Here is a 121,896-nt window from a genome sequence, read left to right as displayed (position 1 = left end):
TTTTTTGACAAAATGTCACGTGACCTTGGTGACCTTTGACCTCAAATATACATATTTGTCCATAACTCAGTTACCACAAGTGCAACACCCTTCGTATATGGCATGATGGGACACCTTATGACGCCACATATTGTACCTCATTAATTATGTGCATATCTAATTTTGAGCAAGCCAATAGAGGTAAATGTATGATTTTAGTATATAGGGATAGACTATAGGATAGAAATTTTTTGACAAAATGTCATGTGACCTCGATAACCTTTTACCTAAAATACACGATTATGTCAATAAATAAGTAACCACAAGTGCTATGTCCTTTATATTTAGTAGGATGGGAGACCTTATGACAACACATGCTTTACCTCGTTAATTATGCCCATATATAATTGTGGGCAAGCCAATAGAGCTAGAGGTCTGAATTTTGGCATATATGGATTAATTAGCAATACAATGTTTTTTTTCAAAATGTCACGTGACCTTGATGACCTATGACCTTGAATATGCATATATATGCATAACTCAGTAACCACAAGTTCTTTACGCTTCAATTTTGATAGGATAATAGACCTTTTTATATAAGATGTCACATCTTGTACCTCATTTATTATGCACATATGTATTTCTTGGCTGGCCAATACAGCTAGAGGTTTGATCTTTTTTCCCGATTTAGAACCATAACTTAGACATGCCTCTTGTTTCAAATTGGGAACAATGACATAGACCTATGTGTCCATAGATCTGAACATATACACTTTAGTGATACTTCTTAATGACCTCATTTCCCTGCCCCCTCAAGACTAATACTCCTATTACAAGTGGGGACTATGTCATTGTCAATGACTTGTTCTCTGATTTGTTGCGAAGTGTTGGCTGTGTAAATTTGTGGTGAATCCATGCATCGATAGATCAAACAGATGGTTGATCAATCAAGGAGACTACCCAGCCCACAAATGCCTGTCGCTCAATGTCTCACATAATGTTAACCAAAATGATAAAATGCATTTGTATGAAAGTACAATGTAATGTTATTGGGCATTTGTTTGTTTTAGCCAGGAAATTTTAGGAGCCTTTGTAAAATTATTTCAAGAAATTACAGTTGTTTTTGAATGGCACTGAATTTGAAAATGTGTTCCACAAATATTTCAGACGCCTTGCAGTTATCCTTTACATGTGAAACCTTCCAGCCAAATATGGAATAAGGTAGGTCTCAAGTGTAGGTCTCAGTGGACAGTAGAGAAACAAGTTCTGCGCTTTCCAATATATATGGACTAAATATGATATTAATGAAACTTAATAAAATATATGTGGGAAGGAGGATGGCAAACTGGAAACATGGGTAAAGTGATCTTGAAATAAATTGATTTTGACTTACAGCTCCAATTGAAACTCAGCTCCTCCATCATGTTCAACCCTGTTCAGCATGAAAGTAAGCGTTTTTTCGTGTGAAAGAACTTGAAGCATCTCCATAACAACTTTAACAAATTTGATGTGATACTTTTGAAGAATTACGGTGGACATATTTTCACTGCGAATAATCATGCATAGCAAAAGTGTTAAGAGGAACTGCGACACAGCATTTGGTGGCGCCATTCAAATCGAGACAAAAACCCTTTTCTTGTCCGACGCTCGGCACATCCGATGCTCATTTGTTTTCTCTCGCGTCTGGCAAAGGATGCCATTTGCGCTTGCGCCGTTTATATCCTAAAATGGCGGATCTCTGATGGCTGAAGTGACAGTAGTCCCAAGGAAATATTGTTGTTCTCACGGAAAGACGCGGGTTATAGGGGGATTTTCTTTTTTATTATGGGAGATACAGACTCGGGTGCTGATCCTGAAGTTCAGGTGAAGAAATTGCAGGATTTAGTAAAGAAACTCGAACGACAAAATGAACAACTGCGGAACCGAACGAACCTAGAATCAGACATGGATGTGGACACTATCTCGACTGAGGAAATCAGCAAGTTAGCAGAATCAGACAGGGACACTTTTACAAAAGATTTTGCGAACTTGAGCATAGATGCAGTCGAGGAGCTAAATTTAGAGTCTGAAAATGAAGGAGACGAAGATACATGGTGAGTAAGCTGCCGGCGGCTCGTGTGAGAATATTGACCTTGTTGAACCTGGAGATGGGCTAATTGTTTGGGTTGGGTTTGACCTCATCGTACTGTGCAGAGGGTTTCCTTTCTTGGAGAGCCGATCTGCCCTTTGGTGGACACTTCACGACTTCCACTTTTGTGACTTCGTGAATGAAATAATTTATAAGTTGAGTATGTCAGTATGTTTACCATTTGTCACCTTGTTCGTGGGAGCGGCTCCGTGATGCGGAAAGAGGGGAGTGGTGTGTAGAACTCGTACTAATCGTAGGGCCAGATGTTATATACACCGCTATACTAGATCTACGTCTGTCGGAGGAGTATAGCGTGAGTCACCACATATATTACCGACAGTAAAGTGATACTCTCGGCGTGTACCTCACATTTAAAATAATCCCTTACAGTAATTTTACCCTCTAATCATGGAGCTACCAATACATCTATGAGCTAATCAAAGCCTGATGTGTATACGAGCTCTCCACACGGCCTACAACGAATTTCATTCTGCAATTTCAATAGAATTGGTAGTTGTCACTTGTATAGTGGCTAGAGCTGGAACTTCGTAATGATTGACACACATCCGTAAGTTGTGTACTGGAAAATTTGTCAAATGATGAGTATTGGGTATCCACGAATTATCGTCAGAGTTACAGGACCGTATGCTTGTCAGTTTAAACTGAGAGAAAAATATTGTTCTGTAGATCCTTTGTACTTTGGCCCAATATTTAAACAGTGGAGACTTAACATGGGGATTCCTTTTATTTGGCAGTGATTGCGTAGAAAAATATTTCATTCAGATGATTTTTTCCTGAATGCCTGACGTCGGTGTAATCTGAAAATAGATACATTGATTGAAAACAGAGAAAGTTATCATAGATCTTTCTAACACACTAGTTGGACTGTACCAATAAGTGACAACTGCGATACAGGAACGTAAACAAAAATAACTTGCTTCCAGAATTTATTGCACCAAGTGTCAGTTTACGCAGAATATTGTTACATTTCTAGAGTGTTACTGATAAACCAGTCATTTACAAAGATCTGTAAAGAGATGTCTGGAAGGGTTGCCTGTGAAAGTGAAACTCATAAATTTAAGTAGTTCTAGATTCCTTGATGTAATATAATCCTTGGTAATTTAATTTCAATGAGATGATCACCATATTTTTTTTGCTCTCCAATGGTCGTAAATGAGTCGTCTGAACGTAACCAGTCATGACTTACAGGTTTACAGAGAATTCTACTCCTGGTTGGTAATGATCATACTGTAGACAAACAGTGTTTTACAATAACAGTTCACTAGATCTATGAAATTTTAGGTATTGTGTTCTTGACTGAGAATGTACATGTTCTGAGTGGTCTCAGTGGAAGATAGTTGTAAATAGGTCAGACTTGCCCTATATGGATGTGTTAAACATGACAGAAGAACCAGCCAGGACCGACGCAGATATGACATTCCAAAAACGTCAAGTACATGTGTAATGGTTTAAAACAACTCGTTGTCCAGATGCCATGCATGTGTATGATTGGTGTGGCTCAAGGGATTTGGTCAGACAGCCGCATACTGTTAACTTTAGAATGCACAAATCCCTCACAGGATACTCCTATTATTTACAGATAATCTCCTACAAAGCATTGTTCTTGCATAAAAGTGCCTTCAGTGCTTACCTCACAGCTTTGTGGCGGTGATAGTCCTGGCAGAGTTTAGGTCTTTGTGCACACAGGTACTGTGCAAAAACTCACTTGTCTGGAAATAATCTGGGTACAGGTGTCAGTGCAGTATATGGCAGAAGTGTATTTAGGTGAATGCACTCTCAGCTGACTACATTGACCCCTTCCATCCACTGTAGCTGATTTACCTCACTTTTCCTGTGTGTGCAGATATACACAGGTTTTTAGTTCAGGGTACCAAACCGAATCATGAATTGATATCTGTGTTCACAAAGTAATTCTACCTATGTCTGCCTTGTATGGTAGACTAAATCTATCTCTGTGTGGTGTGGAGAGACCATGACAGTAAGCCTATGTACCCATGTTCCCTAACTGTACATAGTAAGAACACTTTACACACCCTTTTCCAGTATTATATCTCCACTTTTGTTTGTAGAATTCGCTCTTTAAATTCAATGCCATGTATCACACAATGTCAATGATGTTTTACACATAGACAGTAAAGTGGTCTTCCCCCTCTACTGTCTATGTTTTATACCAGGTTAAAAATATAAAATGTTATGGATGTCTCAACAAGGAGGGCGAGAGCATTGCATTGTCATCTTGAACAGTCAAAGAAGGTAGGTTTGTCAGTGGGTACAGTTGCACTAGGGTACAGTCAGGAAATAAAGAGGCAAAATGAAATTGAAAGGCGGGATGGCCTTTGTGCTGATACAAAACAAGATCTTATTGAATGACCATACATGCACCCACATATAAGCAGCGTAAATCTTCCCTAAGATTTCAGCCGTTGTTCACGTCATGGTTAAAATAAAGCGAGAAGTTGACTCCTTATGGCATGTTCAAATTTAACTCTAAAAGGCCAGTGTCAGGCATCAGATTGTCTTGCCAGGAAATTTACTGACTAGATTACAATTTCAATGGAAAACAAAAGGCACCTCCAATAATGACACCTCCAATATAAATCCTCTTGCAGACAAGAACAAAATCGATTGCTGGGATCAAGTCCCCAGCCTTTAACAGTCCAACCTGATAGGTAGTCCAACCCAATAGACCACCAATAATGTTATAAAATGACTTAATTCCAAGGTTTTAGATTGCATACATTTACATATAGGACAATAGGACATGTGTTTGACATATATAAATTGAATGGAAAATGGGATGAGCTCAGAATTAAAATATTCAAATTTAGGCAGTTCAAAATTGACAGCATTTTATTCCTATGAATGGTGTCTTGAACAAGTAAGTACAATTGTGCCTGCATGGCTTGCGTACACAGCTAAATATGGCATTCAAATGATCCAAAACCCCATTGTAAAAGTAACAGTTGTGTCATAATGGGCACTCGTAAAACAAGGTATGTCAGAGTTGACTAGTCGCCAGGCGTCAGTCACTTGACAATGAAATAATCGTGAAATAATTGTGATATGATGATGTCTGTCAAGGATAGCATAGACAATGGGAGATGTACAGCCTTGACTTCCATTCAGATGTTGAACACAGCTGTTCTGTGAATAATTCTGCAGAGCTGACATGCCCTGAATGTGATGTTGATTTATTGCCTTTGATGAAAATAAATTATTACAGCTGTCTTTCATTATGCATTTCATTTATTTCATCGGTCTGCCTTGCTCTTGAAAAAGGTATTTTTAAAACATTACTGTAAGGGGTAACTACTTTTTATGCTTAAATATGCTTGATAAATAATATACTTCCCAAGCTGTGTCTTTGATCTGTAAAATTTTAAAAGTGTAAAATGTGAGCTGAATATTTAAGAGCATTCAAAAAACAAATAATATGATCTGTGCTACAAGACAGAAGGGCATATGTAATGGATTCGTATGGCATAAAATGCAAAGGAACATACATGAAATGCCAGCTGTTAATTTCACACATTCATCTGTCCTGTACTCCAGTGCTCATTGCAGTGTTTGTCCTGGTTGTACATCCTTAGTGAATGAAATGTGAAACTACCTGTTTTATGGTTGGTATTATGTATATCATCATAGATTGCATAGCAAAGTTGGTGTGGTGCAAGAGCCTATACTTCCATGAAATATGTAGCAGAGAAAAAGAAGTGGGTTAAAGATATGTATTCATGTATTGTTTCAATGTTTTAGTCCCCACGGACACCGTCCGGGGGGACTTATAGGTTTGGTCATGTCCGTGCGTGCGTCCGTGCGTGCGTCTGTCCGTCCGTGCGTCCGTCCGTTCACGCAGATATCTCAGACATGCCCAGGTCAATTTCTTTCAAACTTTGCACAAGGATAGTTCCCTACCCCATACAGATGCACGTCGATTTGTTTCACAATGCGATCAATTTTGGCCGTGTTAGAGGACTTTTTAGTTTTCACCTCCATAGACTCCCATGTATAAGGCAGTCTCCATAGACTCCCATGTATAAGGCAGTCCATAGACTCCCATGTATAAGGCAGTCCATAGACTCCATGTATAAGGCAGTCTCCATAGACTCCCATGTATAAGGCAGTCCATAGACTCCCATGTATAAGGCAGTCCATAGACTCCCATGTATAAGGCCAAGAAAAATAAAAATTTAGTTTCTCATCGTATTCATATGCAAAAAGATGCAGTGACAGTTTTTAGTCCCCACAGATGAAGTCCAGGGGGCTTATAGATTGGGTCATGTCCGTCTGTGAGTCCATCCGTTCATGCAGATATCTCAGATATTTTGACAAAATGTCACGTGACCTTGGTGACCTTTGACCTCAAATATATATATATTTGTCCATAACTCAGTAACCACAAGTGCTACACCCTTCATATATGGTATGATGGGACAGCTAATGACGCCACATATTGTACCTCATTAATTATGCGCATATCTAATTTTGAGCGAGCCAATAGAGCTAGAGGTCTGATTTTTGGTATATAGGGATAACTTAGCAATACTATTTTTTTTCAAAATGTCACGTGACCTCAGTGACCTTTGACCTCAAATATACATATTTGTCCATAACTCAGTAACCACAAGTGCTACACCCTTCATGTATGGTATGATGGGACACCTTATGATGCCACATATTGTACCTCATTAATTATGCACATATCTAATTCTGAGCAAGCCAATAGAGCTGGAGGTCTGATTTTTGGTATATAGGGATAACTTAGCAATACAATTTTTTTGACAAAATGTCACGTGACCTCGGTGACCTTTGACCTCAAATATACATATTTGTCCACAACTCAGTAACCACAAGTGCTACTACCTTCATGTATGGTATGATGGGACACTTAATGATGCCACATATTGTACCTCATTATTTATGCGGATATCTAATTTTGAGCAAGCCAATAGAGCTAGAGGTCTGATTTTTGGTATATAGGGATAACTTAGCACGACAATTTTTTTGACAAAATGTCATGTGACCTCGGTGACCTTTGACCTCAAATATACATATTTGTGCTACATCCTTCATGTATGGTATGATGGGACACTCTATGACGCCACATATTGTACCTCATTAATTATGTGCATATCTAATTTTGAGCGAGCCAATAGAGCTAGAGGTCTGATTTTTGGTATATAGGGATAACTTAGCAATACAATTATTTTGACAAAATGTCACATGACCTCGATGACCTTTGACCTCAAATATACATGTTTGTCCATAACTCAGTAACCACAAGTGGTACACCCTTCATATATGGTATGATGGGAGACCTTATGATGCTTCATACTGTACCTCATTAATTATGCATATATCTAATTCTGAGCAAACCCATAGAGCTGGATGTCTGTCATACATATGCACATAGATTTGTTCTGTGATACGATCCAATAAGGCCGCCATGTGGCCATTTTATTACGATTTTTTCATGTCCTGAACTACAGCTCAGACATGTATCAAGCGAATTTATTCAAAAGTATTTTTATCACAGACCTAATGAGAGGACTCTATCCTCTCGGAGGACCTGTAATCAAAGTACTACCCATTAAAAAGTGGGGACTGTGTCATCAACGATGACTTGTTGCATGGAAGTATGTCATCTGATCATGAAGTGAAAGCTTGCCTGCATCTGTACGTGAACAGTTGAATTATCAAGCTTGTGGACTGTGTAATGCATCATTGAGTCACTTATTTATTAGAATTATCTGTGGTTCATATGATTTATCGTGACAATTCAAGCACCTGTGGATCAGATTGTGGATCAGAATTCGGACATCAACATGAATGTTGACAGTGGGTATTCATGGATGTCATTCAACATGTTTTATGCAAGTATTGTGTATTGAGGGTAATTATTGGGATATAAGGAGTTTCATACAGTCTAGCTTGCTGTCAAACCTGGACCCAGAAACCTGTGTTTTGACAGAAGTTGATGTGCAGCTGTTATACATGTGATGTATTGTAACACATGTGGTGATATCAGTTACGCTAGTGTAGTACAAGTGTTTTAGGAAGTGTTCTGTTTGTGGCTGAAGTTTATAAAATATGTATTTACATGGAAGTGTTATGTAATTTAATGATAGCTACCGTAGAAATAGCAAATAGCAAAAAAATAGCAAAAGCAAGTATTTAGTTAATCCAAATTCTATGAGGCTGGTCGGATCTTGCTAATTAATACATGTAAATTTGAATGAAACCAAAAAGCTACACAAAGTGCTGACATATGCTCAATTTTTATGCTGTACATAGGGTATGAAGTTCAAAATGAACTACTTAATGAGGTCCATAAATTAGTCTCAAAAATTTTAATGATCATAGAGAGATTTAACAACTATAGGTACAGAATGTTTCAGATGATGTCATCATGTGTTATTGATATTCTAATTAGCTTGATGAAACTCAAAGATTGCTGACACAATGATATCAACATTGTCTTATCAGGAGTACATGCAAATGAAATATGAGATAACTTGTATTTCTCAAACCACAGACATGGTTAGTGTGCAGCAAATACATAGGAAATTCAGTAAGGGAAGTGTACAAACTCCTGCCAAATGTTACTTTCTTTTGCTGATCATGTTTCAATTTCCCTATATGGGCGTTGTATTGAGATCTGGAACAAGGCATTGGTGCTCATAAGGTGTGTTTGGCAATGCACACACGTGCTGTGTCTGGACTTTGTATGAAGCCCATGGTACAACCTTGGGTTATCTACCTTACTGATGTTTCAATAAAATACACATCAAAATTTTGAATGCAAATAGCCTAGAGGTTTTCAAATTTTTCAGACCATGTCAGAGGAAGTTACTAGTGTGTACATGCGGGCAAGCCTTTGTTTTGATTCTGTCTCTTTAAGTTAACACAAATGCTTTGCCAGATTTTGTCTCAATTTTCCAAAAGAATGGTAGACATTCTGTCAGTTCATTTGCATCAACTGCAGATTGTGTTCACTGCCAGACTGTGCGATAAAATAGAAGTCTATGACATGCAGAATGTTGGTCATTCAAATCATAATATACTAGTATGTTTTCTTAAAACCATACATACTGAAGTAAATTCCACCCTGTTACATGCATGATGCAATTGTACATTTTTCACAGTTTCCTTTTGCTTTTCGGTTAGTCCATGAATGTATGAAGGTTCTGAAAATTGCATTAATAATACATTTGCTATGAACCTTTTCATAGAATTTCGTAAATCATGTTTTAAAGAAGACTAGACAAACTATAGGTGATCTTTTCAGCCTTCTGCTTTTGTGTCCTTTGAGCAATGTGCGATCATTGAAAGGTCGAAAGTTATCACTCTGTGATATCAGGGAGCTTTTATTTTCATAGGAAGAGAGCAAGTCATGGAGTCGGTTTACTTCCTTGTCAAATAGTTGTCAGTATATGTCTAGCCACCCGGAATGTTCTAAAAATATAGTTTCCTAAACCAAAGTATGTACATTGCAGTGCTATCAATGCTCGTCTGTCTATTCTTTTAAGGAAAAGGGGAAGAGTTCTGCAAAGGCACAGAGGGTTTTATAAAAATTGTTCAAGGTAGAAACTTAGATTATGCACAGTTTGAAGTATCATGCAGTCTAGAGGAATCATCCAATGATCGCTATATTGACAGCATGTAACTTCATATTATGCAGGACTTCAGTCTTATATTCAGTCTTATATTTTTTGGGTAGCCTTATGCATACATGTGTAAGGACTTGGTTAAAACTCTCACACATAGTTATTTAACTAGTATTTTTTTCAGCAGCACTACCAATGCACTTGATCTTAAACTTCATGATGTGAACCAGACATTTCACAACCTGGATCTGTTTTTAGAAGTGTTAATTTGATCATTTTAACATCCTAAAACACAGAGAATTTCTTCATGGTATGGTATATTGAGAGAACAAATATTCAACACATTGCAAACAGACCTGCAGAAAGCATTAGACACAGTAATGATTTAGTAATCGGAGACTTTGCTGCAACTAGATAAAATAGCAATCAGTGAGGAAATAGGAAACTGAACAGAGAATATAAATGTTGATCTCCTGTTGCAAAGATTGAGAGGAAAAAATCATAGGTACCCTGGATGAAGATAATTGTGGAAGGATATATTCTTCTATGTATGGCTTTGGCATGCAGTCATTGCATAAATTTTGATAAAAAGACTCTGAATAAGTCAATTTAACTCTTATCCTGCAAACCTCATGTTTCAATAGCACATTTGAAGGCCCCTAATAGCATAGACCTCGTACCCATGATCTTTACGGGCTATATAGCCTGCCATAACAGACCAAGCCAAGTGGGTGAAAATACACATTGCTTTAGCTCAATACTGCTTTTTTTTTACTGACTTTATAGATGGAGAAGTGATACTGTCTGGCAGGAAAAGGGTTCATATTGTATGATGGACAATTTTATTTTACTTACTGGTAAATGTTATCCCAACACACAAGGCTTTGTTGTAAATAATGCCTGATAACAGAAATACAGGTTCTGAAAAGTTTATATCAGTGTAATGGTGGTGTACAAAATGTTGTCTTGTTGTTATAAAAACAGCAACAGAACAGCTTATGTTGTGTAGAATTTGGTTTTTGTTACATGCATGTGCAGAGTAAAGATGATCAGTGCTCAGTACAAGTGCAAAGAACTTGTCATGTCCAAAACATAGCGTTGTGCTCAATTTGCAGAAAACTTACGTTCAGAACTTGAACATGTTGAAGTATGTTCTAGATTTTCTATTTGCAGAGTGGTACTTGTGTAGAACATGGTACACACAGAGTTTTAGTTGCGTACATGCAAATTCCTGCAGGTTTATTTCACTTTGTATAGACTTAATATAGATATAAAAGGGTGCTACTTTGTTGTAAACTAGACATCTTACGAATGCCATTGTAAAACTACACTCTGTGACTCAAGACAATCTGTATTCCATTCTGCACAGTTTCTACTTACGGAAACTAGAATATTTCAGACGGATCACCATGGTATTATAATTTTTATCGGAATTCATAATGATGATTTTTTTCTGTTTACATTTCAAGTTGGCATGACAACTAATACCATAGAAACATTGAGGATGTAATTGGTTCTTGATACATTCATGTACAGTCTTTTTAGATAATCAATTTCTTATTTGGCATTTGCTAGTGTGGAAAAAAGTGTTATGGATTTGAATCTGAATAGGAGGCTGTCTACAAGTTTGTGTAAATCGTTAGAACACTGACAGCATATTGTCGGAGCCTGTCTACAATGATTTATATGTTGATATGAATGCATGATTGTGTAGTTTTCTATTGCATATAGATACATTAGCTTATTTCTCTTTGTTGTCAAGAAAGTCATATTGCATTGTCTGTCTCTTTCTCATCCCAAGGACACAGATTCACACCATCAAATCGATCACTAGGTTTCACTTCAAATAGGAAAATTATCCATCCAAGTGGCCCATCTTGCTGACTTGCATATTTTAATGGAGAATATCGATAATGTAATTATGATGTAACATGGATGTCATCCGTAGAATTCTGGGTGTTTTCATAATCCAAGCATTAAATACCGGATTAGTTTTCCATTGGCCTTGTGATTGCTTTTATTGATGTTTCTTATCGATTTTTTTCCTCCCAGTGACAAAATTAGATTCGCTGTAGTCACTTGATGAAACTGTTGATGCTGCAATACATAAATTGCTTGATGGCCCGCATCAGAAATTAGGTGTCTGACAGACAAGGTCATGTTTATGTCTTGAGTTTCTCCTTACCTTGAAATCCTTTGTATATGTGATATTTTTCATCAGTGTGTTGTCAGTTACCTTGCAAGGTACCTGTGAGGGATGTGTCAGTCGCTGCACATATGCTTATCAACATAATTAATCTTATTAATTGTAGAAATCTAGCAGGTAACCTTTAAGTAATGAAAATTTTTCTATGGTTTGAATGGCTGTAATGAAATGTATATGTAAAGCTGCAATACAAGTATTTGGCCCGAAGCTGATGATGTGCACTGTATGGCTACATCATATATTACTCGTACTTAAGCTGTATTGTAAAGGGCAAATTTTCCTCGTAGCCCAGACATCAGTCACAGCATAGTATAAATATGTGGAAAAGTCAGCAATACTGAATTTGTAAGAGATCATTAGTTATACTCTGTGAATTGACTGCATGATTGTGTTGTTTTGATTTTCACATGCATTGTTCTGCTTTAGGCCCATTTATTGTCATGTATACAAGCACATGTACGCAAATGTGATCATGTTGTGAGAGCACTTAAAAAAATTTGCCATTGTCCTAATGGGCTGATTAGATTTTCTCTGATGTTTATGTATGGAGTAAAGAATGAGTGGTGTTTGGTAAGACACTGTCCTTCAAGGGCATGTTTGTCCATGTAATTGATTAGATCAGATATTCCCTCCAGCAATCTTTGTAGGGGAGGAATTTGGGTATTGATTTCATCTTAAGTTTGTGTCTGTGACCTTTTTCCATGGTTGTTTTGTAATTTCCATGGATCTTTATAGGAAAAGGAAGTCCATCGCTTTCGACTGGAAAGCTCCGGAAAAAAAAATCAGGTCTCCACTTGGCATTTCCCTTTATGGTAATTGCGGTACACAGAAATGACTGATGGAATTGTAAACTTGCTTTTACTGTCTGAGTTTGCCTGAAGTAACGTTGACTACACAATTGAGTCTGGAAGAATTTATTCCGTTCAGCTCATTTTTAGCCTACCATAGAACATCATGCTGGCTTTAGGAAATGTTGATAAAATTCAGGATAGGAAATATGGACATTCCGATACTACAGTGTGCAGCCAGCGAAGTAGGACACTGAGTGACACCCATGATATACTGCAAACGAGTGTGATCTGATCATGTAATCTCTGAAATATGGCACAGAGCATAGTAATCATGACATCTGTGTCAGCTGCATGTCCCCGCTGTGGTCAAATGGAATGTCTTTCAGGAGAGACACACTTATTAAAACTCCGGGCACAAATACTCGTCTGGTCAGTTGGACAACTCAGGAATTGCAAATGTAGAGGGGGTCTGAGGGACCCAGTGAATGAACTATTGGAGCTGATTATATTTGATAAGTTTAATACAGTCTCCAGGCCTCTTTTATGTGTTTGTCCTGTCAGTATTTAATTTCCTGGCCGAGACTGTGTATTACAGCCATAAATTTGCAGATATTGGTTTTCAGACATTGCTGTGTTGAATTGGCCCTATGTTTCTTTTACTAGTACATTTAGTTGACTGTGCATGAGAATTAACAAACGACAAAGGCAAAAATAGCAGATCAGCAAAATTGATGAAATATGAAGTAATGAATGTTTATCCAGGAACAGCACCCTGCTTACAACGTCTGTCATTGAGTGGGTATTATTGACTTAGCCATTTTGGAACAAAACATACAGCAGAAAAATTTTGTGAATAAATGGTTCCATCCTCAGGCATGCATGTACTGAAGATTTGATAAATTTCCTGTATTTGTAGCAATTCTGTGTAGCAGTAGGATATGTTGTGTAAAAACACAGATGTGTTACCAAGCATCCTGCTGAGAGATGATTATTGTTTTTGACAGATGGCGTTATATGATAATATCAGATATTGCTGTAAAAAGCTTACAGCTAATGTCAGTGTTGACTTTTCCAGGACAAATGTCAACAAGCACTCCTCAGTGGTTTGTCCCAAGTTAACTCTCATGACACATGTGAGTAACCATGGGCGAATATGACCTTGGTTGACCTTGCGAAGAGAAAATTAAAATGTTATTGAAATGAAAACTGCCAGAGGCCTTGTTGATCTGCCAAATTATTATGCTGTATCCAGACGCCATCTAGTAACTCAGTGTCAGGTTTTTTAGGAAATTATTTGAAATTTGGAAAGATTGCCATGTGTGTTTATTTATGTTTGTAAATCTGTATATATATATAAATATATATATATATATATATATATATATATATATAATATATATATATATATATAATATATACACACACACACACACACACACACACACACACACACACATACATACTCTCACACACATGTTCCTTATTCATATAATAGTATGTACGTATACAAGTTGTTAGTCGATACAACACTGTTCATAATGGTATTGTGTAGCTTACAAACAATATGTACATGTATTACAGACATCAACCTTGACAGCGTAATGAACAGCTTTCTTTTCATTTGCCATTAACTTGATTCAAATTTATTGTGTTGTTGTCAAGGAATTCTGTGTTAAGCTATGGAATGCAAGGAGACTTTTCTGTTATCAGGAGATTATACTATGAGACCCTTAATCAGGGATAGTCACCATGGTTACCTGTTGATAACAGTCAGTTTGGGTGGACAGATAGCCATATAGTAACAATGCTTGAATTACATTGGATGGATGGACAGTTTCACAGTGCAATGCAATATTCCAGTCCATGAGAATGTTACATTAAGTTATCGGAGTCTTTTTCAGTGGTGCTTTGAATAAGATAAAGTATGGGGAATGACTTTGACTGAAGGCAGTAGCGGTATGTCAATTGCTGTTGTGCTACTGTACCTACTGTACATGTACTCTACATCTGTACACTCGATGGGCATACATTTTGTGGGTTGTTTCCTTTAGACCAGCTTCAAACTGACACTTGTTTTATGTGGAATTCCAGTTCCACTTTTTCACATGAGTATAAAAGGGAAATATTAAAAAAACACATGCCAGCAATGTACTTAATTAGTTGTAAATACAGACATAATCATGATAAGATTCAGTTCACTCAGATTGGCCACCAGCCACCAACTTTCTATCATGTTCTTCCCAGGTTATTGTGCTATTGTCATTAATGTATATCCTGAACTTGTCACAAAAATTATTCAATAATTAAAATGTATGCACACAACATGAATCGTAAAACAAAGATACCATAAGGCATAGCTTTTTCTTTATTAGGCCTCTGGCTTTGCTATCCACCAATATTACATACATGTACATGTATTCACTTTGTTGAACAGTCACAGATATCACCAAACAGTATTCAAATGCAAGCCAGTAAAGCTATTCTTATATTTACCAAAGGTCTTTCCTAAACCCTTTCATGCTACAGGTGTTTTCTATCAATTTTATGGTATTGTTCTTGTTATGTCAGTAAAGGCAGTATTCTTATTTGAGCATTCCTTGTCCTTAGGAAACACAAGTACTTGCTGGATGAAATACTTCTGTAAAGGCTGGTAAAAATGTAGCTCATTCTAAATTTAATGTTGACAGTATTGAGCCATTGAGCACCAAAGTCAATTTTTGTCACCTGTATAAAATATACCCAAGTTGAATTTTTTTTTCAGATTTTTGTCAAAATTTTGATAAAAAACTGTAGCCAATGAAAACGTATGTCCATTTGGTCCAAAATTATCAAAACAGTTACAGAGAAATTAATAAAAATCAGTAAAATGTTGCATAAAAATATCAGTGAAAAATATTACAGCACTCAAAGGGTTAAACTCTGTAAGGTTACTCAGCAACTGCTTATCATTCGAGTGAAGTATTTGTATATTTATTTGAGTCGTTCATTGGCAAATCAGCTGATAAGTCGATAAGTTCAATATCAGATGGACTTGATGACTTCATGGTTACTCAAATTCAACAGTAATGTTTGAATATGCTAATAAAGTTGTCACTGTGTGTGGGTGGAAAATAATAATGGTTTGAAACACTCTGAAAATAAATTTATCATCTAAATATTAGTTTCATTACTTGGGTTTTTATGTGACACCAGTAAGGTGGACTCAGTTCTCACGGTTTGTTCTGAACTTTATTGAGGAGGTCACTTGCCAGTTTTTAACAGGATTATTGAACAGTCAGAGGTTAATATTTTATGTTTCTTTAATCAACATTTTCAATTGAAAGCAAAATCACTAAATGTTGACATTTGCAACACAGGTTTTAACTGTCTGAATGAAAAAATATCTCGTTCAGTGAAAACTATATTAAAGTTTATTCACCTGCTGAATATTCCGCTGTAGAGAACATGGAATTTCTCATTCCAATAGGATGACCTTCAACCTTTGACACCTCCAAAAGTACTGGTACCATATAAGTATTACAGAAAAAGTGATAAACCCCGAGTAGTCTGTAGAACTCACATGATATAGATCATTCCGGAAGAATAGTACATCAAAAGTTCAACTATGCAGCATTTGGTCTTTTACTGAACAGGACAATGTGTACATAAAATATCATACAAAACTATACAATACTGGAATCGTCTGCATTTCCTCAGTTCTTTAATAGTGATCTTTTATTGAGTTTACCACTTAAAATGTAAAGGCAGCGTAGCCTAGTAGCTGGAATTAACTCATGATTAATGGGTAGAAAATGTTTATTTTCGTTTCTTTCGTTTTTGAAGGTGACTTGACAATGCAGCCAACATTGACAGATGTCAGTGTCATTGAGACATATGAGTAGCAGTTTGTTTAGTTTTCATTGTCATGGCAACATTAGTGGTTTGTTAATTACCAGTTGCCATGCCAACTGAGACAAGGACATGCCCCATAGAGGCCTCACTAAGTCCCCTGGATCAACAATCAGTTCAACATTGAAATGAGGCAATACTACCATAGTACACTCTACCAGTAGGGTAGACAGAGATGCCAAATGTGTTTCAGTGATGTTTACTGTGTTTTCATATTGATTATTTTTGTAATTGTAGGTGTAACAAGATATTTATAAACATATACTACATGTATGTGGAACATACAAATCAAACGTTTGGGTTGTTGGTATTTCAAAGTTGATATATTTTGCCATTGACAATGCCTTCCCAGGCTAACTTCTCGTGAATTGGTTCAATTCATAACATGGTTGTATCAAAATCACTTCCCGATCAGTTTCTGTTAGGTGTAGCCTGCATAATTAAGTCACAGTGTTTTTTGGCCAGGAGGTTATTCTTCACAAGATGACTGAACCAATATGTCATACAATTTGGTATTTGGCGCGTTGATAACAACATGCTGTCCAGATTATCTGTCCATCTGTTTGATATCTTTCTGTGTCAGTGATAACACCACCAAATTAAAATCGATAAAATTATGATGTAATGACCTAGAAGCCCACCAAGCTGGTTGACCATTCACATGGTTGTTACTCTATTTGTTTTTATGACAACACATTTCAAATTATCTTTATAATAATTTGAAAATAACAATTTGAAACTTTATATGGTAAGATGGTAGTTTAAAGACGGCAGTCGTAATTTCAAAGGAAGTACAGAGAGGCATTACGTTGTCACTCAGTCTGACTGGACATTTGGAATTTTGATGAGTCAACTAAGCTGAGTCAGTGATTTCGTTAGCGCCATCTTTCTTACAGTCTACTTTACACATTGACCATGTGTTTGCCCAGTGCTGTTTCAATCAGGCAGGAATCTCAGGCAGCATGCAGCAAACACAACACCATCCATGCACATGTCATTGGAAGTCAAAGAAGCAAACTCATGGTTAGCAGAGCACAGGTTCATATGCATTGGCCGTCATTGAGGACTGTCTGACTGAGCACCATGTCATCAAACACCGTAACATACCCGCACTGAGTCAACTCGCATGCCGACAGACTAATGAAGATGGGACTGAACATGTGACTCAACACATTAAGCATGTTAAAAAAAAGTCTGCATGGTCACACTTACAGAAAACAAGGCCACGTGTTTGTGACCACACTGGGTGCAGTGGAAATGCTTTGAATACTTGGACGATGTTCTGTGCCTTAAGCAAATGCTAATAATAAAATATGAAACTGCATTCAAGTATGGCGTGTGACGGGATGGATATTATTGGACTGCGTGGGGGTGGTTGCTGTGAAGTTTAATAATGCCGTGGTACCAACATGTTTACAGTGCTGTACCACTATACACGTAATGAAGAATGTCAACTAATTATGAAGTTCCATGTCAATGAAAACAGATCTGTGTTAGTTTGCTTGTCATGCCATATTCAAAGTACATGTTCTATTTTTACAATAGTATTGTACAGATATAGTTCACAATTCTCGCTCTAAAGGTAGTTCTGTTGCACAAAATATAATGTGGTTGGTCAAAAAAGAGGAGAAATTTAATCTACGGTAATATGATTGATGGCTCTCCATATACAGTGTACTAGTTGTTGCTGTCAACTAATAGATATGCCTGAAAACATTTGTGGAATTTTTTGGTGTGAAAAATCAAAATACAAAATTCCTGTTCTGTTTTGAAAAATAAGGGCATGACGTAATAGTGGCATATTTTTGTGAATGCAAATTAATTGAAATAAACAAGCTAATAAACTGCATTGTTATGATATTAGTATGGATGCCAGTAATTGTATCTGCATTCATGGTTTCTCTTTGTCGGAAATACTTCCTATTCAGTTTCCCAACTGTTTTTTATCTGTGAATATTTTAACAGCAGTAGATTTACAAAGTTGTGGCATGATCCAGTCAGTGTTCACATTTGCAATATTTGATTTCAAGCTGTTTGTCTGTTCTTCCGTAGGTTTTCATGAGGGAGTAGTTTTGGTAGCAATCACCACGACGACACTGTGTGTTACTAAAATTATGATTGCTTGCTTGGTCAAAGTGTTTACTTGACGCTTCAATTTAATAGGTTTGTGTGACGTCTACTTCCAGGTTCACATTTAAGTAGGTCATACCATCGAAATGCAATCATATTATGATGCTGTCTGATCATGGAACATAACTTTAACATTACTGTGACATCACAATTAGTCTATAATACATTTTTATCCAAATTATGCTTACATCTGTAATATTACCAGTATTAAAATAGATTTAAAAAATTCATATAATATTAAAAATTTTGATAATGGTCTGTGACTTGAAATGGTTCAGGGTATCATTCATCTCTTCCTCTCTCAAGCTACTCTGTACCATGTTGAAATTTGTTTTGGTCGGTGTTTTTGGATCTAGTAGAGGTAGAAGTAGACATGAAAGGTTGAAATGTTAGTTTGTCATCACTCTAACTTCAGTGTGTCATTGTGGGTGTGAAAAATCAACAATGTTCAAATCTATTCCCAGGGTGAAAAAGTATAGAAAATCGAAAGATAGAGTCCTGTTACTGTTTGGTGTTTTCTCTAACAGAGTTGATAATGATGAAGGCATAGACTTTATTAGAGTAGACATTCCATTTAGCTCGGCTGTAAAACAATATCTTCTTCAGTTTCCAGTCACTTTAATTCTGAGTTTTCTTCATAACACTAGCTTGATGTAGCATATATCTTAACTTACTACTGTAACATCTAGCGAGCATGATTGTAACCATGCTGGTTTAAGGGCAAGCATTTAATCACTGCAGAGTTTACTGTAACCATTTGAAAAGTGCAGGCACTATCCTTCTTTGACCAGACTGAGCCCTGACATTTGGACACTTTGCAAAGGCAAAGCTGTCTGCTTCAAGAAACTATGCAGACCTATTCATTGTAGACGATGGATGGGTCACTGAGTTTGAGAGACCACTAAAAATATATGGCATGTACCTTACCTTTGACAGACAATATTGTATGCATTGGAGTCTACCTGTGCAAGAGTCAACTTTCTCTTGCATGCGTCCAATTATTGGAATTAATTGGATGGGTGAAATTTATTTTTCTTTTCATGCAGAAATGTGTTCTTATATATATTCAGACTCCCCAGTTGTCTTATTACATTACCATCGTTGATAACTAGTGCTGATGGGCATTTTTTTATTTGGCTGTGAATTATTTTACTGAAATTAGATTTATCAAGTGCAAATCTCAAGTGTATTATAATAGAGTTTCGTTCTTGGCCCTGAAAGAAGCAATCGCCTGTGGCAGAACACAAACGTGTTGGGTAGAAAATGAGGTAGTTGAGATATTAAACAGTGTTTTCAGTGTTATTTCAGTTTTGATTTACAGTACATATCACCAAATATGAATTAAAAATAGGCATAAATGTCTTATTCATTTATGTTTTAAAATCACCTCATTCAGTATAACAAACGTGTATGCGTGTGTTAATAATTGTTTTCAAAGAATGATTAACACAGGCTGACTGCTTGTTCGGGGATACATGTCAATGTATGACGACAAAAATGTGATGAGATGTTAGTTGCAGTTGAATCAAACCATGAAACTCACAGCAATATGAAAAAAATGTTATGGACTACATTTTCACTTCCTGTAAACAGTAAGTTTATTGTTGATGACAATGAAAGGATTGTTGAAGTACCGGTACGTTGGCCTTCACAAGGACAACCACCTGTGTGCACAGTTCTGCATCACATCAAAAGATCACTTTAACTGGGTGTCATACCTTTACTGGAAGAAAGACACCCAGTGTACTAGTCTTGTCTTGGCTGTGATGGGTGTCATCAGCCCTCAAGCACAATGACCAGGGGTGGCTTGTTTGGTGATGTGCTCACAAGGGTCAATGGAGGTTATACCAGCATGACCCAATCAATCTGTGGTATACAGTCACCGTCTGGTGTTGTTGTGCCAGTGTGTTGTGCATGTGGGCAATAACATTATGGAAAGTGAATCTGTTTAATATTGGACAATGTGTGGAGAAACAGTCCGTATTGGTGAACAAGTTTTGCACTCTGTAAAGTTGAAGGAATGAAGTGTGGAGAGATGAAACAATTATTTTCCTTTTGTTTAATTGTCCAGGCAGTTACAGCTAGTCCATGAAGAACAGATCTAACTTGCCAGTCATTGAAATTAGGTACAATGTACCATAGTCAGGGATGGACACTTCAAGCTATCTGTTACTAGTTCACTGTGATATATGTTAATCATGTACACAATGCCTATCAACAGTCTCACTACATTGTACAGATGCAGTGACTAGTACCACTCTTTGAAATATCAAAATTGCAAAAGTAACTCTCGTCCATCATGCCAAGTTCATACTTCAACACCAGTTCATGTTGATTACAACTAGTGAAGCACAACATTATTGAACATATCTCATATGATGAATTTTAACAAAAATTGAACATTCGAAAGCCCCTGGAAACAGATATTGTAAACATGGGTTTACAGACTAAAGGGTTCAACGTTTTCAATGAAATGAGGATCATGTAAAATAGCTGACCGGTACATGTATTAAACATTGAAATGAGTGGCTAGATACAAAATTTAGCTCCGTGAGTGATAGTATCAAAAGTGCAGTAATTATTGTCTCCATTTCTCCAGAAATGCAGATGAAAAACATCTTTCAAATTTTCTGTGAATGGTATTGTGTTCAAACCTGACATGAAACACTTCCCCATCATTCCTAGACTATAAAACTGTGTGGGTTTTATAGGGCCATATGAGAAAAGAATTGGTTAAAAGAAAGGAAGACACCAGTCTATCCAGAATGAGGAAAACAAGCAAATGTCATTCACTACCTGTTTTCCCTGCTTGGCGTGGGAGGAAAATTGATATTTTTGTGCAGATGAAAAAAATATGCGTGGTAATTTTCAGTACATCTGAAGAAAAGTAGTTATAAGTATGCAATATGGAAAGATAATCGATTCAGTTGTCTCTGTGACTGGTGGGAAATCTGTGTGAGGCTTTGTTAATAGAAATTTTACAGAGGGAAATCTGAAAATAAAATATTGGTAAAGTTGAATTGAATTTAAGGATAATGTCAATGATGATCATGCAGTGTAAAACATCTTTGATCACATAATTACATGTTGGCCAGAAAATTGCTTCTATTTGACAGAAATTTCAGTCACAGTACATTAATATTTCTTAAATGCAATCATACTGCAGAGGAAACTGCCCGGTATTTCTCTAGGGTCTATGGTGCAATGATGGCAGAGAAATTGTAACTGCGTAACGGTGATGTAATGGTGCTGTGCTTAGGGTTTGTCAGCCATAGTATCTGTTCTGTCTTTCCGTCCTTACATCAGCAGGAGTTGCTGTCGGTTATTCAGCTTTTATTTGAAGCAAGAATAATTGATTTTCAAAAGCTGATATTTGTTTGAAGTCACTCATGAACATGAAGGAAGCATTGAAAAATGAAGAAAATGTACATTTTGGTATTCCTAATGCTGCTAAAATAGTGACGGAGAGACCTGTCCGTATTTGTGTCCAGTAAACATTTTCAAAGTGAAAATCTGGTGGGAGAGTACTTGCGTTTTAGAAACTGTTTTTTCATGGTACTAGGCAGACAAGAAATTGTAAGAAACTGACTTCTCATCCTATGTATAGCCTACCCCTGCACAGCTGAGCCTGTAGCACCCCCAGTGTAACACATGTTTATGTCCTGTAATGCCAATGTCAGTGTTGAATCTAGACACCTGCCCTCAGTACTCTTACTCAGTTACTGGTTGAACAGCGCTATTGAAATCAACCATTCAAGATTAGTTGCCATACAACTACTTTCAACCCCACTGTATAGTTTATGCACTCATGTTCATTGTATTACTGGGAAATAAAGACTTCAATCAATCAATCAATCAAGTTAGACTAGGTCAAGATCCATGAATGATTTTCACGCCAATACTCTACACAGTGATGCAACACTAACTACCATCTTTATTTATAATGCATGAGCTATTTGATTTGACCTCAGTCCTGGGTAACAGGATTAAAGAGATTAAATATTTATAATCCTTGACTCTGTATTGACTGTTGCTTTCAGAATATGAAAATTGTTAAGTTAAAATCAGCCAGGCACTGCTAAGTTACCTCTAATAAGGACAATTTAGCACATCATAGCCAAGGAAAATGACCCAGACAATTAATATCCAACCACCTGTAACTTTTGATAAGAAAAACGATAAACATTATGTTGTGCATGATTGAAATATATTGTTGTGATACAAGGGAACCTTTCCACTTGAAAATATAAAAGAAGTGTGCATATATTGGTGATAATATTTGTATACATGGCCATGTCAATGGTTCAACTCTTGAATAAAATAGAGGTATGGTGTTCTACAGATGCAGCCCATGGCAAGAGATCACATGATGGTGGTGCAAACAATAGCATATTGAAATACACATATTTCCATGCTTGTTTGAGTACATCATTTAATTTGTATCGTTTTCCATTCAAATTCCAAATTTACACCAGTAATATGATAATTATGATCAAAAGTGAGCAATCTACAGTACAGAAGCATTACAATGAAAATCAACAACTTTTTACAGGTGCAAGATGATTTGTTCTTATTTTATTGTGTCATCATACTAGATCAGAAAAATCATCCCAAAGACAAATCTTAAAATACTGAAATGTTTCCATTTGTTGTATACAGGTTGTATTCTTCCCCTTCCAAGCCTCCAACCATGGAGCAAAGAAAAGTCAGTCCTTACAAGTGGGCTAGACAAGATTTTGATAATCCTAGCAAAGACATGGAAAAAGCAAGGATATCACTTTATGCAAGAATAGAGGAAGTTTCCAGGTGTAAGTATTGCATTTTTTTCTTCCAAATACAAGCATTGATCCTCTTTTGGCATAAAAGCAGATGTTGCAAGAAGGAACAATTCAATGCACAGTTCCTTAAAATGTTGAGGCATTATCACAGTAAGATGTGGTTTAGAAAAGAGAGAGCATTTTTTCTAAAGAAGTTTATTGAAAATCGTGAAATCCATGATCAAGTTGCCAACCAAAGAAGACACAGTTGCCACAATGTATTCGAAGACAGATTGATGAAGATTTTTATTGTCTCACAATTCATACTTTTTCTTTCTTTCTTTCTTTCTTTCCCAGTAAGCAGAAATTATCCTCCATTTGTCAGTCCACTCGGTGGTGTACCCAGTACCACATCACCTGTGGTCTCTCCTGTTACTAATATAGGTAAGTGCAGTGTACATCCATTGTCCCTTTTGCGTGTATGTCAGAATTCAGCCTGATCTCTACAACCAGTATTTTAAAACAATTATAAATAATTAAGATAATTATTGCATCAGTTAGATGGTTGCCTCTGTAGATATCATTGAGGTGACCCACCAATCAGCCTTCAAATCTTAAAATCAGCTGTTTGTCAGCAGTCATTGCCGGAACCCAGTCCACTACAGACAGTACAGTGGTCCAACCCCTTAAAGCCCCCACTCAATTATCAGATTTATCTAATATAAATATTAGTTACTTGATGAAATATTCAATGGAAAACAAAAGAATGACAAACTGTTAATGGGCTATTGACACATTCGCTAATGCGAGAACCTGGGATTGAGAAGGGCGCCTTTAAGATGCAGTTGGATCTGCGATAAGAAAGCTGGACTAGACAGTGTTACAAATCAAGAGAGTTGAAGTTTAAAGTGAATGGCACCCTTGAGACATTGACTTTGTAAAATTGTTGGGCATGACACAGGCAATGAAAATTACATGAAAGTATAAATTTATGGCACTTGACATAGTGCCTTTATTGATTTTCAATCACACTTAACCCCACTGCTTCATCAAACATTGAACCTTTTTGTTTTGGCTTTGGGCAGCTAGCATGCAACTTTATAACTCTCATGATGTCTTCCGTGACAAACAATGTAAACAAAAGATAGGATTTGGGATTTTCAGCACACTGAAAGAAGTGAGAACAATGTCTTCAAGCCACAGATTATCCTGGAAAGAGAGATTTATGTTGATGTAAACAGGTTACAGGCCATTTAATTTGCATGTCTGATGATCTCGGGAAATTGTGTGGTCTTTGAAATTGTGTGGTCTTTACTGCTTTCACATTTAAAAAAACCCATGAGCTGCATCTCTGTGTAATTTAATGCCATAATTTCCTTCAATTTTCCCAGATATACTTTGAATTCTATTCATTGCAAATGATATAGCCTTTAACTGTCCTTTGTTGTCCTATTCATTTGTAACAGAATGGGATGCAAGTTCATTTGAAATTTTCAAAAACTGTTTATATAAAAAAAACAAAAAAAAACAAACCAGTACAATGTCTCAATGGCAACATTGAGTACCACGTGTTCCAATACATGACAACAGGTTGTCTCTGTGAGGATTTTAACATGTTTATGCTCTCTGTCTACCTTGTGAAATTTGAAGCCACCATATTGGAGTAGGGCACCAGTGGCGTGTTTTATTTATCTTGTTCTACTGGTAAATGTTTATATTCAGTTCCTGTTTGAGATTAACTATGCCTGAATGAACATCCTTTAAGAAGTTCATTTACAGAAACTCATTTCAGTTTGAAAGTAAATTTTTGAAAATGATTTTAAAAGTTTCAGCCGATGGACTTCTTGATAATGCAAGAATACTCTCAACATCTTGTGCTCATTGCTAGCTGTTGTTTAAATTGTGTCTCAGCACTTGTCACCTGTTGCTCAGCAGTCACAAATTTCAAAACTTCTCAGATTGTGTCAAGCAGTCCTACATAGGTCATTCCACTCAGATTGGATTTAGCTATTCACATGGGACAATCTATTATCATAGACAGTTATGCTATTATCACTGTAAAATCACATCGCTGTAAAACTCCAGAATGTGGGCCAGGGGATTTGTGATAATCAGCTTGGCAAACAATACATTAATAAGAAGTTCTGGATAAAGTGGGTACTCTATTGTTTACTTCTTATGTTCATGTGATCTCATAGCATACTTAGTTTATCCATAGACAATCTAGTGTTTATCTTCTTGGACATATTGGACATACTTGGCATTTACTGGGTCCATTTTCTGTTTCTTAGAATTGCACACATTTTTGTGATGCCATGTTTTTGTTGTTGAGAGAAAAAAGTTCTAATCATGACACAAGAATTTTCCAGAGGAAATAGCCAGCTATATTCACACTCACAGGGACTTAGCCAGTATACATTGAAATTAATGAAGAAAATTAAATTAGTAAATTTGACGTCGCAAGATTAATTTTTGCAAAAGTTTGGTTTCAAAATTTCATAAGAAATCAGAGTTACAGGTGGATGGAAAGAACTTAAAGGGGCAGATTTTCATCAGCTGTATCTCTCAGCAAATTGATCCTCCATGCACAAATTTTGGGGGAGAAGTTAGGACTAAAATCACATATACAGTCAATGTCAACAACCACTAATATGAGAACCAGGGACAGCCCCCCTCCCTAAAACCGTTGTTTGATACCGTAATAGACAACAATATATGCTTACTGTAAAGGTACAAATGAGGATTTTTAAATAGTAGGCAAACCCCTGTGCTGACACTGTTTAAAGTATTGATTTCATGAAACAATCTTTCTTTCTCATTCAGCAAAGGATGTTACTCAGACTCATGTACTCAGTACAGCAATCAATCAGGACTACAGTGGCACTTTGAACCCAAGGTGACCTTTGACATCACTTAACACTGCCTCCCCATTGCTGCAGGGTTCAAAGGGTTATAAATGCCCAAATCCGTATATGATGGGAGAAAATTTAGTTTGTCAGTTCATCCTGTTCCTGTGTATATTTTTGAACTCCCTAATGATAAGCATGTAGCATTGTGTAGCAGAATTTTATGGCCAAATTTGCTTACAAAGTCTATTATAATAAAACTTTTGAAGCCACTTTAGTCATGGACGGCACTTTTTTCACAGCGTATAACCTTGTGATGTATTTTGCAGTTCCACATCACAGCATGAACCACTCTTTTGCTTATTTCATAGGTACTAAAGTGCAACAATCATCATCAGCCCAGGCATCGCCTGTAGGGGGCGCTGTTGGTGCCTCAACAGGAGGCTCACCACGACGTGAGAGACATCAGAGTGCAGAAGAAAAATTAGGAATTAATAAATTGGAAGACGTCACAGACGTACAAATTATTGCCAGGATGCAAGAAGAAAGTGAGTGTATTTGTACTCTTTGACTTTTTCCAGACCTCTGTAATTTTTGTTGAATTTATCCCTCTATCCTTTTACCACCATGGTTTGACCCAAACTCATTATTGTCAATGGCGGATGGACATGTTTACAGTGAATGGGGTGAATAGGTCACGTAGCTGTTGCACAATCCTAGTATTCAGTGTTATGTATTGCAGTATGTATAAAAAATCAAGGGTGGAAAAATTACAATTTAATTTAGTCTGATATGATACCATGCATCAAATTAAACCAGTATTTTTGCAAAATGTTTTATTGGATTTGTGAAAGGCTGTAAGTAGAGATTTTGATGTCATTGCAAATATTGCACAGATCTCACTGACTTTAAGTATTTTACACAGCTCTTTCCACTTTATCAATCAATCAATGTAAGGCTTCAATGCTGATTATGTACATGCTCTACCAGTATTTATCTTCATATCAATGTACACGTGAACATATTCATCGTGTGGTTCCTGTATCTGACTGAGTGGCTTCCAGCAGCAACAAGTCTGTGTGAAAGTTTTTGTCAAATTTTGTTGGTGAATAGTTGTATGTGTAAGCATCTGTCAGGAAGTGAATGTCTATAGGGAAGTGAAAGTGTGTGAAAGTTTAGTCTAAAAGCCACAAAGAAACCCAAATCAAACTTTCTTGACTTATGAAGGAACATGTCAATTAAATGCCTTTCTTTACAGGTTTTCAGGAAGAGACCTACTTTCGCAAACTTTCATGGTGACTAGATATGTTTGTCGTATAAAATCACAGACCAGGAATGGGTCATCAATATAAAATATGTCTTTTGAGTACCTTTCATTTCTGATATTAACAACTTTGCCATTATCAGCTGATATATATTAGTAGCACTGTTAGTCAATAGTGTGATCAAAATTCATGTGCACAGCTTATGATAAGCAAGATCAACACCAGTGATGTTGTCCATCAGCGCAGTAACTTTGTTGCTTTTGTTCTGTTTTCTTTGCTCCCATCATGCCTATAGTTTGATAATCAGATATTATGTACAATGTTGTGTATGTGTCGTTTATATGGCTTTTTAGGTTTACGTGAAGCTAGTCACTCCTCACACACCCCACCCCCTCCGCCTAGAAGGATATCTTTGCCTGCTGGAGTGTTACGAAACAGTGGTGAGTCCAGGTGAACTGTCCATGAAAATAACTGACCCACCTCTCCCACCGTATATTAATCCACATGGACACCCCCTCACAGTTCATTTGACCCTTCCACTCCCTGTCAACTCTTCCATCTTGTCTGTAGTGTAATCCATGGCTGAAATGTGTACTGTGTTCCAGATAGTCCCCTTCACCAGCTGAGAAAATCTCCCTTCGCTCTGAAAGCGTTTTGTACTCTATGTCAAAATGAATCTCCACTCTCACCCACTCACCTCAACATTATGGTACACTGGTGTGTTTGTCTATTAAAGGCAAAGTTGGAAGCCTGTACTTAGAAATAGGGGTGACAGCATCAAGACCTTGCAGCAACAACACTCACCTCAATAGTCACTTTTGTTTTGTCTTTGATAAAACCCACCCTCCACCCATCTTTTAGTTTGTGGTATATGCTATTACAACAGCGGTGATGACTGAGACTGAAATTAACATGTTATGCTACACTTACAGATTATTGAGTGAGAAGATCAGTGTCCCACTGAAAACTCAAAAAACACTGTCTTAGGCAGGCATGAGATCAGCAGCTTTACTCATTGTGTTTTGTCAAAATGATAGAAATTAACATTCAAAGCTGTAAAAAGAACAGTGTGCTAAGCAACCAATGGGATTCGTCCCAGAGTAGACAGACAGACTATGCAATAGTAATTGTTTAACAGATTTTGGGTTTCCAAATACATTTATAGAATTGACAAGATGGAAGAGTTGACACATTAACCAATAATGAATCAGCCTTATTTTGAAAAGTCAGAAGTTTTCAGGCTTTTGAAAGAACCTCTGAATGGACAGCTTGTTTATCATGAATATGGTTGCTTGTAACTTTCCTTTGCAAACGTTATGTTCTCTTTTGATGAGATGAAGCAACTATGAAATTCTTTCAAAAGCTGATAAACTTACTCTATGGGCTGTTTTCACAGGGAGATGCAGTTTGTGTTCAAATCCACTGTGTGGCTGTAGAGGGCAGCTTACATGCTCACTTCATTATGCATGCCCTAACCAATCAAGTGTTGCAACTAAAAAATCTATGTCAGAGCTAACAAATAAAAAAAGCTACCAAATAGATATAACTATGCATTGCCTTTGAGGAAAGACAATAACCTCCTTAATTGGCTCCTTGATAATTCATACAGCATTGTAAAATTGTGTAACACGTCCATTAGTTCCAATTACGGTACGTTTAATGTAAACATTCTTGTCCAGTACAACATTAACAAAAATGTCATTTCATACTAGATAAAATACAATACATGGAACAGATAACATGGAATGGACATTTTATGAATTAGAATGTGGATAATAAGGTTACTTATGGGTGACAATATATGACTCGTGTGTGTGTTTGTGTGTGTGTGTGTGTGTGTGTGTGTGTGTGTGAGAGAGAGAGAGAGAGAGAGAGAGAGAGAGAGAGAGAGAGAGAGAGAGAGAGAGAGAGAGAGTGTGAGAGAGAGAGAGAGAGAGAGAGAGAGAGAGAGAGAGAGAGATGAGATTTTGTGACGGACTGCCTAAGTCTACCCTATCTCTGTATGTAAAGATCCAACCTCAGTATTAACACTCAGCAGATCAGATCAAGACACATGCTTTGATTTAGAAAGGTTCTGTGAAGAAAGCAGGGAGGTTGCCATGGATGTCAGCATCCAAAAAGCAAACAAACAAAATAAAACATGGTAGACACACAATAAATCTCCTTAGACAAAAAACGTGATGGCATTTGTCATGGTGTATCTGTAGTATTTGGTAGAAGCAACAGATCTGTTCCTTGTACGCTGTGCCTGCAGTCACACCATACCGCACTCTGCTGTGTTAGAAGGATGCAGTAACTGAACTCCATTACATCATAGTGTAAATGCATCAACATTATGAAGATCTGTGTTAATGTGCAATCCATTCTATTCAAACTAACAGCACTTATACGTACCTCAGTGTAAATACCACTGTAAACTTTGCTAAAAGTGTCATTAAGCAGACTTGAGTCTGTAACCCTTCCTGTCCCTCACTGTACCATAGCATCATCCAGGAAAATCATACCATACTATCAGCTAGATTTAAACAGTCCAAACTATTGGAGCGCTCGGTTAATGCTATGAGCAAAGATATTGATCATGTCAGTAAGGTGTTCATGTCAGTTTCTTGTTCCACGTTTCAGGTTTGAGACAGGCGACAATTCAGAGTTCGCCAAACAGTTCACCACGCAGAATCTCCTCCCCATCTAGCAGTCTGCAGTATCAGCAGCAGCAGCAGCAACACCACCAAAAGGAGCCACATCATCGAAGTCACCCACAGCTGCAGCAACACCGGAAGCACCCCCAGCATCAGCAGCAGCAACACTACCAGCCGCAGCAGCAGTACCACCACGACCAGCTTCGGAACCAGGCACAGCTGCTGCAGCAACACCAGCAACAACAGCAACACCACAGACAGCAACACTCGCCACTTCAGTTTCAGCCAGAACAGCAGTACCATAGGAATCACTATGAGCCGGAGCAGCACCACCGCCCGCAGCAACACTCGCCGCAGCAGTACCGGCAACACCCGCAGCAACAGCAGCTGCATCAGGAGCTGCTGCAGCACCAGAGTAGAAAGCAGCACCAGAGACAGCACAGGCAGCACGGCCAGCAACACCACAGGAGGGACAGGGGACACTCTCCTAAACATAGACAATCAGATAATGATTTTGTTGGGGACAATTACGAACACGGACAGCAAACTGTGGTGCTCAGGAGAAGACCATCGCTGGAGAGAATCAAGAAAAATCATGAAGGTACGGAAAAAATTAGTTGTTTTCATCCGTGCAGTGATGTCTTGTATTACCTTGTACTTTGATTGGAGGATCTTTTTACATAAATAATTCTTGACACGTAATGAGGGTGAGTAGGAATATGAATTCAACAGATGTGAGCAGTGTGGTAGATTCAATCAGTTTTCATTGAATGGTACCGATAGATGTTGTATGAGTATGTGTGGATGAAGTGTGATTGTCTATTGACATGTGAACACTGTACAGTGTCACACGAGAAGATATTTTCAAGGGACACATAGTAGAAGATCTTTTTCCTCTCATTACTTGTTTCTGCTTTGTTAATGCAAGTATTAGAGATAGCAATCAGGGAAAGTTTCTAGGCACTAAAAGTCGCAGGTTACCTTCCAGCTATTACTATGCATAAGTCAGATGACAACAAAGGAAATGAGTGCACGGTGACCTGCAATGACCTGCCATGACCCACAGTGACCTCAACATAGTCCTATCAGTTCACAGTGGCATGTCCATGTGACCTGATGACACACTGATGCACTTTCAGTTCCATGGCTACAGATTAACTGACTAAATGATGATGGTATTTCCACAGGTGATGTCAAGAGATACAGTTTAGGAGCTTCCTTAACAAATCACAGTGTTTCACCGGATGATTTGACTAATTTACAAGTTGCAGGTAAAGACGGCTCTGTTGGATTAGACTTGGTTGAAATGATTTGTCCATAAAGAAAGACATGTAGAAAGAGCTTGTCAGACTGGTGAAAAACCAACCGTATTTACTATTACACACTGGTGATATTAAGTTTTGTATTTAGACAGATGGACATTTGCCATGTGCATGCTTTGTGGGTTGTAAAAGGGGAACCCTTTCCCATTTATGGTGTACATCATACATTTGCGATTTCAATAAGAACAAAGTTAATACATGAATAATAGAAAATAAAAGCTAATCTTTGATTGGTTTCTCGTATATAATGTGTTCATTGCAATGGATTTTTTTCTGATCAGCCAATGATACCCCAAATTCAGGCCTTTGATTATATGTTCATCTGTTGTGTCGCATGCAGACCAAACTAGGAGCAGTATGCCGAACCTAGTACGTGAGAGAGGTAACAGACAGCAGACATCACCGCCACCACCGCCGCCACCTCAACAAAATCACGACTCCAGACTTCGCCAACCTACCCAAGTCTCTCAGCTCAGGCAGCCTTCACCGACCAAACTACGGGCAGTGTCGCCGCATCGCAGCAGTATACCAGTGCGTAGCGGGGACATCTCCCCCCACCGTAGTAGCTCGCTGCCTCGGCCTGTGTCACGGAACGGACAGAAACACAAATCAAGACTAGGCACACCAGTGAATCACAGCAGAAGGTGGGTGATATGTGGTCATACATGTGGTTGTTAAGGAAAGATATGCAAGCCAAATTTGTCATTCTATTCGATTCTCTGCAGACTACGTGAAACCCAAATTTTAAAGTTCTTATGTAAACGTCACAATTTACAGCAATCTCAGAATTTTAAATGAACGGGTTCTGTCTGCAAAAATGGCAGCTGCTTCCCTTCTTTGTATTAAAAAAAATACTAGACTTTAATTTGGCAATGACTGACTAGTAACAAGGGAGCGGCTGTGATGATGTGTATAAGATAAAAACTTCCAACCTCATCTTGATATCACATAAAGACCCAAATCCTTCCATGTAAACAGGTAAGGCTCAAAAGTATGCCATTGATAATGGTGCCAAATTAGTAAAATATGAAAATTAATGATTTTTTTCAGTAAAAAAAGATTTCAAATCAACATAATGCATGATAATCTTGATATAGTTGGCACACCATTCTGTGTGACAAATACTGAATTCCCGCTTTCTTGTCTGTTCTTCTTTATTCATTGACAGTACCTCAATACCAAGACAAACCACCGGTGAATATCGAGTGAGAGATGAAAGTTGGAAAGAGGGATGCTTCTAGTTTACAGCTACAGTACTTCTAGCAACAGAGAATTCTTAATCAAACGTTTGTGGATTGGAAAACGCCCTGAGACATCATTCAACTTCTATAGGAATACTGAAGGGTTTTTACACAGATTAGGGATAAAAGTTTATCATAAATTTATATGGGGAACTGGAGACATAATTAGGCTTGGTCGAATCGTTGCAGTATGTTGAAGATTGTGTCACTGTTTGTGTCACTGGTTGTATGGGGAACAGTGGGCAGCTCTGAAGGGAGGGTGTCATAAAACATCTCGTGATTTCCTGTCAGCTGCCAGTCGAGTCATTGGCTGATTCCTGAAACTGTAAAGGTAACATATCGAAGAATTGGAGACATTTTAGCAGCTGAAGCAGCAGTGTTTTGTTTTGCAACTTACAGAGTACTGAATCAGCCAGAACAAACATGTTCAGATCAGAGAGCAAAATGTCATGTGGACTCTGTAAAACTTGACCACTGAGGGCGCCCTTTACTGTAGCAGTCTAATCCTTTTGAACTGGTGTCTTTTGCTTAGAATCCAGCTTTGTCCATTCATAAGTTGTCATCATCAAAACAGTTGCAGGCGTGCATTCAGGATGTAAGTACTGGTGGGAATGGTACAAGGGTTAGACTGTGTGATGATATCATTGTTCCAAGTCAGATTTCATGCAATGTACCATCCCAAGAAAGTGGACTCCAAATCTTATTTGGAAAAGTCCGGCATTCATCCCATTACTATCCCAGACTAACAATCAAGAACCTAAAGGATAAGCATGTGGCAAATTCATCACCAATGTTCCTGGATCACTGAAGTCAATTCTGACTCGGTATCACCATGAGTTGACAATTCTACCCATAGATAGGGTCAACAGATTCCCCCAAGTGCCAACCTTCACAATACTGCAACTAGTGCCAGGTACATGTACAACAGTAATGTAGTAATTTTTCAAATTCAATTTACGCATTTTACGCAGTGCCTACATTTCAGATTGTCAGAAAATTTGTTGGTTGTTACTTTTTACGTAATATTGAAGGGTTAAAAAAAGCCAATTTTCATTTGAATATTAAGCCACAGTAATGAAATACTTCAATGCTGTTTTTACAGTGCTGCATATTTTTTATTAAAAAATGTTTACTTATAAGTTTCATGTACAATACCACTAGATAAAGAGACTGATGAAATAAATTAGGATTGTCCACACGGTCAAATCTGCTAAGAAAGTTCCTGATTGGCTCAAATTACACAATGAATACTATACTTGCCAATCAAATTGTCCGTTTTATTTAATTGCAGGATGGCCTCAGTAAAAGTGCAATGAATACACAAAGCTCTGATTTAACTAACGCACTGACATCCGTTCATTCCATTGGAATTGATATGAATGAAAAAGTCAATTCCGTTTCTTAAAGTTGTGTTCGTGTTAGAGTTTGAGGGATGGGGGTTTTGCGTAAGTTCTTCGAATTCTGAACCCAGCCTGGATTTTTTGTCATGAACATTCCCGTACCCTTCAATGATCATTTTTTATCAGAAATTTTAATGCCAGGCTGTCAACAATAGTCCTCGTTAAGCAAATATATCTGATGTGGAACTGAAAAACAATGCAACTTAAATTGCAGTCTCGTAAGTTTGCCTTCATTGAAGTTGTAACAGTTTTGAACACTTTGTCATGTTGGACACGGTGTTTCATAGCTGTTGTCCCAAGTAGTTGTGTCCGTTTTGTGTCAACTTTGTGTCTGTAGATGTCAAGTTTTGTCAGTGTTTTCTAAATTGTGTTCTGGGTCAGCATCTAAGAAGATAGAATGTCACATTTGTCTCAAGATTTCACTGAAATTGTCGCTAAGAGGAGGTGCTTTTTACTGGTTGTAAACAGGTGTAGAGGCACATCATGAGTAGCACCTGATGTTTACTCACAATTATTGACTGTGTCCAGGTTGGTCTTATCCTTGAAGATAGAGAGTGCCATCAGAGACAAATCAAGCTATATTCATTGATCCAAGTTGAGAGTTGGGTATGTTGTCCACAATTTAAACCTCAAGACTTTTGTATGATAGCAGAATTCTTCCTCTGAACAGTCAGGGCTTGAAACAGTGATCTTTATTTACATAGCTGTTAAGAGAGAGAACTACCGTAGCAGTTGAGAAGTCGTCCGGAGTCCTTGCAACGCGTTGCCAACTGCTGAAACAGGCTGTTTCAGATCTCAAGGGCCTTTAAAGAAGATGAAAAAAAAATGTACTTGTACATTGAATATATTGTGTCTGTCAAGAAAAAGTTAATCAAAACCGTGATTCTGTTAATCAAAAAGTTTGCAATGTGCTCTGTGATATTGTTGTAAACATTTTTCAATCATAATGTCAGATCAAGTCTCATTCTGAAGAAATTCACTGATTGACATTGACCTTCAGACTTACACTTTCTGAGATTTTATCTGTTTGAGGGAATAGTACTCTTGCAATTTTGAGTTTTAAAGTACTGTACATATAATTAGTGTACCTGTTCAATGAGATATATGCATCATGAATATTAATGATTTCCTAATATGGCAGGAGTAACCCTTGACCTTTGAAAGCACTGGTCAAAAAAGTCGTTGCTTTTTGCCAGTGTTGTAATGCTCCAAATCATCATTGTTATACTTCAGAGAATTTCAGAACCTTGTATATATATTATGTAACTTTACATTTTTCAAAGCTTTTTATTTCTTAATGCCTGTAAATTCAAGATATTTATTATTGAATAAGTTTTTGCCAATGTTTTGACTCTGTTTCCACCACCATGTGTAGGTTTAGTGCACCGAAGTGAAGTATTGGTTCTAGCTGTAGGGTGTTTGAGTAAAAGAATGCACTTTTTGAGGTCTCGTATGACCAGCAGATGTAAGTGCCCATACTTTGCTGACTTTTTAAGGTTGAAACGTTGTTGTTTTTTTGTTTTAGAATTTCTGGAGTTCAACTCAAGCAGGGTCCTGTCGTTATTTATCCATGTGTCTAAGCGCAAAGTGCCCCAGGATGCCCTTTGATAAGTGTGGCACACAGTATTCTAGTTCAATAAGGAGGTTATACCCCCCATTTTCACATTTGGATTTGCCAAGATTATTTAAGTTAGATCATTCCAAATCATCCCAAAGGGAAGGGAGGGGCTGTAGAATTTCAAAATTTCGTTTGGAGCTGTGTGTGTACTTGTATCAGAGTGGATATGCTGAAGAATTCTCTATATCTCATAAATTCATCAGTTTGATCGGCTTTCCTTTGAACCGAACAAAAAAGCGAGACAAAAGGAAGGGAGATGTTGATCATTTTGCAGTCTCACCTCTACCTGACACAGAGAAGAGGCTGTTTTTATGTTCCAAAAGAAGTGAAGAGTTTACACGTAAGTTAACTACTCTGAACCACATCACTTAAATCATCATGATCACCTAGTTCCCCAGATATGGAGATATTTATAGCACCCTGTGTCCTGGTAAATTTGTTCACAGCAATCTTTGAACTTGACTTTAGTCCATAAGAAAATAGAAAAATTAAGATAAAGCCAAACATAATGAAATGATTGTTTACTGTCCACACAAAAGTAGAAAATTGAATAAAGTTTGCAACATTTAAAGATATTGTGATTATTCAAAAAAATTTCTGTGAACCGAAACACTATATTACATCAGACATATTCAATCATATAGTTTAAGCAAAGTAAGACATTTCAATCCACAAGATCAGTTCTTTGAAAAGGCCGAGCATCACTGTCAGAATGTGAATTTGTTTTTTGTATCAGAATAACAAACTTCATGTTGCTGTAGTTTGATTTTCATATGAGATTTTGGGGTTATAAGTGTGTCTGGGCATTTCAAACAATAAAGCTGGTTTTGTTTTTAAACTGTCAAATGTCTCTCTCTCTTTGTATTTATTGTTCTTGTATGCTTATCGTATGCTTCAGAGAGCTTTAGGTAGCTCCCTCAGGCTGTTGAAGAGATGCTATTAAAGATGATGGTGTTTGGAGAGTGGATGTTCGTTATGCATGCTAGAGGGCGCTGTACTGTTAGCATTCACACTTTTAACCAACATGTCTACGGCATGCTACATTGAAGTTAACACACAAACTCTTTCACTTTTGGATATAGGTAGAAAAAGTAAAACAACCACACTAAACTACAATGACGTAGCCTGTGGTTTTCCTTCAGGTATTCTGACTTACCTAAAATCTGTAGGCTTACACAAAATATCAAAACAAAAGAATATCCAGGTCTGTCTCATTGATGGCAAGGTGATCATGAAATTGAAGCAATATACTTTGACAACTGTCGTATAGATGATGAGGTGAACGTAAAATGCAAAATGAATGCAAAGCCAGCCAGTAACTAAGCTTAAGCCCTTCTTAAAGCCATACTCCTGGGCAAGTCTATGGTAGATTGGATTTCAAGAGTTTAGAGATTGACAAAAAGCAAACCTTGTGCAGAACAAAATGCTGTAACAGTAACAATTAAGACGTGTATATGGTGTTGCTGTCATATTTGGAAATGAAGGAAACAAGTGAACATTTACTTTGAGAACTGGATGTAGGTGAAGGACATATCTGAAATAGCAAATGTTGATGAAATCGATGCAGCTTCACATATCCTAAATATAATGTGTTTAGGCCAAGAGTTTTTTCTCATCCTAGACATTGCATAAATGATGCAGTGACAGGTTTTTTCTTCTCAATTTTTTTTTATTCTTCAACCAACAAGAACACTCAAAAAAACATGAAAACAACATATAGGAATGCACACAGAGATAAATGCACAGCAGTGTTGCTTTAGTATTTTTGTATAGCAACAGTTCTGTGGTTTGACTTTTAGGGCAACAATGCAGTTTCGACAACTTAATATATATATTAAACATTGACATATATGTACAGTTCTGAATGAAATGTCAGTGTCAGTTATTTTGTTTACAGTTCTGTCTTATACAGCACTGTGTTATGCACTATCATCACTTATTTTTGCGGGGTTTTTATTCATTTTATTTGCCCATGAGCAGAAAAAAAGGTTGACATGGCGGGTCTGAATTGATGCTCGTGAGGATGAGAAACAAACTTCTTGGTCTCAGTACTGTGGGCGCACTACCACACACACAAAATGCTTTATGTCGATGTGTGCATATCTACTGTATCTATGTCACCAACAATACATGCATTTCATTGATAAGTGTTTGAAAAATAATTACACAAAAACATTTCCAATAAATTCATAAGGATTTATTTCCATATAGGCTCTAAAGCAACAAGTGGAATAAATTACAGTTAATATTTAGAGGTGTTCACACAGAAATCCTTCAGTGAATTCATAACAAGTCACTCTCATTCAAAAACACCACATATATTATCATTTTTAGATTTACTCAAAAAATTTTATCAGGTTGCACTGCACTTTCTTCTGGAAATAATTCTGGTTTCCAGTCATACTAAATCTCTTTTTTACAGTTTTGTTTCTTTTATTTTCAAGGGATTCTGGGCTTCACAGAAACTGTATTTCATAATTTAGGTGTTAATTATTTTGAAACATTCACTTTTATCCTACTGGTTCATAAAATTAAAGGTGTTAAATAACATTTGCAAGAAAATATCTTTGATGATTTTTTTCAGAATTATCTTTGATAGATCTTATCGGGCACTGTACTTTCTTTGTATGATTATAATGCCAATCAATGTAGATTGTTAATGATTTGCTACAGGTAATTTGTTTTTTCTGTAATATCAGTCAACATTCTTTCCAAAAAGCACACAGAGTCACACACAAATCAGTGGCAACATATTGCTCACTGTAAGTGTATGTTAGAAAATACTGACAGAGGGGCACCAGAGAAACTTACAGTTATGCGTCATTCATTACACAGGGATTTTCAAAGAACGGGGAGGGTATCTCCACTCAACTTACATTGTGTTAGACTGACACAAACGACACAACCTGGCACAAATTTGTGATCAAGCTGACAGAAAAGAACCTATAGTAACTGGAAATACAGACAAGAACTGTGTTTAAGGATATGAATGTGAAAGTAAGTGTTTTACTCTGTCTGGATTTTCAATACAAACTAAAATATCAAGAGGTAGAGACTGCTACTGCAATCTGACTCTGAAAATTTTGATTGAATCTAAATTTGAACGTAAAAATTCTTTGGTTACGCTTTGATCTGTTGATTTTGATGAAAACAAACAGAACTGGAAGACAGAATGTTGAAATCAATGCATATGCGATTGTCTGTTGGATATGGTAGAATGTGAGAAGTCCAAACACTCCTGGTGTTTGGTAACAAAATAAGTTGGAATGACGGATGATGAACGCGAGAATTACAGATAAATTACAGAATCACACAAAATCTGGACAAAGCATGCACACATCTATCATCACTCATTCCTTAGAAACATTGTGAAATATTACATGTAAAGGTTTTACAAAACAAATTTGCACCAACATGATCAAATTAAAAGTTAAATCTTATAATGAGGGATACATTTATTTTCAATACCGTCACAATTTTACACGAGGACTACCATCTAGTGAGGGACAAAAACAAAAAAAATTGCACAATTATGAAGTTTTCTACAACAACTTCAAGTTTTATGCAGACCAAAGATGTTTTCAGTCAGGCCTATTCACACAGGTATCACTATAAAAATTATTTCTCAGTGGAAAAGGAGCCAATATTGTATTGATTGAAAGAAAATTGCAACTGGCTTGCACTGAAACCAAACATTACTGTTCACCTTGACCCTGTTTTGATGACCTTTGAACTGAATTTACAGGGACTCTCACATTTGGGGGCGACTTGCAGCGATTTCGAAGCTGTTACCCTATTGGTTGGCTGAATCTTACCAATATAATTAAAACAATACAAATAAACTCCCTAAGTTGCTGTGAATAGTGACAATCGACCAATCAGATATAACCTTGCAAACACGCTGCGAGTCACTCTCACATTTGACCTATCTTTCACTCCAGCCTATCATGAAAACAAATTTGATCCATCATCAAGTGTTACTAGTAAAGAGTAACATGTGGGCGATTCCTTGTAACTAACGAATCTTTCAAACAGTCACATCTCTCTGGGAATACTACAAACATTCAGGCAAGTCAAACCACTCTCAATTCAGAAATTCTCAATTCCAGTCAAATTTGACACCACATTCTCTATCAATTGAAAAAAGAAGAGATATACAGTATTTGAAGACTGGTAGTCAAAAACAAAATAACTCATAGTTTTCTTCAGATTAAAACAAAATAGTACTTCTACACTAGATAAACAAAAATAGTGAGAGCCTCTGTCACACATTTTATAAATTAATAACATTTGGAAAAATATTGTTAATTTCAAAACTGAACATATTCTACAAAAAATTGTAAATTACAGCTCAGATATAAATGTAATTAAGATAATATAGCGCATAGTTAGTATTAGCGGCAGGCATAAATGAAATTTGTATAATACATAAGATTTACATGGCAATAAACACCAATTCTCTTTGTACAGTAATGAAATACGTCAATTTTCGACAAAAATATAACTTGGCTTTCAATAAGTACTTGGGTAACATTTGTTGCTGACTACTTTATGAAATGATAAAATTTTTTGAGTTGTGTTTTCCGAGTACCATCTGTCACAATACCTATATTGAAAAATTCTATGGAACAACTATGAAGTTGCTGATTTTGTTTTTTGAGTTATACTGGTGATGAACAAAATTCTCCAAAGAAAGTAAAATGTACATATATTGTTCTTCTTAAAATAAGAACCAATTTCAACTAAATTTTTGAATTTAATCAAAGAATGATTGTAAAAGTGACCGAGGAAGAGAAAGCTGGCCACCAACAGGACTACTTTGTTCAAAACATAGCGTGTCACCTTGTGTCTTTGCTTGACACTGAGGAGACGACAGAACTTGAGTTTAAAGAGAGTATATCTATGTGTAGGGAAATATCAATGATTTGATTACTAACTGAACCAATTTTAGAATAGCACACATCTTGAATTAGAAACTTTATACTGGGATATTCACATTACAGTAGTGACACTGTTTCGTGTGTGTCATTTCATCATTTGAAATTGACCATCAAGAGAAATGAGCAAAAGAATTCATCTGGAACTTTGACTAAGGCTAGAAAAAATATTTTGAAGCGTATGAAACTCTGAGATCACTGAACTACTTCCGTGAGTGAATCAATAGAGAAATCAATCTTGGTGGCATTTGTTTCAACTATTAGAAGTTGGAAACAATACTGACGTACTTGTGACTGATGATTCCCTTTCCTATATCACGAAAAAAAACACTCAAAAATCTTTCTTCATAAAGCTATTTCATTTTAAACTTACAAACTTTTGCTTTTTCAGTAGAATGCAGAAACATGAAGAAAGTTAAATTCTAAGCTACCTAAAGAGGCTTTAAAGCCATCTATGTCAAAGGCCGTTATACTTTACAGACCTTCAAATATATAAGACGGCATTTCTCATTGCAGAGAACCCTCTATGGCATACCGTGACTGTAATGGAAGTCACCCTAGAAAGGAAGAGCGCCCTCTACAGAATGCAGTATCAATTTTGCAAATTGGGCCCCTTACTAGTCACGAGAGCTCTCTCTCACATAGTACTGCCAACACATTCTACCTGAAGTTGACAAACAATCAGAACTCACCATAACAGAGACAGGGACAATAAAAACAGCACTTACTTTACCAAGTTGAACAGTTAAGAACTTGAAATTATTGTTTGGATATTCTCTGTACATTTTTAAAGCTAAGACCCATGTGAATTACAATGAATATGATCACTGATTTGGAACACTAGCCATATCAAACAACACTTTTGAAGACAACAGAACAAATCGTAACAGACTGTTTTTTTTTCTTTTGATATGCACACATGTAATCTTTGACAGTAATTATATATTTCTTTGAAAATTTCATTCATTTGTTGATATATATATTACTATTTAAATTCTGCTTTGAAAATTCAAATGGCGATACAACACGGGTGACTTTAATTGATAACAGAACTTACACTGTTGGTGTGACTTTGTGACCATGGACATTGGCAATTGTTGTATGATAAACAATGTGAGTGGACAAGGCGGGGATTAAATTTGATCAGTGGAATGTATATAGATGAATAGATGTGTGTTGAGTTCCAAGTTTTCACAAATAGTGCGCCTCTCACTCAAGAATGTCACTAATTCTGCAGGGGCTACATGACAGATCGCCATGTCATTACAAAAACTTTTCACCAGAGCACACTGACAATGAAGTTCACATAGGGTACTTGTATATAATGTACTCTGAACGAATATTGTTGACAATTGGAATTTACAGCTTCTCTGTGTGACAAATTTGAATGCAGTCAGTATCAAACCCACAGTGAAGTGGCATTTTGGTAGAGGAGAAGGATACACAAGCCAGTGTGAAAATACCATTGCCTGAATGTGAAATCTTGGAACTGTGAGAACTGTGACAGAGCTTTAAGCTGGATAATGACCAATGCATCTTATGTGAAGTATTTACTAGTTAATGCCTGGATGGCCAGTGCAAGTGACAGACATGCAACACTGTAGAAAGGATATAATGTACAAACGACGGAACAAAGTGTTCAAGAGATGCCCAAGTATTACAGAAACCAAGACCTTGCTGTGGATTAACTCGTATTTGCAAGTCCATTCATGCCAGATGCATTATGCTATAACTCTTGAAAGCTTGAATGATGACCTTGCAGGAGAGAAATGAGATGAGTCAGGGTGGCCAAGATACTGTGGGCAATTTCTTCTGCTGAACCCATCTTGAATACCCTCAACCCTCTACTGAGCCAGGGTGGCTAGGCTGCTGTGGGCAATATCTTCTGCTGCACCCATCTTTATCACCCTCAACCCTCTATTATACTCAAGGACTCTAGAACTTCCATGTGTCATTCAAATACTTCATTACAATTCTCACTGACAATTTTTCACTCAATAGTAATAGCACAAAATTGTTTTCAGATATTTTTTTTGTCTTTTTTAGAAGGTGTTCACTACAATCAGACAATAATGCCAATCACACGGTTGGATTTCTCATCTACTGTGAGGGTGAGAGGGGAAAGACGCCACTCTCGTGGCTGTCTGTTGAACTTGACCTTGACAGTGTGTGGCTGTCTCTATGGAGATGGCCGTGGGGATGACTGTGAGTTGGTGAGGGGGACAGGGTTGATCTGGTACTGCTAGGTGTTAAGCCAGTCAACGGGGAACCACTGTCTGAATTCTGCAACTTCCAGACCAACTCTTCATTCTCCCGTGACAGACGTTTGTTGACCTGAGTTTCCTTCTCAAAGTGCTCCCTCAATACAAGATGCTCTGATGAGAGTTGCCTGATGACAGAATACAAATAAAATCACGAATGAAGTAGTTGGAAAGTCTCTAACACCAGTCCAGTCATTATCTAATACAGTGTGATTTCTAGTATTCAAATACATATGCACTCCCTTGAAAGACAATGGTGATTCTCTACTGACATGGCACATAACCTGTCCAGCTTGATTTTACCTTCAAGTAAATACACACCTCACAATGAAGTTTAAAGCTGTGCTCAAACTCTAGAAAACATTAAACCATTCTCTTTTGGGTTAGACCGCCAATTACCAAATAGTTACAATACTACCCTGAAGTATCTGAAATTAAAAATGGCCTCTGTAAACTGTGATAATTGTACAGTGAAGAACTAAAACAAAAACAAAACTTTAAAATTTTATCTACTACACCATGTCCAAAATGAGTCTAGCCAAGCAGCAGACCAGAAAAGTAATGAAAAATGTTGAGTGTCTGAAAAAGTGTGGCCTAAAGCACATTTCACATTATGGTAGAATGAACTGATGTTAGTTAGGACTCTCAAATTTTTACAATTCTTTTCTGATCTACCATTTGTGGGGCTCATTTTAAAGCTCTTGGAGAAAGAAAAGTTTCCCCTGTCTACTTTTTTGAAATCAAAAATTTTATTTTCCCTGTAGACAAACACATGGATGGCAGCCGTTTTCATTTCAAATATCAGTAAATGTTTAGTTATTTTTTTTGGTGACCCCCAAAATTTTGTTCTTGATTTAGTAAGAGACTGATTGAAAGTTTCATTAGGTAAGTTTGAGAAAAAGTTTAAATCTTTCACTTTCGAGGCGTATACTACCATTTAAGGATGAGGAACTCAACAAAGAAGAGAAGACGTTGCACAACAGCAAGATAATAAAAGTGACATATGCTTACCTCTCATAGCTTACTTTCTTCTCTAAAGAAGCATTCAGTGATTCATTCTTTGCTTCAAGTTTCTTAATGGTCTCTTCCATCTCTGGAATTTTCTCAAGCTGATCAGAAAAGAAAACCACAACAGTGTAAAATAATGACAGTGTTTCATTTGAGAACTCTCAAACTTTACACAAAAAGTGTGGCATTGGTAATCCTGGATTCTTACTGCTGTAGTTGAGAATAAAGGCCAAATAAAATACCTTCAACTTCTCAAAATTTCTTTTAAAAAATTTAATACTTCTATGTTATTCAGCATCAACATTTCAACTTCCGCTTGTAAATCTTTGATAGTCAGCAAGTACAATTATCTTGGCTCCACAGTAGATGATAAGTTATGCTGGGATGACAATGTCGATGCTATTTGTAGTAAAGGTCAACAACGTGTGTTTTTCTGAGGAAGTTGAACCAATCTAATGTAAATAAGTCTCTGATGACGTTATTTTATAAATCTTTTATTGAGAGTATTTGCACTTTTTCAATGGTTGCTGGTATGGCAATTTAAATGTTAAGAACAGAAACAGAATTAGTAAGATAGTTAAAGTCTGCAGCAATATTATCGGAGAACAACAAGTGGGCCCCACTGACTTGTACGAGAAACATGTTTTACGTAAGGGGAATTCCATCATACATTCCAAGTTTCAGCACCCTCTACAAAACGAGTTTGACTTACTACCATCCGGCTGCCGTTTCAGAGTACAGGCTTTTAAAACCAATAGAACCAAACACTTTTTATCAACAGAGCTATTGGTCAACTGAATAGATTGAACTAGTTTTTAAATATACTTCTTTTATCTCTCTGTGATTTTTACTTATTGGATGTGCTGTTTGGTATTTTAACCTTTTTAGTTTGTCATGTTTTTTGATTGATGTACTGTGTTTGTCACTGCTGCAATGTCAATTGCTCAGTCATGGTTAATAAAGATTTATTGATTGATTGATTGATTCAGCATCAGTAATGACAAGAAGGATACTAAAAATAACTTTGCAAACTGTTGCCAGACATGAACTGAAAGTACCTACCTGTTTTGACAGTTCATTCTTTTGGGAGCGGAGTTCTTGCATTTCTACTCGTTTGAGTTCCAACACACATTTCAGACTTTCAACTTCCGCTTGTAAATCTTTGTAAGGTGCTAGGGCCAACTGTGGAGTAAAAAATGCAATATCACTAACATATGGTTGACTGAGTACTGAAATCTTTTGGAGAGTCAATTGTGAAATTGCCATTCGGCAAGTACCATATCACGAAGTAAGTTGGTGACATGGATACAGCTCTACTGAAGCATTTTGATCACAAGTTTAATTGTCATGCCAAAACTTCTTCCTATAAAGATGGTAAAACTGTGTTGCTTTTTAAGGCAAAGTTGGATCTCTACATATGGAAGGGGATGGGGTTATCCTAATCATGAAAAAATACCGTCAAGGACACTATGTGCTCACATTCGGTTTGAATTGGTCCATTCAAGAAATATTTAAACCAGAAAACAAGAATGACAAAAGCAATAAGGTCTCCAACTTAGGTACTGGAGGTCATCTTTAGGAACATGCATATCAACTTCTATAGCAATGGGAGAAGCAGATCCTAAATAACAACAAAAAACAGAGAAGGCTTGATAAAAAAAGAAAAGGTGGGAGTGGGCAAAAATGCACAAGGGATCTGGTAAAACAGTAATGCTGCATCATCGATCTTCTAGACCCTACCCCCTCCTGAATATCAAATGTTCAACCCCTTGGTATTACATAAGACCAAATGACAGGAAGTACATTTACAACCTTGGAGATTTTTAATTAATGCCATGAGTGTTATCATTCTAATGTAAACAGCACTTAAGTTAGTTACAGATAGTGAAATGCCTTTCACTTCACTGTGGGCGGTGATTACAACATCTGGAATTATCCTGGATCCAAATTTCTCATCAGTTCTTGTATGTCTTACATAGAAAAGTTGCAAAAATTGGTCCAAAATGAAAAAAATCACCTCAGCTTTGTTTTCTGGATCAAATTTTCCTACAAATTGGTACCAAATATGACAAAATTATGTTCACAGCCTTCAAAATTGTCTCACAACATATCCTGGGTTGGTGTAGGTCATTTAAGGTCACAAACTGAGAAAAGTACCTAAAATATACAAATTTTGGGGTTTCCCAACACTTTGAGCAGAAAATTTATCTAATAACATCTTTCGGGACTTTATACCAAATTACAAAGCTATCAAACAAGGGACTTTATACCAAATTACAAAGCTATCAAACAAGTAATTTTGAGATAAAGTTTTCTTGACCAAAAAATGACAATATTGTCTTAAAAATACAATTTTTTATATTTCAGGACAATTTCCACATATCTAACTATTCTCATCTCTGTATGTCTGTGTACCAGATATGAAAGCTGTCTGTCCAGTGGTTTTAAAAAGGAAACACTGTCTAAGATTTTTTGACCAAAAATGACAAAATTGCACAAAATAGTAATCTTCCCAATTTTGTCATAATTTCAACAAATTAGAAGAGTAACACCCTTGCAAAGAGACAACCCAAATTTGAGAGCGATTGGGCTGGCGGTTTCAGAGAAGAAGAATTTTTACTGAAAATGAGAAAAATCACAAAAAAATTCAGCAAAAATACAAAATTAAGGATATCTGCACAATATTCATAAAACTGTATAAGTTCACCTAAGGTACTTGCACACAAATTTTCAAAGCAATCAAAAAAGCGGTTCTTGAGTTATTAATTCTTAACCATTTTCACATTTTGTAAGCTCATTTGCATAATTTTGGCAATGCAGACTTCATTTGAACAAAATCCCATCTATAGCCCAGGATGCATCCACACACCAAATACCAAGCTGAAACGTGCAGCGGTTTGCGTGTTTTTGATGTTGACGGACATACTGTACGTACATACATACATACATACATACATACATACATACATACACACATACATACAGACGCCATCGACTTCAGCCTATACGATAAACTCACATTGGTAAAACCAAATGTGAGCTAAAAATGGAAACAAAATGGCTGCCCGGTTGCCATATCGGATAGTGTCAAAAAAACAGTCAACGTGCATATGTACGCCATAGCGTATTATCCTTTTGCCAAGTTTTAAGGAATAGACCTGGGCATGTCTGAGATATCTCTGTGGACGTAAGGATGCACGCATCCACATGACCCAATCAATAAGTCCCTATAACTTGTGTAAGAACTAGTAAACTTTGATAGGGACTCTTTTTATTTTCCTTTGTTCTGCTTGGACATATACAAAACTGTATAGGGTATACGCAACACAGGAGTGAAAGAGCAAAGCTAAAACATATTTTTAATGTCATGACCAGATTTGCTAGATGGGTTGGGAATACATTTGCCGCTGAATGCAAGAGAGTAGATTGCCCTGATATGGAAGTGTGCCGAAGAAAGGAATTTGTTCCAGATTTTATAGATTGCAACTTACCTGTAGCTTAACATCAACATCTCTGTGCAAGTTTTCTTCCAATGTTTTCACTCTGTCTTTGTAGTTCTGACACTGGAAAGTCAATGTTTCTACTTCATCCTGAAGGAAACAATAAGTGTTTGTGAGCAGAGTAACACCAAATGATGTGACTGAGAGACAAAGAAGAAATGCTGTACATCCAAGCTGGTAGAAGGTTAGACGTAAATTACCGGACTCAACATTTCTCATGATTAAAAATGATTTGAAAATTATCAAGTGCGGTAACACTAATACCTTGATACATCTTAGCAACATCCGGAATACGCCATATGTACGAGGAAATGTAACTATGAATGTCAGAAGTACACATACACATAATATTTCTGACTCTTGGTCAGATCTGTTCATAATAACAGATAAGGGAAAAACCCTACTGAACTGAGCATTCTTTTAGCACATGCTAAATGCACAAGTTCTTAGAATACCACATATACTAAATGTACAAGTTCTTAGAATACCTTCCATATGATACTAAAAGTGTATTGAAATGAGTAAGTTAGCAAATCCAATGATTGACGATTCATTATCAAACAGAATGTGTTCTATAGATGATTTGCCCAAGAACACAGTTTACATGGTGCCTGGCATGTCTTCAAGGCAGCTTACCTGAAGCGTACGGTTCTTGGTCTCAAAGTCAGTTGTAAGTTTTTTCATTTTCGAGGTGTATTCTTGGGTCATGCCGTCCACAAGCTGTTGGTGTTCTGAAGACTGCTTGGACAGCTTTTCTTTGTATTCATCAACGGTTTCTTCAAGCGTTAGCTTCTGTATTCTTGTCAGTTCAGATAACTGAAATGAGAAAATTATCATTTTGTTGCAATGTCACTCATCACTTTGTACACTGGGTTGAGGCATGGGGAAAATTGCTTTGATTCTCAATATTATTTTTCAATGATTGACACTATTTAGTAACCTGATCCTTGTCTTTTATCTGTCCATTAATACAAACAATTCAGTCATTTACATAAAGTGAAAATATTCAAAATATCTTTAATGAGATAAATAGCAACTATATACTGCAGCAATGAGACAAATGAAGCTGTTTTTCTTATATACATTAAGATTGATAATGTTGATATTCAAAAATTTGAATTTTAAAGAGAAATTGGTGATGTTGTGAACAGGTGGTCCGTGCACACATGCACACACACATGCACACACACAACTAAACGATAAAAGTATAGAATATTGCAACCTTTAGAGAATGTGTATTCATCAGAAACAATTTGAAGATATCTCTGACAGCATTTTAAAGGTGGCAGACCTCTGATTATTATAATGTGTGGGTAATGATGATAGATCAAAGGTCTCAAGACTGAGAAAGGCAGACATAGGCTGAAAAAAGGCATGCTGCCTACCTCTTCCCTGTGTTGCGCTTTGATTCTTTGAAGGTTGGATGCATAATCTGACCTCGCTGTAAAGAAATAACAACAATCAAATTAGTTTCCTTTGAAATTCAATAATGTTAATGGATTGAAGTAAAAAAGGTAAAGTAATTGGAGAGCTATGGAAAAATAAACCCTCTGGGGTAGGAGATTAAAGATTTCTCAAGGGTCACTTTTGATGAATCTTGCTTAATGTTATTATGAAGACACATTGTTTTCAGACAGTAAGCTGTAACTAACTATCCCCAGGTACCTTTATAAGCTCAATGCAAACCACTGTGTACATTGTCTGACTTTGTGACCTTTTGTGGTTGATGACAATGCCACTGAGACACGTTGGAAACTGCACGGTGGATGGGAACTGGAAAGAGAATAGGAGTAGATTGATGAGTTTATTTGTACCTTTTACTAATTCTTGTGAATGCTTTTCTAACAAGCTTTCTTTTTCTTCATCATGATTTTTCTTCAAGTTATCTTCAAGAGTTTCAAGGTTTGTCATATGTTCGTCGTTCAACTTTGTCGTCAGAGCTTCTATCTCTTTCTTGTGTTGCTCCTTCAGTTCATCTGTCTCTGTCTTCAACTTGTCCACTTCATCTTCATACTTCTCTGAAAGTGTTGTCTTCTCTGTGTGCAGGTCTGACAATTCCTTTTCCTGTTTTGCTGTAAACCAACAAATACGCACATTAAAGGTATACAGTCACCTGTAATCTAAATATGCCTATATATGGTCAAAGGGGCGTTCCTTGGTATTCAAATTGCCCACGTGAGGGCGCTATTTTTAAAAAGCCGCCACCCGCTTAAAATCTGTGATTGGTTAGATTTTCTCTTTCCATGGTAACTGTGGCAAAATTGGAACAGGTGACAGTATACCTTTAATATGCTTGTCTACGCCTGCAAATACAAACGGGAGGTATGTAAGTTTTTAATGTTTTTCAAATTGTCATTTATTTCAAATTTCAAGTTTTGAATATTTTTTCCAAATTTCAAACTTTCATAATATTAAACAATGTATCTTTGATTAGTTTAGTTTATCAAAGTGAATTAGCTACACTATGTAAATGCTTTGGTTTTTAAACTATTACCTGTAAGTTGTACTGGTACTAAATCACCTTGAAAACTTACTGACAGCTTGAGTATTTTATGCAGAATATTACATAACTTATGATCATCACAGTTCTGTATTTTCACAGATACAAAGTGGCTAAGATGTCAATCACATTATCCTATTTCTCAGATGTGTCAGACAATGTTTCTGTACACTCTATTACATATATGTTACCTTAGGACTATGTGGGTTGCAAAGCAGTCTGGTCATATTAAGTTTGATAGCATTGACTTTTTTGTATTGGAATGTGATTTCTCTGTCAATTATATGAACTGCTCAAAATGTAAATTGGCTTATTGAAGTTTGACAAAGTCTAGTCTCACCATGTTATCAAATTATGTCAACACTTGAAAGCATTATTAGTAAAACAAAACTGAAGGAAACACATGCATTTTGTATGAAACCTCTATTTCATTCTGGCATTGCTTTATGCCACACAAGGCAGAATGTAAATACAAATACCTGATCCACGCTATGGTTACCTGTAACGTCAATGAGTTAGCTTACCTATCAACTGTCGTGCATTCTCTATCTCTTTCTGCAGCACCTGAAGTTTTTGTGACAACACTGGCCCAGAAAATGCATCCAGCTGGACAAAAATGAGGAGAAAATAATGGATAAACACATGTAAGTGGTTCAACGAATTCTGTATACGTGTGTACGTTATGATACTGACTATTGTATGATAAATTAGTAAATTTCTGAGTAAACAAGAAAGCTTAAGCAATATGACACCAAGGCTTTCTGCAAATTGGATATTTCAACGATTGAAGAAGTCTTGCTCACTAATCTACTACAATGTAATATGGTAAGCTACAGTTAGTAAGGGCAGATTCAAGGCAAATCCTGCAAACTCACCTCTTCAGTCATATAGCGAACCAATGTTGCCATGGCATCAAAGCCCGTCAAGCCTTGTTTGAATTGTATCTTCATCAGTGTTAGTTCTTTGGTTCTTGCCTCACATAATGCCTCTAATCTCTTGATTTCCTTGGATACATTCTCACTGGCAATGGAAGTCGACACCAGATCAGGTTGACTGGTACTGGATGGCGTCACCTTGCTTCGTGCTGACCCTCTTCTCTCTCTGTTTTGATCTGAACAGCAATCAAAATAATTGAAATATGAATATTTTAGAAGATTGTATGTTTGCATTTATCATGATTGATTTTTACAAATCTGGCACAAAAATGCGATATCATTTTTTGTATATCTAATGCCTAACCAAAAATAACATGATTGGATTTTTTCTCTTCTGTACTATAGGTTCATTTAGTCTAGCTGCCTATTTTTAGATTTGTTTACCATTCTCAGAATCTGAAAACATGCTGTTGGATTCTAGGTTTGTCTCAGACTGCAACGAAACAAACAGCGATAATGAATGCACTTAGATCTGTCAGATTCTGACATCAGCACAGATGTCTGTCAGCATACCTATATTTCATGGAGTCTAAAAATATCTACATGACCTGTACAGCATGTTGCACACCAGGAAAGCACACATTAGATGAACACAGTCCATACACACTGTCCATGGTTACACAATCTTGCCTACTTAACTCAAGTTGTTACCATATCGATCACAGAAAATCTAAACAAAATCCTTGAGAACAAGAGTGTGTTCCATCCACATTACCAATTCAAATGTCTTCTGGAATTATATATCATTCTCCTACTTTCTTCTTTTGACCTGTGATATTTTCAGCCGGAAAGCTAATCTCAGCCTCAACTCTTTTGCTATCATGGTCCAACTTCAATTTTTTTTTGCTATCGTGGTCAAATGGAAACCAATATCTTTTCAACTGAAACCTTGAATGTGAATAAATTCCAATCTAAGATTGTCCTGCATGCAGAGACTGAGAGAATTATATTCCAATGCTGCGGTGATGACTCTACAAACAGTTCATCAAATTTTAGGGTTTTTTCATTACTGAGCAACTTCCTATGAATTAACCTTTTACATCTTTGAATCACATGATCTCAAACTGAGAAAAAAGCTAAAAAGAAAACTTTCTGTGAACGACACATGGACATACACGAACAATCGACAAGGGTAAATGTTTTCATCATTCAAAGGTGTAAAAGTTGACTTCCATTACTCTAAGTCTGTTGAGTGTTTCCTCTCCAAAAGACTTTCTTACAAGACTATGATGTGAAAAATACAGGACACAGAATACCTTTCCTTGACTGTTTAGGTATCTTTCGTCTTTGCCTTACACCATGCCTTTTAGATTCAGAGATGACACCTGCTATGTTGCCCATACTTGCCCAGGATGAAAATGAAATTCTTTCCGGGGAGACAATTCTTTTATATGTCATTGTAAAATATGTTTCGCCCTTTGTTCCATATTGCATTTGGAACAGTGACAAGTTTTGCATTATGTTATGAACAAAAGCACCTGAAAACAGGTAAGCAAAACAAACACATCACAGAGAATGAATAGTTTACAGACTTACAGATGCCTTTGAGTTTGTTCAACATGTTTGATGTTTCCGGAACAGCAACGCTAAAAAACCCTGCCTTGATGTCAAACAAGGCAAATTAATAGATTGGAAAGTGCAATGTATCATCCACCACACCTCTGATCTATCGGGACACCATCTGTTCATGCAGAATTGACCAACTGTGCATGCAAAAGCTAGTTTGCATTTATGGTTATAAGGAGCCTGTACTTGCACTGTAATAATAGACTGTGTGATCCCTGAATTGGTCTTATATAATGTAGAGCTGGCAGCAAAAACATCATTTGAATGTAAATACTAAGGTCACGACTGAAGTCACATGCACATGCACTAATTTACAATGCTGTCAACAGTTTAACATCAGTTCTTCAATACAGCATCCAATTAATTTGACAAAAATTATTTTTAGCTGTAACATTTATAGAATGTTTTTAAAATTCATCATTCCTTTTTCCTTTTTCTTTTTTGTTATCAGTGTTTACCAGAAACTTCTTTCTATGGCTGGTTGAGAAATCCATATTATCTACTACAATAAGAGTCACTCAATTCTAGAATTTTAGTTTCCGTTCAATGCACATGTCAAATTTAACATTTTAGGCTACATTTATTTCCTGTCTGATCAAGAACATCAAACGAATATAGCATTGAGCAAACATGTTGAGTGGTGGTTTTCAGTACCCATGTTTTTTTATGGCAAAAGTTTCATTATCATATTTGGATGTAAAATATATTTTATTTCCTCATCCTCTGTTATGTCAATTTGCTTTGCTGTTGATGTGAAAGTCAAACTCATTTCTTGTTGCTGTCACTAATGCTAAATTATGGAACCTCCCAGGAAACACAAAACTACAATACCAGTAACTAAGTATTAGTGGGCTAAACACAACCTTATAGACATCTGTATCTCAGCTACACTACTGGTTTTTGTCAAAGGTTGACTGGAAGTCAAAATCTGTTGACCCAGGCACATTTCTGTCATAATTTGTGTTTCATTGAAACCTTTTTCCTAAAGTTTGGCTAAAATTTACACGATGTTACTTTCTTGGCAAAAAACAAACAGAAAGATAATTATGTCCAAGATATAAATCATACTGTTCCATTGATACACTTTTTAAATATACAGGACATTACTTGCTTTGAATGGAATTTTTTATAAGTTTATTTGTACGTGTATGTTTCACATATTAATTTTAAGCAGTACAGCAAAGTGTGACTGAATGTGTGGACTAAAAATATCTTAATATCATCAATGTTTGACTTCACAGCACACAAAAATCTCCAGTGTTTATATTGCCAACCATGATACAAATAATACACTTGATCCTGGTACATCTTTAGGAGATTTACATCTGAAAATCAGGTATGCCTATGTCACATCTTCAGCATGACCCAAGGGGATAATTTATGACTGAATTCAGCAAACCATCTTTGCATGCACTGGATGGTGTACTAGACCTGTCTAGCCTAGTACCTAGCTGCTGTTTAAGACTCCGTAAACGTACATGTTTTTGGAGACTGAAATTGTGGCTAGGTGCAAGGCTATGTAATGTCAAACTCAATGAACTATATATTCTGTAGAGCCTTGAAGTACATGTCACACAGTGTTTTAAATTTGCTGGTACTTCACATGAAGGAATGAAAATTTACAATCCGCTGATTTGAACATTGTGAAACATGTACGTTTTAACACAGATGTTCATTCTCACTCAGAGTTCGTGTAGAAATAAGAACCATCTTTTGCATTTCCGGTAGGAAGTTCTCAAATTCCAAGACAGTGACGAGACGAATAGCAAAGTAGTTACCAAATTTGAAATTTGATAAACTTGATTTATGGGACTAATCATTTGGGAGGGAAGCTGAATTCCTTTGTGTAGATGCCTGATAACGGGACCAGTCTCAGTGTTAGCACTTTGGAGGGAAAAATCTCCAAGGTTGACATTATGCATAGTTCATTCAAAATGCTATTGGGGATATGGGAATTGTGTATGACTACCGTACGGTATTAACATTTCATACACTGTTGTATTCAGTGATACATCTCCTTTAAGAATGGTAGTAACTGTGAGCTACAGATGTACAATTTATGACCTTTGACACTGGATGGTCAGAATGATGTCCATTGCAGTCATTATGGAATTGTAGGGCTTCCTCATTCCAAATATTACCCACATCACTTGAAACAAGTCTAGCCCAGTCTGCTGGACTGGCATATTATTATGGATTAGAAGAAAACGATAAATTAAATGAAGTAATTGTTATGAAGATTTCACAATAACATATACATTTATGATCATAAAGACAGCATGATGTTATCATTCAAACCTATGACACTTAACCAAAACAGTAGCAAACAGAAGGCCTAAATCTTCATTTTGACTAGCGACATTACAGTTAAACTTTCTCTGCTGAATTTTCCTTTTCCTGTATTATCTTCATGAATATTCTTTCAGTCTGACTGCTTTTTGATTAAAATTTGATAGATTCACAGCATTTAAAGTGTTCATACCTTGAAATTGAAAGAATGAAAGTTTGCTCAAACTTTCCGTAAGGAAACTTTAAATTACCCCCTTTTGAAATCAACAAGAAAAAATCACTGAGGGGCCACTATGCAAAATTCTGTACTAATGAGTGAATTATGTGATATTTACTGACTATTGAAATTCAAAACTTGACTGCCACCCCTGTGTTAACTCTAGGACAAAAAATTCAATTTTTGATTTTCACAAAAATGAGCTGATGAAAAGTTTAGTTCCTCCATGAGCTTCAAAATGAGCCCAAACAAGTGGTGGACCTTAGACGTCAAAGTTTGAGAATCCAAATTGTTGTCTCTGAGGCACTTTCTGCAACCTTAGCCTGCATTATTTTAACACATGATTATACGGAAATCAAACTACATCAGTGTACATCTAGGATAACCCTGCATAAATAAGATTGTTTTGCCTGGAATAAGATCATGGAAAAAGATCTGTTATTGATAGAATACATGACATGCATGAATAAGCCAGGATGCACATCACTGTAAGATCACACTCTACAATGTTTGAAATCCGGAGAAAGAATGTGAATCTAATGATCTCACAGTTGATGCACTGCAATGCATGATGAAATCTAATAGGTATCATTTTTATGTGGACTTCTACCTTTGAGTATAAACATACGAACAGCTTTGGCGTGATCTACTGCAAATTGACTTAAACAGTAACAGTAGATGAATAGTTATGATGAATATGGAGCAAACGATGGGCTGAAAGTGTTAGATACCACTGTGCAATGATTCACAGCGTGCCACGGGGGCATTGTCCTTTTCAGAAAAGTAAACCGAGCTTTTGTCGTCAAATGAAAGCAACTTGTACAACATGTGATATGACGCAATTAAATTCATACTACTGTACTGCAATTGCATCTGCAGGACTATCAGGTTCTGTTTTGTTCATTGAACATTTTGCAAAACACGGCGTTCCTTTCCATGGCATGTATAATATGACAGGGACTACTTGTCTTCTATGACGCACCACGATGGGTAACTTTACATTGAAATCTAAAGCATTTTACTGAAGGTTTGTTGTCACAAAACTCTTCTAGCCTGCATGTCAGTGTCCCTTCATTAGCAGGTCATCTCATTCATTATTCTGCTTCTACTAGAGAGATCTGTCAGATGTTGTTTTTCTATTAAGTAAATCTGAAGGGTTTTGTTTAATGTCATGTAAATTTATTCTCTAGTCCTTACATCCTGTTTGCATCACTTTCACACTGAATTATTATTCCAGTTTTTTTTTCCCTGACAGGTTTCAAACTGTCTGATAACATATCAGTTTTTTTTACTAGAACACCAGATTTGTGTTCTAAATTCCAATCAATTGAACCATCGATTCTGAAAATTAAGATACATCAGTTTTTTCAAGGGACCCAGTGTTTACGTGGATAATTACAATGTAAAACCGGCAGTGAAGGACAACATTGTTGAAATATGCTAGCGATTAGTCTCCAGTGCTGGTGGTATTGCAGTGTGATGCCACAAAGTATGTACTTTCACGGTGATTGCAAACAGCTTTGACTTTAAACAACTCAAGACAATCACATCCACCTTTCTAACCTGCATGACCATCCCTCTTGCTCATGTGTGAATGAGGCTGAAAGAGTCCTGATTCACTAAGACTGTGATGTACACAACAAAAGCAGTGTAGAAACACTGATGGACATTTAATGGAAGTAATAAGAAAAGCAAACTTGTGAACAGGATTTTGCCAGAAACACACAGTGAGACTCAGCATGCCCCAGCTAACCTTTACATGGATACTTTTCAATTGCTTTAGAGGCTGAAAATAAATCTGCTTTCTTCTCTCTATTTCTCCCCATCTGTTCACCTATGTCACAGCTTCTGTCTGCAATCTCTCTCTAATTACCCAAACAATGAATCAGAGTGTTCAAAAATCTGTGTAGAAATTGTATTGTGGTTGTCAAAATAGCAAGGTGTCATTGAGAGGGTTAAGTCATCAACAAAAAGATAGGACACTGATTTTGGAAATATTCAAGCTAAATTAATGTAAGATATAAACCTTTAATATTGCAAATAATGTCATTATTTCACAATGGCAATGGAGCCAATGGGCAGTAGTAACACGCAGAAATGATGAATTACACTGTACTTCAACGTGACATTTATGAAAATTTGCCAGACAATTGTCTCCACATCTATGCATAAACGCACGCTAACACATCACCTGTTTGGCAGATTTAGAAAATGAAAAGTTAAAAATTTATACCAATAACAACAAGTAACCCAAATAAAACAATCAATTTGTGATTAGAGGAAACTAATTGCCCATGTTAAAACTTCTAGTAATATTTCAGCATCACTTGTTAGTTTAACATCTTGAATACTGAGAGGGAAAGTAGGTCAAGGTAAAGATTTTGTAGGTGCTTGTTTTTTATCACAGACTTTCTCATCATTTCCATAGAGACTCCACAACTTGAAATCCAGATTGTTGAACTCTGAGACACTACCTGGCAGGATTTATCATCCATAAATTATGTAAGAATATGTCAAATATTTCAAATTACCCCCTTTATTTTCTTGGCATATAAATGTCGGCCCAGCGTGAAACTTCATTTCCATTAAAATTTCTAGACTGCCAGGAATGGCACATGGCAACGCTCAATTACTGTTGAGTTGATACCCATAGTTTAAGAATGAAATACTTCTCATACCGGTAGATATGCGGCACTCTGTCTTGGTGAGGATTTTCCTCAAGGCTCCTTTGGTTGCCAGGCGAATCTTAACATGGATCTCAGTAAGAGAGATTCCCTTTTTACGCCACTGCATTGTCCTTTAATGACACTGTTCCACTGGGTTTGTTTCAGGCTCCATGGATGGGCAGGCCAAATGGATGCATGGCCTCTCTGAACAGTATATACAACGGATTACCATATCCAGCGACAGGAAAAATGCCAACAGGAAGGCTGAATAATCAATGTGTGATAAATATTCCACGGTGACAGCTCACAGGAAACTGACAAACACAAACTGAAATGAAACTGAAATGGAACAGCCGGAACACAAGGATGGTGGTTTCAGACTTAAAGCCTACGTCCAGGTAGCCATGTTGCTATGATGCGGAGAGTACAGGAAAATGTGATCCATATCCGTAATGGACAATTATCCTACACACACAGGTAATTTCTGGACATGCTCAATCCGATCGTCTGATCTCAGCTACTTAATAATCATGATGTACCTAAAAGTGCTCTTGCATCAATGCAATGGTGCCTTCTGTGATAGTCATGTCAGTGTACTTTCTCTAGTGTATTAAGCAGCTAATGTAATTGGCTATAGGCCTTCACATGTGCAACAAAACTAAATTACCTGTTAATAATTCCAATCTTGACACCAGAAATGTTATAAAATTTCATTTTATTTATGATGATCATTATTTGTGGAACTGAGACTGATTTAACTGTTTTTCACGCGCACTTTCTGCAACACAATAATCAATTCTAACAAAGTTAAATATGAAAGACCATTATGTACATCTGTTGTTGGCAGTCTGCTCTGGATCGATGCCCCGGTAGAAGCTATTGTTGGGGGAAATTTAGTAAACCTGCCTGCAGAGTATTGTAAACAGAGAGATGGGCAATTTTCAGGGGACAGTTTCACCCAGAGAATAAGCTATGCACACTTTTTCGGAACAGCTATTTGTATTAACAATAAGCAATATTCATATTCAGCGAACAATGACCATGTTTTCAAAACACAAAAGAGAGCATGTCTGCATGAATATGATTACATATGCATAGATTTGCATAATTTAATTTTAAATACATGTGTTTAGCCATGTTTTCAATATATTATGCTACATGATGTAGGGACTGACAACACAAACCATTTTTTATTAAAAACAGGATTTTCAAATGCGATGAATGGTGAAATGACATTTCTAATGTCAAACCTATGTTGAATATATCAGTATTACTTGAAGCTATGTTTTTTTCCAAAGTGTTAAGATTTTTGCCTCTTTCATAGCATCACAGGTAAATGATCAAGTTTTAAATGGGTCAAACACAGGAGCTAGACACTGTAACATACTAAACCTCCATCCAGCAATGTCTTCACCTCTGCTGATTAGGGTAAAACATTTTGAGAGTGTCAACAAACAAAGTGGATTCACTGTCACCATGAAAAAACAAACTATCAAAACGGTTCCATTAAAGTGCAGGGAGAAACATCAACATTGAAATTGTTCTCATATAAGAAAGTATGGTTAACTGTGGTAATATTGGATGTCAAATGAGAGTAGGAACGCTGGAGAGAAAAAACATGTGAGAGTTGTCTAGTTCACTCTATCCAAATTAAGTCTTTGATAAGTTCTTTTTTGGAGTTTAAAAACTTGAAATGACCGAAAAACAGAAAAAGCTAACAAAATTACATCATGGAATAACGGGTACTTACAAGCCATTTATGAAGGGGGCATACACCAGGTATGGCTGGGTGTGAGTTAGGTTTGGCAGCATGAAGAGATAGCCTAACAGTAAGAATTCTTCCTTTGGTGGTCAATATTTATATATCTGACCTTTCAATAAGTTAAACTCTGAGCCTTAATGTAAAGTAACATTTAACTCATTGCATGACTGATTCTCCATTACGTGGACATCCTTGGAAAGAACTTTCAGAAGGGGAAAACACGGAAAGTACAGCTGAACATGCCGTCTCACCGATGAAAATGATTTCAAAACTTCAAAATATGTCCCGCTGATGTTATGGGATCTGTGCTATCAGTGCATTTCTGAGGAGTCACCACAGTCCACATTGAAGATGTCAGACACGTAGACCTGTGTCAATGAACTTTTGTGACATGTTGACTGATTCAGAGAAGGCAGTATTCGTGATGAGATGGGGTGTTTTGCATGCTGAGTGACTCTAATGATGAAACATAACTGAACCAGTTTTAGGATATTCACAGACGAACAGACAAAGGTATTGTATCAAATAATATCACATAAGATCGTCTGCTCATTTTTATTATAAATACGGCAAAAGTGTACTGAAATCATATCAGCATAGCCAATATTGACATTGCATTAGTTCATATTTATACTTTAAAGAAATCCCAATTTATAATAATCTTGGGACGAGATAGTCTTACATTCACATACGTTGCATAACAAGAATTTTACTTCTACCCACACACCCACACACGTTACCACTTGGGACAACATCAGCCTGTGAGTTAAATACAAATTTAGTTTTCAAGCAACAGTCCAGGCAGTGAGTCACCGATAAGATATCTCTCCTACCACCAGAGATATAGACATCTTTGTTGCACTAATCCAGAAGCTATGGCCTGACAGTAACTCTTTGAAAACATAACGCCTGGGTCAGATGGATAACCTCAGAGTTTGTGGGAAAGTAAACAGAACAGAGCTCAAATCTCCTAGGAACCAACTCTCAGCTGTGCCTGCATGATTGCAGTGACAGATTAAAACTCAATTAGCTTGAAACTCTTCATTCTAATCTTGGCTTCATAAATTACCTCCATACTGTGTTGAACTGAGTTTGTTTTCAGTGTTTTGAGTAATTCTGTACACAAGTTTGTTGATATTTCTGTTGTGGTTGTCTTTTCCGCTCACCTTTCCTTCCTGGGGGGGGGGAGGCTATTTAGAATCTCTAAACTGTTTCTTGGCTCTTCCCCCCAAAAGAACAAAACAAAACTGAACAAAACAAAACAAAACAAAAAGTCTGGTATGATACAGTAAATTTTGATATTAGAAATTTTTAGGAAATTTTCCAAGACATGAGAGATAATCAGCTGAGGAAGAGGTACCTTCAAGAATTTAATCAATAATGTCAGGTTTCATATCTCTTTCTTTATGAAGACTTACGATCGTCTATGTAAATATTAGAGAATATAAACCTCTTCCACAGCATAGATTTAACATTTTACCAAAGATGTGCACCTGAGGAAACAGAATTTTTCTACTTCTTTCATTGATCTGTGAATTTTCTGATCTTGAATTTACAGTATTAGGAACCTGTCTGATTACATGTCGTTTCCCATCTAATCATTCCTTTGTTCAAGGCAAGAACTTTTGGCTGCACATTTGGTTTGGCACCCCCCTCCACGCCAGCCCTGCTAATTCAATTCAGAGTTGTGTCAGCTGCTTCCGTTTGATCCCTGGGGTCACGCGTCCCTTTTTTAAACACCACATGGCACAGTACAAGAGATGATTAAATGCTGACCTACACTACAGGAATCATCCAGCATTAATTGGGTAGTGAAAAATGTTGCAAGTTATAAAGGTTTTGTTCAGTAACTAATGCATCAAGTCTTTGACATTAAAAGGGCAGATAACGATATTTGAAATCGCTGATATTAAACTTTACAAGTTTTGAATGATTTTATACCTCATCGTCGTAAACCACGGGCCTCTTTACGGCAACAGCTCAGCGCTACCCGTCAAGAGATTTTTGCGTAGTCAGCGGAGCGGAAATATGCTCTGGTTGCGAGAATGATTTTATACCTGGTCTGGCAGACAGTCTAGGCACCATGTGGGATTAGCACAAGGACACGATTGTTCCCAATTCCAAGCCCCCTTTGGAGCAAAAGATGATACTAAGAATTTTAATTGCGTGAAGATTTACCCTCCTCTTTTCTAGTCAGTTGATGTCACAGAAGTTATACATCTTGAAAAAGGTTATCGGTAATCCTGAAATTATAATCTGTGTTTATTCCAAAACAGAGAGCATAAAATCCCATATCATGATATTCACCACATGTGAGCACTGTGGCTCATACAACAGCTATTTCTTATTCATCATCTGATGATGAAACATCTTGTGAATGACACTAATGTGTCATTAGGTAGATATGATAGGTGCTACCATATCTGCAGTATTCAGATAGTAAAATGGTATCAAAGCTGCTTGAACTCTATTGAAACTTTTTTGATGTAATTCTAAATTTATCACAATTGTGTACGGAGTGAAGTGACAGTATTGTAATCTGACATAGATTAGACGCAAAGATAAAGAACACAAAATATTATGTAAAATGCTTCCAACTTCATGAACCTTTTACAAGGATACCAAATAAATTGAGTGGTTAATATCCAGATTCATGGTTTATAAATAACGGCATACTGATAGTTTTGTAGGACTTATGTGATGGCAAAATACATGTTGTACCACATTCGCAATGTGAAAAAACAAAACAAAAAAAGCAATACCAACATAACCAATACAATAGCTGGTGTTGAATGTCTTGAATAAAAATATGACTCAAAGTTCACAGAGTTCTTGACTACACAAACAGAATTTGTATTCCAAACTCATCCAAGCTTAACTTATGTAGCAAATTTCTTTGTAGGTTGAATCCATATTAAACATACACAGACTCACTAAGATTAATGTACCCTAAGAAAAAATTTACAGTAGAAAATATCAGTGAATAAATTAAAAAGTCCAGTCTTTACCTGTGATTACCAGAGTCAGCATGTTTCTGAACATTCAATGCTTGATAAAAGAAATTCAGCCAGAAATCAGAGCCTGGGTAGTGAAGGCTTGGTATGCCCATGTACATTCAATCCCTTTGTCCTGGCTTTGTCTGGTGTGTGTTGAGAGTTTAAAGTCCCTTTAAACAGCGTCTGTATCACTTACATGTGTGAGCTGTCAGTGGTCTCTAAGTTTGCTGTTGTTTTTGGAATGAACTATTCAACAAGAGGTGGGGACAGCACATCTTGATCATTCCATTCCTCACTTAGAGTTATACTACCAACTTTCAGAGTGAAAACTGACTGGGCAGAAAATTTATTTCCTCCAATCTTCAAGATTATTTTCTGTTCTCACATCTTAGAAATGTGGATGACGAGATAAAATTGCTTGCATGCAAAACTGATATGATGTTTCCTTCTCATATATCTACTATTAGAGCTTGGCTCATGTCTAATAAGGACGTACCATTTACATGATAGGGAGGTAAGGCTAAGACAAAAGCAACCATGATAATCAAATCAATATGTATTGTAAACAAGACTAGCATCGGAACTTGACAGCTGCTTTTTTTGTTCTCACAATTTTTAATAACATTTCCAGCAGCTGCTTGTGATGTGTCGGTGATTTTCATATCCTGAGAAAGTTGTAACTGGCATTTTTCCAGATTGGCCTTTACGTATAAAACTAAAGATATATTTATAAGCAAACCTACATTTTAATATTTCTAATGTTTATTGATCTTGCACATTGCAAAGATAATTTAAAATTTTCACTTACAAAAATAAGAAAAATAAAGTGTGTTGGCTTCCGATTTGGCAGTTTTTACTTGACCTTTCTTGAATGTTTTGATCAAAACTGATGGTTGCTGACTTCTTGTGGAATGTCTACTGTGTCAGATCTCTCAAGGTTAATATTTCTCTACAACAATCAACCATTAATATTAGTCATGCACACAGTAATTTAACAGCTATGCTACAGTATGAAACTGGCTAGGGTCAATGACAAGTTAAGGTCAATAACATGTCTGTTTAATGTATGATTGCAATAAATTGACTAATTAGAAATATTCATTTTCTCTGTAGACAATGGTGGAATCAATTTCAGTCAGGATATCATTTCTTTATTTGATTTCTAGATTTGACATCTCAGCATGGCATATCAAAACATAGCATATATATTCCATAGTGTATTGGGTTATTCAACCTCAGGGTATATACTGCATCACCACAGGAAAACAATCCTTCATATCACTTGGTGTCGAGATCAAGAATCTGTCATATTTACTTTGTTACAAGAAATGTGACTTGTTTATGAAATTTCTTGCTGATTGCACGATACTGTTTTGTTGATCTAAACCTCAGATGCAAACAGTTTTGAAGTCAATAGGAATAATGTCTGGTAACAATTATTGTAAATAAATTTTGAATTTTATTTTGCTGGGATACATTCTTATCTAATGGACCAGATATTGTTTCAATGATGACTCTGCTTTCCAATCTTTCTAACTGTACATCTGTCCCATGAACAGCTGTGCGAAAGTGCCTGATTGTGTCAGGCCATTACAGGAAATACCTGGTAAAAGCAAAGCACTGCTGACTGCACTCCAAGAGGGTAAGAATTTGAATCACAATCTATTTGAGTTTTTATAAACATAAATATCCTTCAGAAGCCATTTACAACAAAATCATGATGGATTTGATTTGGTCAGTAAATCCAGACTCAAGTTCAAAAGGACTGTATTTTTCAGGGATGTATGGCCTCAACTTCAGTGTTTTCTCTGCATGTTCACTGAAAGGGGAAATTTCTGCCCCAGTCATCAAAATTGGGGGCAGACTTGACATTTTAGGGGCAGAAACAACAGCAAATTCACAGGTCACTACACTATGCGGTTGGGTCACCATCATATGGACGTATTTGCTTGCTGTGTTTTTATGCAATTTCGCACTGTCAGTAACTTAAAGGGCAGAAAATGGCTCGAAATGCTTAATTTGCGCAATTGCGCAGTCGAGAGAAAACCCTGCAACTTTGACATAACTTACCAAGTATCTAGCCCTTCATTGTTTCAAACTTTCAAGTAAGTTTGACACAAGAGCTAGTTGCTGCATTATAACATGATAGTGTTGAATTTTCTATGATACATGTAGTTTGATATTAGCAAAAGAATGGTTGTCATAAGTTGAAAAGATCTCGTATAAAGTAAAGTCAAGATCGCCCGTTATGGACATTTTTAGTATGATTATAAAGCTATCACAGAAGGACATAAGGTTTAATGACAGAATCCCTGATAATCCCAGACATGGATTTGACTCTTAAAAGAAATGAAGTCCAAAGTCAAGACCTCCTGGAAGTACGCGAGTACTTTTCCTCATATCTTTTTCATAAACTAACTTGTAATTCTAGCTTGGGTTTACACTGTATCGCAAACTTGATCTCACCAGAGAACCATTTTAAATGGCTTCCAGCCAATTTTGTAGGCACAAACTGCATCAAAGTTTGATATATCTGTGAGAATTTTGAAATATCAACCAGTTTAGTAACAATTACACCCTACAAAAGCTATCATTCACATCCTGTGAGGTCTTACAGATCTGTACTGCACAAATAATCAATTTGCCGTCACTTTCAAATTTTCTGCGTTGCTAAAAGCGATCATACCACACACCTTAGAAATAAGAGTGAGCTTCATACATTCTTCACTAACAATAAAAGTTGTTTGGAACCACCGACAACACCAATCATGCAAGATCAATCCATGAAGGGTTTCTATCAATCAGCAGCAAGCTTTCCCCTCCTGTAAGTCTTGGCTCCACTGGACGACTCTATGCAGAGCCATGGTATGTGACCAGACGTTCCCTTGATGGTCAGCAAAACATTATGATAGTGTTTTGACCAACGGAGAAGAGGCACTGTTTTAAAACCATGCATCCTCAAGAAGCACATGGCAGAACTGATGACAACAAACATATGGTGAATCACGACTCATTTACAGTAACAGCTTGTCTTGCTTTCATGGGACTCACTGATAGATGCTAAAAATAATACCAAGAACTGATCATAAAATAGACTGAGTCGACTGTGGCTCTTAAAATGTTACATTGTCCTGAAGACACGATATTGTGCTATGGGCATATTTAAAACCACATGTTTTAAGTTGATGGCAACCAACTGGCTTCAGTTTTCTTTCTTTACAATTTGTTGTGACAGTAGTGTTGTTTATTGTTTGTTTTCAAAGATTTTAATTTCAGAACAGTAATTGATATATTACAAACGTAAATTTTGCGTCAGCGCTGAACCCCCTTCTTGCCGGGACCTAACTACGTTGGCCCTAGGCCGATGCAGCATGTCCACATTGCTTATTTTATGTCGGCCTGGGCCGAGCACTGGTGCACGTGCTACACCGACGCAAAGTGGTCAATCTGAATGATACAAGTCAGTGGAAATCAGAAACAATCTGACATAAAATGTAAGGGCCCAGGTTGTTATGTTTTACTAATTTAAATCAACTCAACCTGATAAAGACAGGGGAAATGGTAAGAAAAGGGTCAAATGGATAAGTAACCAAAATCTGGTGATATGGTTCCCCTGTGAGATTTCTCGACAGTGGTAAAATGAAAATCCAAACTATTTTATCCTAGCATTGGTCATGTTAGCATGTAAACATGTGCTGATAAGTAATATATCACCTTTCAAAATAATAATGGTTACAGAAATGGCAATCTATTGTACAAAAAAATGCAATATTACAATGAACAAAGGCTGGGAAAAGTATTGTGGACGGCGTTCCTCAATCAAAACTGACACCACATTTTTTGTTACTTTTTTGCAAGCTGATGGGATTATCTGTCATCAAAGTAAACATTTCTCAGAGCTAAAAGCCATTACTCAGATATGTGAACATGAACCCTACTGATGGTATCTTTCTGTTCTTGTTTTATCAATTAATTGATAATTACTCGTGGTATGTCATTTTGTCTCCTTTTCAGTCTTATCAGAATACAGATCAGAATGTGAGCAAATATCAGAGATACAATGGCAAGACGTACAGCACTGGATTATTGCTTGAAAATTCTCCACAGAATCTTGAACAAGTTACAGACAGATTTTATTCAGTGAAATTGTTATGACTGATATCATGTTAAAATATCTCTTCTTTCTACAGATCTCCTTTGCATCACAACAGAAGCGGTAAGTATAATTATTAAAATTCATTCAAGAAATAGTTAATTTTCTAAATGATTTTATGAATATGTCACTACAAGGGTATATTGAAGATATACCATACAATAGAAGCAAACACTAAATATTTTTTCCTCTTAAATTTGTTTTCCTCAAGCATATTTCTTGTGCATGCTCATAAACTTTTTTACCTGACAGTGTTCTATGAGCTAGCAACTCAACCTGACTGTATTTGTGAATCTGCACACAGTCTCTTGGTGGGCTATTCAGCTCTGGGACTATTCGCCCCATAGACGAGTGTACAGAAGCGAGAAACAACCCAAATCAGGAAATGAAATGTCCATTTCGTATAGGGATTGTGCCGCCATGTCATCTTCGACGTTCGATTTTACCGTGAAAAGTAGCAAGTTCATCTATCATGTAACCGTCGACCGTTCCCTATCATTCTCAAAATTCATACCTGGTACTTGATTTGCTTCACAAACGCTCGTTTCGTTGTGAGTTTTCGTCCGAATTCGCGGACACCTCGCCAAAAGTCACAGTCCATGAAACGAGCGTTTTTGAATCAGATAAAGTATCAGGTATGAAATTTTAGAATGATAGGGAACGATCGACGGTTGCATGATAGATGAACTTGCTAATTTTCACAGTGAAATCGGACACGGAATGTGACATGGCGTGGTTTTTATAGCCATTCTGTTTCCAGACTTGAGGTGTTTCTTGCTTCTGTACACTCGTCTATGGGGCGATTAGTCCTAGAGCTGAATAGCTCTCCAAGAGACTGTGATCTGCACTTCAATACTGTCTAGGTTGATGTCTTACAGTGTACTTCAATTTCAATAAGTGTGAGCTACATTTCCTGTGGTAGTTCAAAGTCTGAAACTTGCTGTACAGAAGTCTAGCCTGTGAAGAGATTACCATGGAACTATGCCTGAAGCAACATCATACATGATGCAATACCCTCTGAAAGACTTTCACATGGTCCAATTGAACATCTGATTTCTTTCCTTCACTGCACTGGACCACCATCAAAATCTACTTTAGCATGACCGATAGGGAAAAGCTGCTTGAATTCCTTACAATATCACATACTGTAGCTGTACCATTAACTTTGTATCACATAGCTGTACCCTTAACTTTGTCCACTGAAGACATCAGATCTGGTTACACCATACATTGGTCAGTTTTTGTGACAGAATCATAGGGCCTCCTGATTATGATTTTACTTTAACTGATGGAGAAGAAGGACATTAATTTCACCTTGAAAAACATTCCCTATCATTAACAAAAATTACTATTTCACATGTAATTGAGTGCTTCAGGTGAATATTGGATTCTGTAAGAAAGCTGGAGACAATTTGCCACAATAAGATATGTGACTTTTGGTGTTGACTGCAATGTGACAACAAAATGCGTTTATTTTTTCTGAAAATGACCATCAATAACACTTCATGAAGGTAACATCATTGACAAGTCTGCTAGTGAATCCCTCCATCTCAAGTTGCCTGTGTACAGGTTGCATTCTTTCTTGTGTTAATGCCAGCAATATACAGACCATGGGCATTACAACGATATCACAATATGCCCAAGGTTCTCACAAAGGGTGTCAAGTTTGTAACTGTTTTGTCTCAACCAACACAAATGGTTCTGTATTGTTTTATCAGCTGACTACCATATATCATTCAGAATCTCTCCCTGTAATTTTGGACCTAAATCACCCCAGATGAGAAAATAGTATTGCTCCAGACTCCGAAAAGGAGATTCTAACGCTTGTTTTTCCATTGCATTGTTTTCCATGAAAACACAATTCGGTAGATTAAACTATTAACCTAGCGGTGAATAGGAATGGAGTCTAATGTATAAGAAACAAACATGTCCGGCCTCTTGGGCATCATAACTTGAGGGTACACTTTTAAGGCTGATGCTGAGGTTCTTTGCTTTCAGTAAGGAGTGTGCCATTGACAGATGCTTCACACTGTGATACAGTTTGTATGGCCTCGGATGGACAGCCAAAGCCCCTGGAGATGACAGACTGTCTTGTGTAAATATGCTGTAAGGTACCTTGGTTTTCACCACTGACAGTTCAATTATTGTTTCTAACTCCATAACTGTATTGCTAATATTGGAACGATATTCATGTTCTGTGTATATGGGCGTGTTAAAGCATACATTCACATTAATAAAAGATGACACATAAAATTGCATAGCTGCAGGTCAATCAACAACTGCAAAAATTTACAATCAAAATGCTAAATTTTAAACGTAAGTGACTCTGTGAGCTTGAGCACAGATTCCTATCTCCATATTACATGTACTGCTGATAAAAATTTACCTCATTCATCCTGCCTTCCTCCACATATTCTATCGAACATTGCACACTCAAATCATCCACTTTTCATGAGTATGTACAATTACGAACCAAACACAAAAAACTTAGGTACACTCTGAAATGTCTGACCCTTCCATAAATTACATCAAGAAATCAATGAAATGGTAATCATTGGACTGACTGTCCCAAGAAGCGCCACTAAACTTTGACCCTGCACGAGACAAAAATATTGTATTCCAGCATGCCATGTGTCTGACAGAAGGCGTCTGGCATGCTTCATTGCACACCAGCAAGCTATACTGAGGTTGTCTGCCATTACAACTGACCCCCTGAAGCTGCCCAACGCAAATAGAAACAAGTAAGGGACGGATCAGCAGATCTTTGGAAGGGGAATGGTCAGCATCTTGACATGCATCTTTTTTTTGACATTCCAAGACTTTGACAATTTTTTTGAGGTTTACATGGCATGGACAGATTTTTTCCCAAGAATTCCACACTTTTTTTTCTCATAGAGAGTGATGTATGTAGTGTCTTTTGCAGAAAATGTTTTAGCCAGCTTCGTTTTTTTTTCAATTTTTGACTGCCACCTCATCCAAGATCTAATGGTCAACTCTCTTACCTCAGTGCATGTAATGGTATTTTTCAACTTCCCCATGAGAAATAAGAGCATTCCATTACAGTTTAGTGGGTCACAAAATGGCAACGAGACTAGAAAACAGTCCTTTCATCTGTGTTATTTCACCATCAAAAATAGAACATAACAACAAATGTTGGGTATCAATGGACTGAACTTTTAACCCTCACTTCCCCATTTACATGTCCCATCATTGTGAAAGAAAACTAAACTGGCCCAGTGTACAGTGATGATTTAAGATTAAACTAGGATGCTAGGAAGCTTTGTCTATCCAATTGCATTAGTTTATTATCAACTTTTACATTATTCAATGGTTTCAAAAGTATCTATCACTTAAAAAATGTATATGTCTTTCAATTATCTGATTCATGTCACTGAAGATGAACCTTGTCATGAATCACGATTATAAAGTTTAGTCTGGCAAAAGTTCAATTCAGTTAGTGCATGGTAGACTGACAGGTGTTATGAATTTGTGTTGAAAAGAGAGGTTTGTAGAATGGGTATCGTAAGGTAGAAACAACACAACTAGACACAGTAGATCATTTGTATGTGTCAGACTACCTTTCAACAGCATACAAAGAGAATACACAACAGACCAACAGAATGTACCCTGTATGCATACATGGAATTTTTCTCCCATCAGGGGCAGAGCCCTATCAATAAGGAAAGGCACGAAGACAAACATCAGCTCCTATGATATTCATCATGATTAGGTTACAGAAAACACTGTCTGACTGATAATCCCAAACTACCCATCAACTAGCCTGTCTCTAAAATCTCTCACATACTAACAGAGTTCTATAGGAGATGTTATTTTGATGGCTTTACCAGTCACTATTCTGTGAACAATCATAGCGATAATCAGCAAAATTTTGGCCACAATATAGTGCATACTCTGCTCAAATCTACAAACTCAGCACATGACGTCATATGACACCACATCAATTTAGTCACATCATGCTAATCATACCACACTATATCATATCATATCATATCATACCATACCATACCATACCATACCATATCATACCATATCAATATCATATCATATCATCATCATAGCACATCATATCATATCATACCATATCATATCACATCATATCACATCACATCAATCACATCACATGATATCATATCATATCATATCATATATCATATCATATCATAGGCAAAACTAGTCTGGAAGCTAGCTGTGCATTTCAGGGTCACTAAAACTGAATTTGTTTCATTATACCTGAAAACTCATCACTGAGATTCTAGCCTTAGAAACTGTAAAGTCAAAATGAACTCAGAAACTCAGTTCAGCATATCAAACAACCATAGGTGCAGACAGTTCTATCGTGACATGTACATATACAACACATGTACATGAAACATTGTTATCATAGAGAAATAAAGGCAGATGATCATAAAAAGGACACAAATGTGAAAGTACACTTCAATGAAAGAATCTTCCCCTGTCAAAGTCACGGAATATTCAAATCTATTCATACACACTCCTGAACAGAACTCTGTTAACACAAAATACAGACAATGGCAAGTCTAGCATCTAGCCATCATTTCGTGGCTCTGCAAATCCATTGGCTCTTTGGGATGTGCAGAGCCACAACATGACTGATGCAGATTCTAGACTACATTATGGCACGCTACACATATGGACATATGCACCTGTATACATAACAGCACCACCAACTACCACCTCAGAATCCTTCAAAATTGTTTTTGTTTTTTCACTCACCGGCTGGTTTTCTAGTCGTAGATGGAGTTGCTGGAAGTACCCGTCCTGATGATGGCCTCTGTCTTGCACCAGCAGTAGACTGCGTCCCATGCTCAGATCCTCTTCTCACTGTGAAATGGCCAAAGTATGTACCACATGCCATCATCATATTGTGAAGTCAAACTTGAATTCACCACACTGATATGACATAATAGCATTTTTATCTTCTCTGAATATAATCCACTTGCATAATCATATTTCAACAAGATATTCAAATCAACTTATAAAACAGTTGAACATTCACAGAAATTCCAGCATATGATATATAAAATGATAAAAAGAACACAATACTAAGTCACTTTGTTTGTTCAGAGTGAGGCAACTTTTTATTAAAAATATGCAACTTTTTTCTCTCCTTATCTGAAAAAATACTGATGCGTACAAAGATAATGAAGCAGACACAAGACATGCACACATTACAATGCAAGTAATATCATTCTTAAATGAACAAATACACGGCTGCATGACAAATACAGGCAAAACACACAGACATGCCAGACATATAGTACATGCAAAACTGCAATGCCACAGACACTTGCCACTGAGAAGGAAAAAATCAAAACGTTTTAATTTATTTGCAGAAATGCAAATGTAGTCTTTTGTTTGTTTATAAAGTTCTTGCATGGATTAGATCATATGATAAGATGCTCTTCCACTGCTGGTAGATTTGTCCAGTGCCATTTCAGTTCCACAGCGAAGCCATGGCAGGACAGGGGATGGAGAGCGCCCTCAATGGTAAAACTAAATTTTTTCCACAGTGGATAAGTGATATGATCAGACTTCCACTGCGATATATAAAATTCAGAATAGACTAGTGTCTCACATGCAGAAATACTTTCATTTATGGCTAATTTTACATTTAACATGTAGGACACCATTACGGCGACAATCGTGTCACATTAATGTACCTCCCTGAAAGCAAACTCTGGGACTGAACTGGGTTTGTTTTGGGTCTTGCAGGATAAATGAAATAGCTTTCCTCAGTTAATTTTAAATTGTTTTTCAAATAGCAGTAGGGGGCAGCTTTGCACTATGTCAGAAGTAAAGTTTACCACAAATTTGGGGCATCTTTTGATATCATTATGCGATGGCGATAAAAGGTTTAAGGTTCTTTGTACTGGAGGAAAAGTCAAATTCATTTTTGTAACTGTAATTAACCTCTAGTATCCTGTCTTGACTCCAAAAACTTTAATGCTGTGTAACATATGAGAACACTTAACACTTGAAGTCACGTAGGGATTTTATTTGGCAGACACAAAACACACAGAATGCACGACAGCTTCGATATGACAAGCAGAACAGCCGACTAGACATTTAGCAGTACATTTGACCATGTTACAGGGCAGTAATTCTAGGCTAATAGAGATATATCTTACCAGCTGACAAAGCCTTACTAGAGGCAGAAGTGGTTAGATTAGCAGTAGCAGCAGCACTAGAAGCTGCAGCATTTTGAGAGGAACTAGAGGCACTTTGTGCTGATTTAATTCGAGAGAGACTTTTACTACTAGGTCTTATAGGCACTTTACTAGTGGATGTTGTACTAGTAGTAGTAGTGGTAGTAGTAGTGGTGGTGGTGATGGCGGTAGAGGCAGCGGCTGAAGTTGGTTTTCCTTTCCCAGCACTTGCGCTCTTAGATCGAGAGTCTGTCGTGGCTTGAGGAGGCCGTAGTTTACTTGTTGAAGTACCTACAAAAAAGTCAGTTAACAAGATGGATGGAAAGAGAAAGTAAAATGTGGATGGGGATTACAATATGAAAGAAAAGAATTGTGCTGAGCTAAGAACCTGGTAATGTCACTAGTGTTTTGTTTCTGCTTGGATTAGCATTTTTAAAGCAGTGCGGCTGCTTGTGCAGCATGTGCTATTTCTGATTACAGTTGCATCTATTTACCTTGACTGAAAGATCCGTCTCTTGAGGGCGCTGTCTATGTAAGAGGGGGAGTGTAGAGAGCACCTGGCTCGAGTGACAGATCTTTCAGTCTGGTATTTACCTACATTGAGCACACTTGAAGCAGTGCAGACTGGCACATTTGGATTCAACCAACCAACCAAACAACCCTTTCTTCACTGTTCTTCAGTGCTATATACCCACTTGCTTTCATACGGATTAAAACTGACCACACAAATAGGGGCAAAAACAGTTCAAAAACAATAATAGTATATGCTTCCCTTTCACATGAATCAGGTCTAACTGTAACATAAAAATTCTTATGGCATGAGACAGTTTGTTTGTAACGGTTTGCATATATTAAGCCAACACGCACTTTCAAATTCCTAACAATCGACTCAGTCAACAGATGGTTTTAATACTTAAATATATCAATCAAAATTCTCATTTCTCAAACTTCACATGTGCATTTTCTCATCACAATACTGACATTACCATCTTCTTAGATTCTTCATGACAGAAAGATGATTTATAAATTAAAATGGTGACCATATATAAATTAAAATATAAATAAATTAAAACAATAAAGTACAACAAATTAACACACACTAATGTGCCTATGACATTACCATCAATTGTGACACAAATTGATAATCTAGTTTTGAAACTCATGTAGGATGGGTTGAAGGTTTGACATCGAAATAAAAAAAGAGAAGACAACACATGAAATAGGGTACATCTTAATGCTGGTTATCTACTGTTGAAGTGTGCAACATTCTTCATTTACACACATAAAATAAAGTGATGGAGAATATCTTTACGTACTCATGAACAATATCAAAGGGTAGACAATTACAGGGCTTTCACTGATTCTGTGCTTCAATTCTTAAAGTAACTGAACAATAATACATCAACAAAACAATTCATATGAGTTTAAACAGTACACAATGGTTGCCAATCATTATTGCTAGACTCCTTGAAGGATAACCCTTAAAGGCTTTTGAGTGTGGAGAGTTTGTGTGCACCGAGTTAATATCATTGTCAGTAACGTGAGTGCCAGTCAGGCTGTGTGTTACAGTGACATCCACTCAATCTGTGTATCACAGTGACATCTGTGTATTAAGAATGATTCCAAACGCACAGAATGTTACTTACTACTTCGGTAGGGTATTAGTGAACGTCCTTTGGGTTTTTTGGCTAACCAGTCAACGTAATAGAAAATGAAAAATTAGTAATTAGTCTGTTTTTAATTTGATCAATGCACATACAAATGTACACGCAGCAATGAATAAGAAAACAAAAAGCAATTTTTTTGCAATCAGATGTACATGTTAGTAGAGTTGTACATGTAGTTGAGGCCAATGTGATGGTGAAGACACCTGCCTTTTTTCTGCATACATGTATTTCTGAATCAGTAGCTTCTGGCTATTTTCATAACACATTCTTGAAACTACATCATCTACCTAACATCTATCTACTTCCCATCTATACACTCCATGATTTGTGGCACCATAGATCTAATATGGGTTTGTCTGAAGTAAAATTGTTGTTACTGTAACATCTTGGACGGGTAAGTAGAAAAGGTGGGTAAATCTGTAGCATTACAATTTACATTGTACATAATTCCTTGGGTTTTTTTACATTAACATATGCCTAACACCCTCCTTACCACTCCCCCCTCTCACTGTGTTTGTTCTCTTACACAAAGACATTCACTCGCTCACTGAGTAGACGTTAAATCAAAGACTATGCATTACCTACATGCTGCATGCATCATCACTGAACCATGCATGAACTCATGAAATCAATCTACTGGTAAAGTCAGGGTATCACAACACTTCACTCCAGTATAGTTATTTATCAAACACAAACAACAACCACAGTCAATAAGGAACACCGAAATGAAAGGAATAAGAGACCAAGAAGGCCATGCAAGTGAGATGCATTCCTTACTTTGAAGTCTAAGAGGAATGGGATTGTTAGCACCACCACCTATTGCACCCCTGGGTGAGGATGTGGATGATCTCCTGGACCCACGTGATATGTCTGATTTCTGTGATATGTCAGATGCAATGCTGGAGGAACTACCTCGTCTCTCTCCTGTCTTGGTGGTGGCGGCGTTGCTCCGCAGGGCCTGCGTTGTCCTGTTGATTGGCTTTGAACCTGACGTATATGAGATAATGGAGATGTGGTGTGGTTTAATTTAAGAAGGATGCACGTAATGAATGGGAGTGAGTCTGAAGATGCCAATGATGATGTCTGATTAACCAATCAAACAAAACCACAGCAAGCGAAGTTCTCATTGTAACACATAAGTTGACCCCATTCACATCCAGCCCATCTTTCCCGGTGTGTTGACCCGACTTTTGATAAACAATTGAAACAAAACAAGGTACAGGGGTGAATGTGTTAAGTCTAATATCAATGAATTAAACGCCACAGGGATTCATTCAGGGGGCAGAGATGTTATGTCAAGGGGTAACACTCTGTATTGATCAAGTAAAAAGACAAAATGCGAGCACAACACGGCAACTTTTAAACAAACAGATCAAAAAGGTGTAATCAGCATGCAATGTAGTTCACTCCATAAGGCCATAGGAGTCAAGGTCAGCACAGAGTACTGACAGCTGTTTAAGCACAGCACACATCTTCAGAGTATTTTAAGTTTACAGGAAGGTGGCAATAACACTGACAGAGGTCTGCATGCAAATATGATATTTATGGCAGTAATATAGATTTGCTGCTCTCTGCTGGAGGTTGCATATGCAACTTTCATGAAACAGCAAAACTTGTCAAGCTTTCACAAATCTACCTACCTTGCATTACAAAAGATGTACAACACTGAAGACACACAGTGAACAAAACTTAGATGAATTATCACACACAGAACAAGAACATCACAAATCTAACAAAGCAACACAGTTGATGTTTGCAATATTGTGTATTGTGCGGTAAAGACGAGCAAAGAGAATGTTTGTGACATTGTGTGTTGTGTGCTGCATAAAATGAAGTGGACAGGTTGTGAAAAAGAAGTGATGAAGACAAAGTGATGAGACCTTCACAAGCCATAACAGAGCTGCTCAATTGTTCTGGTTTAAAGCTGTCTTGCGTAAAAACTTGAGCCAAGTTCAAACAGGCTTTTTGGTTTTAGGTCTACTACAATACACTTTGTGGTTTTACTACACTAATGATAAAACTACTTTTGTGTTTAGTCATGAGAGGTTTTCCACTTTTGACTTCCCCAGATTTTAATCACAGAGCCATTAAGTTGTAAATCTTGATAGAATAGAAAAGGTGTGTGAGTCAGATTCTAGGCGTTAGAAATTTTGAAATGGCTTGCAGACAAAGTTTAAAATAGGTTACACCAGATTCACGGCAGAGGAGTAGGAACTATTCTAGGTCTTGATGATGTGGACTGTTTTCAAGCAAGTTAGTATTTTGAGTTGTGTCAGTCAACAAGGCAGCTGAATTAGCAAGGGAGATTCAGCTATGAATTTATCTTTTTTTTGGTGTTATGATGATCAGTGATGGGATTTTGAAGATTAAGAGGCTCTGTACCTCGGATTTCATTCCAGAATGAACTACCCTCAATGAAGGCCTTGAGTTTTGCACTGGGCACAGGTTGACCTATGTGTATACAACAACAGTAAAAGACAAGACAGCTACAGTTGGATTCATGACACATAAAGAATGGGGTACATTTAAAAAACAGTTCAGCTGACAGTGAAATGCAGGCAATTTCTCATCCTGAGTTTTGCTTTACTTGTACTAGTAGAGAGTAAAGCAAAATCTCTATAAATATTAAATTTTGACAGGTATCAAATCTACAAACTAAGGTGTCTTCATTATTTAGAATGACTGCTCATCAAACTGGACAACAGCTTGTTTCCTTTTTACACTATTACACATTTTCACAGGTCAATAAATATCAGAGTCAAATGAAAAGTTTCACAAAGTATGAATACCTGGCTATCAAATCTGATTACAATCTTAAGCCCCAATAGCTGCGAATGCGTGATAAACCGATCTCAAAATATCCTCAGTTTTCCAAGAGTTTTCTTTGAATGAGACCCATTAAGACTAAAACAGTGTATAACACTGTCATAAGTGTCGAACGTTGCATGTAAATTCAAACGTTTTAACACCATTTTCGATTTCCCGCCATTTTTAAAAACTGACCATATGACAGAGAAAATAAAGGTTATAACAATAAAATGTTGGCCAAGGTGTGTGGTGCATTCAAGTAAATGTCATCATGCTTGTTTCTTTTATAAGCACGATGTGTATGTGCAGGAAATACTGTGTTTTCGTACTTTTCCATGGGGGCGCCATTTTATGGGTGCGGCACCTGTTTATTATTCAGCCTGTCAAAACGTGTAGCCATGGTCCAAATCAGCAAGCGGCGATACTTCTACACATGTCCTTTAATTAGCACATTTACATAAACTAACTTTAGGTTGAAAATAAAATTATGGAAATAATGCATAAAATTCGCAGCTATTGGGGCTTTAAAATGAAGCATTAAGAAAGCAAGACCAGGATCAGTGACACCCAAATTTTCACTGTCATTTACTGTCAAATATTCCTTGAGTATGAGCAATGTAGACATAAAGTATACTACATGTACATGTGTTAAAACATCAAACAACAAGCACTGGTCAATGACACACATACCGGTATGTAACAGGTGTTTGTCAATGGTCATCAACATAGTAGCCCAGACTGTGCAATAAATATAGATTTCTTGATTCAAATAACTTTTTTCACTGGATGTACATTTTGTCACATCAAGGCAAATGTAGATGGATGTTATTGTGTCAATAGTTAACCATTAATCCAAGCAATGGATTGTTGTAAGGTGTTAGGCTTCCCTAACATTCTTGTGTAGATGAGACCAGTTTTGTTAGGGACGGTAAACCGGTAAATGTTACCATGGTTCCCAAGTCATGTTACCGTGGCTTCCCTCTGGTGCACAAAAGGTATTGTACATGTACCGGGCAGGGAACAGTAACATTTTAATAGGGTTCTTTAACCATTTACCTGCATTCCCTGACCCTAGCATACGGTACATACAACTTTCAAAGTTCCTGAGTCTTTAAGTATATGTTCTTCAAACATATCAAACCACCAGATGTGGATGTGTGTAAAGACATCAGGAATTTTGCTTGACTGGAGAAGAGACAACAGACACATTTGTGGTAACCTATACTTACAATGCAGGTACTGTATCTGTTTCATTCGTATTGAATGAAATAAAATTTGTTTTTAAAATAGACTGAAGTTCCTGACTTATGATAGTCAATTCTTACCTTTAGAGGTTGCACTTGAAATCTCAAATTTTGACAGCTTATTGGAGAAAGTACTTGATCTCTCTGCGGAATCAGCACTCTTGGCAGGTGGAAAAGACTGACTGAGAGGTTCAGGCTTGAGAAAGCTGTCATCCCCATCCTTGTCATCTCTCTTGGCACCTAGCTTCCTGCCAGTGTCTATCTTGCTTTTCACTGCTGCAAAATTCAGCTTCGGTGGCAAGATCTGCAAATCTGCTCTTCTTCTAGGGGATAGAACTCCCCTGTCTTTGGACTCTGGAGGTGATGAAGGTTTGTCAGTCCGCCAACTGGACGGCGTGTAAGTCTTCTTTGGTAGGCTCTCGCTACTGCTCCTTGCCGGTGATGTGCCACGACTCGAGTCGAGAGACCCTCTTCTTCCAGTGGGAGAAGTCAGCCTCTCCCTGCTTCTTGATATGGAAGAGGAGCTGGAAAAACTCCTTTGAGGTGAGACTATATTCCTGTCTGTACCATTTGTCTTTTTGTCACCTGTTCCCAGCTTCAATGGAGGGATCACTACTTTTGATGACTTTGCAGCAGTGACATCAGATTTCTTTTTTGGTGAATCAGTTTTTGTTGGCATACTGACAGATTCCTTTGTTTTATCTGGTTGGGCATCACCATTTCCTGAGATTTTTGATTTGTCTTGATATCATGTGGGTCATGTCCAATATATCCTTCTTTGCCAGACGGATGGCATTCTTCCTTTTCTCCATTTTCAGTGATTTTTGTATCTGATTCAGCAGCGCTTGGCTGATCAGCAGGAGATTTCTTGTCCTGGTTTTTGACTGAGGGTAATTTATCATCTGGTGCAATCGTGGAGACATCTCCATTCACACTTGAAACTTTCTCTGCAGGAGCAAAATATTCAACGTCTCCATTCAATTCAACAGATTCTGTCACACTGACCTCCAGGCTGTCGGTGTGTTGCAGCTTTGTTGCTCCTGCCAAATGCAGAGTGGTGTCCTCGATGGATGCATCCCTGCCAGACAAAGCCTGCTGGTGATCGATTTCAGTATCTCCAAAATCAGTAACTTCTGCAGGGTGTTCAGATTCAGTAGTATCCTGTTCACAAGCCTCTGCCTCACTAATCAAATCACTCTGTAGGTCACTTTTACTTGGCGCCCTCTTCATTTGGTTTTCATTTGGCTCGCTGCCTCCCCCATGGCTCTCAATGATGTCAACTGGTATTTCCATGCTGTTTCCAAGTAGGCATAATGCAGACTTTTTCCCGGACTCTGATTCTTCCATCTCTGATTTTTCCTCTGTCAGAATTGCATCACTGTTTGGGTACTCGTTTGTTATCTTTTCTTCTTGTACATTGTCAGGTCCATCAGCGTTGGCTGCTGACATCTCTGCGGCCAGAACAGAGGTGAAACGAGGGTTTTGGGCAGGAGTTGAAGTGTCTATATTTGGGTGTAAGAAACCTACAGTAGGAGATGGCAGTTCACCTACTTCAAAGTCAATTAATGATACCTGTCCAGTGTCAAAAACTTGTTCTTCTAAATCTACTGGTAGACGGTTTTCTGAACTGGATTCAAATTCTGTATTTTTGATACCTTCTTTGAGTTGAAAATCTTCCTGACAGAGGGCTTCACTAAGAATTCTTTTCTCTGCTGCTCTGACTTGCTCAATAACAGCTAGTTCCTCAGGCAGAAGGCACTCGTCATTGAAAGACTCTTGCAGCTGGGTGTCTGTCAGTCGACTGGTACACAGGGGAGAGGACTCAGTTGGTAGGTTGACGTTGGCTAGTTTTTGTGATATGTTGCTGATTTTTGATTCCCCTGCGACTGATATGTCACAGCGATCCCATTTCTGAGAGGACACCTTACTGAGATGATCTGGTGTGCTTTCAGTTTGAATTTCTTTGAAAGAGAAGGGGTCAGAATTAGTTAGCTGCAAATCAGGGGTGTTGTTGTCTTCTGGTAATTTTGGGATCTCCACAACCGGTTGTATTGGTGAAGAAGGCCCCACTGGTATCAGTGCTTCGGTTTTGTCGGTCAATGCGTCATCGTATTAAAAGTTGTGTTCTGCGCATCAAAGGTTCTGTTCAATGCAACAGGAGTCTCTTCTGTGGCCAACGTGAAAGTTCCATCAAGAGCCTGCACACTATGTGCCTCCTCCACCAATTTCTTTTTCACAGTAATTTCAAAAGTCTCGTTCAAATTTTCATCAGCACCGTTGAAGATATTTGTGATGCAAATTTCCAGGGGGACTCCATTCACTTCAGCAGCACTGTCATCATGAGTTGTACTTTGAACTTCATGATCATCTAATTCTAGAGAGCCAATGTCATCTGCATCCTCTGACAGTGAGTGTTGACAGCTGGGACTGGTTGGAGGTAGCGTGAACTTGTTTTCGAATTTGCTATCCTCGAAAGTGAATGTGGAATTTGGATCTGTATTTACTTTTGGCAGAATGGACTTTCTGCCCTGTATTTTGGGCAATCGTGTTGTTTTCTTGGTCACTGTAGCTGTATTTACAGGTGCAGGGTTGTTTGCTGACCAGCACGGTGAAACAATTTGATCTTTGACAGGACTTATCTTCCTGGGTTGAAAAAGCTTACTGCCAGAAATGTTGAAAGATTCAGGGCTGGGTGAGTTTGCCTGAGTTGATGTTTGAGGTGAGGTTAATGAGTAAGCTTCGATTTTCTTTCCGTCTTTGTTAACTTTTGTGGTAATTGAGTTGCTTCCAGATTTCCCCAAGGAAGGCAAATTCTTTGGTCTGCTCAATTTGGAGGGAATGGCTGTAGTTGTTTTCCCACTTGATACTCTGGGTGGTAGAATTCTACTCAGAGTTTTCCCCTTTTCTGTTGCTTTGGATAGGAAGATGCCGAATCTGCTGAGGTATTTGAGTTGGAAGAACTTTCGCCAGTGAAGGCAGGGGGTGTGCTGGCATATGAGACTGTTTGTGAGTTCAGTGGCTGGATTTTATGGACAGGTACGAATATTCCATGCTTTCCCTGACACTGGAAATACTGCACACCATCTATGCAACCGTTGTGCTTGCCTGCTGGTTCATCAAGGGCCACACCATACCACTCTCCCTGAGCAAAAGTGGTTTGTCCTTTAAATTTCAATGTGCCAGTCTTGTATCCTGATACAGAGACTCTGTCACCAATTTGAAGGACATAGAGGGCGCTGTCACTGGCACTGCTGCTGGATGATGGTGCCAAAGAAGTCTGCACAGGTTCTGGTGATGATAGTGTCCGTAGATTGGGGTTCACAAATGTCTTTGGTGCTGGCAGAAGAGATCTCCTAGACTTACGGGAAGGAAGTCGACTTTCTGGTTGAGAAGTGGCCTGAAATCAGAGAGAAAAAGGGAAACAAATATTAATTTTCATTGTATTTTAGCTAATATACTAGTGTGTTTACTTTATAAATGTAGCTTTACAAACTTCCATGTTGTATTTAAACTCGTAAAACTCCATCCAACCCTAGGATGTGTACCAGTGTCTGTGTCAATATGAAAAAATCAAAAGAATTTGAGTATCATATTAAAAAACACTGTCATATTAAAAAGATAGCAATTAACATTAAATTTAGAATAAAGGCGTCACTACTCCAACTCTTCCATCAAATCCATCATACTCTCTTTAAAACAATCAAAACAAAATTATAAAAAAGTTTGGTGGACACAGAATATGAACTGTTTTAGACAAAACCACCCCTTCATGCAAAACTTTATGCCTATATATATAAATTTTTGAGCATTAATCTTCTGACAGTCCTTTTTGGAATACATGCATGTTCCATCATTGATCTTGAAGCGTGAGAGATAATAAAGGCGAAACATTGTTTAATTTTACAAGAAAACGGCTATTAAGAGGTAAAACAATGCATGGTGACAAGTATTGATGAGAAGTTGATACCGGTAGAATCAGTTTGAATAGTATGATCTTCTGTTAAATGCTACATTATTAGAGTTAATCTATCTACTGTACCAAGTATTTTTGGACATGACGCACTGCAACTTTTGTTGATATAATCCTGTGCCCAACATTTAAATTCATTTCAGTTATCATTGACATGTTCTTTGTATTTCATCACTGAACATACATTGTACCGGTGCCGTTATGAAAGATTCTATCTGTGAGAGTCACTGAAGTAAAAATGCCATGCAATCAATAGAAGACTCAAGATATCCATTATGTCAGAGTAACCTGTCCGGACATTTAATTTCCCGGTTGAAATATCTGATTTGCCGTAGAAGCACTGTAAGTAAACAGGGGATACATATGAAGAGGATTGGGGTAATCTTTATAAATTCAACTTTAAATTCAAGCAATGGAATAAGCATGTACGTGAAAAGATGCACAGATCAAAAATATTATATGTAAAACACTATTATATGTATCAAACTGAAGATTTGTTTCATTTTCAAATTGGAAATGCGTAGATATACTTTGTATATTAAACTGAGTAAGTGGAAAGTTAAAGTGTCAGTTACAAATTTGCAGTATATCTATAGACTGAACAAGTGTATTATACTAGACATGTCATATGCAAGTCAAATACCGTAGGCTACAGATGTCACCGATTTACATACTGATATGATGTACATGATATGATACTGCAAAAAAACTTATGATAGAATAATAAGTTCCATGCTCATACAATTATTTTGCAATACAGAAAATAATTTTTTGGTAAAGAAACTGTGACATTTAGTGCATTTAATATCTGAGTGTATTTCACTAGAAACTGCAAGGTGGCTGAATATTGTCCTTACATCAGTTAGTGTATACAAGAGTGTATTTCACTAGAAACTGCAAGGTGGCTGAATATTGTCCTTACATCAGTTACTCCTTACACTTCTAAGACTAGTACCATTTACATTCATATCAATTTAACTCAAGACTGTTTCATGTTTTAAAAACCATGGATATGTTCATCGATTTTCCAAGGCACCCTCTTAAAACAATATTGTTGCAATGTCTGCTTGGAGACAATCTTCTTGGCTCTGAAATGAGACGACCTGATGAGTCACAAGTTACTCATACCTATTTAAGACACGTTTTTACTCGGTGAGAAAATCACACAGAAAAGTGTTAAGACATTTGAGAAGAACACTGATATCACAGGAAACTAAACTGGAAAGTGTGACGTCTCCCAAAATGGTGATGCTAAAAAAATCATCAAAAATTTCACTGACCTTGAAAAATTTTGATGAACGTCAGTTTTGCGAGATTTGAATATGTAGCAAAGCTATAAGTGAGGGCAACACCCAACCAATATAGGTATCAAGACGCGATGTGAGCTGCTATACATACATGAGCATATGCAGGACACAATTTCACATTCAGCCACTGCACATGACTTGCATATAGAAATCAAATCTTGACTAGCATGTCTGCTGTATAGCTCTATCAATTGAAAAGATTAGCCGAAGCATAGGGAGTCTACACGCAGCTTCTCCATGGTATAACTATAAACGCATGTCACCTGCAATATTTGCAATTAAAATCACATGTTCTGCTTATTACCTAGCACAAGTACATATACATCCCATCATCCTTCGCAGTAAATTGTCATGTCAACATTGATGCACTATTAAATGAGGCAATGTCTGCCAAGGAGATTACTATGTTATTTTGCACTACCCTGTACATCGCGCTCACTATGATGGCTGTATAGTAATAACTGTTGTCCAGGTCAGTATTTTCCCTCAAGTTATAGAATTATTTTTTCAAGAAATATCTCAAGGTGCCCTGGATCTGACGCTAAGATATTATGAAAATCTCCCAGGGTTCTCCTTTACAAAGATGAAGTACCCAGGTATGAAAAAAACACGGAATTACATCATTTCTGTAATTTACTTATCATTTTGAACTCACAAGGTACACATCTGAAATCAACTTGACATGCTAATTACTCATGAAATATTATCATTTCATATCCATGTGCAATTGAAGTATTTTTTTAAGATGCTACTCAATAGAATAACTTCGTATTGCCCAAAAATATTTTGTCAAAAATACAGTTTTATATAACTTAAGTCATCAATGATTAAAATGTTGATTGCTGTCAATATTACATCATTGGAAAAACAGAACATCACTAGAGAACAAAATATTCAAATGGCATGCAATTTCAATGGCTCATGTTTTTTTAAAAGTATGCACTGATCATGAAATTTTATCCATGAGAATTATAACAATTTCCAATGAAGAAAATTTGTAAAATCAACTTGAATGTGTTTAATTTGGAACATAAAAGAGAGGTCTGAGAAATAAAGACTTGCCAGTGAACAATTTAAATTCACAATGATAAAGAATGATACAATAGACAGAGTGTCTGACACATAAAGTGAATATCTCTCAATTCATTCTCATTCTCAGCAATCATCAAAAGGCAATAAACCAGGGGAAATGTTGAATGTGAAAGCCAAATAAATCATATTCTTCAATTATTCTCTTGTCAATAAGGATATATGAGAAAGAGGTCAGTCAGCAACTGGAAAATGTTGAATTCGTGTTCTGAATCATAGTCTCAGAGACTCTAGATGTCCTATTTCCACTAATTTATTATAATTTGGATGTGGGAATCATTTTTACAAAATTTGTCAAATGACAAAAGGTTTTGCTTTTGGGGACATTTTAGCTTTGACATCTGTTTTTCTGTTCTATTTCTATACTGACAATAGCTGTATTGCCGTCAGATAATCAAATTCTGATAAATTTTTATTTTTTATTTGAAGACTATGCAAATAAAACAACTAAATGTTACGCATGATTTGTACTAGTCATATTATTCATTTTATTATTATTATTCACTTTATTTCAGACTGGTTAAAAACCGTCCATAAGACCAAAAAAAATTTACAAAACAGACAAAAGCCAACCACACTAAACTACAGGACAATATTAAAAACACTTAAATGTATATATATATTTCTTCTATTCTATTGTGTATATCCCTTTCCTGCCAGACAGTAATAACTGTATCACTTCCCCATCAGCCAAGTCAGTAAAAAGCAGTATTGAGCCAAAACATGACGTATTTTCACCCACTTGGCTTGGTATGTTATAGCATCTTTTGTCCAAAAAAAATAAACTTTACAGTATTATGTTTTCGACAGCCTTCAAATGTACAGAATTATGTTATTCATATGGAATACGTTGTGTTTCATTAATTTTAACCATCTTGACCTGGTGGTGAAATATGGACTTGGCAGGAAAAGGGATATTCTGTTCCTCTGTGTACATATATTCCTTAAAAAACAAACACTAAAATATGTACATATATTACTTCTATTCCTTGTCAGAAAGCAACACTAACCAATGTGACTTTGTTATAAACCAAATCTCTAGGAGATATCTTATATTGTCATTTTGACAACGATCATAGATAACACATTTTCATACACTGCACTGTGGATAGTGCGTACATCATACTGCATGTATATATTTCACAGACTAAGTTATAGGATGCAGCAATTATTATATTAATTCCTTCTTCAAAAGCTTAAAATTCACAGAACTATAACATTTTAGAGACACTGGGATTCAATGCATTGGAATTCTTCACTAAAAAGAAGTTACATTTAAAACTACCCCTGCCTCTTGTGGTCAATGATACATATATTCCATTCCCCTTCTTGCATGTATGTTGTGTCCATTTTTGAACTCTATCAATGTTTAAAAGCTCAAAATGTGAATAAGAAATACCAGTAAATTGTTCATAGGTTCATAATTATTTTTGCTAGTTTTTAAGAAACAAGTGATTTTCAATAAGATTTATCTAAAGAGAAAAGATGGGCTGTGTGTGTGTTAAGGTATTGGATGAAATTATTGTCTAACATCTGTTTCAGGTGTTAGATTAATATAAAACTGACACACACTGATCTGTTGGTTAACAAGGCACTAATCAATCATATCAACACTTACTAATGCACTGAGTGCTGGCCCTGTATACTTTTTTCTTTGAATGCGTATTCCAAAATTGGTTTGTGACCCAAGATGTCGTTTACGACAAAACATATATGTACAGCATTATGATACAGAAAAGTACCAATTACCGGTACACTGGTGTCCTGCAACTGTTTCTACAAGTCTGATCCCCTATGTGCACTGTCTTGCACTAAATCTCTGAACTACTTGAAAATTTTACACCTTTATAGAACAACATGTAGTATGTGATGATAATGCCACACAGACATTTCAGTGATTATAAAAACAATATGCTCTTCAATATGCCATGGGTCAATATGCCATGGGTCAATATGTTAACAGCCATGCATTTAAAGTAGATTAAGGGCTATAAAAACTACTGATCAATATCTTTAAATCAATACCACCACAGTGCTGTAATCGTTACATAAAGACCACATACATTTACCAGGTTTGGTAGTTTCTATCTCTCTTGAGACAGAGAGAAAGTAACTCTAAACTCTGCTGCCACACATGATAACTGACCTGGAAAGATTAACCCAGATTATTACTGGGTCCAGATGGAAAGGAGATCAACTCTTGGGGGAAAATGGAATGTGACGACATCTTTTCCTAATAAACAGTATTCCCACACTGCAAGACCAAAGTCTGACAGTAAACCTCAGGACATTTATACCAGTATATCGAATTTAGTGAGCAACAGATTTGGGAAATGACTATTAACCGAACATTTATCTTTATCGTCTGTGGTTTGGTTCATCATACATAACTCATAATTAACACTTAAGATAAAATTTATGTGCACATAATGTTCATATAATTAAACTGTTAGGTATACATATTACATCAATTTACTGTTATCATGGCAAATACAGGGACTTTAAACACTTGTCCTGCCACTCATAAGAGGATTATCTTGACAAAGGAGATGGATAAAATTATTATACTACTAGCAGCTGATGATCTTGTTTCAAAGCAGTCTGCAATGATAATGGTGGGAATATTGCTTGCACTGATACATACTGTGATTGTACAAACCATGAAGTAAATAATTATCAGTTTTTCACAGATCACTTATTCCCTGGTGGAAAGTTGAGTACAAATGTTTAAAATTTGTTTTGACAGTGAAGCATCTTGAATATACGAGGGTAATTACTAGTGTCAAACTTATCTATCATTGCATTGTGGGCACTTTACAAAATGTCCAAATACAAAAACTCTCTTGAACTGATGAGCCTTCAGTCAAGATTCAGAAGCTGTAAACCCTATGATATGCAAACAACAATATTGAACATAGATAATTGATAAGGAAATTGGGTTCTACGATATTGGTAGTAGTGGAAAGTGTGAAAAATGTTTTGTTCCATTAATACCTGGTGAAATTGATTCTCTGAGTCTCAGAACCGTTCTCTAGGTTATCGACAACACTTCATTTATAAATTCACAGACATAATTCGCAATGTGCATATTCAGCACATTTTGAGCAACATCACTGTAATTTATTTCAGAGCTCACATAGTTCCATGTACAAATTTTAAGTCAATACAAGAAAAAGGGGTTTCAGACAGGATTACTTGCAGAGGAATGAAATAAATTATTGCAAATATTCCAATCCAAACCAATTCCAGTCTTGCAAGTGACAACAATCCATGAAAACATAAGTGCAGCAGTTGTAAAATGCAGGCTGTATGAGGGCATTTACTTCATGAAATTTGACTTCATATGGTTTGTGTATCACGTTTAACCTCACGGGATTTAATCTTGCACAATCTTCACATCAGCAATTATTGCACTTAAAAGAGGAATCTGGTGGACTTGATGATGTTACCATCTGCGAAAATTGATACAATTGTGGTTGACGCAAAGCTCAAAGCTATTTTTTTGCAGCTTACTTTCTTGGAGAATTGCCAAACGGATATTGAAAAAGCACAAGATGATGACACAGACACACATATAATGCCTGTATGACCCAGGCACTGATGTTATATATACAACTCAATCGATAGCAGCCAATATCTGCAGACTTTCTGTTCTCAACGGACAAAATGTTGTACATTGAGATGGCCACTTGTGATATCTGAAACTTTATTTTGGAGTCACTCTGAACATTAACACTACTACAGGAAAGGTTGCATGTACGCTATTGTACTATTTTTTTAAGGTCATGGGAAGAAACTGCACTGACAAAACGCCAGGCCTAATATTTTGAAGAATGTTACACATGGCAGTGTTGATATTGATAAGTGAGCACCAAGTGTGACCGTAGAATGGAATAATGACAATGAGTTTGATCAGGTCCAAAAACTGAGATGCTCTATCAGATACCAATTGATCCTTCATCACATAAATTCATCTGTGGTACAGAGGCACTTATTTGGCGATTCTCAATAATTTGCTTGTGGTTGGGTTAAATGGCTTCAATTATGGCTGAATTATATGATGACAAGATCGTGTAAGGAATGAATGGAATGTTTATTGGGCTTGTTCAACTCCATCAACTTCACTCTGGATCACTGGGCTGTTGAGCTTTGGACAGTGTGGTTCACGGTGATGGCAAGAATTTCTCTGATTTACAAAAAATATTAGTTGGCAATCCACATATCCAAACTGATTAAGAATTGGAGGGATACGATCATGATGTACATTAGACTTGCCTCAAATCTATGGACTAGTTATAATATCTAAATGGAAAATTTCAGAAAAGTCTTCTCACATTGATAGTGGTGTGAACGTGTACTTGAAGAGTGATTGCCTTGCCAAACCACAACATACCGGTATGCCCAAACAGGACAAATAAAGAATCAGATGTGTAAGTTGCAAACCAAATCAAACAGTTCATACTAAGGTGAGGTTTGAACTTTGAGTGACTGATTTAGTTGCAATTTTTATTGGAATAATTAGACAAGAGATAAGTGACAATTGTGGGCTAATCTAGACAAATATCAGTGACTAGTTGATAAACTATTCAGTAAATGATCTGCTCAGCCACCGGATGGATAGCAAGTTACATTCATAATTGGGTTATTAACAGTTTCTCAAATGATATTGCATGTTGAGTGACTGGCCATTTCACATCCTGAATCTCATAAGGTACGTTGCCTGCTTATGGCTGACACAAATTTTGATTGGTCTTCAGTGATGCAAACTGCTTATGTATAGACTGTGTGACTCAAAGATGGCTGGAGTTTCTTACTGACTGACTAACTTCCTGGTTCTTTTCTGACTAACTCAAGCTCACCAACCTGTACATCATACTTTAATATCAATTGCCCAACAATTCTGGTGATGGTATAAAGAGATTTTGTATTACATGTATTGATATCTCCCCTAAAGGTGGACCATCATGTGACCTGAATTTCATCTATTAGTCTCAAATATTTGTGCAGTTTTTTTCTGAAATACAGATAAAGTATAATGTATTACTCTATGATTTCCAGATCAAAATACTTCCAGATAAACAATCAATATTCACAACTTGTGGACAGATAGCTTAATTGGCATAGTATTGCAATATTGGCAAAGTTCCCATGGTCAGCACTCTGTAGAAATAAATTGTGAATGCCAGGAATACTAGGGCAACCACTGATCTGCATTATTCAGTACGGCAGGCCGCTTTCCTCTAATCACGCCGAACTTCATGCACGATGAAATTTATTAATGCGGCATCAACAAAAAACATGAACATTTTTGAAAAAATAGTTCAGAGTGACACGTATTAGATGATTGATGTGAAATTCACCCTTGAAAGTTTAGGCCGATGTGTGCCTGCAGGCTGTGCTTATAGCAATGCCCGCTATTCGGCTAATCTACAGGTTTTGAAGAATGTGGATGATTCTTAGTGGGACAAGGCCAGCTTGCGCCCAACATGTGTGTGTTGTTGGATAACAACAGAAGAAATATAGTGCACATATAAAATAGTGAGGACAGAACCTGGCCAGTGTGTTTTTTAAGGGTAGTTTTATAAGCTTGCAGTATTTGCAACATAGGATTAGTAGGTTCTTGACTTCTATCAAAGAAGCTTTTTTGCTCCACTCACAAATGGGAGGCAATGAAGGTAGCGGACCAATTTAGAAATTACACACTTCAATTGCTCAGAAAAATTTTCTCCTGATGAGGCAAGCAAAAATACGAGTGCTGATGAAGATAATGATATTATGTTCCATGCCAACAATGTTGCAGAGCCCAGAGGCAGAAGATTTAATCATTTGGACATAAAGGACAAATTGATTCTGAGATGAAATTACCAAGGTATTACATCGATGTTGCTATATACATCCAAGCTGCAATTCCTTTTCAATTTTCCAACATATCTGATAGATTGGTGTAGCCAGCATTGATTCCTACAACTACAGAAATTTTCTCTCAGCCCTGTCAACACCTCATTCCACCACAGACTTGTCTGTGATTCCATTAACCAAGCCTTTGGTGACTCTCAGGAATATCACCTTTCTGAATTTCTGGTGATTACAGCTGTAATTGAATAGTGCCTCTCTGCCTTGAGTAGCCAGATTGTACCATCAGTTTGATGAAACTCTGTATGCACGGCCAAATCAACTAGGGTCAGATTGCACATTGAAGCTCAAAAACACCTAATTAATCATTTTTATGAAGTTCTCACATAGACCCGCTGTCAAATCGGGCCAGACATTCTTGGGATTTAGCACCAAGAACACAGCTGTGATGAATCAATTTTGATCTGGGCATTGCCAATCTTCTTGTTTTATCACCCAACTTTCCCACTTATCCTATCAGGCAAATGGCTAATCAGTAATGGCGTATAGTATTATAGTCTACCACCTTGTCTACCATGGTTTGGCCCAAGCCTATTGTTATCCAGGGCTAGTGTGGACCTGTCTATTGGGAATCGGGGGTGAACAGGTTAAATCAGTGTATCCTAGCTATAGTGTGATATTTTAAATCAATCCATCTTATAGTGTAATGTGTTTATTTACCAGTAGTCTATCTTGCAGACTTGTTACAGAATATACAAAAGTTGCAAGGCTGACCTGACCTACAGTCTTTCTTCTCATTTTCATTCATTTGTTTATTTGTTTGTTAAATAGCCAGATCTCACTGTCCAAACAGTCAAAGATCTAACAATGATGGCTGGCTGAGAAAATGAGAATTGGTATTTTGTGGGATTGGTTGCAAATGATACACTGAGTCTTTAACAGTATAAATACTACATTCTATCTCATTGTATATATTCCTAAAATTCTACATAGCAACGATCAAGTCATCATAAAATTCCTACTACTGTAAAACAGCATGGAAATTGCCTCTCTATAAATTAGAAGTGTCACAGTGAGTTTTATTGATAAGGCAATTTGAATGCAGTTATTTATCCTGAAAGTAACACCTCACATTTGTGAGTAAAACATTATACACTTGTATTGTCTTTTGTAGTTCAATGAAAAATTGACCACACTAAATGAAGTTGAAGGAATGGTGATTTCCAAATTTTCTGTCACTGATGTGTAAATTGCTGGTGAAATTGGAAAATGAAAATCCTGGCCAAATAAAATAATGTTTAATACTTCAGAGATCAAACTTTTCATAAAAAAACACTAACTTCCAACCAAATTTTAGTTGTGAAAGTCTATAGCTGTAACCACAACATGTAGTCTAACCCGTCAATTAGCCTACTCAAAATCTCTGATTGATACTTTATAACAGTGCGTACTTACTTCAGAGCAGCTATGTTAATGGCCTAAATAAATTTCCGTTAAAATATCACATGGTTCTTGTTAATAAATACCGGTATTACAGAATTATGAGTCCTGGTCCTTCACTGTTTATTTGATCATATGAGAACAAAAATTACCAATATTGTCGGATTGCTTGCATATTTACCAGAAGAAAGTAACTTCTGTTACTTCCACACACACAATGCCAACTGAATCAAGCAGTTAACTGTATGAAATATCGGGTCAAGTTGCAAGTGCACTATATTATTCCTGTACTTTGCAGATGTGGATCAAGAAGAGTTAGTTTAATCACTAAATACTACAGCCGGGCCATGCATTCATCAATCCTACAATTGTCGGGTTTCTGTAAGTGCATGCCCATGTTTGCTTGCTTGCAACTTCCCGAGAAAGACTGACTGTCCAAGGTACGTATATACAATGACATCACCAGATAAGTACTGCGATGGACTAGGCATAAACTAGATACTGGTAAAATGTGCAGTAGTCAGAATAAAACCTAAACATGTGCTGACTTAGCGGGAAGTGGCTCTAGCCCCTATGATCATACTGTGGATCTGGCTTGTACTGGTGTTATCCAGATGTTAGAATAAAGCTTTTGACCTGTTAAATATGGATCAAAGCTGCATGACCTGCATCATGAACTATGACTAATATTTGTATTCCTTTGCATTCTCTTTGTTCAATAAGCAACAACCAGAAATAATGGCACGACCATACTTGATAAGGATTATGGTATTCTTGACACAGACTGGTCATGACCATTATGGATGAGGCAAACCATGAATGAACAGGCCTATGCATTTATCATTATCACTTTCTTTGAATGATGAGGGCGGCAAGTCTGTCTTGTTTTTTGCCATACACTCAAGTCATTTGTCACAATTCAATCGCCTTTGTTACTGTTGCTGCAGAAATCACAATGGAAAGTTAATGCACTAATTTATAATCTGTTGACTGATATTGCCCAAAACTGGCAAAAAGCTGAGTGGGGGTGAAGGATCTGTATAAGAAAAAATAAGGCAGGATATATCGATATCATCATGAGGCAAAATGTGTAAATGGTATTAACGACAGAAGGAAAGGTAAACCTCAGCTTCTATCAAATTATGGGATAGAATTCCATATACATAAGAACAATGCAAAATATATGGGCTGACAGAAAGGTTTGACTGGTCTGGAAAGGACAGAAACCTCAGCTTCAGATACAGAAGTCATCAGACCACTGCATTGTGGGTAATCAAGGAAGGGCATGACCACTTCCAATGTAGAATTGGTTACATGCCACTTGTCAGAGAAGTGAAACAATATGGCAAACATTCAATTATCATTGAATAATACACATAACTTGAGAAATAATTCTAAGATTGAGTATTCCAGGCAGCTAAACCTGTACTTAATTTTGATGATTTATAAGATCAGCTGTCAACTGTTACCTTGAAAGCTACAGTGTAGGGCAGGCCAGGCGGCCATGGGTATAAAAGGACTGAATTTTTCACTGATTTATGACACCACTTGTCCAGTCACCTTGGAAAGTGTATCAAACATTAGGCCTGGATATAAATCTAGGAACAGTGACCTGGTCATCAGAGATACTGCGCTGTTACAAAAACACGGCCATCTTTGGTCATCAGTTGCAAGACCTCCCATCCTCTCAAGAAAAGGCTTATCATCTGATTGTATGGACCACCATCCTTCAGAGCTTAGGCATCAACAAGTCATAAAACCATCCTGATGCTTTCCATCTGCGATGGGATTTTCCTTAAATCCATACCTGGACTTCCCACAGCGACATTCCCTGAGTGAAAATTGCATTAAAGGCAGAATGTGCCTCAGAGAAGGATATTTGGACTCTCAGTCTTTTTGCATTTCTTGTCTGAAGTACCATTCATGGGGGATTCATTTTAAAGCTCTTGGAGTAAGAAAACTTTTCGCCATCTTAGTTTTTCGAAAATTGAAAAGTATATTTTCCCCATGGAGTTAACACAGGGATGGCAGCTATTTTGAATACTGCTCTGAAACGGATACTTCAAAAAGTATAACTTTGTAAAATGTTGAATGACAAAACCATTTGATTCATGCAGATGGTTTGTTGACAAAAATAAGAAACTCAGATTAAAACAGTACTTTTAATTACTACACCTGTCTAATGGCCATTTGGATATACTGTAGAATTCATAAACTAAATGCTTTTTGTGATTTCAATTTTTGAATCAAGAACATGTAATTCTTAAAAAATATAGTCACATTTAAAGGTTTTACTTTTTATCTGTGTGTGCAATTGTATATTAGTACTGTTTATATATTTACTACTATAAAGTAAAACGGTTTCCCAAATGCACCATTTTGATCACATTTCTTATTTGGTCCATATTTGGACTATAGGTCAAAGAAAGATGCCATTTGTCAACTCTAGGTTCTCTACAAATTCAGGAATACTGAGGTACACAAATGTGAAAAAAGCTCCTAATTTCGCCTAGAAATGTGAAGTTCAAACTCTAATATATGATAGCAAAAGTAAACTGGTGATTCTGATTCTGTGCATTGTCAGCATGAAAAAGAAGCAATATGCTTGACGACTGGAAATTAAGTATCGCTGATTATCATTGTGAAGAAGATTCTTAACCAATGACTTGCTAAAATTTGGGATTAATTAAGTAATTAAAACCTAACAATCCATGGGAAGTGTATGGAGATTCGGATCAAACATATGTGATTTTAATGCCACACAGCGTGCAGTCTTCACTCTGTTTTGACAAACATCCTGTTCTAAATATAACCAATTACATGTAAAAGGAGCTTGCTAGTTTACTTTCCTGTATACTTCTGAAATGCAAATGAACTTGCAAATTTGAAAGTTGAATGTCTGAGTCCTGTTTAGCTAATTACATTATTTGTTCTTTTTTGCACGGTAAAACTTCTATGAATGAAAACTGATAACCCCCTCCCCAAAATGCAACAATACTACCGGTAAGTATAGGTCACGTGAAAACTGCATATTACAATAACCATCCATGTCCAAGAAAACCAATCTAGACTGCTTGTTGGAATTATCTAGTACGTAATTAATGAGATAATGCTTATGTTTCACCAATAATGATTAAAATTTGACCCACATTAGGCTTACAGTGAGAAAGAATAACAATACGGTACTACAAGCCGGGACTACAAGTACCGTATATGACATACATTATCTGCAACATATGCACAGGGCATTGTGTTCTGCAAGGGAATTCTGCATGATCATCATTTGCAGAGGAACTAGTCCTCAATATTCAAATGATGGCAAACTTTGCTTTGCATATCAATAACCAAAAGCATCTGATATAAACTTGAAAAATGGACCCTTGCATGTGAAGTGCTGGTATTTTGCTTGGGTGGGTAGATTACAAAGTACTTCTGTATATTGCCTAACCTGATTAGCTTTAGCTGACTCCCGCCGCTGGACAGTCAAGAGTTCTGCGTCAAAGCCAAAACCCATGCTGTTACTGCCCATTCTGACACGACTTGTTGACAAACTGTCCTGACAGCTGTAGCAGAAGCGTCCACTAGTCTGACAACTCATCGGTCCAAGAGCTCGCAACGACTGAATGCAACGGTTGCTACACGCGATGCAAAGACTGAACAGGGAAGTCAGCGATGACCAATGCCACCTAATGATTGGCTCTGGACGCAGCAGAGCAGGGATGCATGGGTACACACAATCAAATACAAGAGGCCATCGATCAGTCTTTGCAGAAAAGCAAAACGTGAGGATATAGTTTGCAACCTGACACCACGGCGGTATGACAGCAGTCGCAGTGTGGGCGGATACCATGACTGTATCCTTGCCCAATGAAACTGTGAGGTCTAGGTAGGAATTTCATGCCCGCTTACAAGCTGCTAAAGACAACTGCAGGAAGGGGTCATCACCCTAGGCAATGACTTACGACCCACATGGAAACAGTGGAAACAAACAACACAAGTCTCATGATGCAGTAGAGTAGTTCATCACAATGTTATCATTAATATGAAACATCATTACCGCTATTAAAATCAAATGAGGAGAGTGAGTGTTCCGTTATATTCTGTTGATAAAGACCGTTTCCTTTAAACTGATGTATACAAAGTTACAGCAGAGCTCATTACAGACACTTTTTTGTAAGTTCCTGTAGCAATTCCAGGAGGAACTTCACAATAACGCTTAGAATATACATTTTAACTTGGACTGCCTAGTTTTTGTCTTATATACAGTCATTAATTATAGGATTATTCATTACATATTTTGCAGGCAACGGAAGAACTGACAGTCACACTACAACTTCATCACCAACCGAGAAGTCTTCTGCTTTCTATAAAGCTTTTCCATTTTGTTTATTAGATTTTTGAAAGTGCTGTATGATGAAAAGTGATCATGCTTGTGGATGTAATAATAAGTAAGGTTACTACAGGGGAGAGAACAATTACTGGCCCTATTTTACATAAAGATGGCTGTACTATATGGAAAATTGGTTTCTGAGCTGGTCTTTTTTTAATATCAGTAAAGCCTATATTTTCAAACTCCAGTTTCAGCATTATTTCATGTTTAGTGAACACACCTTTTGGGAAATTATCCTATTGACATTTTTGTTCCAGCTTGTGAAGCCAAAATAGCAATCACTCCTCCATCACCTCGGGGCTCTGCTCAATGCAGTAGACTTGTTTACACTAAAGAATTTCTGTTTATTTGTACATATGACCCATCCATAAACAAATTCCTTACACACACATTCAAACATGCCATGTATCTATCCACATCTGTAATGTTAGGAATCTGCTAGAGCTGGCATGTCAGTAATCACAGCTCAACAAATCAGATGCCCTTTTGATCTTAATTCAATTTCAATTAGAAACATATTAACAGGACTTAACCTTGTTATTCACATAATAGATATATTAAAGCCAATTGCTCTTATAATACCGGTACATGTACGGTCGGCACCAATAAATGGAAATTAGGGCAAAAAAGCAAAAACATTATTGTTGCACGGGCCAATAACAATTAACCCTTTTCATTGCAGTTCTTTTAATATCCTGATAATTGCATCTGTCGTGTGAATCCACATGTTAATTTTTTCTTTTGACTTGTGTCTAATCTAGAGTAAGTTTTAATTTGCCTTTCCTTCCACATTGGTAAACTGCAAACTGACTGTGTCCATTGAAATGCTACAGTTATTAAATTTGGGCACGCCCGGTACATGGAACCATGTAATACTTGAAGTTGAATAGGGCATACAATGCGAGACAAACCAACAGTAAAATTCATGGATACGCATTAGGATGGCAACATTGCTTTAGTTGCAATAGCAGGTTTAACCCGTTGACCACCATGGTTTGGCCTAAACTCATGGTGATTGTGGACCTGTTTACTGGGAAATGGGAGTGAACCGCTTTATTACCTGTACAGGCATTCAATGCTTCTTACCTGTCAGGCATACACACATGCATAGCACGTTAACACTTTGATCATTTGCTCAGAACATAAATTTGCAATACTTTTTAGTTACAACTCCATGAATACTCATTGTCTGGACTCGAATTCTTGGACAGACAAGTATTAAAAGCCAGACGCATAATAAACTTGAAAGTACTAGAACGTCTAAAATGGAGGGGATGGACAACTACAAATATGCGATGATTGTTAATTTTTCATAATCATATATACAGGAAAACAACTACATGTACATAATAGTTCTTCAATTATATGATTTGGTTGAGATCAATAATTCTACATGATAGGGATCTGAATACATGAAGTGGGGCATGTTACCATATGACTGACAAAACAATGCAGCTAGAATGGTCTCCAGTAGAGTTTACTGCTCTCTTTGTCGCTGGCAGTAGGCAGTGCAGCACACTCTTCACAGGACACACCTACCTATTGACAACAGAGATCATTTCTCACCTGTACATGTAACTGTGAACCACAAGAATGAAAACTTCTGGAGTCTACTTCAAGTTAAAGTAAGAGTATGAGAGATGATACGTCAGAGATTCTGACATAAACCGATGGAAATGTCAAAATAAATAGGCTTTTCTCATCCACATCACTCAGTGCAGCTCTTTTTTCATTGTGAGCAACACACAAAAAGTCAATGGTGATAGAAAGCAGTAGGGGGATTACCAGGGTTCCAAAACAGGGGCATACAACGGTCCCTTTATTAGGTATGTCCTCTTCCCATTGCGTGCATACACTATGCACTGAATACAAAATTGGATAAACGACACAAGAAAGGACTTAAAGAGAGGGCCGGTGTACTTTTTGCAATTTGGTGAATACAGGTACGGATAAGGTCAGGGCATGGACTGGGCAAACCTCCAATTTTTACACCTCAGGATTGTGTCCAGACACAGCTTCAGTGGTTTACATGTAACTCCATCTGGTGCATGGTGTGTTGTACTTTGTAGAAAAGAGTAGTTGGAAGGTCAAGTGCAAGACCATTGGGCATTCAAACTGGCATGACTTGATATCAGATTGGAAGTATTTGACATGAATTTCAATGAAAAGAACCTTTTTTCGTGAATCAAGCAAACATTCTACTGTCGTGGAGTTGGGACCCCTACAGACGACACAACGAAATTGTAACTACAGTCAGTTTCTATTCTATTGGAAAGAAAATACACGGTTCTTGACACTCCAAACTACATTACAGCTGGCAGCAACAGTTACAGACATGCCATGCATGAAATGACCCCTGTGCCTACTAATGGTAGCATAACAGTACATGGTTTCATGCTCAAGATTTCAAACAGGTGTCATTCTTATGGGTGAGCTAGGGTCATGTTTCTTAATCAAATGAAACCCAGAGTCAGGACGAGGGCATATCAATAAATGAAGTCTCTCCATGTCTGCAATCACCTGGGCACTCCTGCAATGTAAATACAGTTACCGGTTGAAAAAAATGTCATGCACTTTTCTGCCACTATTTTCAAGATCTACACTTTGGAAATAGTTGAGGTTGGTCAAGAAGAATCCGATGCAAAATCCCACAAAATACAGCAAAAACATTATTTTACCGGCATCTAAGAAATGTCAAATGCAATACAGTACATTTCAGAGCTACGAGGCTCTGTCTGTTCTGCAGTTCACAGCTGTTTAATGCAAATTGTACATTCTGTCAACAGAGTGCCTTTCTGATAATGGACAAGGGATGAAAGATCTTTGGTATATCTTTCATATCTCACGCACATACACGCACTAATTTGTTTGCCATGTAAATGTCTATACATTTGTATGTTTGACAGAGGGCAGCAATTGGCTCTACATGTGTTGGTATCACAACATTATATTACAACTACACAGGATCAAAGGAGCCATATTCACATACCACTGAAACTTTTCATGGTCCACGGCAAAAATGAATGGTTCAGACCAGGTTTCAATTCATCTGTTACAAAAGAACAGTTACTGCATTTACAGACTGGAATGCAGAAAATACAAACATACTAGTATCTATCAACATTGTTTGGGGAATAATAGAACAAGAGTCACTAAGTAACACAAGCCATTCCAATTAACGACAACATAACATAAAGCATCTTGCACTTACTGGCCATTTTATGCAAAATATTTGGATTGATGAAAGTTGTGCAAAAAGTACACTAGCGGCATTACAGCAGTGCTGCGTTTCTCGGCAACTGTTAAACATTGCTATGTTTGACCATACCGGTAGGTTCATTGATACTTACAAGCAACTTAACAGGTAATGTAAAGAGATTACGAGCAGTATCAAGACAACGATAGAGGATTATCCCCTTTTGATGTCGGCCACACCAAGGCAGACCATGTTAGATTGACAATTTTGTCAGTGGGGAAAACAGAACATGTAAGATTTACAACAGCTATGATTGCAATGTGAAGCTTCAAGCGTAAGGTTTCCTACATGGCATTCCCAAGAATTCATTCCCGCAAGGAAGAATCTCACTCTTTCCCCTTTACATTTCAAATCTCAAGACTCTCAGCAGCTGCGTATTGCTGTACATGGTGCAAAGTATGTCAGAATGTCCAATTCTCATCCAGTAGGCAAATGTTTGTGCATGCTGGCTCTGAAAGCCTTGTCGGGAAAAGAGCCAGAACTGGGTGGTCAAAATGCTCACAGTAAATCTTGGGATATCTGACATATTATGTATTACTTTTGTAGTTTTATGCATTATTATCGTGCCATCAAGGCAATTGCGACTTGAGTAATTTAAGTCCGTTTACTATAGTGGCAATAGCTTATGATTTGAGCAGATCAATATTGCCTCAAACTTCGTTCTAAGAAGGTTCCAGATATGCTGGTAAGCCCTACTCAATGTTCACAACGGTTACATTCATAAAGAGCGCCCTCACTGGTACATGTGTGCTGTCCTGACAATCTGTCAATATACTGACAGCTGTTGCTATGGTTTCCCTGTGTAACAAAAATAGAAGTTAATCTATTACAACATGATATATAAATACCTGGTCTAGTAATCCCCCAAAAATGAGCTCTGTCCTTTTCTGAAGCATTGTAAAGACATACATTGCTGTCAATCCACATAAAACAATCCTTCTATTAATGGCTCAGTCATGCAGACAAGACAACTTATCACATTTTGTTAAAATGTCAAAGAAAAATGACGTAGGTTATAACACTGATAATTCAAGAATTTCACTGGATTGTCAATAATTTCTGGCACAACGCAGACACTGAAAAATTATAAAATGTAAGGAAGACAATTCAGGCAAAATACATCTTTTAGATTCATTTTTTTATCTCAAAGATTTATTTATTTACTTGTTTATTTATTTTATTTATCTATTTAATTATTGTGTTCCAGTCGAGTAGATAGAAAGGGCCTTTCTGTTTACTATTTCAATTTTCTTTAAACATGGTCGTACACACCCTCTAGTCGGGCAATTACTGCGTGAAAACAATTTCTTGGCCCGCCAATCCAATAGTGACAATATTTCATTGTTAAATGCTACGTACCATGAACTCGGTAACCACAATCACATTTATTTATATGTTAATGACGATTAATCAAGAACATCACTAAGCATTGAGGGGGTCGTCATATTCACTTCAGTCAATCCTCCCTCTTTGCAGGAAAAAGTCTGTATATCTTTGATTTATGATGGTCATTGGTTGGGTGAAAACAGAATGATGCAGGCAACATTAGATTCCATTTATTAGTAAATGACTTCAAAAACACCTTTCTTACTACAGTAATGTAATATATATTGCATAATTACCTGTCTTAACATGGTCACAGGTTGAAACTACGCATGCTATGATTTCTATGTTGGATGTGAAAATTATAATTAAATTTAATTATTGGCTTAATCATTAATTCATTTGTTTGTTTCTTTGTTGGAAATGGGTTTGACATTGTAAATCTACACATGTTCTGCTAGACCCTCCTCTTCTCCAACAGTAGTAAACAAGCGCCCTCTATCACTACTCTATGTAACTCAGCGTTTTTCTCTGCAAATCTTGTGAGACTCAGCCTGGTGTTTTTTAGCATTTCAAAATACAAACTGTTCCATGGATAGATGCAAAATTTTCTTTTTTTTCAGTTGCTTCCCTTCTTTTAGTGATTTAAAAAAAAAATTCTTAATTGTTATCGATAAACATTTCAAGTCGTGAACTGAAAAAGTGCAGTTCCTCCAGTGATGGAGGGGCCGTTGTTACACACATATGATACAGCACACTCATGACACTGTGTCAGTGATTCTGGAGTATTGATGCATCATTAGCATGAAAAAAATATTTAAAATGTTTTGTCTGGTAAAAATAATTGCCATGCAAGACAAGTTAAAAAAATTACAGGTGGGAGGGGAAACCACGATTCACTTCCCATGCCAATTGGCACCTATTGAATGGTTGCCATGACAAACAGTACACAGAAGCACCTCCTTTTTTAAAATATACATTGGACTCACCCCCTAAATTATTGACACTGTCAGGTATTGAACAGAGATTTATAACATGGCTGTATATTGACAGACACCACCAAACTGAAGAGCAGTTTCTTGGGTCCTAGCAACTCCTCTCATTACAAAGTCACCCAATGACCTTTCTGTCGGAGGTCATGCCATATATTGGAATGCACGTTATGTCACACGACTTAATTACAAGAACAAATGTACAAAGGTATTATCAATCGCAAAGGAACAATTCAATTTTTAGAGTTGAGGACCATCAACACCGAAGTATGTTATAGTCAAAGACACTTGAACTGCAGCCATTAGAAAGAATGAAATCATGGACCCCAACGCCAGGACAACAAAGTCATTCATTAATTCAAGAGATTACACCATATGTGTTACATATGTTGCAATAAATCAAAACAGCGTTCTGTTGTACAGCAACATTTCACCTTGGATTACAATAGCTTACAAGTTTCAAAAGCTTAGCCATAACTTTTAAAACCCCTTACCTGAATGGAAGCACTTCTGTCTGTGTTGACTAGAAAAGAACTCCTGTGCGTAACTGGTACTAAAGGTTAAATGTCTATACACAGATTAAACCACAGCCTTGTACAAATATAACTGTGCACGCAAGCGCTACGTAGTCAAAAGATAGCCGTGCCCTCTACCTGTAACCTTTTTTGGTCAACCATCAGCAAGGCATGATAGCAGTGCCTTAACAATGACATGTGGGTTCTGTTGCCAGGCTTAATGGTACACAAGGGGAAACATGACAGTTCAGATTCACCAGGGAAGTGATTTGTTGAAAATTTGACATTGAACTCCATGTACAAAGACTTAAAGAAACACGAAACAAGTATCCCACAAAGTTCAGTGACTTGCCTACCTCAATATGCAAATCATGCCATCATAGCTGAATTGCACCATTTATACTTTCACGATGTCAATGTTACTACCGTTCTTTAAATTTAAATTACTGACAGTGAAATGTACAACTAATTGTAAAATCATACAAAACACATTGATTTGCATAAATCAATTTCCAAGCTTTAACATATATGACTCCAGTGACCTGAAAGCTGATGGTGAAATATTCCTACATTTACTATAAAGCTAACATACCTCTCGAATACAGACATAAAAATTAGTTTCTACATTTGCCTTGCTAACCATTTATGGATAAGGAACATTCTTCTACCCAAAGAATCTCACTTAGACCAAGTCATTCTGATGGTACAGCAAAACTAACAATACCTTTTAAAATGCCAGTGTAGTTGCAGCAGACACAGTCATCGCAACAGCTGGAGTAGTGTCATGTGCAAATGACACACTGAGTCTCGTGTTCTGGTATGTCGGCTATCACCGTGAAGGCAGGCTTGAACTTACAGACCAGTAAGGTGTTGATAAGACTCAGTTCCAAAGTACAAGTTTGGAGAGGATTTCTTGTATGACTAACAACTGGTTGGCTAGTTTAACATGTAACATTACAGGTACACTCTAGACTCAAGGAAGCATACCGGTACATGTGTACCCCGTACCTGTAATCCGTAGATACCGGATATACCTGTGACCGAGTTCCTGGTTGTTAATATCATACCATGACTATATTTCATGAAGATATCAGTTCTGAAACTGATGATAAATGTTGTCAATCAATTAAGTTATCGATAATTGTCATCTATTCTTCATTGCATGTTACGGCAGATTGCACCTCATGGACAGAATTTTGGACAATTGCAATCTGACGACTCCTTAAAGGTGATACACTGTTGCTATGGATTTGTTTTGACAACAGTACAGAAAATTAAGTTTTCACATTTTTGGGATTTTTGTGCAAACTTTTAAATTTTCGGACAGCATTGACACAGAAGGTGGCAACCATTTATTTAAAATGTCAATAAAATTTGATGATTGGCTTTTCTCATCCAAGAGTTTACATGGTGACAGTTGAATTTTTATTTTTGATTATGAGAGATAATACTTTGATTAAAGTAAAAAAAATCCATGAGCAAAATATGAGAAAAGACTTCAAACTAATCTAGAGATAATATTGAAGTGAATAATTCCATGATAAAAGATTTAAAACTTTCGTTTTTGTGGAAAGTATTACCTTAGACACCATACGAAAAAGAATTGTAATTATTGTAAACTGATTGTATTGAAGGAGCCAGCTGTCATAAGTATGCCACACTCACACTGTTATCAACTTCACATACGGTAATCACAAAAAAAATTATTTATGAGTAAAAACTTAATTACATTTACCAATACATCCACTAAACCATGCAGTAATTCCTCAACAAGCTGACCTATATTTACTTAATGATCTACTGAAGTTAAATTGATGTCACAGATTATAACAAAGAAATACCTTTTCAAGTACCGGTACATTTTGTCTTTGGCATATGGTATTTTTTTGGCAAAAATTATTAGAGATTGTAAACAATATGGCCTAGAGAAAAACTGATGTGGCAATAGAATAGTTTGGTAATGATACACAAAATCTGTGGGAGGTTGAGGGCACCATACACCTATCATTATGTCTTGACATTAACATAATGAGCTGGGTTGAAGTGCTTGAACTTTTTGGCCAACAAACCATCATTCACATGGCTGTGATAGAATGTCTACTTCCAAACCAATTTCTCGCTCACTGACTTCACCATCACAAACAGTTTCCAGTTTAATGAACATGAATAAAACAGTCAACAATCGGGGACATGTGAGCCATGCACTACGTGCTTTTCTATGAACCTATACAATGGGATCATTAGCAACGCACAACTAATTTTGAACCCCGATACCAAAAACTTTCCATATTAATTCTTGAAATAATTTTTTACTGATTCAAGAGATGAATGATCCATATTACTGGCACACCTAATCCTAATGAACTCAATGTCACTTTCTTGAATAAATTGCTCTACCTATCAGTGGCATAGATTTCATAGCCATTTTACGTCATTCACTACACAGTACCACTGTTCATACCCTAAGTGTACACAACGGTAGGACTCCACAAAGAACTGGAGTCAACTGCAAACAAAGCCACCATTGGGTGACGATTACCTTACAAGTGATTTCACCCAGGGATTTCACCAACACAAGATAAGTTCTCCAATAGTATAGTGTTTACACAAACTAAAAGCTATTTTTTTCCCCAATTCCATGGTACCCTATACTCAATTTCATTTGTTACATAAATATTGTTATACTACTTCAACAAAGTCTCAAACTTAAAAAAACTTTGGTTTCCTTTCAAGCAATTATTGTGCTACGCTTAGTCAAGATTACAAACAATTTCATGAAACACAGTAATTACGTATTACTAAACAATACTGTAATACCGGTACTAACACTAGCTTTGAAACTGTTACTACCGGTAAGTGAGACAGACTGCATGTAGCAAGTATTTGTGAAAACACAGAACAGAAATAACAGACAATAAACACGAGACAGTTACTTTACCCTGAGAGAACTCTGCCCCGATATACAGAGACAGGTAATAAACCAAGCTGTATTGTGTCTGTGTATAGCGTTACAGACAACAAAGTCACAGTAAACATTCAGCAGAGAACTGCACGAATTGATTGATTCTAAAACTGAGGTTTGAACAACTTTTTACTTTATGACATTTTTTTGTGTACGTGTTTATTGTCAATTGAAAGGGACGACTACTACAGACAACGGTCTCCTTCATGTCTTGATGTGCCTGTACGGTAATTATGCAATGACTGAAAAGATTGTGTCCTGCAGTATACATTCCCAAGTAATGACATAAGATTTTCTTTGAATCTTGGCGTCACAAAACAAAGTATCTTACTGGACATGGAGCTGGTAATTGCAGAAGTCAACCGAATTTTTGACTTACACTGATTGAGCTAAAAGAAGGTATTTTGCCGTTGAATATTTGACTTTGTGTAAAATGGAAATGAAATTTCAAGTGTACAACAAATATGGCTATGATCATATCAATAAATTCAGTACACCCTAAATTTTAACAAGAAAGTCATTGAATGTGAAATGGGTGAGAATGATGAATCTGTACAGCTACTAGAAAGCTAATCTCTGGTTCACTGATTTGGTGCCTGATCCCAAGCATTTCACATCAGTCAGGAAAAGGTCTGAAATTCAAGCGTTACCTAAATCTCACCTGTTGAATATTTTCACATGCTTGATACTTCGTACAATGTATTTCCTATAGCTTGGACACTTAGTAATGATGAAATAAAGTGATGATTACCTTAAACGCCTTGGATACACAGTCCAAACAGATAAACGCCTGTGTTCTGTTGTCGTGACCTTGTGCTTAAATAAGCTATCTCAGCAAACCACTGCCAAGGAATCACACACACCACGTACACACTGCTTGGTTTTGCTTATTTCAATTAAACCATCCCTACGGGAGAATACGTCACAGGCCCATAGAGACTAGCCTTTCAAAGCAGAGTGTGACCCTCTTATATCCAAGTCACTGCTTGACAAGCCCTCCAAACAATGGTAGCCGGCCAACAATAGCATTGTCTGTCTCCAAAGCAGTTGTTCATGATACACCGTGCTGTGAACTGGAAACTATTTATCAACGGGAGGCCTCACTACATGCATACACTGTGATGGCCACTGTATCACAAGGGGTGGTTGTTGAGTGGCAGTCTACTGTAAAGTCTCTACTTCTTCATTGCTATACTTAAATATCATAAAATTGATTTTCATGGGGGAGGGATGGAGAAATGGAGTTGACAGGATGAATTTGCATTTACTGAACAGGTGGTTTCCGTATTTCCAGAAATAAAACCACTCCAATATGGAACATGTAATGCCTGTAATGTAATCCTTTATGGAAATGCATGTACTCACTTTACTGTACGCGTGGAAACTTACATTGTATTATATACCAAAGAAACCACATGAAAAACTTCCTTTACACAGACATGATTTACTGGCACTTTCCTTTAATTCCCTTGTTTAACAGCAATCTTTCAACATGCAGTAAACAGAGAATATAATATAATTTTCATTAGGACTTTTCTTATTATACCAGCCTTTGGCATTGTTTTGTCAAAATTACTTCTTTTCAATAAAACCTTATTATCCTGAAATACTATTACCATAATCATTCCTATCATTAAATATAATGGGTGTTGGTGTTTTTTTCTTCACAATTTATATACATGTACTTTCCTGTGATGTTTTGTTTTTTGAAAGGTCACAATTTTCCTCTCCTATACATATTAATTTTTTTTCACAATTTGAGTTCCTTGTGTTAGAACTGAAACACCTGACATGCAACAAAGATTTACAAGGTCACCTGAATGTCATTATCCAAAGAGTTCTTTTACGGTACAATTGTTGTAAGGTATCTAATTAGTACATTCATGGGAATTTTGCTTGATATGAAATGGAGAGCAATCAAACGGGCTTTTCACTAATTACTTGTAATTGCATAACAGGTATAATCACAACATAATGACAGATTCCAGAAACATGTTTGCCAACATGTAGAGAGTTGATTTGTAAAAAGCTATTATACAATCAGAACAAAGCTATAGTAATATGGAAATCAGAACACTCAAATACGACAAATAATTATAATCTGATACGATCTGACTAGCAAAGTGATAACATTCACGTATACAAGTACCATACACTATTTTTTAAACTCCTCAGTTTTTGTGCATGGTTACTTCAAGCACAGCCTTATTAAACATTGAAAGTAATCAACTAGAATGTTTATGGCTTTTTAAATCTTACCGCAATAATGATGATGTGCAAAAATTTATTCTATATGGTATGTATGGTATGTCATGATTTTCCCATCTGCATTTTTTCTCTAATATCATATTTCAAAAAACATACTAATGTTTTGTTGGTAATGCTGACAAAGATCAAGTGAAACAGGACCATTGCAGTTGACTTTCAATTTTTCTCCAACAGAAATACAGCTGCAGCAAATCACATATTATTGCAGTTATTTAATGCAAAATCACACACATATTATATAATGCACAGACAGATGTTATTGCAATGGTCCAAATGCAACCATTAAACTGATGATGGTAATATCTTATCCAGATATAGAATAACACAGATACAGACAGTTCACATCACTGGCAGACCCTTCGTTAACCTTAGATTATGGATCATTGTTCAGAGGCCAGGGTGGTGGACTCACGATCGATCGGAAGATGGTAAAAATGAGATCCTGGCATGACTCCAGGTGCCTGCTGCCCTCAGGAAGAAAGCACTTTAACTGCATACTGCTTCTGCCTCTAAGGAGAAGCAATAATACTCAAAGGAACTGCCATGGGTGCCTCATTATGTGGCTTCTGCCTGTTGGAAGATTTATGGAATGTGGGTAGGAATGAATAAATAAACAAATAAATAAATAAATAAATGAATGAAGGCCAGGTAAAAATTTGCGAAGGTAGTATTTGGAAAAATATTCCATGATCACAGTATTTCACAAAATCCTGACCTCCATGACCAATTATCAGGTGCATCACTGCTATGGACAGAACAAAGCAGAATTTACGCCAAATCACAGAACACCTGCCAAAGGATGAACATTTTTTTTTTTTATTTTCCATAATCATTGTCATTATCACACCCTGTTGCCTCTACTACTTGAACAAGATTGTACCAACTTATGGAACTATTTAGAATGCTATCTCGTCAGGGTTTTATGAAATTTAATACTTATCAAGTATAGATAATTTATTACTTTTGCTGGCATATATTTATTACATTTCTACATGACTGAATTTCATCATAAATAGGAAAAAACGAAATTAAGTCACAATTTGCAAGCATGCTGAACCATCCCTTCTCCAGGTTTACTCGACAGGTTTTCTGTTTTTGTTTCTCGCACTTTGTTGAGGAGTTTCAGTACTAAGTTTGGCAAGGTACAAGAATTAGCTCGGCAGGATGAGATTATCAAACTGATCCAAATCCTACTACTGTGTGGAGTGGCTCTGTGACACTAATTGTTAAAGCCACCACAGAGAAGTATCTGTACTGCTAGCAAAGTTTAACATTTGCATTTCATATTCTATGATTAAATAACACTGACCGTTTCACAACATCAGACATGTACTGCTGTCCCTAGAAAACTTAGTAATTTGTTTCATTCTGCATATATTATAATTATTGCCTTTTATAGTGTGTGGTTGTACCACCCAAAAAAGTACTATTTTGGTTCGGTGCAAATACCCACAAATGCATCCAACATGTGAATTATACATGAATCGTGTTTGAATTGCACTAATCAGACCAAAATGTGACTATAACTGACTCTAACAGAGACCTCTGACATTTTTGATGCAAACAACATCTATTGTAAATACACATATTAAAAGGGTTACATATACCCTCTCTTTTCATATTAACAAATGGCAGGCTCAAATAAGGTTGCCTATACAGAGGCCAATATAGGGTCACCAGGCTATAGTTTGCTGACTTTAACTGTGTTACTTGCTTATAATTGGGCCTTCATGGATTATGTAGAAACAGAAGGAACAGTGCCCCTCATGGACTATTTATTATTACATTCAATTGATAAATATGGACAAAGTACACAAAGTTACAGCATATGTATATTCTCTTGGGTGACATCAAGCACCACAAGGTCCTGTTAGTGATTTAAAAAGGCCTAGTGTGTACTTTTACAGGATTGATGTCGTTGTTAGCATTTTGGTTAAAAATATCAGTACTGTATGTGTGTATTCTGTGCAGAATTAGTGAATGTATCTGGCACATTATATTGAAAATTTGAATTGGCAACAGCCCTAGCAATTGCACTGGATATACACATAGAGATAGCTACCATGGCAACAAAATCCACTTTTCAGTTTGGCAATATACATGTAATACATCAAACAAGAATTCCTCTGGAATATTTTCTTTTCACATCACCTATGATATCCTTGCTATTTTTGGGACCAGCCAGAATACATTTTAACATTTCAGAGTTTTGTGAATATATTCATTTTTAGTTTTCGTATTCCAACATTTGGAAAAACTGGGGTATTGGCCAATATATATCCAACATACATGATAACATGGAATGTGCATCAGATGTGTTCGCCCAATGTACTAGGTTAAAAATTCCAACATGAGATTCCATTCATTAAAAGCCAAGGGAATATTGTTATGCTCAAATATACTTAGCCTTGGAAGACCATGGTTTGCCTATTGCATGCACTGATAACTGTCTGTATAAATGGAGACACAAGATCTCTTATCTGTTTCTCTGAAAATTCAATTTACTACAGGTCAATGAAACTCTCCTTGGACAATTGATGTCGCAGCGATTTGCAGATATGGAAATCTATTAACAATGTGCAGATCTCTATTCTTGATGGTCAGTTGCACCTGAATGGCTGGGAAGGTTTTCAACATGAGAAATTCCACAAAGTTTAAAAACCTCACAAGCTTTGTGCTTCACAGATGACCTATCAATATCAACAGAGAGTACAAGCATCTGATTTGAATACACTTGGGCCACACAAGTACTTTTGCTGTTAAAAAAAATTATTGGCTTCCCATATATATAAAATAAACTAGCAAAATTTATGATGTTAGTTAACCTCGCTTTGACACCAGCCTTGTGTAGTGTTCAATAGTGGGACATTTTCATCAATGTCATCATTTATCATTTATCAAATATAATTCTGTCGTCAAACAGGTAACTCCATGTACCAGCTTATTGTTATTGCTCTTAAAATACTTTGTGTCTGTTTAAATTTCTCTTTAAACCATCAGTTAGACCTTGAATTATTAGCCATCGATCGTTTCACAGATACAAACCACCTCAAGCTTTTTCATGGCACATCAAAGGAAGATGTAGTACCATAGATATCATATATCACATGTAGAAGATGTAATGAACAGTCATAAAATATTTTGTCATGTCATTTTTGAGTTGTTAAAGCAGAGGTCATTGTGTCATAATATGACTGATATAAAGCAATGTCATAGCATCAGATTTTCTCATTAAATCATGGATTCAGAATCCTTTAGCTGAAATAGGTCAACGTCCACAGCACCGAACATCTTCATTTGAATCCATTCATGATCCAAATTTTCTATGCAGTTCACTGTGACATTATGCCTTTCCAGCTCCTTTCTAACTACGTAATACTTTGTGGAGATTGTTCACTTGGCATTGAAATCTGACAATTCTGGATGATAAAGGTCAAATTCCAGCATGAAGATATAACTGAGGTTGAAACATTTAAATTCTATCTTGTTCAAACCATACACTGACACCCACAGGGGTGGATGTTCATATAAAATGTAATGCATCCTTGACAGCATTGTTAGCGCTGTTGTATTGGTGATGGCACCACACATTGAATCTTTTGAATTCAATAAATCTTACAACCCAGTGTTACAGTTTAATCTGTCTGTTTGATAAGCCAGAATGAATACATCCAATTTACCTTTCCACACAGGGAAACAGAGCTACAACAGTAAAATTCCACAAAACGATTGATGATGGAACGAGTAAAAACAGTCAAAATGTCTGAAAACATTTATTATTTATAGTGTTGCCATGGCAAAGCAGAAAGCGATGGGCATGAGAGCAATCATAGTATGCAAATGACATATTGGAACTATCTACATTATTCATGACAGCAGCATGTATGTCTCATGCACATACATAAATTTCAACATCAAAACCTATAAAAATCATTGACCTACATGAGAAAATATGTCATTGCCTCTTGACACCTCTGACCACAAATTTTCAATTCCAACAACGTGAGACCTGACAGTTCTGACAGTGAGGAAGGTAAAAGTCAGTACCTCCGACAACATTCAATTATGCTATCCACATCTTGAGGATGTGAATATTACATGCCACATCACCCTAATGGCAAGCAAATGCTGGTTGTCAGGATGTTTGCATGTACATCAGTGTGGCTGGATGTATAGTATTTCATAGCTCTGCCAGACATTGATGTAACAGAAAGGTTACACCATGATCGTGCTGTTGAAAAAAGACAAGACAGACAAGAGCAATGACGCTCTACTGGTTCACAATTGAACACTGACTGACCTTCCTCTGATATTTCACCGCCGAGAAATTCTGATTAATAAAAGCAATGCGACAGATCTTACCTCACAAATGCAAGGCCATCAAACGCTGTGTGTAGTCGTACTTTAGTGCATCTCACTGGCTGACTGTACAAGCCAGTAATATAAGATTATACTGGGGGCATAATAGAAATATTGGTATTTATAGACATGCATGCAATGTACAGGTCGGTCCACTTTGCATAAATATGAGTCTCTGCACACTTAGCTGCATTTCAGTTTCCTTTTCAAATCATCTGCTGATAATGTTTCAAGGTAATCTGACAGTTTCCAATTCAAGATTGCTCTGAGCAACTACTTAAGATGTAAATAACCTGAGGCACATATTTAAATTATAATAACGAGTAACATTCACTATTAGACAAGCCGTGCATATTTTAATTCGAACAGATATTAACATTTGCCATTACATATTCACTAAAGCCTTCTAGTAAACAAATATTAATTTGTCGTTCAATATTTCAAGGAATATAAGCTATCTTTTCTGTACATAATGTGGGCATCAGGATCATTTTAATTTGTATGAATAATTAATAATTTCTCCTTCACTTCCTGCCTGGCTTCTTAAAATTGCATTTTCCAAGTCAAATCTTACTATTCACCACTGTGTCATTCATGTTTAACAGATGTGGTAGATTTGTTCCAAGTCTATGGGCATATAAATATCAAACCAGTAAATTGCTGCAATGTAGTCCAGCAGACTGTCATATAAATCGTGGACTGAAGACAACAGCAAGCCAGTAACTGCTGCCAAGAAAAACTAGGCGACAGGGGAAAGTTTACAACTAATGTTGAGAAGTGTTCATAAACGATAAATATTAAAATAATGACAAAATCTGCTAAATATGTGTGTGCGTGTGTGTGTGTGTTTCAAATCTGGTGATACAATAGCATTCTTGTGACAAGCAATAATGTGATTAGGATATTTTAAGATATCTTGCTTTTTTTTGTAGTTTATATATCTCTTGGTTAGGCAAAAAAAAAATAAATTGTGCTGTTCCGATAACATAGTTTTCAAAAACAGGGTAGATAGGTCGGCAGAATCCAAAACATTTTTATTTTTAAATATGCATTTTTCAGGGGTTCAGGGCGGTCAAACACCCAGCCACAACATTTCTAGAAAAATGTATCATACATACAAGGAATAACAAATATAAAAGACATCCTCGTTCAAGCAAAAATCAAATGCCAAGTAATGAACGAGTGAATTTACGTGTTTATTCTTTCTTTTTTTTACTTCCGTGTTTACGTAGCTCTAAAAAAATTAGGATCGGCAGGTAAAATTAGGGTAGGTCGGGTTATCGGAACAGCACAATTTTTTTTGTTTGGCCTTATTTGAAGTTCATTATGGAATGAACTGTTTACCATTTATGAAATGAATAGGGAGGCCAAGGTCTACAGTAAAATTTTAGATATTATTATCATAATTAAATTTTATTTACAAAGATTGTAGCAACATTTATCATTCAAGGTCAGTACAATATTTGTGAAAAAAATTTTATTACGATTATGTGATAATGTAAGATATTATTATCATAAATTTTTTATTTACAGAGATTGTATTAACCTTGAATGATAGATGTGAACAGTGAATTACAGGAAAAGTAGGACTCAGTGCAGCATGAATGATGTATTGCACATTACTTTCAACAAGCTCCTAGAAGTAATGGGTAGGTACACAAAAACTTTTTATTTTGATTTTGTCAACTTTTAACATCTGCTATATTATAGAGAAGTAAAACAAGTACTGGCATATTTATCACACATACAGCTGTACTGGTGGTGATGTTGGATACTGCAATAAATCAATCATTGCAAAGACTTCGGTGATTCATTCAAGAGATATTCCAGCAGACATCAACTCTCTATTTGTAACACCAAATTTGGTTTTACACGATTATAAAAACATTTGCTTTAAGTATAACATGAACACTGCTGGTTCCAAAACATTTGATTGATTTTGCTTTCACACTCATGTTCTATATTTGATTAACTGGACTTGAAATAAACTATGTGTGATTTGGGATGTAGCAGGAATAAAATTGACGCTTCTTTCGATTCCCATGTTTTTTTTCAGTGGATGGATATATTATTTCTTCCCAGTTCTAACTTAAATATCGTAGTAAATTTATGATACACCCTCTCTCTCTCTCTCTTTTTTTCAGTGGATGGATATATTATATCTTCCCAGTTCTAACTTAAATATTGTAGTAAATTTATGATACACCCTCTCTCTCTCTCTCTCTCTCTCTCTCTCTCTCTCTCTCTCTCTCTCTCTCTCTATCTATCTATATATATACCGGTATATATTTAACCTAATTTTGATGGCGTTAGCTATTTCTGGGCGGCTGAAAGTACATAGGAAAGTACAAAACATTAACTTTCAGCACGAAATTTAATATCCTCTCAAAAATAAATTCACATGGCTGTTCCAAATCTTTTGATCACACCGCCACTTATCACATCAGAACCGAGTACACTGTCTAAACAAAACCTACTGTGAACACCACACTGTTGCCATGAGTAACATTATGAGCTAATATTTTCTCATCTCTTTTTATGAGCCGCTTCCTTCAACATACTCTGTTGGTTGCCATAGCTAGCTGGAAATATCTGCCAAATCACCGATGAAAACCTGACAGAAGTGATAAATTTACAGTCACGGAGGTGTACGCGACACACCCGAATGAGGGCGGTGAATAAATTTACACGTTATGTACGTATAACCTGGTTGCAATTTCTATGGGCTACCTGAATTTGAAGGACCGACGTTATCACTTGTAAATTAAATATTATCTGTGAGTGAAGGGGAAAAAAATGAACAGACGATGTGTAAACTCAATAATTTCTATTCATGGGATTACAGGCTGGTGCTATTATGATGTGTTCTTTTACAGAAACCTGGCAGGTATGAGCTGCAAAGTGATAATTCAGAAAGCTAGATGATGTGATGGTTTTATAAAACACAATCTGTACTTGAACCACATCATGACTACTGATGTGTATTATTGAGAGTGTAGAGACATATATGGAGGATTAGTGATACCATATGATGATATTATTGTGGATATAGATAAAAGGGAAACAGCATCTCAGAGTCTAATATATTACATGGCATAGCAGTTAAATTAACCTAAATAGTCTTTTTGACTGTACATTGTGTGTGTACCAGCAGAAAATTAGAAAACAAGAAATTAGCAAAAGAAAAACATTTCCCGCAAACAAAGGTTTACAAATGTTTGGTAATTTCATGAATTTAGTGAGCAGGTGTCAAAAATATTGCATGCAAAACTATATATAGATTGAACAATTTGCATCTGTCCCATGGTTGGATTTGGAGACTCCTGGCCACTGTGGCAATCTCTCACACTGAATCTTTCCATCTAAACCAACTCAGTAACCATGACACACAAAACCATTGATAGCTGTGATAGTAATACGATATATGCTGACCTAAATGTATTTGATCTTCAAACCCTATCTCAATGCAAATCATTTGCGAGTGATAAGTTTAACCACTTTTCCTGCCGGTATCTCTATTGTATCCAGGCAACATTGTTGGGTTTCACTTACCGGCATGATTAATGGAATTTCCAATATTATATCTCTGACCTCAGCCGACTGGAAAGCACTCCATCTCAATTGAGTGGGACTGATTCTGCAATTATCACTATCAAGGAATCCAGTTCACTTTCATCAGCCCTCCCCAGGCCAGACACAATTCCATGGTAACATCACATTTCAATGTTATAAGTGATATTGCTGCAAGAACCATTTACTTTTAACAGTATAATTTGCAATATATTCAGTTAAGTAGGGCTGATTCGTTATGACATTAAATTCCAACTGTACATTAAGTAAGCCAGAACAAACATTTGTCTGAATTTTTTATGATACTTTAGAAATTATTCCTTGAAGAACTGCAAAATTTTTACTTGATCATATCAGTGTTACATGTATGATTGAGCTCATATACACTAGCTATTATCAGAGGATCTGATCACACGCTGGAGCAGTATTAAATACAGGTGAAAAAAAGACAAAATTTTTCGGAACCTCTGTCTGCAATGGCTGATGTTATCTGTGTGATGTTATATTTAGTAACAAATGATCATGATCAATGCTGTATATCTTTCTTCTTTGATTTCTCAGTTTCAAATTCACACACCAACACTATCAATATGTAAAAACCACAAGCATCCTCTCCTGTCACCAAGGTAAATGTTTATGTTCATGATCAGAGTTAGATTTCTCACAACCTGTGACAGCTGCACCCTAATTGTAGGTTTCCACCCAACAGCATGTTCTCTTCAAATGACAAAAATTCAGGGTATGTGTTCAATTTTGATTTCATGAGATCCTCCGAATCACTTGAGTATTTGAGATACACATACAAATGGGTTGATTAGGGAGCATATAACATGACTAGAGTGATTCAATGGTCTCTACTACGAATGCCAGGTATCCTTTCTCAATAGAAATCTTCTTTTTTATTAATGTTTAAGTGGAATAAACATGGGAACAATCCTGCTCCATTAATGATATGTGAACCCAATAACAAGTTTTTTTATACTGCTTTTGAAGTATGCGAAGTTAATGCCAGTAAATTGACAACGGGGTCCAACACCTGGATGATACAATATGTGGTTTTATCTGTTTGTAAAGAGCATAGGTAGCTCTTACACACAAAACCCAAACTGCAGTGCAGTGGAGGCATGGTATTTGCTGATGAGCTTAGGAAGGTGGGCGAGTGTGGTCACACTGAGGAAAAACCTGCACAAGTGGTACCTGTCACTGCTTTTACAAATACTATTACTCATGTCTGTCTCTAGGTTAAATAGGCACATGACGTGGCTTTCCTACTCTCCACTAGAACCACTCTTCACAAAAAATAATGTACTGACATAGTGATAAGGCAATAATGTAAAACACTTCATGATCTGACAGAACTCAACATAGCTGACCGAGAATGTGCAGTTCAAGATTTGTTATCATTGGTGCTATTGTATGAGTACCACCCGCTGTTCATATATACATGAAAATTTCATCACACCACCATCCCGTTACAGAAAAGGACCATGATCACACTGATTGGTTTGGTATTGACACAGTTTCTACTGTATTACTCCTGGAAAAAGGGCCCCAATGTCTTGGAATGTTAAAATTTGCTCAACCCAGTAAGGGGTTATCGTGTATCATGTGATAATAGCGTAACTCAACTCCAACAAGGTCACTTCCAGGTCCTGTGTTCACACCAAAGTGGTTGCCCACCCATCGTACAATTACCTGTTTGTCAATCAACCAGACAATTATGTGACCAACAATGCCCCAACATCAATTATGCAAATAATCTTTTTTAACTATTCAGGTCAACTGTGAACTTGACAATGAATTGGTGGTCGTCAGGCAATGGGAAGAAAGCCCTGCGTCAACACTAATGTATAATCATGGAGCAACCACAAGTGTATAATTGATAATTTCAATGCTTTGAGGATCATAGCAAGTTCAAGCGACAGTTAGACCCTTAGTACCTCATCACAAAAGTCTATATTTACAATCTCTATGCACTCATCCAGCAGAAAAGTGGATACTGTGGTATGGTATAGAACAGGTAGAGATACCATTGGCTGAGAATGTAGGACGACTGGGCTCTGACCATAATACTGATCCTTGAACACCAAATGCTACCTGAATTTGCTATACGCTCACAGGAAAGTAACTAATATTAAAGTGCCAAGTTCATGTCACCGTCAGGTCAAGTTGGTTAAAACTAGTGATCCATATGTTGCATCTGATCATGGAGGTAGAAAGAATTCTTTCTACCTCCATGATCTGATTGAGCAACAAAGACTTGCGCACTAGAAGGGTCTGACAACACGGATTCCATCATTTTTTTTAACTGACTAAATTAATCTCCTATAACATACTATGCATTGCAGTACATTTTATTTTGACTCGGCGCTGCTTTTTACTGACTTGGCAAATGTGGAAGAAATACTGCCGGACAGGACAAAGGTTACATTTATACGGCACTTGACTACATTATATTTGTACAAACTATTTTAACACTTGCTGATAGAGGCTTTTTCAGTTTTTCTCAATGAATACTTGATTGAGATCTGAAACAAAATAATGTAGGAAATTTCTAAATAAAATTTGTGATGACATCAAATACAAGAGAGTAGTAAAGTGTTTTTCTTTGATCGGACTTGTCACCCAGGAAGCAATTAGTGGCATAGCACCAGAATTTAATTCACCAAGAGATTAACATGGTCAAACCATATTGATTGATCACGTTTAATGAATTACAAACACCAATGACATGCTTGCATTTGGGAATAGTTACATTGCCGTGAAAAAAAGATGCACTTTACCGACAGACAGTCTTTCAGTTGAATGAGTGTCCACTACAAGATGTCACCAGCTGCTGTAACAGTATGTCAATTACAATTATTTCACACACCAATCGGCAAGTTGTGTACCATTAAAATGGCTTCCATAATGGTGCAGTCCCTGAATTTTATGCCATTCAAGCAATGTGATCCCCATCATAATAGCGTTGAGTAATTATTACAGCAATCTGCATGTACTTGGGCCTGATTCTGAATAGAGTTGAGTAATTACTAAGACAATTTACAGATATAGCGTGGAAACAATATGAATCCCAAGGGGATAAAGATTAACAAAATCACAGGTGAAAAAATACATACCGGTACACACGCAAAGCAGGTTTTCCATATTAGCATCAAGCAAGAAATAGATGATCGATTTTACTTTGCAGAAGACAACTGCAGAGTATGAACCTTCAATAAACTCAATCACTATTTGATTGATTTTTTGATTCAAAATAGATTTTGTTCGGTAAAGAATCAAACATTGGTCTGTGCAATTGTCATCTCCCTTCTTGCAAATTTCATATAAAAATTACCACATTTCTTTCACTTCGGAAGTAAATGTTTGTCAAAATAGCTCTACAAGATATCTCAAAGAATTTGGAGAAAAAGAATACATGTATTCATTTCACATGAATTGAAAACCATCCTGATGAATAAACTGTACTCACTGCAGCAAATGACTGTGGTTGATGCTGACGTGTGTCTCACATACTGATTATTTTTCTATCATACCTTCATATGCTACCTGTGAAAGACTGACACTATAGAAAATGCCTTTCACAAAGTTTGATGATTCACCAGCAATGATGGAGAATTTGAAGTCACTGTTCACTGCTGTAAAATGGGACAAATGGCAAACGGATCAAAGATGACGGAATCCTCCATGCATGTTCCACATGATCAACAATGGAACACATCGGAATACGAAAACTAGCACTCTAATAATTGACAATCAACGCTAATTAAAACCTACTTAAAAAGTCTAAATTTTGCTCTCATTTCTGTTTATTCCTTTTTTGATATGCAATTTGTAAACTTACTATGGTTGGAGTCATGTTGACCTAAATAAATACATTTGGACCACACGTTTCCCATACAGAGATGGCACATCAGAAAAATTCACACTGGATAGAGAGCTTGGCAAACTAAAAATGTGATCTATTCAACAGATGTGCAAAAGACTCTTGTTAAACCTGCACAATATGGCGGTGAAATAAATGAATAAACATCATCATTATAAACATTAACAATTTTGACAGAGTACCTTGTCTATCGCAATTTTTGACTTTATCACATTTTAACACATTTATCATATTGAATGACCCGTTAATGTGGAAAGAGAATATATGGCACAATGTACTTTTGCAAGTTACTGACCTCTGGTTCAATTTTGTTTGTCGATGATTACAGATGTCATCAGACTTATTTTTATTGGATGCAAATAAGTCGACTGACTTACATGTACAATCAAAATATACTGTCTGAATTTTTTGAATAAATTTTCTTAAAGCAAGAATCTGATTTGAGTTTGAAACTACTTGGTTCAATACACGAACAATACTGAGAGCTAAAAATAGTCAAATATCTGGTTTACGCTCTTCGTGTTGCCTGGATGGCATGGTATGCTGACATGGGACATATGCAATGTGATGTAAACTGAATATTCAGCTTGTCAATGTGTGTAGGCATGTACATGATATATCACGCTCAGTTACCATCTCAAATAAATACATGAAATCTACACTGTATAAATCTTGTTATTTTTATACAATTGTGACTTAATACAGAATACTGGATATATTATATTAAACATTTACCCAAAATATTTGCTACAGTAGGGTAATATGTTTCCAAATTGTTTTTTAAATCATTTAATGATTCTGATATCTAATTTGTATCAGACAAACTGCACTTTATCCACTGCATTGAGATGGCTGACTCTCTGTATGTTAAACATTTCAGCTGTTTGTATGTAATAATCTGAAGGGGGTGTGTTCGTCTGCTACTGTGTTACTCAAATAACAGCATGGCACTGACATGGAGGTCACACAGAACAGGGCAATCCTGACTGTACGAGATGCATATCAAACAGGTGAAATGCCACGCAGAAAAAAACTACTGTGCCGGCTTTCACTATGAAGCAAGACTCTTTGACATTCACAACTGTAGTACCGAATCGGTGCTTGAAAACGTTCTGTGCACAGTGGCTATAAAACTGAAATTTACGGCCTGAAGTTGTCACGGTGAGGCAATATGGAAAGCCAGCAATGCCAGAGAATTTTATGGGTACTCACAAAAGAGTACACTCAGTTTGACAGCAGCTGGTCTAACATTGAAAACTAAACATGACAATTCCTATCGAAATATTACACACAAAAAAGTGGGGATCAACTTACACAGATTCTGCCCGTCAAAAGCTGCCGCTATATCCAAGATGTGATAGATAAGTCTTGAAATTTTCTGGAGAGCTCCTCACGGGCAAAAAGTAATCGTGCTTTTTTTATCACAAGGTAAAAAACAATAAGTAGAGTTCACTTCAAAATACACTTTTGAAATGAAAGGTCCTTATATAGTTCAGGATGAAAGAGGGCCTCACGCACCCACACTGTTTAGGCAATACAATACACCTCGATTAGAGGGCTGAGCTGTCTCGTTTCACGCACTGCTTTGATATGCAAATGAGGTGAATCACAAACGACAGCCACGACTGAGCATGAGCAGTGCTTCTGAACAATTCCCGCCAAATATATTCCGCACTGTAATGAGCCCTTTCTTTTCATGGAAGCAAATCACAGTGACATTCCCAAAGAGATTATCCTTAATTTGCAACAGAAAATTGCCCCTTCTCAGTCATTTTGTTGGTGTAAACATTGAAGTATCTTTCTTTCTGATGACTCTCAAGGGGCTGACTGGATATTCTTAGATTTTCAAATGACACTGTACTTGCACTTTCAAATGAACATACATTATGTCTATCACCGCTTCTGCACAACCACAACAGGCTAAAGAGGCCAGAAAAGCTGTTGAGCCTCAAGATTAACAAGGAATGGGGCTATAGCTGCTGCAAAATACATACCAATGATTTTTGCCGAAAAAGGTCTGTTTGTAACTTGTTCTCGCAGCGTACTGACTCTTCTCTGATTAAGCTTGAATGGTTACGGGAGGTCAGTTTCTTTTCTGAGTGTAACACAACTGATGTCAGTGACAAAATAACGTTTTTAAATCAAAGACAGCATTTTTTCAGTTGAATCGCATTACAATTAGAA

General features: G+C 36.8%; 3 protein-coding genes across 18 annotated transcripts; 1 reads left to right on the top strand and 2 right to left on the bottom strand.

Annotated features, from left to right (window-relative positions):
- Window positions 1-1,686: 1,686 nt before the first annotated feature.
- Window positions 1,687-36,681, top strand: LOC139130360 (SLAIN motif-containing protein 2-like). Of its 2 annotated transcripts, XM_070696151.1 has the most exons (9): window positions 1,687-2,072; window positions 23,410-23,558; window positions 23,865-23,951; window positions 26,725-26,901; window positions 27,972-28,058; window positions 30,241-30,855; window positions 31,442-31,525; window positions 31,917-32,220; window positions 32,745-36,681. In XM_070696151.1, the coding sequence occupies exons 1-9, from the start codon at window positions 1,804-1,806 to the stop codon at window positions 32,815-32,817; spliced, it is 1,845 nt and encodes a 614-aa protein (XP_070552252.1). In that variant the 5' UTR covers window positions 1,687-1,803; the 3' UTR covers window positions 32,818-36,681. The 2 variants fall into 2 exon arrangements, with proteins under 2 accessions (XP_070552252.1, XP_070552253.1); XM_070696152.1 differs by lacking the exon at window positions 27,972-28,058.
- Window positions 36,682-38,017: 1,336 nt separating this feature from the next.
- Window positions 38,018-79,365, bottom strand: LOC139130352 (microtubule-associated tumor suppressor 1 homolog A-like). 15 transcript variants are annotated; one of them, XM_070696121.1, is made up of 15 exons: window positions 78,614-79,365; window positions 76,863-76,931; window positions 75,258-75,467; window positions 74,460-74,501; window positions 72,796-73,104; window positions 71,381-71,488; window positions 50,917-51,152; window positions 50,566-50,647; window positions 49,356-49,613; window positions 48,927-48,982; window positions 48,178-48,357; window positions 47,533-47,631; window positions 45,104-45,223; window positions 44,045-44,142; window positions 38,018-43,161 (listed from the first exon to the last, which is right to left on the bottom strand). In XM_070696121.1, exons 1-15 carry the CDS (start codon window positions 79,209-79,211, stop codon window positions 42,873-42,875), a joined length of 2,754 nt encoding a protein of 917 aa, XP_070552222.1. In that variant the 5' UTR covers window positions 79,212-79,365; the 3' UTR covers window positions 38,018-42,872. The 15 variants fall into 15 exon arrangements, with proteins under 15 accessions (XP_070552222.1, XP_070552227.1, XP_070552226.1 ...); XM_070696126.1 differs by having other exon boundaries at window positions 72,946-73,104; XM_070696125.1 differs by having other exon boundaries at window positions 75,393-75,467.
- A 2,054-nt stretch (window positions 79,366-81,419) lies between these two features.
- LOC139130375 (CAP-Gly domain-containing linker protein 4-like) lies at window positions 81,420-95,963 on the bottom strand. Its single transcript, XM_070696176.1, has 2 exons — window positions 95,640-95,963; window positions 81,420-81,929 (listed from the first exon to the last, which is right to left on the bottom strand). Exons 1-2 carry the CDS (start codon window positions 95,787-95,789, stop codon window positions 81,420-81,422), a joined length of 660 nt encoding a protein of 219 aa, XP_070552277.1. The 5' UTR covers window positions 95,790-95,963.
- Between the last annotated feature and the right edge of the window lie 25,933 nt (window positions 95,964-121,896).

The sequence above is a fragment of the Ptychodera flava genome, chromosome 4 (assembly GCF_041260155.1).
Source record: "Ptychodera flava strain L36383 chromosome 4, AS_Pfla_20210202, whole genome shotgun sequence".
Lineage (NCBI taxonomy): Eukaryota > Metazoa > Hemichordata > Enteropneusta > Ptychoderidae > Ptychodera > Ptychodera flava.
This window is presented reverse-complemented; position numbering and strand designations above follow the sequence as displayed.

Excerpts from the sequence above, each read along its gene's own strand:
- LOC139130360 (XM_070696151.1), top strand. The coding sequence starts at position 1,804 with ATGGGAGATACAGACTCGGGTGCTGATCCTGAAGTTCAGGTGAAGAAA. Across the intron at positions 2,073-23,409 it reads GAAGGAGACGAAGATACATG|GTTGTATTCTTCCCCTTCCA; the intron begins GTGAGTAAGCTG and ends TGTTGTATACAG. Across the intron at positions 26,902-27,971 it reads TGCCAGGATGCAAGAAGAAA|GTTTACGTGAAGCTAGTCAC; the intron begins GTGAGTGTATTT and ends ATGGCTTTTTAG.
- LOC139130352 (XM_070696121.1), bottom strand. The coding sequence starts at position 79,211 with ATGCCAACAAAAACTGATTCACCAAAAAAGAAATCTGATGTCACTGCT. Across the intron at positions 50,648-50,916 it reads TTCGCTATATGACTGAAGAG|CTGGATGCATTTTCTGGGCC; the intron begins GTGAGTTTGCAG and ends ATTTTTGTCCAG. Across the intron at positions 45,224-47,532 it reads ATGTTGATGTTAAGCTACAG|TTGGCCCTAGCACCTTACAA; the intron begins GTAAGTTGCAAT and ends TTTACTCCACAG.
- LOC139130375 (XM_070696176.1), bottom strand. The coding sequence starts at position 95,789 with ATGAGTTGTCAGACTAGTGGACGCTTCTGCTACAGCTGTCAGGACAGT. Across the intron at positions 81,930-95,639 it reads AGTCAGCTAAAGCTAATCAG|GCCACTTCTCAACCAGAAAG; the intron begins GTTAGGCAATAT and ends CTCTGATTTCAG.